The 144,179-nt window shown below is 38.0% G+C and overlaps 3 protein-coding genes across 3 annotated transcripts; all 3 read left to right on the top strand.

Annotated features, from left to right (window-relative positions):
* Positions 1–74,692: 74,692 nt before the first annotated feature.
* SPON2 (spondin 2) lies at positions 74,693–82,957 on the top strand. Its single transcript, XM_059817740.1, has 6 exons — positions 74,693–74,955; positions 75,753–75,978; positions 76,338–76,561; positions 77,114–77,305; positions 78,371–78,545; positions 81,221–82,957. Exons 1-6 carry the CDS (start codon positions 74,788–74,790, stop codon positions 81,397–81,399), a joined length of 1,164 nt encoding a protein of 387 aa, XP_059673723.1. The 5' UTR covers positions 74,693–74,787; the 3' UTR covers positions 81,400–82,957.
* Positions 82,958–86,867: 3,910 nt separating this feature from the next.
* On the top strand, positions 86,868–93,169 carry LOC104253905 (transmembrane emp24 domain-containing protein 11). Its single transcript, XM_009807509.2, is given in 8 exon segments — positions 86,868–86,904; positions 87,674–87,759; positions 87,761–87,838; positions 87,841–88,003; positions 88,888–88,988; positions 89,740–89,865; positions 92,008–92,154; positions 93,020–93,169. Coding segments are annotated over 8 exon segments (888 nt in total).
* A 3,575-nt stretch (positions 93,170–96,744) lies between these two features.
* Positions 96,745–120,449, top strand: RNF212 (ring finger protein 212). The gene is made up of 12 exons (XM_059818249.1): positions 96,745–96,856; positions 98,467–98,528; positions 103,692–103,766; positions 106,627–106,683; positions 109,795–109,853; positions 112,601–112,665; positions 112,755–112,824; positions 113,654–113,699; positions 115,055–115,118; positions 116,946–117,018; positions 117,808–118,004; positions 120,445–120,449. Exons 1-12 carry the CDS (start codon positions 96,745–96,747, stop codon positions 120,447–120,449), a joined length of 885 nt encoding a protein of 294 aa, XP_059674232.1.
* The last annotated feature ends 23,730 nt before the right edge of the window (positions 120,450–144,179 follow it).

Below are 144,179 nucleotides of genomic sequence, written 5' to 3'. Positions count from 1 at the left end.
TGATTACTCTAGACCAGTGCCGGGCAATGAGCTCCCAGTCAGTTGTCTGTGAAATCCCTAAATAGGTATATTTAGGCAGTTCCAGTGTCACAGGATGTGAGAATAAGTTTGTTTGCAAAAGTTATTTGAACAAAGTAACTCTATCTGTATTCTCTCTCAATGGACCACAAGTTAAAATATAGTGCAAATATTGAATAACTAATTTCCAAGGAGATTCACAGTGGCTTGCAAAAGAAGACAAATAAAAAATGACCCCTTTACATATATGATGCATTCTGATCCACTCCCCTTTAATAATTCGAAACATGGTTTCACTGATACACTTTACAAAACCATTCTGGGGATTCATGAATTTAAAAGAAAAAAAATAAACTAGACGTGAATAATTCATACTTAAATAGCTCTGGGCCAAGATATTGCTTCAGTATTTCCAAGTATGCAGGTTTTATTATTCTTTTAAAGTATGAATAAAAACAAGGTTGTTTTATCACACTTGGACTAATCAATGATATGCCTGAAGCACAGTTGGCAGTAAATGATCCGTTTTAGTTTAAAACATTTTTTAAATCGATGTGTATTGTAAGGGAGTCATAAAAATCTTCAAATTAAAGGTTTTTGAGCCATAAAGACAAGTAATATATTTAAGGGGTTTTTAAGGCAGTAATGTTTCCAAGTAAATAGGAGATGGGCCAAGCAGTTCCCTCTGAATTACTGTTCATCAGGTTTTCACACTCTATTAAGGTAACCTTCATGAAATATTTCTACATTACACTTCATGATGTAATTTGAATGCATTAGAATTAATTTGCCAATAAACTGCAGGGAAAATATGGAATATGCTACCCCCAAAAGCTTATGAACTCTCTCTGTTTAGCTTGGGTCACATTCACGAGGGTGTCCAATGTAAAGTTTGCAGGCAAAAAATGATTCCTGTGACTACAAAGCTTTATTCAGGAGCGAGCTCTTTGCCCAGGGAGGGAAAGCGATGCCGTCTGTGGGTCTGTGCACTGGGTTTAGGGCTTTTAGTTTGCTCAGTGAATGCAATACACTGGGAAACCAGTGTGTCAGTGCTGACTTTGTAGGGTAGAGACAACTTCTTAAAAACAGCCCTTTACCCACACCAGGCAAGCTCCTCCATGGCTCTTTTGGCCAGCCAGCTTTTGACAAAGTGTGTGTGGTGCCAACCCACCACTGAGTCCTCTTCCCTGTCTAAAGCGTGGCTTCCTTGTTGGAGAAGATCCAGAGCTGGCCCTTGGCTGTATGGATGAATTTTAGGCAATGTGAGCTCACCCAATGACATCAGAGGGACTGCAGGTGTGAAAGAAGATTCGCAGGGCAGTGCCTTTTAGGACAGGGATTTTTGCCTTGTCCAGTTTTTTATACAAATGCTTAAGGTTGCTTCTAATCTCTGCCACATACCTTTAATGCTGAGGATCTAACATGACAGCCAGGGAATCACCTGGGAACACAGAGGAGAGAGGTTATAAAGTTTTCTCATTCTTTACTTCCAACTCTCATTCACATTGCTGGCAGCTTCGCCGTCTGCATTTCTAAAGAACCTCTCACCGTAGGTTTTAGTTCAAAGGCAATAGATGTTCCATATGTGTTCACATCAGACATGCTGTATTGAGGTTTGGAGAAAATCCACTGAAGGCGAGACTATGCTTCCAGTGTTTATGCTCATGGCCTTTGGTTACAGTCAATGAGAGTGAACGGAAATACTGACAACAGGACATATTTCGTAGTGGAAAAACTGGCATGTGATATCTCATAATCTTTATAATTATTATTTCCTTTTTAAAACTTACATAAAATATGTGAGCTAAGTATGTCAAGAGCTGAGTTCTTCTAATCCTCAGCATTTTATGCAAACTAACTGGTAAAAAACCCAGCTCAGCAGGAAATCTTTCTCACTAAGCAGGACCAGAACTGGATGTGTCCCAAATATCAGGAGACAAAATCCCGTTTTGTAGGATTTCCATACATTAGTGGAAATGAAAGCACAAAGAGCCTCAGAACCAGGACTGTTCTCACAAGATTTCTGATTTATTTACAGACCCAAGAGCTCTGCATCACCAGAATGAAGCTGGAAGTCCCTCTTTCTTCCTACAGTATTTTTTCTCCAGTACTCTTTCTTCCTACAGCACAGCCAATTTCCATAGCATTGAAGTCTTGCAATCAAACTGTCGCAATCTTCCATTGGTAAATGGAGATAGTGAAGACATGGCAAAGCTTTTTGGCAGCTGGTTGCCACTCTGTGTTTGAGATCCACCTCTGGTATCCTCAAAGCCTAGATTTAGTCAGGGCCAAAGTGTTCAGGGATGAGCTCACCAAACCAGAGCAAGCTGACCTGTCTCACAGCTCTCTGAGGGTGCTATAATTTCCCAGCTTCTCTGGAAGTCTGGGTTATACTGTTTGCCCAAGGTCCCATGGGAGCTGGGGTGAGAATAGGCAGCTGAAACTTAAAGGAAATTAGGTTATATTACCTCAGGCAGAACAAAGGTCTGGAATTGAGAATAGCTAAATTTTGCACAATGAGGTGAGAGACACTAGCAGTTACCCAGTCTACTGTTTTCTAGGATGGATTTGCATGCCCTGTCTGTCATTTCACCAATAGGTTTAAGAAGTTGGAGGGCCAAATTTTCACAGAATCACAGAATCACTAAGGTTGGAAAAGACCTGTAAGATCACCAAGTCCAACCATCAACCCAACACCACCATGCCCACTAAACCATGTCCCTCAGTGCCACAGTGTGCCCAGTTGGCCAAGAAGGCCAACGGTATCCTGGCCTGTATCAGAAATAGTGTGGCCAGCAGGAGCAGGGAAGTGATTGTCCCCCTGTACTCGGCCCTGGTGAGGCTGCACCTCGAATGCTGTGTTCAGTTTTGGGCCCCTCACTACAAGAAGGACATTGAGGTGCTGGAGCGTGTCCAGAGAAGGGCGACGAAGCTGGTGAGGGGTCTGGAGCACAAGTCTGATGAGGAGCGGCTGAGGGAACTGGGGTTGTTCAGCCTGGAGAAGAGGAGGCTGAGGGGAGACCTCATCGCTCTCTACAACTACCTGAAAGGGGGTGGCAGAGAGGTGGGTGCTGGTCTCTTCTCCCAAGTGACAAACGACAGGACAAGAGGAAATGGCCTCAAGTTGCACCAGGGGGAGGTTGAGGCTGGATATTAGGAAAAATTTCTTTACTGAGAGAGTGGTGATATGTTTGTACAATTTTTTCCTCCTGCTGAAGGCAAAAAGAGAAGAGAAGGTAAGATGTGTTGCATGTAACATTTGGAGATGTTGTAATGGGCCACAGAGTGAGGATCCGAGCTTTTAGTCAGGTCAGTGGGGAACATCAAGGAAGCCACTGGTATGAGTGCGTCTCCTGGCCAGTCTCACCTTGGTTTCTCTTCAGGTTTCTTCTCCTATCACCAACTCTAGCAGAGCACTTTCTGATTTTCACATCTACAGTCCCCTCATCTAGAGGATGCTGTGGGGTGTGAGAACATCTGGTTTATTTTGGACGATAATATGTTTAAAAATAAATAAAGGTGTGTGATCAGAGTAGAGAGCTGATTCTCTTATCCATTCTCTTGTTCCTCTGGCAGAAAAAATCTTGGCACTATCTTGAAGGAACATATTATGTTTTCAGTGAAAGGACATAATTCCAGTCATTCTCGAGTAATCCCTCTATCCACTACTGCATTAATACTACAGGTCCTTAAAAAGAGACCCATCTAACTTTTTTTGTCTAAGATGTGGTCACTGCATAAAGAGGCAGGAAATTAGAGATATTTTTTTTCCTTTGAATTTCAGGGGAAGCTATCTCCTCACACTCACTGCCAAAAGTAATGAGAAAAATTTCAAATTAATAAATAACATTCTTATTGAAAATTTTGCAGAAATATTTGGCAGTGAAGAAAGACCAGTTGTAGATTCTTTACAGTAAAAAGTTTAAAATGGAAAGTCTGACACATTCTTAAGCTATAATAACACAAATGGGATCACTATAATTTTCAGTTCTGATTATAGGTTATAAAATCACTGCCAAATACCCATATATTCACGAGCCTGCAGAAAACAATCTGCAAAATGAAATATGGAGAACTGCTGAAGGGAAGTACAGGCAGCTGTAAATGTAGGAGATATAATGATAAAGCCAAACCTAAAATCAAGATACTGTTGATAACCAGTCAGAGAAATTTCACTCATACCCTATCAAATTGAATTTAATCACCAACAATTTCCATTCTCTAAGAATACAGTGATTTATTTGCAGATATTCTAAGAGAAAATGCTTTTCTTAGATGGGATTGATTTTGAGAACATATATCAAGTACTAAACAGGAAAGAAATTATAGGGGTGTTATATCCAAACTGAATAATATAAACCCTGGAAATTCAGACTCAAGGTTCCATCAAGGAGAAGGAACCAAGTTCAAAAAATTGTATGTGGAAATAGTAATTAGTTTTGGTCATGGGAAAATTAATAACTTTCTAATTGGAAAAGAACTGTTTTGTTGACAGTGCAGTTCAGAATACTGGGATTAAACACATACAGATAAAGGGAAACTAAGGAGAGTTGGATTAGCATGAATGTACTGCAACTGCTAGAAATAATATAAACATATCTGTAGTTTCATATTGAAGTAGATGGCTGTGAGACTGCAAGATGGATGAGCAAATGGACCTCTTCCCGCCAGATTTCATGTTCCTTTGTAACCGTGTGTAATTAGAGTTTGCAAGAGGTTTGTTGAGACAAAAGAATAAAAACATGGAGCTATTACAAGATGGAGACCTGACCTCTTCGTGGGCAGAAACAGCACAGTAAACTGCTAACACAAATTTCTGGTATTACTAATAAATTGAGACAAATAACCTCCCAAATGTAATACGACACATAACAAAATGTAAGGAGAGGAAATTTTTGCAGTGTGAATTAACAGAAATGAAGAGTTTGAAATGCAGTAAGTATATTATTCTGAGCAAAACTCTCTCTGGATTGCAACTGTCCCTGACATGGTCTTGAGTGCTTGAGTTTTCTCAAGACTGACACATTTACATTTCTTATTTTCCTTCTGTCAGTCTGTAATTTCATTTCAGCTTGTATTGGCTTAGCAATGAGCATCCTTAAAAAGTGATAACTGCAGGAATGTGGGCACAGAAATGTGACTCATAATCTTTAGGACATTGCAACTTCCCTGCTTAGGAAACTAAGCAGTTCAGGAACTAATAGCTAAGGAACTGTGCAGCTGAACCATTGCCTACGCATCGGTGGACTTCCTAATTAGACTAATCAATAGAAAATACAGACTTGAAAATGGTATGGGGACCATATGAGGTACGATCAACCATTTCTCCCTGTGTGATAGCTGTGTTGAGGTTTGTATAACTGAATTGAAATTATTAAGGTCTCTGTGGGGTAATTTTCCATGCGTAGGTCCTGCACAGTGTCTGTTTTTCACTGATATGAATTCCCCTTCCTGAATCTTCCCCAACCCTAAAAGCCCATTTCCAAAATTTCCATTTCTCCTTCCTGCATGACTGACTGTGACTGCTTATGGCTTGTGAATGCTGTTTGTAGAAGCACTATACACTAAAATTCATAACCAAAATATGTGTTTTAATAACTGTAATTATTACAGAGCTGTAAGCCTTGGTGGGGCTCTTCAGCTGAAAGTTTTAGAAGTTTCCAAACAGTCAAGTTAACCTCAAAATTTTGTGTCTGATGGATAAATGTAAACTCACCATTTTACAGGGTGAAATAGAAATACCAAGAAAAGAAACCTCATGATTCTGAATTTGGGCACTTGAAAGGTTATATTGGCATCTAACGAGGCATGCTTTCTTTTTTTTTTTTTTTTTTTTTTTTTTGGAATCAGAATCAGGCTTGTGGCTCCAGCACACTTCATTAAAAAGGTCTTCAGATTTTCGTTGGAAGGTGAGGATGCCCGCCAGCTGCTAGCATAGAAGCGTCTTATTTATTTTACTAAATGTGGACATTGCTGTTGAATATCAGATCTTCAAATAGTCTTGAAGGGAATTGCCCAAGGTCATGCAATGACTTTGGGAAAGACCTCAAGTGTTTTGACTCACTTCTTCACTCTGTATTGCAATGAGCTAAGCGAACCGCTTCTGTTTGGGAGCCAGAAGGTCATGCATAAAGAAATTTCCTCCTGAACAAAGCCACCAAAAAATGAAGTGTGCACGCAGACCTGGAGAGTGGCTTTTTGGTTTTCACTGGCCAACTTTGAGGCTGCAAGCTTCTTCATAGAAATGATGCAATTCCAGAAACACCTCAGCTTTTGGTTGGCATAGTTTGTTTAGTGACTCACTTTTTCAATACATATGAAAATGTTGTTAGCCAAGGAGAAGCCCAGATCTCTTCATTTTCTTTTAAACAGTAGTTTGGAGGAACCCTCTATTATGGTTTTTTATCTTGCTCATTTTTCAGAAAGAAGAATTTGAGATTTAAATACTAGTTGTGTATCCTTGACCAGTCTGAAATGCAAGCTACCCTTCCCTTTCTCTACTGTGTTGTGTAACCGATGGAATAGGCTTCTTGGTTCTTGAACAAGACGTGTCCTTTCCAGACCTCTTCTAGTGATTGCTACATAAACAGAGCCTCTCCTCTTTTTGTGGGTGGTAGAGAAGGGAAAGGAAGCCTACAAAGTGAAGAACAGGGGATTTTATAATCGCTGTGGGGCAGGCGATGCTCCAGACCCAGATGCAGTGCAGAAAGGGGTGGCTGGAAGAGGGTGGAGATGGCTCCTCTGCATGCCAAGACATTTGGCTGAGCTGCTGTTGTGGCTGGAGAGGGCATCTGGGCGGCGTGCTGTGGGGTTATTTAATAACTAGTTGGCAGATCTGGACTTGAAGGTGATCTTAAGGTCAGTCCTAAACACAGAGGGAAGCTTATCCTCCCTGCATTTATGATTTCATTAGGTTGTAATTAGCTGAACAAGGACAGCGTCTTCTATGGAATAGAAAGAAAAAAGCTTCTGGTTATTAGATTTGGGGCATTAAAAAAGAGTGCTTGCATACTAGCCACAAAACTTTATCTGTTGGCCTGAAAAGAAAAATCTGCTGCTCTCAGAGAGCCACAAACCCTGTGGCATGGCAGGTGGGGCACCACGTGCATCGCTCTGGCAGCAAAAATAGCGGTGGGAGGCAAAAAATGCCAACCTTTAGGTCTGGGCAAGGTGTGAGCAGCCAGAGCTAACCCAACCTGGAGGGAGAGGTGTGAAAAGCTTTTAGACAAAGCTCCCCAAACTCCAGAGCTCTGTGATTAATGTCATGCCTTGTCTCTACTGGGGACCCAGAAGCAAGTGAAAGACAGTGATGAATACTCATGTTATGTGATTTTTAAATTATTACGGCATTTTAAAAAATGTTGTAATTATCGGAAGTTTCTATGCATTCTAGAAGGATTAAGTCTAGGAACATAAGATTATGACCTCCAAAAGCCACGCATAGTGGAGGGTTGCGCTTGGCATAGCTGGGTTTTGTGTTTGGGCTCATCCCACTGAATACAAGAAGGGAGACCAGGGGATCATCACAAGCATACTTGATAGAAATATTAACAGATTGAAAAAAAAGGGAGGAATTCTGAATAAAAAGATAAAAAAGAGTGAGAAGAGAGTTTTTTCATTTTGGAAAAGAAGGAGGGAGATGGTTCAGAGCGGAGTTTCCAAGACAGGCGAGGCAGGCTCAGCTTACAAAGTTAGTTTTGGAGGATAATCCTGAACAGTAACACTCAGGAAATGAACTTTTGCTGAATTTTACTCTCAGCTTGCAGAGCTGGGTGCCGGGGGAAATCCTAAATGACAGTTAGGGGAGGAGACTGGTTTCTGTGTTCTCTATGGGACTTGTTTCTAACTTTATTGTCATGTATTTCACTGTTGCTTCACTGGGATGAAACTTGTTCATTTTTAAGCTGTCTGATGATAAGAATCATTAGAAATGAATCTCAGAAACACAAGGCACATTTTTTTTTTCCTATGGGAGTAATGAATGCCAGTAAAATAATTTATAGGAATAAAGCCTTCAGGAGCTTCTGCCCTTGCTGACATCCAGGCAATCTCCCACTGAATTGCAAGGATCTGTTTGGGGCTGATTTCAGGAACCACAACGTGATGGTGTATCTTTCTAAGTATATAAATATAAGAACATAATTACCTGTGGTGGGTGATAGCCAGTACCTCTTTGGCAAAGTGCACATGGTGGAGACAAATCCCCCAAAACTGAGTAACTTCAAATCATCATAGTTCGTACCAGCAGAGTCCTACACTATTGGCAACGGTTGCTGCTGCCATTTTTCTTTCTTTACCCACCAAATTCTTGCTAAAATACAACCTGTGTTAAGCTAACCTGAGCTCTCTGGACTTGAGTTCCTCTCCAAAGTCATTATGAGTGTTGCCCAGCTGAGTTCCCTCTGTGACATAGCCTTCATTTAGCTCCTGCCAAAATTAACTCTGTTTAATTTTCTGTAAATCACAGTACTACATCTGAGTTTTTGGGGACTCTCTATCTTTACGCTTCTTCCAATATCTAGGTCTGCACTGTGGTTCCCTATCGAGAAAAAGGAGACAGATGTTAGATGAAAGTTACTCTATAGAAAAAAAAAAATTGCAAGGATGATGGATATCAAAAGATGAGAGAGCGTTTCTGAGAGCAGTTGGGCAACTGAACTCAAGAATGATACAATCTTAAAAAAATGCACCTTCTGTTTTCAGTTATAAAGAAACAAAACTAGTAATCTTATTTTGAACTTTTTTTGGTTTTATACTTCGAGGTGCTATGTTTAGGGGAGGAAGAGAGAAGGGATTTTATGCAGCCGCCAGCAAGATGCCATGTTTTTCACACAATACTTTCCTGTTCATTCTTCTTTACATATTTTTTTTTTAATATATTAGGTTTTGGGTTGTTCATACAAATGATTTGAAAGGAAATATTCTGCAACAAATCTCAGCTGTGCCTCTAGTTCCTAGCATTTTAAAAAGAAAGGTCCTCTGTCTTGTATATTTACATAAAGCCTGAATGCCAGATTTGGAAGATGTAATAAAAATATGCTTTTCTGGGATTTGTTCTTAGGGAAAGAGAATTCCCCATGACCAAAAATACCCCAGTAATAAGCATTTGCTCTGTGCTGGCACCACTGTGACCTTAAATTATGAGCTTGCCCCCATTTGTAGCCAGTTTACTCTCTTTAAATGTACAGTTAAGTCATTTGTAAATATCATAACTAAATCTGGAAGTGTAATTTAGTGACCCTATTTGAGGATTAAGAAGAAGAATAACATTACTTAGAACCATATGTAATCTTTTCTGCTTTGTTTAATTTAGTTTATGTTATGCATGCCTTATCTTACAGTCATTCTTCAGCCCACTTGATGTATTTGCTATGCTGTTGATAGCACCATCAGAAAAAAAGCTAAATGTTCATTGTTTTGTGAAACAAAATGTATATAGTGTGAAGTGCCTTAAAATAACATTCGTGATATGGGATCATTGTCCCTAGGAAGTAAAAAGGTTGCTAGATCATACTGTTTGTTTTCCAACTATAGAAGATTTAAAACTGTAGAAAGGAGGTATTAGATTTTACACTTGATCATACTAGTTGGCTTTATTAAACACTTGGAGCAACATTCTAATTTCCTTTACAAAGAATGCCAAAGAATTGAAATTCTCTACTGAATACAGTCTGTGTCATTGTCTTTATGTCATTAAGGTGTAATTCATGTTTTTTTTTCCATGGGACTGCCTCCCCAGGTGCGGTGGGTATCTGATGTTTGAGTATTGTGCCAGAGTGAAAACTGCTGATTAATTTGCATATTTTTTATTCATTACAAGCCTCACAGGCTTTATACTTGCTGGGCCCACCTTGTGGTCCCTTATGGTAGTTGAATTCACACTTTCTTGTTTCCTCCACACAGTATAGATGGTGAAATAATTTTAAAGTCCTGAGCAGCTGCTTTTGAAGTTATTCCAGCTGCTTTTTGACTCAAATAGTCTTACTTTGTAGCCTTACTTTTTGTTCTTTTTCATGACAGCCTATCCATTTCCACATAAACATATTGTATTGTCAATGAACATGATTCTTTGTCATGTACTTGGAAGCAACATGGAGCAGATCCTTGCCTGGTGTAAATACTCACAATTCTGTTGATTGTGTAGCACCATTTGAGCGTGGAGTGAAATTCTGCAAAGGACACCTTCACCCTTTGCTCGGTGTAGAGTCAAGGCAGGCACACAAGAGGAAGTGCTTGAAAGACTACTATGAACTGAGCAGAGCAAGGACATCTCCTAAAATAGTGGCATCCCATGTCATCAACAGCTAGCTTTAGGTAAAAGGAAAACTTTGAAAACCAGGCTCTGGAGCTCAGCAGAGCTGATGTAAAGCTGTTCCCAGCATTCCTTACCTCCCAAACCGCTCCTTTAGTAGTCTAATCCAATGCCCAGAAACAAATAGCCACACACAAACAAATCCTCTGGCACAGCAGGGGCTAAGGAACGGAAATAGCTGTGTCGCAGTTACAAGCAGGATAGATCCTCAGCCAGCAGTGGCCCCCAACCCAGAGGACAAATTAAATGCAGAGAGACAAAAATGAAAAAGAGAGAACAATGTTTCATTGGGGAAAAAAAAGATCAACCATCAAAAAACAACTGTAAGAAAAATGTCTGGGAAACATATACAGACACATGCATGGACGCACACATTGATACACGAGACCAGTCTCATAGTAGAACATGAGATATGTATAAAAAAAGAATTTATTAGAAAGCTTCAGCCTTGATTTGCCTTATTATTTATACTGTTTATCTCCTTGATGTCTTCGCCTACCTTACATTAAAACCATCAGGAACTCATGCTTCTTTTGGTAAGAGGTGAATCCAGATTTGAGTTTTCAAGTGGTCATGAAACGTAACCATGAACCTGTAGTCCAGTCTGAGATTTTTAAGAGCTTTTACTACTACTGACAAGAGAAGAAATACAATATAGAAAAAGGCAAGGTATCGCGTTCTTGAATCAAGAGAACTGTAATCAGGATTGCTGCAGTCTTACTGTATCTGCAAAGCGATTTGATGGACACTGGTCATTGTGCAGTTAGTGTAAAAATTGTACCAGTAATTTTACACTCTTACAACATGTGGAAAATTGTGCTGGTAGAACTGGAAGTGAGACTGCTATCTAACTAAATATCAGGGTGAATTATCTGGTGTTCAATAATAAAATTAGTTTTAATTAAATTAATTTTGACAATCGAAATTAATTGTTTCACTGGCCGCAGGACTGAAGAGTACATTATAAGGACATCTAGTCAACAACAGTTCTAACACTGGAATTGGCATACGGGAAGCATTTGTCGACATGTAATTAGGACTCAATCCAACCCTCATTGAAATAAACTTTCCATGGATTTTAATAAGAAATACATTAAACTCTGGACACCACAGTTCACCATAATGTGGTATCTCTGCGTTTAGAATTTGGCACCAGATCAAATTCTGTAATTCAGCTTACAACTTTCCTACAGGGACACCTTACCCATATTATGTGGTATGACAGCTACAAAACAGCTGCTATCAGCTTCGAAGAATGGTGGTTTTATAAGCTGTGAAAAGAGTTTGTCATGGTAGATTGTTATATCAAAGTAGATAAAAGTCCAGGAAACATGGCAAAAAGATAATTGCCCAGTAAAAAGGGCACTGAAATTCTTTGATTTCCTACCTGTGCAAAAAAGCAGCAGTTTCAATGACTAAATAGAGGAAACTTTTCAAAGCTACTCATACGGCATAAAAATTCAAAAGCAACTCTTTGAAGTTTTTTATATTCCTCATTCTCACAGTAATTGACAGCTTAGTAATCAACAGATAAATCAATTATTCGAATCAGCAGGAAGGGAAATATCTCTTTTATAGTCTTAATTCTGTCGAAGTTTAAAAAATTACTTATTTTCAATAAATGTACCCAGTGTGCACTCCACATCTCTGTGAATATAACAACTGTATCTGGGAGTTCTTTGCAGTTCTTCTGTAGGATGGGCCACTCTTCCAAGCTCAGTGTCATACTTTGGTGCACGGAAATAGGTATCTGCATAAAAAATGGCTTCATTTTTTTCTAGGACGCCTACAACCACATCCTTCAGAAATGTCACAGAAATGACTCAGAAAAGTCACGGCATTTTTGCAGCACTTAAACATCTGCTATATGACTGACACTAGCTGCCTATATAATTTTATTAATGCAATTCAATAATGATATTTTGGCACATGTCCTCTCAACCTATTAAAATGGCAATTGCTGAAGACAGCAGCCACACAGGCTGATCAACAGGAAAGGTTTGCAGTGCAGATGTCCACAGCTGAGCCAGTTGTAAAGGCTTTTTTATAGCCAGTGGGGAGAAATGGGCACTTTTAGGTTGTGATTCATCTCACCTTACAGCAGACATCTAAAATAAGATGGATGAACTCAGTCTTAAAATTGTGTAGTGGCATAAAAGAAACTGAAGGTGACTGGCTTTGATATGGATGTTCACACTGTAGATATATACAGTTAAGTGAGATGAATCTTGCCCCACTGGAGGGATTTTGACCTAGTAGCAGTTAGCATCTCCCTCTGATGCCAAGCAACCAACAGTAGTGTAATAATATTATATAAAATATTGTGTCTAATATTTTTCATACAGTGAGGAGCTTTTCATTTACTTTCTGGCCCCATGACCCACTGTAGGTTTGAGTCACCAATAAAATCTCCCTTATTGTAAAAAGGTGCATTTTTGAGGTCATAAGAAAAAGTGTGTTATTGTCATAATTTGTAAAAATTATCCCTGTAAATAAGGATAGCACTACAAATAAGGATATAATTGTAAATAAGGATAACACTGGCAACTGCTGCTGCCTCTTTCAATGACTTATTTCTCAAAACCCCAGATAATTCAAACCATTTGCCGGTCCCGGGGACTAACTAATGCATGCAGAATTATCAGTTTAGCCTTATATCCGTATGTGCTGAATAGTGACGAATATGTTCTTACTTTGAGTCATGGTGCAGAAAAAATCTGTGTGTGCTGAGGTCCATGCTGCTGCTCTAGGGTACTAACAGAGTCTGAAAAAGTTAGTTCAGAGCTGGCTTGGGTGTTTCTGTACTATCCTTTAGTTACATCTGTAATGAAGTGCAGAGGCACTCTAGGAAGAATGGGGTACCTGGGTGTACCCAAATGGAAAAGGTGTCTCAAATGTATACTTTTCATGGAGTTACTATGGATGTTGAATGACGGTATTTGCAAATTAAAATATTGCATCTTGAAAAAAAAACCAAACACGAGGTAAATATTCTTGAGCCATTAAAACTTGATTGGAAGAAAAACCTTTTTGCTAAGGTCAATTAGGTCTTAGTTGGTCTCTTGCAAAACCCCATAATGAATAGATTTGTGATTACTGGGGACAGCCAGTGAGAATTATGCAAAATTTCTGTCTTTAAGTGAAGAATGGATGATCACATTCAAGCGTACTGGTCTGAAGTGTTTCTTATTCATATTAGTGTCAGGCTGCTTATAGCACGTCTTGAAAATAACCGTACCGTGCTTAGGAAGAGTCAAACTTCATATACCTACTGGTGCATTGGCCTGTGCCTAATTTGTGCGGGCTCTATGAATAAGTTACCATCCATGATCAGGCTGGGTTCTTCAAGAGCACTTTGAAGTTCAAACCATACATAGTTCTTAGATTTATAGGTGGAAGACGAGTTTGAGCTTGAGAATGGGCTACAGCCACATTTGACTGTCCTTGACACCGCAAATGTGCTCCACAATGTGGTGATGCCCCAATACCCACAAGGATTTTCCAGGACTTACCTTCCTGCTCTAGGATTTGGGCTTTCCCTCTAGACGTTGTGCTGCCATCTGATGAGCAGGTGTACTGCACATGAGAAATGGCAGCAGCTAAATGAGCTTTGCAGGGGTTAATGGTATTTTTAATAGACCTGCCTCCTGTCCGGGTGCCTGAGAAGAAAAATCTACAGGAACTCAAGAATTAATTATCTCTGATGCTGAGAAGGAGTGGAATTGAAAGGGTGATCCCAGAGAAGGGAGTAGAAAGATCTAATTAATAGATTGTAAAGCTAAAAAGACTACTGTGACCATCTGATCCCATGTAGCAGAGGTCATAGGCCTTCCCTGAATTAATTTTTACTTGAACTTGAGCATTTCTTTTTTAAAAGCCATCCAGCGTTGATTTATAAGTTGCTAGTGATGGAAAATCTTGCAGACATCCTTAAGCTGTGCCAGTGATTAATCATCTTCACTGTTGAAAAAAAAATAAATAAAAGGCATAGCTTTATTTTTGGTCTGAATTTTTCTGATTTCAACTTCCATGAATCTCCACTGTGATTTTTTACAGAACATATTGAGCCAATTTCCATTCTTTTGCTCCTCTTCCAGCAAAAGATATGGTTCTGTTTTACTTGGTTCTACATTGTTTTAAGGTCATTGAGAAAGAGAAAACGAGAGAGAGAAAAAAGGAAAGAAAGAAAGAAACTAATGGTCAGTGCCTGTATGAGACCTGGGATTTCTTGCTCTGACACTCTCCATTTCACCAAGCTGACAGAAATATTTCAGAGCAATGTTTTAGAAAGGTTTTAAGCACTTCACGATGCAGTAGGCATGCAGGGAGCATTTAAAAGCACCTCTGCACCCAGCTTCTTGTGTTTCTCATGGATCTAGGCCCTTCTGAAGACCCAAACCCAATGCTTTGGTACTGAACAGTTCTCCCTCCCTCTTCCCCCTTGCAGCCTTTAATCTCTCTGCCTTGGTTGCCCAAGGAAAATCTATGTAGAAATGGAGAAGAATGCTGTAAGTTTAAACATTACCAGGCTGGGAGGTGTCCATGTGCAGAGGGCAAGGGGACCGTATGAGTATGTAAGATAGATGTGAGCATTGGTTGCTAACTGTGCAAAGGAAGGATCACTTCCATATCATACTTCTGTGTGGGAATCTCCAAAATCCACAGCTTTTTCTGAGCTATTGTAACCCTCTGCTCAATCACTCATTTCCTTTCTGAATACTCCAAGGAAAGAACATAACCACTGCCTGCTGATCCACACTGTTCATTTGGGATCTGCCCCATGCCCCTCTGAAGTCAGCAGAAAGGCACTTCTGGATAGCAGCAGGCCCTGGGTGGCCCTTTCCCCCATTGCGTTTCCCAACATCCTCCCACTAAGGTCTGCTTCTTGCAGCTAATCATTGGGGCAGTCTACATTTCTTGGCTGGCTGGTGAGTATTTGAACTTCAGTTCTCACTCTTGGGACTCGCAACCATAATTTTCTTACGGTAGCAGTGCCAAGTCTAAAGGCAGCATAACTGATGTGACTGGTTTTGGGTGCACTCTGTGAAATGAACTCAGGTGTGACCAGATTGTTCCTGTCAGGTTTGCTAATTTTCTCTCTCTTTCTCTTGTCCTCTTTTTCCCTCTCTTTTTTCCTCTTTTGTCCCCTTTCTTTCATTCTTTTGGGAAGAATAACCTTGCTCTTGGAGTCGAAGTATTCATTTGTCAAGTCTCTTTAATGAAGCTCCAGTTCTTCTAGTGAGAAACAAGGGCTGTAATATTTAACGGAGATTTTGTGATTCTAAGAATTACTTTTTTGAATAATCTGACACTATATTTTCCTATTTAAATACCAAAACTGAATCTGAAATGAAGAAGTGCATATGACAACTAGATGCTAAAAGTTCTCAGAAAGGAAGAAGTTTGACAGGAAAGACAGAAATTATTTTGAACAAGAAGACATTAGCATGAACCTGGTAAAGATCCAGCATGAATGGGGATTAGCAATTAAGATAATTTCTTGTGTTTTCCTCTTCAATTTTCACTCTGAAGGAAATGCTGCTTTTATAGTCTTTAGCTCAGCTGTTTCATTTATCTGCGTTGTGCTGCAAAGATAAAAATAAGGAAAAGGATGTTTCAGATTTTTTTTTGCAAACTCTTTTTGTTGTGAACTGCCTTTGATTATGAAGCAGAATGAATTATTGATTTTTGACTGCTCAGGATTATAAAAAAGAGTGCATTTGTGCTGTTTCTTGTCATATATTTTAAACACAAAGATGTTTTAGGGTTATTTTATGGAGAAAATTTGTGGGCCCAACTGTCAGTTCCTACGCAATCAAAGGCAGCTGAATCCTGCCTACTCTTCTTAGTCCCTCTTGATTACTCAGGAAAAGGTCCTGTTTTTCTTTAATGGGAGCCTTGCCTGGGAATCGGCTTCAGGATGAAGGTCTGTCTTTTTATTCAGCTCTCAGTTGGAGTCCAGTTGACTAATATTGCAAGATAGTATTAATAATTTGCTGTCAGGAGTTGTCAATCCGGAGAAAGCAAGTCTGACTCATTGGAAAATATCCCCATGAGAAAGCGACTTTCACAACTGCCTATCTGAATGCATGGAAAGATAAATGCTACGCTTCAGACTTTCCCTCCAGAGAGAGACTGTTCTTCAGGAAAAGTCAAAACAGACACATGCTCGAAGTAGGCTCAACAGATTTTACAAGATATGACATAAACGACAAAGAATTTCTCGCAGTGGGTCTCTGCAGACAGATTTATGGAAGATCGAGGGCTTGAGGATTAAACTCTCTGTTGGCTGGGGTGAGACAACCTGATTATTCTGTCCAGCTGGAAAAGATACTGGTAGCAAGGTCCATCTCAAGAAAATTAATCTATTTAAATGGTGCAATGCTGTCTTCAGCTGGCAGTGCCGGGGTGACACTGAACATAAACACTCACAGGTTGTGGCTTGCATTGATATCCTTAAGAGAACAACAAGACTCATGAGGAAAATGATACCAGGTGTTAAATTCATCACCTCAGAAAGTGAACAAAGTGAACAAAAAGTAAATTGAAGGGATGACCTTGTATAGCAGGGAGCTATGCAACTATAGGCCATCAGCAAGATGCATCCAATATGTGAAATGAAGATTAATGCTACATTTACCCCAATTAAATATTTTTGATATGAAAGTACACTGGGAGAAATATACCTCAGAAATTTTCACTGCTAAAATTGTGGGCTATATTCCATACACTGGTGGTTTTTAGTCTGCATGTTCACTGAAATTCATGCAGCCAAACAGATCTCTGTTGGCTTCTAGAAGATACGTGTGGAGAAGCAAGGAGCTGGAAGTATAGGATGGGAAAAATTATGTGAGTAAAAATAAATGGGGAAAAATTCAGTATAATGGCATTTTAAAAAGATGCAGATGAACCTTAACTTCAGATGACATACTTTTTAAATTTTTATTTAAACAAAACCACCCTGAAAAACATGAAGATAATTATTTATACAATTTTTTATGTGCCACCTGACAGAATGTCTAAAGCATAATTAATTTATAGATGCAGAACCAGAAGATGCTAAAGAGAAACATATTTTCATAAAAGTAATGCTGAAGGTCATGTCCTGAATATATTTGTACATCTCTTTCTTTCTAGCACAACTGTGGGCAGGACTGACCCAGGTCAACACTGGGATATTGATATTGAGAAGTTTTGTCTAATTTTTGCTTTTGTGAGTAGTTCTGATGCCTTCTGTGTGGCAGTGTCCACAGCGGTGGAGGGCGGTAAATCTGTTGACTTGCTCCAAACTGTGCAGCTCTCTAAATACATATGAAAGTTGCAAGGATCCACCAAACACTGGCTCTGTGTATAGACCCTGTACATTGTTCTCCCTGATGTTCCCCCTTCTATACATTCCCCAAGTAGGAACTGTTTCTCTAAGGATCACCCTTGGAGGCTGCTCAAGAGTAGTACCATCATGGTGATGCAATCTGGGCACATACTCTTTTCTCTGGCTTATTTCCATGGACGGTGGCAGTAGTAAAGGTAATGTCAATGGTCCTACCTACCCTGCCTCGGTCTGTCCCTCTCTGTCCCAAGGCATGTTTCCATTTGGCCAGCTGCCTTTACCCCACAGGAGATGAAGAATTGCAGATTGATGGAAGAGCTGAACTGCTTTTGGGTAAGTGTATAAACTTTTACAGTGATCAGGGCTGCTATTGTTTTAGGGGGCATAGGTACCTCTAGGTACCACCATACCCCTAAGGCACCACCGTACCTCTAAGGTATGGAGGGTTACTGCTACAGGGGGTTGGGGGGGCAGCCTAAACCCCGTTTTTGTCATTCACTACTGCTCAGATTGGACTGTCCTAATGATGTGGAAAAGGGAGAAGTCTCCGAGTCAACTTTTCTGTATAGCAACAGGGAAATGTAATGTGCAGGATTTCCTCCATGTGCTTATCTGGGGGGAATGATAGGATGACTATAATGAGTAATTTCTCTTTCGAAAATTATTTACAGGCCTTAATTAAAATCTTTTGCTGTCATTTTCTGCTCTTCACCAATAAACCCCAAAGTGAAAGATGAAAAAACATCGGTATTATTATGTCCATTTTATAATGCAGATACCAATGTCTGGGTGTTGTATGGGCTAGAGTCTATAATTTCTTTAGCTGGAGCAGAGGACTGTATTGCTTCAGAGAACTGAGTCCAGCGTTATTTAACCAAGGCCAAAGGCAAGTCACAAGCTGTTTTAGGTTTATAATAAAAATTTCCTGGTTTTCAATCCTTTGCTCATTCCACTCAACCATACTGGCTCTCTGAAGTGCTAGTGGTGCGGAAGGAAGAAGATGCTTTATGATCCTTGATGACTATAATGTAGCAAATAAAGCTCTAGGGTGCTTTCAAACTCACAGCGATCTCGTGGGGTGGAAAATTAATCATGCTGCAGCTACTGGAGAATATATTTTTTTTACATTAGCTGCTTGGGTCTTTTTCCAAACCAGAAGATGATAAAGCGCTTCCCACTACTGGATGAACACAAAAGAGAGTGTCATCAACACAAGCAGTAAAATAAGCTGAATAAGCTTGTTTGGACTCCTGGTTAGTAATCTAATTCTTTTACAATCATTTTTGGCTCTAGAAATAAGAACTATTTGCAAAACAAACAGATTTTTTTTTTAAATGCCCCAGTCAGATTGTTGCAAATGTTGGATCTCAATTCCTTGATCTAGTCTTTCAAACTTAGCTGCCAATCTCTCCTTACTACAGAATATTGGTATATTCTGTATAAATGTATAGACAATTCAACTTTTGGAAAGTGCTTAGAAATTGTTCCCTGCAGTCAAGATGTGTCAGGAGATGCAGCTAAAATAAAACACAGACAGTGGTTTGAGGTTTCTTGAGACTCCCGATATTCTTACTGAAAAAAATCCTAGTCAGCTTGTTTTTCCACTGCTTTCTCACAGACCAATTTTGTCTTCTTACACCAGAGATCTTTCCAGAGACCTCTTTCATACTGCAAATATTGTGTGTGTGTGTGTGTGTGTGTGTGTGTCCCTTTAGGGTCCCAGATTCACTATGTGTAGGGTAAGTCACAAATGCTCCGGGTTCATACTCACAGAGTTTATTTTCCAGCTGAAAGCTTGCACTTGTCTAAATGAGGCCATCTGGGGTCTCCGGCATGGTTGCAGTCTCCTTGTAAGCCTGCAACATTCTCCTTTTCACAGGCTGCAGCAGCCCATGAGCACTGGGTTTTCATATGCTCTGAGCAAGGTCAAGCTTAGCATTTTCCACCTTGGTGTCATAACTTCACTGCAGCAGGGTTAAAAAAATGGAAATCATGTAGTTGTCACAGCAAAGCCAGCTCTCCCATTTTGCAGTGCTGCCACCCTTTCATCATGTTGCACCTCTACCACCTTCTTGCAACCTGTAAGTCAAAAACTACGGTAAAATCTAATACTGAACTTAGATGGGAGGATAATTTTCTTTGACTAGCACCTGCCTTCAACTTAACCGAGTGCTTTTTCTTAATACAATGTGGAGCTCTGTTGCAAACCAATTCATATTTTCCTGTTCTTTGAATTTCGGCAATGGAAGAATCTTTCTACCCTAATTAAAATGCTAGGATTGGGACTCTATAGTAGCTAATGATTTTCTTATTTAATTGCAGTCTGTCTGTCTCAAGAAGGTGCTGCACATCATCATCTCTCTCCACTCCCTGGCACCAGACCACTTCCACTGCAGGCTCCTACTAAGGGGGAAAACTGGAAGTTCAACAACAACAACTTAAAATAGGAGGAAGCAAATGATCATGAAATGAAAGAATTACTGAAAACAACACACTCAGAAAAGCCTGTTGGCCATCATTAGGATTTTCAGCTCTTCTTGTGCAAAGCTGCAGCATTTGCTAAAGTGTGCTGAGGAGCTGTGTGCAGGAGAAAGGTCAGGAATAATTGTGAGGGTTGGCACCCGCAGAGTTACAAAGGTTCCCATGAAATATTTTGTCTTGCAGCCAGCTGTTTCCTGACATAAACTGGGCACAATCCTTGTTAGCCCACTGCGCTACCACAAATTTAATTTGGAGACTCATGAAACAACTCAGCAAGATGAGAAAACTAAATAATTAAAAAATATTTTTTGTGATAAATTTGTATTTTTGTAACATACGGATGCAGAACAAGAGCTCAGGATGCATTTTATTATGGACTTTGTGAAAATTAGTAAAAGCAGATCAAATTGCCTAAAATGTTACAGTGGCCTCTGAATTGCTACTACAGGGCTTATTTTCACTATATATCAGAACCTTTATGCTTCTCAGAAGTGGCAATGGTTTTTGGAGTTGAATAAAGAGCCTGTGGCTCGTTGTCACAGATGAATTTTTGACTAAGAAATAAGCACAGTCTAAGTGCAGACCCTTATCCATGGGCTTATGGCTACTGTTGTTTACTCCCATTTATTAAGTAAGTACAAGTGAGTTGCATGAGAGACTCTGCCCCAGTGTCTGCTTATTCGGGCATCGTCTTTCATTGTGGTATCTGACCCACTAAGTATTCAAAACCAGATAGAGCAGTAATACTTTCACTCAACCCTTCATCTGCTCGAGGAAACGTAGTTGCTTTAACGGGTTTGTTGCTGCTTGAGTTCTTGCTGGGGTAAGTTCCCAGCTCTGCACAGTCCCTGAACAGTTTCCAGCCCTCCCTAGGAAGTGGTGCGCCCATTCGCTGGTGTTTCCACAGAATAGTAGATGTCCTTGGACACCCATTAGTGGGGAGGGAAGGAACTCCTAATTAGAGTGAAACCCAGGGAAGACTTTGAGTGTCAAGACAATATTCAGCCTATTTAGTGCAGTGCAGGAAGCAAGTGCAGAGGATGAAAGCCTCATGTGGCTCCTGTGGTGACTTCTGTTGCTTTCTCAACTGTTTAAAAAAACCCCAGCAAACAGGTTTCAGGAATAGAGCTGTGATAGGAAAGCTTATGAGGAAGTAAAAAATCCTTCCTCACTAAGTGTGGGTCGGTATCGGGCCTCATGCAATATTCAATCCCATTTCAAATGCAAATCAGTGGTTTTTATGTTGTCATTAAATGAACTTCCAGAAGCACAAGGAGCACTGAAGTCCTGAAGAGATACTTAACAACCTGAGGATGGATGCCTGAATATTAGGTGTTGCTGTGGAAAGTATTTGCTTTGCTTGAAATGCATCTCATCATCATCACCCTGATCTCCACAGTCAAGAGTTTTAGCTGTTTTCCCTCCAGGTATATACTGAAAATTATAGACAATGATATTGTGATGTGAGGCAGAGAGAAACTCAAGCAGCAGCGTGTACCACTGTCCTTCTGGTCCCATCCCTGTGGTATCTGTCTGTCTCTCCTCTTTACTCTCTACAGACGTTGAATAATACTGGAGATAGGACTGTGGTTGAGCGGAGTTTGCTACTAAGGGCTCTGGAGAACTGAAAGGAAGGATCCGAGACATTGCAGGACGTATTTTTTAATTTCTGCTGTCTCCTGGCGGTGAGGTAAAGTACAATGCCAGTAAATAACAAGATTCTGCAATAATTTGTCCTTCAGTGACACAGAACTTTTCCTTCAAAGTTGCTCAATATGCCATTTTCTTTCTCATGCCCTTGTTGTGATACTATACTGAATTTCTGTTTTCTCCCCACTTCCAATTAATGCAAGATGAACCTTTTTTCAAAGGCCCTGTGGGAGTTAGGCACCCATTTCTCAGCAATTTTCCATCTGAGCTGGCACCAAATTTACTTAGACAATTCTTGAAACCTCACCCGTAGAGTTTGATCGTTAACTAAAGAGTCCTCATTGGAAACTATGATTATTACAAAGGTTACCAGCAATAAACATTACTTTGTTATGCTTGTGACGTCTGTGAGGTTGATTCATAACAATAATGACACTTTTCACCTAGGTAGCACTTTTCATCTGAACTGAAGGATCAGAGTCAATATTTCCATTTTGCTGGTGTTTCATATAAATGTCTGCATTTGTCATTGACAAATGAAAGAGCTTCAGAAATGTTTTCCCCATCATTTGTCTCCTGGAACATAAACCAAACAAGAAAAGTTCATGTTGTATCACAAAGAGTAGGAAAAAAACCGAGTTTGTTGGCTCGGAGAACTTAGTAATGGCAGATATGATGAAATAGCTGGGGGACATGCTGGGCCCCACACTAAGTGTAATGGAAGGCATGCAGTCAGCGCGTGGACCGAAACGCCCTTTGTAGGTCCTGGGGCACCGTACGTGGGCCTTAATAGCATAGCCTGTCTCTTGCCTTTTCAATGCTATGGTATGTAGATAATAGGGTTTTGCTTGTGCACTCTCCATGTATTCACTCGAAATCAGCATGTAACAGTGAATCATTGTGACATGATGTTCCTTTTTCAAGCACAGTGAGAAAGATATTTTCCAGATAGAGTTCGGTTTGTTTTCTTTTATGTGTGATGGGAACCACACTTGATATTTACAGGCTTTTAACATTTCCTTGCAACCACAGCTATTCAGGCTTTTATTACATGTGAATCAAACGTGTCTGACAAACTCCTTTGTCAGCAAGAAGGCAGGTAAAAGGAGGAGTAAATGCAGGAGCAGCTCTTCGGGTGAAGATGGTGTGAAGTACTTCCTATGCCACCTATCCTAAGTATTCTTCCGTTTGCACAGCAAAAATACAGTGATAGAAAGTTCACAAGCAGGACTTTTGTTTTGGGTTATTCTGTAAGTAAAATTTAACATAACATTCTAAAAGCCCTTTTTTTCAGGCATCAAATAATCAGTTCCTAAAGACAACACATCATTTAATCTGTTTGTTAATGTGTCTAATGTTATTAGAACTGGCTGTGCTGGGAGGTGTGCAGATGCACAGTCCAAAGAGACGTGACTCAGAAGTCTGGGAGGGAGGTGGCATCACAAGTTTTATCATTAGGAACTGTATAGAAAAAGGGTTGCAAACTCTTGTCTTAATCTGAAAAATTCTTCCCAATGTTTCTGGCAGATTGGGTCTGCTTCGCTTTCTGTCCCTGGCTTTTAATGTAAAAAAAGAAAAAGTGATGTCACAGAAGTAAAAGCTACAAGAAAACCACAAAGTAAAGTAAAAAATATACATAATTAAAAACATATCAGTGAATGGCTGTTCTGCGGTTTCTGTAATGTGGACCCCATAGGAGAATGCAGTGTGTGGGACTCTGGATATAGCTATAACTCTGGAGCTCTTTTTCCTAACTCCAGTGATGTGTCCTCAGGGCAAAAGAGATTCTTCCCAAGAATGCTTTAAAAATATGAAATGGAGTTTTTCCATGAGGTCAAATAATAAATAAAATGAGCAAAGGGCTCATAACGGGATGCTCTTACTGAAAAAAAGCCCCCAGCAACAACAACGAATACTGGCTGTGGAGGCAGGGATGAATTGAAGCTCTTCAAAAGCCTAGAAAAATAAAATCATTCAAAGACTAATGGGTCATATGAACCTTAGCTGCTTGCCATGAACTTGTATTACATGACTGAGATTTTAAGACTACTGCTGTCGTTGCACTGATTCTATGGTTTTAGATCTCTACTCTTCCAGCTGTGCTCTGCAGAAAGTAGATTTGTATCTATCTGATCCATCCATTGCTATTGTCACACTTACTTCAAGTAAGAAAAGTCATAAATTTTACAGTTTTTCCTCATTTTTAGTCACAGTTTTTGGAACAAAAAAAAAAGAGGTACGAAAGGACTTGGATGCTTTCTTACAGGATATCAGAAAAGGAGAAGGAACAAAGTATAACCTAATAAAGTTTGGCATGCAAAGATGCTTTAACATACTGGCTTTTATCAGTAAAATTTATCAAGCCTATTGAAGTTTTCTTTGCTGAAAATTTTATTCACCTGGAATTTTTGAAAGTGGCAGTAAATATAGCAAGATCTACACTGTATCTTAGGTTATTTGTCCTGGGAATAATTTAAAATCTGCGAGCTTGGAGCCATGTTTGGATACCACAGCTGAGGTTCAGAGGGGTGCAGCGGGTGGTCGGAGGAGTGTGCAGGTGGACTGGAGAGTGTTGGAGGACAGGGTTGGGTGGAGGGGGTGGCACCTGCTGTGATTGAGCTCACACAGAGCACTGTAGGACCCTGGTGCAGACGTACCCGTTGTCCTTGTAGGCAGCCTGGATTAAAGCTGCTCTTCCTGATTTTCCCTGTGGCATTCCTGCAAAAGCAAGAAGAAGTTGTGGATTTAGCCCCAGCAAAGACAGAGCAGGTAAGAGTGAGAGCATCTTAAAATACCAGGTACCTAAATTTAATTTCCTGTGTGCACTAGATGAGCTCTTTCACAGTAGGCTCTAAGGACACTTTAGCAATATATAAACATGCATAAAAGTGTATGAATGCACATGTAAATACATAAATAATAGAGATGTTGGAGGAATTTGGTCTTGATCCTGGCTTTGAAGTCATCCTTACACCTACTGCCTTACAGCTAAAAGGACACGTGTAACCAAATAGCTTTACCTGCCCCAAAATAAAATGAGAAGGAAACAACCCAGTGAGTTTATTGGCCTTCTCTGATTTTGGTCATTGTCTTTGGAAATACTATGATAATTAACCCACCTTTGGAAGATTGGAAAGGCAAAGGAATATTTCCCCTTGGTGAAAAATAGTTCATGCTGAATGAAAGTTTTACTGTGAGGGAGAATCGTTGTCTGAGGGTTTTACTGGGTGAGATGAGGTGTCAGCCTACTGTAGCTTGTTCTGGCAATGAGTCTAGTCAATGTGGCTGGACCAGCAAATGGTCATTTCCGTGGCCTCTTTCTGGGGGGGGGGGGGTGTCCTGTTGTGTTTAATGCTCTCCTAACATAGTTTTACCTTATTTGATGAAACTAGTCCCTGAAAGAATCCAAAGAGCATATTCAAAAATAAATATAATTTAGCTTAAATGGAAAGTAAAAATATCTAATATCCTGGTTTAATTTTCTTAATCTGCCTGGGCACCAAAAAGTAGAAAAATCGAGTTTCTGGCCATACATTACACATCTAGATTTCTGATTTTAGTGGTGCCTATGACAGGGAAGCAAGTTCAGCTGGCTCCATGAAGTCTATTAGAGGTATTGTTGTGCAGATATATTTTACCTGGAAAGCACATTAGTACATGGGTGGAGATAGCTAGAACTTTTGGAATAAAATATGCAAACAACTGAGTTTTATTCTGAACTCACTCTTTTGCACATTGGAATATTTTTATTTTGCTTCTGTTTTTTCTTGTAAAGAGATTCCTTGAGATTTTTTTTTGCTTTATTTGTATGAATTTTTGTCCTTTTCACTCATGACTCATTGTTCTGAACTTAAGATTTGCATATCTACTTTCTGAATATAATCTGTGTTTTATAAGACTATTCCCTAATTATTCCCTAATTATTCCCTAATTCTCTTAGTGTACACTTAAAAACCCCCCATGAAATGGAAACTGCCTTTGCATTCCTTTGCCTCTGTCACTTAAGCACTAACTTCTTGCACATTGGGTGAGAGCTTTGGTTGTGCTTGCTCAGACATATATCACTCCGTTTCTGTTTGTCTTGGTTAGTTTTACATCTTCTGGTATCTTTCTCTACTCATCTGAAAGAGATCTTTCCAGTTCAAAACAAGCGAGGTTGTGCAATTTTTGGAGTTGATTTGTGGTAGTTTGGAGGGGCTGGGGAATGGTTTCACAACATTGACTAGAAACAAACATGTCCAACTTTTACCTTTCTGACCCCTTTGCTCACGTGCTTCCCATTTCCTTTATTGCAAAAGTTAATCTCATTAGAAAAAAATAGCACAATACCTTTTATAAATAAAACAAATGTTTCCAGACCTGTTGTTTGTTTTTTTGAGAGATGGGCATTTCACACAGTTACAGAATTGAAATGCCTTGCAGGATGTCTGATTCTTTTGTAAGAAAAAGTTAAGGAGAAAATGTGTATCTATTTTGCATAGCAGACAGGTCACAAAATGTAGTTTTTATAGATAGAGAAGCAAAGAATGCTTCAGCAACAGGTCCTGGTTATGGATTTACAGTGAATGATTCTGGCTTCCTACAATGACATTGAACTCCTGTCAGTTCACTCCGTCTTGCAACAAATCTTATGAACTCAGGAAGTCATCAGTGGGACTTCTCGAGCTTTTTATCATTAAGTACACATTTTTCTAGATGGATGCAAGAGTAGGGCGTGTTTTGCAGGCTTGAACTCTGTGACATTTTCCTCAACTTACGCAATCTTTTGCTCAATATTTGATAATCCAGTTTTTATCAGCTGTCAGTTACAAGAACTTGCTGTGGGAGTTTCTCAAATAAACCACAGTTCAGTGGCAACTGGGAGACAGGAAAACTATGTGCAGTCCTCGAGCGCTCATTCCTTTAGAGTTCCTTAAGACTTAGACTAGTAGACTTTTGTATACAGAACAAGCTACAAGCAATATAATCAAATATTTTGTGAATGTGGGTTTCTGAAACAGCTGTATATGTGGATAAACTGTTTGATAAGTTACCAGGGTCAGTTTCTGGGTGGTGTTTCTGCTCTCCGTTAAGTGTTGTTCAAACTGCCCTTGACTTCCAGCCAACGGATGGGAAAGTCATTAGCCGTCAGATTGGAACAACAGTTGCTTTCTGTGTTTACAAGTCCTGTACATGATCTGTATGTTGACAAGTTATAAACTGAATGGGAAACGTCTGATGCCCTCTCAGTTCAACTTGTGTAAAACATGGCAGTAATCAGCACAGGGTTAATTTTGCATCCTGCAGGTCTCTTGTCCAGCACAGGGCGGAGGGCTGCACGGGGGCAGTTAGGCGGTGACAGAATAGGAGCCTTCTGGAACCACAGCACAAGGCCAGCTTGTGACTAGGACACAAAGTACATCCTCATAAAAGCATGAGCATTTCCAGTGCTGTTACCGAAGTCAATAATCTTAGTAGGTGTAAGAATAACACCCCAGGTACATAAATCTTGCCAGTCTTTAGGCTAATTTATGCATCTGTAGCACATCATCTGCGTCCTGCTCAATCTTGGCTGAGTTACTGGGGTAATAATTTCTCAAAAGTAAACTGTTGTGGACAATCTCTAGAAAGTATTCTGCACAACTGATAGGTTATTGACAGCAAGTTTGGCGTTGCCCTCTTTTTTTCTTATTGCCTAGATTCCTCAACAAATAAACACATGATCAAATTAATCCTAGCATTCAGGGGTTTATATTAGGGATGGAATTGGCTCATTATATTTAATGTATGGGTAAAGAATCTCTATTAGTTTGTAATGTTTCCCTGTGCTGTAATAATGCACTCTACTTTCTGAACTACTGTCCAGAGGCAGAAGCTCCTTAATGCAGAACCAATATTTTGTCAAGGTACCTGGGGGGTCGAGAGAACGAGAGGAAATGGCCTCAAGTTGTGCCAGGGGAGGTTTAGGCTGGATATTAGGAAAAATTTCTTTACTGAGAGAGTGGTGAAGCACTGGAACAGGCTGCCCAGGGAAGTGATGGAGTCACCATCACTGGAGGTGTTCAAGGAACGTGTGGACAGAATCACAGAATCACAGAATCACTAAGGTTGGAAAAGACCTGTAAGATCATCAAGTCCAACCATTACAAAAAAAACCCAACAAACAAAACCAAAAACAAACACACAAAAAAACCCACCCACACCACACAACACCATGCCCATCAAGCCACATCCCACAATGCCACATCCACACGCTCCTTGAATACCTCCAGGGAGGGTGACTCCACCACCTCCCTGGGCAGTCTATTCCATTGTGATACCACTCTCTCAGTAAAGAAATTTTTCCTAATATCCAGTCTGTATCTCCCCTGGCGCAACTTGAGTCCATTTCCTCTTGTCCTGTCACTCATCACTTGGGAGAAGAGGCCAACACCCACCTCTCTGCAACCCCCTTTCAGGTAGTTGTAGAGAGCGATAAGGTCTCCCCTCAGCCTCCTCTTCTCCAGACTGAACAACCCCAGTTCCCTCAGCCGCTCCTCATCAGACTTGTGCTCCAGACCCCTCACTGGCTTCGTTGCCCTTCTCTGGACACACTCCAGCACCTCAATGTCCTTCTTGCAGTGAGGGGCCCAAAACTGAACACAGCATTCGAGGTGCGGCCTCACCAGCGCCGAGTACAGGCGGATGATCACCTCCCTGCTCCTGCTGGCCACACCATTTCTGATACAAGCCAGGATGGCGTTGGCCTCCATGGCCACCTGGGCACACTGCTGGCTCATCTTCAGCTGGCTGTCAACCAACACCCCCGGGTCCTTTTCTGCGGGGGAGCTTTCCAGCCACTAGTTCCCAAGCCTGTAGCGTTGCCTGGGGTTGTGGCCATGGGGACATGGTTTAGTGGGCACGATGGGGTTGGGTTGATGGTTGGACTTGATGATCTTACAGGTCTTTTCCAACCGTAGTGATTCTGTGATTCTGTGAAGTAAATCAGTTCAGATAAGAATTACTTTATCAGTGGCCATTAGAGATTAGTTACTTATTTACTTTTTGTAATCATACTATTGCAAATGTATATTGGATTACTTCTGTATTGAAAAAAAATTCCATGAGAGGGGAGAGTTTTCAGAGATTTAAATAGGTCAGCTAACAATAATTTTCAACATGACTCAAACTTCTCTTTGTTCCTCTATAATTCACTTTGTAATACCCACAGCTGTGACTGTCTCAGTCCCTTCCCCTGCAAGGATCTGCAGACCAGGTAATTATTTGCAAAATACCTAGCAGAATGGTTAGCTGAGAGAGGTACGGTTTGGAGACTCAAGTTGTAGAGACCTTATGAAGGGGCATTTCCAAACTTAAGAGGTCATACATGGTGTAACCTGGCTTTGAATCACTACCAAATGAAAGCAGCAGCTTTTCAGCCAGCTCCGTACAGTGACTACACAAAGTACAAGGCAGAAAACAGCCTGGAATTTCTCAGTTGTTTCAGAAAATTCTTGCAGATATTTCTGTACCTTCCTAGCAAAACATACTGTGAATGCATTGCAGTAAACATGGATTTACCTTCTTCAAACCAACTGGACAAGACCATTCTTCTGCTTGTCATGGGTGTTATATGTTTATTAAAGGGAAAGTGAGTCACAGAAAAAGCTTTTTCATTTTCCCCTGATATGTTAATATTTTTTTAGGAGCAGGACCCTGAAACATCTTGGAAAATGTCACTGAGCTTTAATTTCTTTCTGAGTACCTACAACATCAAAAGAAGTTGGTGGGCATGATAGTCAAACAAAAACCCAGCAAGAACTACAGTATTACAAAAGCAGAGATGTATGTGTAAAATTATTTTCCATTTATTAAATAACATATATTCTAAATGCAATTGTCAGAAAGTTTGATCCCGATACTTACTGCTGAGGTCAAGGAGTATTTTTGTACTTGACAGATGATGAAGTCCTTAGTCAGAAATAATCTGTCTTTTCTCTCTCTCTCCATAAATATACATACACACACTCATACGTGTAGCTACCTACCTATGCGAAAGAGATTAAGAACACAGATATTTAGTCATTGCTCTGGCCTTTTGATGAGATGGGGAAATTTTCAAACACTTTCTGTTTTTCAAAGCAGAAGCACAAGCCCAACGATGCACGCCTCATTCTCCATTCAATCATGAGCCATCATTTACCTCTGTGAAAAGTGAGTGCAAAATGCTACCAGCACGAGTAAAGCAATTTCTAATTTCTTCACATAAGCATGACATTATAAAGCATAGGGAAGTGGAAAAGCAGGTCCTCTGTGTTGGCAGGATCAGGTCTCTAGATGCTGTTCCCTCCTGTGCCAAGTTTTTCTTGCCATATTTCTCAGGTAATTAAGTTTGTTTACGGGAAGCCTTGTTCCTTTTCCCGCCTGTCCCCTTTTTATAGTGATTTTGCCCTGAAATCCCATGCTGAATAGAGGCAGATATCAGGACTGCTATACCTTTCTCACAAAGCAGCGAACCGAGTCAAAGATACAGACAGTTGATATAAGTGTGAATTGAATTAAGAGTTTCTGGTTTCATGCTAGTGATAATCCTTTAACACAGAGAGAAGGACTATTTTTTAAAATGGTGGTTAGTTGTCTAAAGGCTTCGCATTTGTATCTTCAGCACCTTTTCTTTAATGTATCCTGTGACCACAGGCTGACACATCACATTCTATTCTGTGAAAATGAACCGTTGGAGGACTGACTAAGGCAAAGTTTTTAAATCAAAGGTGTTTATTTATTTAATGAAAGAGTGTAACATGGGAATGTTTCCAAACTAAATCTCTCACTTCATAGGCATTTCTATCCAAACCTTTGGAGTTAGCATCACTTTTCTTATATAGTTTAAACCAACATGACCTAAAATTATGAGAAGTTTCTGATTTGGACCTATTACTAACTAGACATAATATAGCAACAGGCTTTTTTTTTTTAATTTTTAAGTTATTAACTTTAGAAAAATGCTGATCATATTTCCTTCTTCATGCATTTCCTCCTAAAATTCCTGGTTCAGACAGAAGACCCTTCTGCTGATCCTTGTGTTGTTACATGAAGGAATTAGGCCATTCTCTCTAGGTATAAAAAGTGTAGGAAATTATCTTAGTCCCATATAGTGTTGAATGTTCCAGCCATTATCCAGCAAAGCACTTAAGCACATATTTAACTTTCAGTGCCTAAGGAGTCTCATTCGTATCAATGGGTTCACTTAAGAATTTTGGGGGTTTAGGGCCGGAATCTCAGCATCCTGCTGAAGGGGGGGATTAGGATGTGAGGAACTAAGGGCAGACTAATGAGCAAAGACGTGCTCATCTCCTGATCTTTGAGATATTCTGACATTTTATGAGGAAGTGAGTGAAAGCCAAGAAGTATAAGCCTAAATAATTTGCTCCTTTTGATTAGGGGTTGTGCAAGGGCTAAAGAGGATTATTACTGCTCCTAGGAGACACTGCTACACATAAAAATGGCAACAAAGAGAAGCCTGTATTTGGATGGCATTGACTTGGAAATACAAAAGGAAAAACTGCAGCTCCACTGAGCAGGGTGGGGTAAAGAATTGAAAAGAATAAAAAAAGTCAAGTTTTCTTGACGTGAAATTCAACTAAATTTTCCCCAGGAAAAACGAAATGCAATACTGGTAATTTATACAGACAGTTGAACAAATTGAAACCATATACAGAAAATTAAGTTATGTTTTTATGGAAAGAACAGAACACGTTTAACAAGCACTACCTAGAGCCAGCAGTTTTTCACTATATAACTTGCAGGGTATTTTAATTATGCTGAGGTCAGAATGTCTGTTTCCAGCTTTAATCAGCTAATTCAAGATTTTATTTAGTCTGAAAAAATCTAATAAGTCTTCTGTTCTTAAATTTATTTTTTTGTGTTCCAAATATGAATTAGAAATAAACCACAATATATCCCTAGATTTTTAAGATGCTAGGTTACATTTATGAAAATATCTTTGAGTACATTAAAAGAAAAACATAAAACTACTTAGTTTGGTAAAATGTGTGCTTGAATTTTAGTATTTTGCAAATTCCTTATTCTTAACCACTGTATTTAAGCCTAATTTTGTGTTGTATGGTAGCTTGGTTTGTATTGCAAAGAGATGGTTAAAAAACTCTTAAAACCACGTGTGGCCAGAGTGGTTTCTTCGTTGTAGGCACTGAGCTATATTCTGTCAGTTGTTAATGGATATTTTTATGGCCTATTTTCAAATATTGGCTCACTGATAGCAAGAGTGAGCTAGAGTTAGAGTAATTCTATGTTTTTTTCCATACCGTTTCTGCATGGAGAAAATTCCATTTTTTTTCGACACTGGGACTGAAACATCCCTTCCCATGATGGTCCTGAACGCCAGGATGAAGAATCACTCTTACTTTTTGCTTTTGCAGTTCTAATGCATCTTGATTTGTTTGTTTGTTCTTGTGCAACAGAGCATTTTCAACCAGAGGAATGGAGAAGGTAACGGGTTCGTAACTGCCTTGTGCTGAAGCTGAAGATGCTGTCCTGAGAAGCTGGAGGATAAGGTTTGAAATGTCTTCAGACAGAGGAGAGGATTTGAGCCTGTCTCTTCCATATCCTGCTTGAGGAGACTAATCAGATTTGTACTGGGGGTTACAGTGTGAGGTGGAGGGAAGAGTAATGGTGAGGTAATTTGCTCCTGTTGGACATAAAAAGAAAAGAATAATTCCGCTCGTCTTTTTGAAAGAGAGGTAGTAGACACCTATGGTCAGGAAATGATCCCTAACTCAGGGGGTACTTTTCTGCAGGTTGAAAAAAAAGGCGAGATTTAGAACGTGTTCTTAGGTATTCCTTTTTCCTCAGTTCTAGATGGTTCCCTCCCCAGAGACTTCACTGTTTTGAATCTCATTTTGAGATGTCTAATACTTCCCTGGCATCACTTTGAGAGTCTGGTCACCTAATACAGGGTTGTGAATGTGGCTTGGCCAAAAATATTAGATTTATGGTGCTTCATTATTGCAGCTCATAAATAATTTTGTGGCTCTAGCTCAGACTACCTCTTTCCTTCATACCTGATGATTCTCTGAGCTGGATGTTATTTCAGAGAAGCAGCATGGGCAGGATACCCCCTAAGAAATAGATTCAATCAAAGTAGCATTTAAGAGGAATGATGTCCAAGAGTATTTTATATCATGTAATTAAGGTATGTATTTGCTCAGCTTAGTCCCAAGGTATCCAGAAGGATGGCATATCTTCTGGCTGCTTTCTGCAGATCTGAATCTTCATCAAATGTTTGAGCCTTTGTGCTGAAGACCGTACATTTTTTGTCACCCACTTTCTCTGTTTAGGTATGGATAGAATATAACAGTCACTGCATGTTCAGAATAACAATAGCTGACGTATACCTGTAACTCTCTTCCCCCTTTATAAAAATAATGATATTGCTGTAACTCAAGAGAAACTGGCCTTACAGAAGCCACACAGCTATCATTATGTGTGTGTATACACCCCAAAACTATTCATAATCGTTTCCATTCCTTGGTTGGATGGCAGCCATTTGGTTAGTTGTCATTCAAGTGCAGGGAAAACATGTAGCTTGTGAAAGCTGTATTGGAGGCAGCAAGACTGCTGAAAACATCCAAGTACATAACTTGACTATCCGATTATATTAACAAATGATGATGGCTAGAGCTTGAGATGGTGGAAAATGAAATGTAGACCCAATTTGCTTCTAGTAATACCTTCTAAAATGACACTCGACTACTTCATGTTAGCTTTTCCCCTCCCTGCCCTTTTTTTCCCCCCTCTGACTTTTCCAGAAGCTTTATCAGTCTCAGCTTTTGTGCCATTGAATGGCTGTACTGTTGACTTCATCTCCATAGATAAAAATCTCTACCATCATAGAGGGTATTTCTTTTCATTTCTCCTCTGTGTGAAGTTATTTTTGCCTGTGTGTTTATCCCCCACCTTTAGAACATGTCCATCACACTTGAAATAAATAAAGCCTGGTTCAACATTATCTGCAAATCCTGGTTTGGCAAAAAAAAAATCACCATGCAGAAAAACAGCAAACTGTTCACCCTACTAGCAAGAAAATGGCAATACTGCCAGCTTTTATTATGATACTGTGACTGTATGATTCTCATTGTCCATGCTCCTGAAAGGAAGAAGACAGATAAACTTTTGTTAAAAGAGATTTATTTATAGTCTTCCTGTTTGCACAGAAAGTTTGAAAATTTGACCTCAATATGCCCTAAAAGTTTTAACCCAGGAAATGAAATGTCCTCATGTATATATTTTTAGATTTCATGGTTTTAAGCTTCACTGTAGGACTTTTGGGGTTTTACTCACAGTGTTTGAGTGCTTGAGGTTAGCAGCACTACAATGACTAATAAAATCATGGGTTTTTATAATCAGCAAAATACAAGATTGCATTCAAACTACAAGCCTGAGTGCAAAGGATAGAGAACAGATGTATTCCACATACTGTTTTTTCCTTCTCACAAACCATATCTTAAAATACTTCATAGAATTAAAAACACAGAAGAAAGTCTCACCCCGACCCTATTTAACTGATAGCCTGGAGAAATAGAAATTAAGAAGATGAGACATGTGATTTCATCCAAGGTTAGAAATGTGATCAGGGATCAATGAGACATAAAAATAAAGAGAATATGGATGCAGTAAAGTTATATGAAACAACATCTAAGAAGATGCTCACATTCACAGTGCCTAGACTCTATAAACAGAGAAAAACCACAGAGCAGAGGTCAGAGAAGGCGACAGCTACATCTGTGAAGAAGGCTGCAGGCAATCAAGGCAGCTGGTTTAAAAAAATAGAAAATTAAAAAAATGTGATTGGCAATTTTTACTAGATCATGGGATGCCTGCTTGTGACTGCGGGTGATGTGTTCAGACAGTGTTGTTTGTTAGGTAAGCTGAGTTTAATAACCATTATGCTCTTGTGAGTGAACACATGAATTGAAATTGCTACACCATGGAGATCCTGTTACCATTAACCGATGTGGAGCACCGTCAGCAGATTTGTATTCTGCAGGACATATATGTCTTGAAGTTGACATGTCATACACCCTCTTTACCTCAAGCGAGATGTAAGAAGAAGAAATCACAAGCTCCAGTCTTCCTGAGGCAGGGGGAGATGGTCTCCTTGCCTGCAGGAGCTGTGCACGGGTGGAGGAGCTGTGTCCCCAGGTAAAAGAACCATGGTAGGAGGTCAGCAGTCTGCACAGCATCAGAGACCACAAGAAAGGGATTGATCAGATCTTCTCAGAGATCCTGCAGAGACAATAGCCTGAACCCCCGGCTACACCGAAGGAGGGACAGGCAGAATCTATCTTCATCAGGTTGGGAAATGGAGACTCCCATGATGGCTAAGGCTAGAAGTTGATGACTTCTGGCATCAGGAGGATAGCTTACGCTCCACTTGCAGATCTGCAGCTACAGAATATGTTCAGTGCCCTGGCTTCAGGTGAGGGACTAGGAGCTGCTCCAACAAAGCAACCTAGTCTGATGAGCCTGAGTCATGCAGGGGCACCAGGAAGAAGCAGCAAGTGATCGCAGCAGGCAACTCCCTGCTTTAGGGGATGGAGGTCCCACCTGATAACCTGACCTGCTGTCTAGGGAGGTTTGCTGGTTGCTGGGAGTTCAGATCTGGGACATTGTAGAGAGGCTGCCCAGGCTTGAATGACACTTGGATTATTATCTTCTGCTGCTCTTCTACGTGGGCACCGATGATACTGCCAGCGGAGATCCTGACTGTTTCAAGCATGACTGCATGACTAACCATCTGGAAAGCCCATTTGCAGAAAGAGACCTTGGTAAGAGCTGCATTAGGAAGATCATTGCCAGCAGGTTGAGAAAGGAGATCCTTTCTCTCTGCTTAGCACTGGTGAGACACATCTGGACTCCAGAGTCCAGTACTGTGCTCCCCAGTAAAGAAAGACATGGACATACCGGAGTGAGTTCAGCAAAGGTGAACAAAAATTATTAGGGATTGGAGCATCAGACACTCAAGGAGAGGCTGAGTGGGCTGGATTTGTTCATCTTGGAGAAGAGAAGTCTCACTGGGGAATCAATGTGTATAAATACCTGATGGGATGATGTAAAGAAGGTGGAGCCAGACTCTTTTCAGTGCTGTGCAGTGAAAGGAAAAGAGGCAATGGGCACAAATGGAAATACAGGAACTTCCATTTAAATGTAAGATTTTTTTTCTTTTAAATTGTGAGAGTGGTTGAGCGCTGGAAAAGGTTGCCCAGAGAGGCTGTGGAGTCTCCCACTTGGCGAAATTCAAGATCAAGCTGGACATGGCCCCAAGCAATCTACTTTAGCTGATCCTGCTTTGAGCAGGGAGGTTGGAGTAGATGATGTCCAAAGGTCCCTTCCCACCTCAGCTATTCTGTGAGTTCCAGCCCTTGAAAATGACATTGATGATGGCAGCCAAAGATTTGTTCTTTTCTTAGTGTTCAAGGCAGGAAAATTTAGCATAGTTTGCAGTCAGCTAATGGAAGTTCTTCAGGACCTACACGTCCAAATAAGAGTTTTCTAGAGCAGATTCTTCATGTTTAAATTGGTGAAGGTGATAAAACACTTCCTCAACACATCACCCGGCTATTGTGCTGAAAGAAACTGATGGGAAAATTGGATATTGATGGATGGGAAAGAGAGAGAAAAAAAGCTTCTGAGCCTCATGGGGTGGTGGAGAGTAAGGATTCTGCTTTGTTTTAAAACAAAATCTAAATCAGAATTCAGGCCAGATGTGTGCAATGTGGACAGGAGCATAGCTGCAGAGTGATCCATGTTACTGTGTCAGTAGTGTGGAGAGGCCCTGGCTACCACTGCAAAGTATCTGCTTTCTTCCAGTACTGTGAAATCTGCAGGATTTCAAGAAAGCCTTGAAAATCCTCCGTTTAGTTGTGATATTTTTGCAACACAACCATTTTAACAGGACAAACTGCTCAGAGGAATATTTAATAATCCTGATTCCCAGTACTATGGTACTAGCTATGTCCCACCACAAGTTTATTTTTATTTTGTACACAATGAGCTACAGCTTGGCTGAAAATATTTTATACCAGCATTTCTCTTGGATGAGCTGATGTATATGAACAACAGAATGGCTTTATGAGGCAAACATATTTTGTCAATTTTCAACTGACAATATTGTCTCATTCCTTTGCAGAGTACTGTCTCATGAAATCCGAAATGCTGTTGCCTACTGATACTGACAGATGCCATAAGAAAGAATCTGTGGATGGACAAGTCGTATGGACATGGCAGCTATATGGAAAAAATTGTGAAGGTCTTAGCAGTCTATTTTATTCAGTTAATGAGGTCGAGCTGAGAAAGAAAATGCTCCAGTTGAGTAGCCTCATACTGTATATAAAGCATGTTTCAAAATACTGATACTAGAAACAGACCTATACTTGATGAACTCCAGATGATTCCACTGATGTTAATACAGAGAAAAAACCTCAGCATCTTTCCTCCTCCATCCCCTTCCCCTGCCAGAGGTAATCCAGAGATTCTTGCACTGTTAAAGTCATTATGACATATTTTGGAACAAGCAAAAATGAAAACGATTCATCTCATCTTTCCTATGATGTTTAAAAATGTATTTTGCAGTAGCTCTAAGTACAAGGCAGCTAGAAAACTTTCAGCAATTTATATAAATAAATATTGTTGGAAAAATCTTTGAAGTAGGAGATCATGAGTGAACACATCTGCTTAACAGAACTGAAAGCAAAAGGGTTTGAGACCTTTCCCTTCTCTTCTAACAAACAAAATTAAAAAGAAAGCTGTGCTTTGTTTTAATGTTTTACTCATAAAATTTCAGCATCGTTTTGTATTTTAACACTCACATAACAAAATGAGTGTGTAGATAAACAAATGTCTCATTTCTCGCAGTAGCAGAATTATTCTGGTTCTTATTTATTGACATAGCATAAATGTCATCTTTGATAGTAAGACTCCCATTTACTTTTGATGAAATAAAGCCTTTAGGAGATAATGTAAAAAAAAGATCTTTGGTCCTTTAATTTCAGTCATGAAAAAATTTTTTGAAGGTACTACAGTTTAAACAGTTCAATATAATATCCAAGAATCTGACCTTGTTTTACAGAGTTGTCTCTTGATCAAAAGGATGGAGCGCATGAATTAAGAAGTCTTTTCCATCTTGAAATACTAGGATTCTGTGATTCATTCTATTCATAGCACAGCCTGAAACCTTTTTCCATTATTATGCAGTCAGTAATGCTGAAAAAAACATCCTTAAGCCTAATGATCTTGTTCAAATATTTTTTGAGTGGAGGAAGGGATGAAACAGACAAAATCAAAGAAAACTTAGACATCAGTAAAGATTTTCCCCGTAGGGGAAATGAAAGAAATATTTTATAGTAACTTCTCCTCCTTTGCCATACAAATGTGTCTTTTCTTTGGACAACATATAAATGCTTGATTGTTATAAGGTCTCGTACGTTACTGCCTGCTAAGGAGTCTCTGACTAATGATGTTGCTCACAGGAAGATGTCTCTTCCAAACTGATAATGACCATGACCAAATCTAAAAGTTTCTGTGCAGAGAAGTGGGTGAACTTCCTTTATCTCCTGAATATTGTACCAAATACGGAACTGCACAAGAGTGCTGTGGTAACTTAGCTTTAGGGAGTGCTACACTTAAAGAAATGAAAAGCCTAATACATGCCAGATGAGTAAGAGCCAGCTTTACCGACAGACAAAATTTTTAAACATTTAAAAATTGTGTACTATAAAAAATAGAACAAAGTTAAAAATGAAACTGCAAACAGTTTTTAAGTAATCTTAACCCACTAATGGTAATGATATGACTTAAATATTCCAGCATCTCAGCCAGTTTCTGCAATTGGCTGCCTTTTGCAATTGATGTTAAATTTGATGTGTGTTGGAGACTGCTGGTGCTACATTTTCCTTACCAGAATCACTGATGGTAACTGCTCTAGGCACTTCAGAGGTCCAATATGGAATGATTGCAAAGTGGAACAATTCAAGCAATTGCTCTTTTTCCAATTCTTGTGCTTGAGTGATGGACATCATGTAATGTTTCATGTCCTTGCCTTTTCCTCCTCTTTCTCAAGTCTTTCACAGGTAGTATTTCTATTATAAATCCTGATTAGATTGCACATTTAGCTTTAAGTTGCCTTTGTTGCGATTGCAGTCTCTGTAAAACACTGTAGTAGAACGTTACAAAATATAAATCATGAGAAATATGAAAGGTACACATTTTAAAAGATTTGTAATATGCATTTTGGACTATATATGTTTAAATAAAATTGACCTAAGTATGAAGCTACCAACACTACATAAGATACCCCTTTCTGAGATTGTGTTAGATTTAAGGAACCCTGTCACACTGTTAAATTCCTATTATCTTCTAATACCCAGCTAAACTTGTAGGCTCCTACCAAACATATTAATAAGAGGATTTTTCTGGCATTAAATATTAAGCATTAATATCAAGTATCTATAAAGAAAAAAGTCATTTTAATGCATTTCTTAATAGAGCTGTACATCCTTTGTCTTTATTTTCCTCCCAGTGTGTTATTATATGGGCCCTCAATTCTGGCAAGAACTTTTGCTTATGCCCGGTAATACTACTATTCTATAAAAAGGTTAAGCTTAAATAATACAAGATCTTGCCTCTTTGGCATATAAAAAGATAAAAAAAATATGTATTTTTATTTTGGTCAGGAAGATGAGAAAAGAGAAAGACTGTGACACTGTGTTTTGTAGCCCTGTCACAAATACTGTGCAAGATTTGCATATGAATTTTAGTAATGTCTACAATTAATATTTAGGTGTTTGGAAATCTTTTAGCTATTGCTTCTACTTTTTGAGTGGTTAAATGTAAAACAGAACAAGAATAAGACTAACAGCTACACCAGATTTCTGATTATTATTGTTATTATCCTCTGGATAATCTCTAGCTCAGCTTCAGCCTTCTTGATCTGTGCCAGCCAAAACTGAACACAGTGAAGTGTTACTCTATTTCCTTAAGACTAGGGTACAGAGGAATAAACTACTGATATATCCATGAAGAACTAATGTTGTATGTAACGTTTATCATGTATGTAACTTTGATGCAGAAATCAGTGGGATTTAGTGTGCTTCTACTAGGCATAATACTTGTTTCCTTTACAGTTGTCTCAACTGTTCCTGAATTTTTGCAGAGTCTCCAGCTTTCTTCTATTTTGAATTTGAAATGACAGTGTAATAGCCTGAAAAAGAGGTGGTAGTAAATTGGAAACAGCTTACTGAAATTGTTTTGGAAATACAGAAATGTAATTCAGAAAGGTCTAAGTCCAAGAAAGATACATTGTCCTCACTTTATTTAAAAGAGCTATGGTTAAGAAACCTGCACTGAGTATGTCAAGCACTTGTCCAATTTGCTGCTCCAATAAACATTTATTTACGTGATGTGAAAAAGCTGCAGTCAGGGGAAATGAGAATCCCACTTTACAGTAACCGTGGTCCTGGTGGTAGAATGTCCACTTCAAATAGCTCCTGATTCAAGTCCTTAACTGAAACCAGGTAAGCTTTGATTGGATGTACCACAGGTGAAATGAGTAATTTGATAACAACTCTCCTGCCTATTATGAATTTCATTCTATACCCCAGAAATGGCTTCTAATAGAAAGTTAATTAATTCAACTTACACATTACCAACAAAGTTTTGATTTTAACAAATCTACACTTTACAGTAAAGAAACTCAAAACAGTGACAAAAGTATTCCTGATGAACTGTTTGGATTGAATGAATGGTAAGCATTCAGAGGATCAGAGAAGTTGTTAACCTCTTCAAACAGTGACAGAGAATCACAGAATCATAGAATCATAGTATGGTTTGGGTTGGAAGGGACCTTCAAAGATCATCTAGTCCACCACCCCTGCCTTGGGCAAGGATATGTTTCACTAGACCAGGCTGCTCAAAGCCCCATCCCATCTGACTTTGAACATGTCCAATGATGGAGCATCCACAACATCCACCTGTTCCAGTGTCCCACCACCCTCACTGTAAAAAAGTTCTGCCTTATATGCAATGTAAATCTACCCTCTTTCAGTTTAAAACCATTGCCCCTTGCCCTGCCACTACAGGCCTTGGTAAAAGATTTTCTCCTTCTTTCTTATAAGCCCCTTTATATATAGAAAGGCTGGAATAAGGTCTCCCTGGACTCTCCTCCAGACTAAACAACCCCAGCTCTCTCAGCCTTTCTTCACAGGAGAGGTGTTCCAGCCCTCTGACCATTTTCGTGGCCCTCCTCTGGACCCATTCTAACAGATCCGTGTCTTTCTTGTACGGGGGACCCCAGAACTGGAGACAGTACTCCAGCTGGGATCTCAGGAGAGCAGAGTAGAAGGGGAGAATCACCTCCTCCTGTGACCTGCGGCCATGCTTCTTTTTATGCAGCCCAGGCTATGAAAAGCTTTGATGTACAAGATTATGGTGATTTTATAAGATTTCAGTGCTTCCACTTACAATAGGAACTGGAAAACCAAATCTCTGGGAGCAATGTGTTCTAAGAACCAGAAGAATATTCAAAAGCCTGTGCAAAAGTGGTCCTTACAGCATTGGTTGTAGCTTACAGTTGAGTTGGTAGGTTAGATGCAATTAATCTCACTCATCTTTAGCCATTTACATATGTCAGGCTTATTTTTAGTTTTACAAGGATTTAAGTATGTTCATGTTACTAGCTAGCAACAGTAAATGAAGCACTGTGACAGTGCTCAATCTAGCAAAAGCATCATCAAAAAGGAAAATGTAGTAAATGGAAACAAATCAGCACTGGAAACAAAGCTGAGGGGTACCATGGAAAGTCTCAGATCACAGTGGAATGATGAAGTTGTAGATAAAATCCTAATTCTACAAGCTTGAAAGCAATGGGAAAGCAGGACTGGTGTCTGTACAAAGACAGTGAGGGATAAAGACAGGAAAATGAAGGAAAATATGAACAGGATAAGTCAGCAACATGTCATTATCTGGAAAAATACCTAAAATCCTTGGAAAGATATTTAAATAGGACTTTAATTTCAGGCATCTATAGCTATAGATGCATCTATATCTATATACATGTATACTGCAGATAAAGCGATTCTCCAAAGCTGCTCTCAAGTCTAGGCTCCATGTCCAGATCAGTGAATTTTCAGATGTGACCCCCAGTGTGGATGCAGCACAGGGGAGCCTGCAGGCTCAGCTGTATAACAGCCTGTTGGTATGGTACAAGGTAATTAGTATCTCTGCAAGGAGTGCTCCTAAGTGGCCGTAAGGTCCCCCCTCTTTATTGGAAGTGGATCTAAGATCACATCATTTTAACAACATGCAGCTAATAAGAGTATAGAGGAACGCTGGCTTCACACCCACAACCGAGAAGCTAAAAAAGGATTTCTCATTGCTGAGAAATCCAATATCCACATGTAACTCTGAATATATTAAGAACACCTAACTAGAGATAGACTGTACACAAGAGATGTCATTCCAGACTACATGACATTAAATGTAAGCCCCAGTAAAAGGGTCAAGACAATAAATAAATTCATACAAAATAAATATTAACACCAACATAATTACATGTATAGTAAATTCAAAATACAAGGGTTCAAACCATGAGAATCAAGAAGGGAAAGAGGTGACCTGAAATACAGGCATATATGTCATGGTGCACCATGGTGTTATGTGGAAAACAATGTGCAGAAAGGCAGAAAGAAAAATGCATTATCTTTAGGCAATAAAGCACAATGTGTGGGAAAGAGAACCACTTTATCCTCTAAAGTCATGCTATCTCAAGAAGGAAAAAGTAAGTAACAATCACCAAGGCTGTAAAGATTTCTAGTAAAGGGAAGGGTAACTTCAGTGTAACTTTAGAAGACTAAGGATGAAGTTTTCCAGAAGAATGCCAGTGATTCTGTTTCTATGTTTGCAACTGTGCTGTTAGACCAATGACTAAATTCAATTGCCACTGGTTTATGGAGCCAGGTGCAATTCAATGCCAAGAACACCAGTAAACAGCAACATTAGACTAGAGAAGTGAGGCCAAGTGTTGTTCATCTATAATAAACTCATTCAGGAGCCACTGGACAAATACAGACTCTTGGTAAGAAGCCCATGAACCAACAGACAAGGAAACCAAGGAAATGGTACACCTAGAGGCAAGATGAAGCTAGAAATAGTTCCTCACACAGTCTGTAAAACTGAAAGAACACAGAATGTCTTTAATGTTGTTGTACCTAATAAAGACAGATGTAGCTGCCTAGAAAAAAGGCACCATTTCAACCCTTGACATTTTCAGTGCAGCTGTCTAGAGCTGGTGAGAAATCCTTCAAGTAAATTGTCAAGTGCTCAAAACCTAGATATTTTAAAGAAAAAAGAAATCATTATAATGACCACAACCCTAAAAAGCTACTATCCTGCAGAGTGATTAGAGTGAAAGTGTAATTTTCAATGGCAAATTAGGAAAAACACTCATCTAAAACTAGCAGGCCATAGCTGTTGCTAATAGATACCTAATATGCTCAGCAAATGCATCTGGAATAACTGCATAATTTGAGTTAGAATCTTATCTCAGAGTCATTAGAGAATACAAAAAAGCACTACCAAGCATACCTGAATGGTTACAAGACATGCTTTTGAAACTTCTGTGCTGTGAGGTTAGAATAAAAGTCACTCAAAAAAGCCGCTTATGGTGGAAATACAGTGTAGGGCAAACTTGCCAGGACATGGAGAGTGCAATAGAACATGAGATAATGGTATCAATACTCTATAATGTCTCTGCAAGACTGAAAACCACAGCAGCATAGCGGCAGCCAGACAGAGGGCCTCAAAAAAGGACCAAGAAGAGTCTTGGACATCACTTGGTTTTGTGCAGGAGAAATACAAAAGGTAATGTATGTTAAGAACTACTAGGATGCCACCAAACACTTTAAAGACATAAATAACTGTGTGACTGCCACTAATAACATTGCAGACATGAAACCCTTTGAAAACTATCAGCTTGGAAGGATTGTGATCGTTATGTATATGCAGTGTCGATATGGTTCACATCATCTGCGTTCCAGTAACCTGTAATCCCAACAATTTAACAAACACTTGAAAGAAGACACAGAAAAAGCAGTATTTAAAAGGCAATAAAAGAAACTGTAAGGAGCCTGGATATATATACACACATCGAGAAGTCCTAGTCTGCAGGAGGCAGCTGGAATTCAATCTTTATGTGCCTAGATTAATAGCTAAAGTTGTAACCCTGTTGTAAACACAGCATTTATTTAGGTTTACAGTCATTAGTCTCTATGTGATATTCATCAGCCTGTGGTCCATAAATTAGGTTGGATTTTTTTTTTTTCACTTCCCTTTGTGGAAATAAATATGTAACTTTATTCCAACAGGATGAACAGCTGATGGGGGCAGGGCGGTTTGTTTGTTTTTTTGTTTTTTGTGAGCCATATTTTCAGAGACTTGAGAAATTTTCCAGAACCTGCTCCAGGCCATTCTATTGATATTTCCAATTCCTCAGAGGCTGTAAGAAGGGATTAACTGTTGGACGATATCCACATGAGAGACCATGAACACTAGAAGTTGAAGGCTTTGCAGCATAATAATCTGTGGAAATGTCATCTGAAAAGCTGAGATAATGTCTGAAATTTGCCATTGGGCAAGAACAGTGTATCTGGGGATGTAAAAAAGATAGGTTTGAGCTTGATTATAAGAATTCAAGAAAGATGGAATTGAATCTGCATAGAGAGACTTGTGGCTCTTTGGATTAAGTCTCACAGGAGATAAGCACTTGCTGACCTTCAGACCCTCAGTGATCTTCTGCCTAGACTTTTAGGCAGAATGTTTCTTGACCTTGAGCCCTAGCAAAGCAAAGAGGGTCAGAAATACTTGAATTGGATCTGTTGTTGCGATGATCTTTTCATGAATAATTTTTTGGCAAGGTTAGTGTAAATCTGGATGCTATTCATGAGCTGTTAGTATTGCAAGGTACAGAGGAAATATCACTGATTCTGTGAGAAGAGCAAATGGCAATGTGCTGTCAAGGGTAGGTTCTTATCTGCAGGACAAATATTTTGATGAGCTATGCAGTCAGATATCTTGCGAGTCAAGAACTGCAGAAGGCTATTAAGGAAAATATTATGTTGAATTTCTGTTCCATGTAGTCCATTATAGATAACTGTGGTCAGAAGACAACTGACACTACGCTTTCTTTGGTTTTGGGTACCGAGTCACTAGAAGCATGTCACTGTAGCTCTGTGTCGAGTCAAAGTAAGGCCAAACAGCTATGCCAGGAATTAGAAGTAGCGTGGCATCAGGAAGCACCTAACCACGCAGTCTTCCCAATCTATAGCTTTCCTGAACTAGTGTCTGACATGGGACATAGTACACCAGCTGAGGACTTTTCAGAGAGTGGTGAGGCACAGGTTAGATGATCTTTTATGTCTCTATATATGTTCTAACGTAATGTTTACTATTATTTTACAATTGTGTATTATTGACTCCAGTATGATTTGTAGTATGTAATAACTCCTAAGCTTTACTTCTGAAAAGCTGCTACCTAACCAGTTCTCCTTCCTCTTACCTTTGCACAGATGACATTTTCTTTCGCTAAACAGAGTACTTTGCTCATATCCTTATTACTTTTTGCAAGCAGAGGTTTCCCCTATTCCCAGCGCCGACATTTCTCTCTTCCAACTCTGTCTATGCATGAAGACAATTTTTTCCCCATCTGAAAAACAGTATCTTCAGGAGTGTTGGGCACAATCACTCTTACATAGTGATTGAGTACATAGTACAGGATAGTGTACCTTGCAACTAAGGATACTCAGAGGTTTTGGATGCTCTTTCTTTTGATATGAATTTAAGCAGGCTGTACTATTTCTCTCTTTTGTATTGGTGTTTCTGAAAAAGAATCTGAAGCAGAATGAGACCTGAAAAGTTTCCACTCTTTTTGCTGCGGTAAGGTTGCCTTCAGTTATGTGCCAGATGATTCATGATGTTTCTAGTAGTGGGGACTACTTATCCTGCCCACCCTCTTTTGGGGACTTGATAAGTACCTGTTCTGGGAGAATACAGGGTGTCCAAAAGTTAGAATAATTTGGGTTAAATACCATATACTCCAGACAGTCATGTGTTTCTAGGAAAATCATCTTTCCATTACCTCTGAGCAGTTGGGGTCTGCTCACAGTTGCAGGAAGATCCTCTTGTTCCCCTTAGTCTTCAAGGCTGCAGTCTCTGAGTTTCCTGCCTCTCTCCTACCTTCATTCTAAAATATTCTCCAGGCTCAGTGTGGTCATTTGTCTTCAGGGAAGTAGAAATCTGCTTCTCTTTCCTGGGACCTCTTTCTGATCCAGTGTGTAGAGGCAGGATACGACAAACAGGTGGTCTCCCTTCCTGCTCAACCACATCCTCTTTCATACTGTGTGCTATATATGGTACACACAGCCAACTATGGTCAAAGAAACCAATCAGTAGCATTTCTCACTCAGAGGCTGATAAAGTACATGTCTTTAACATGATATTTTGGTGACTCAGAAGTTGGTGGGTTATTTCTCATCCAATCAATAAATTTGGCTTAGAGAACACTGGTAGCAAGGGGGTAGACACTCTATCTGATCTATCTGATTCTGTATGAAGTGCACCTCAAGGAGATACTCTACCCTCCAGAGGCTTGCCAACTTTTGTCTGTGTTTTGAATGTTGTCAGGGCTGCCTGACAGGCAAGATGAACCAGAAAATATTTAGGTCATCAGTCCCACCACACTACAGACATAAAGCAGGTGCAGAGACATCTCAGCTCTCTCAAATTTTGAGCACTTCAGCACAAGCCTGGCAGCTGGAATTCTATTAAAAACCAGACATGTCTAGGGAATGTCACTGCTTCTAGGGGCGGGGGGAAAAAGACTTAAACAAACAAAGAAGCTGCTAGGTGCCCCCATTGACCTTGGGTACATTCTGCTATAGCTTGAAAAAGGTATGTGAGTCAGACCACCTATCTTACAGTGGTAAGATTTGCAAGTTTCTTAACCTAAATTATTCTCTTTACCAGGTTCTTCCTTCCAGTTATGACTTGGCCGGATAGCACAGTTATGAAAGTACTAAATTACATGCACAAAAGCTGCTAAAAAGTGTTTCAATTAATTTTCTGACACTTGAACAAACCCCAAATTTTTATACTGATGTGCTGGCAGGATCTCAGTGATGTTCTTATAGCCTATGCAGAAGAGGAAAATCCATTGTCATTTCTTTTTTTCTCTAGAAGCATTTAAGAGTTAATTACCTATGCACAAACTTTGTATTGAGGTGAATGAAGTGTGACTGTAGCTCTTCTCCTGGGGAATGAGTTAAGACTTTCGAATTATGTTGTCATTCAAATGAATTTCCTCCAAATATAAGTAAAAACCTTAATCTTGTAAAATTATATGTCCAATATTGAGTATATAAATCAAAGTTTTCTGATGTAGTTGATGTTGCTTGTAACAGAAAACTTTAACATTAGTATCATCTCTTACAGTAATTTGTTTGGGTTGTGTATTGGGCGCAGTCATTGGCAATGTGAAGTATTTTGAGAATTTATGTACTTTTTATGTCAGCTTTCTCAATTATCTTTGTTCTTCAGGGCTGATACAGGGCACTGGAAAATGTTTTAGTGTGATGTACATTTCAGAGAAACATCAGTTGTCATAAAAAGCGTGTAGGTGATGCTTTAGCAATAGCTGTGGGGAAAATGTATTTTCAGGTCACTGGATGTAGTCAATGGTGCTGAGTCTCATTTCAAGTGACTGAGATATTACTTATAAATCCTGCGGCAGAAGCTATCAATCTGTTCAATGGAAATAAGTTCATTAATGGACTATACCAATTTTTGAGTACACAGAGGCTTTATTTGGCAAGATTTGTGCAGCTAATGATACTTCTCGTGCTCAGCTCAAAGTTTTGGTTCATAGTCTCATGTTTAGAACTTAAATTTTTAACTCTGGTCAGGAAAAAGAACAGGAAATGTTTTCAAGGACAACGAAAAGTTGCCATTCAGGAGACTTCCAACACTTAAAGCCTTCCTCTTGCTAACAGAATTCTGTTTTTTCCATTCTCCTACTACTTTATTCATTTTTTAAAATTGACCTGCATTGTCAGGACCCAGAGGACACCAGTAGATGTTAACGGCCCTGAGCAGCCTCACCTGGGACCCCCACCCAGGGCCCAGGACTCCATTTCAGCTCAACCCAGGGCCATCATCCCCGCCCCAGCGATGCTGTGGGATGCCGGTCCCAAGCTCTGCCAAAGCCCTGCCCTCACCACCTTGGGTCCTACTGAGCTGGGCTGGAGCTGTGGGCTGATGTCCCAGCCTGACCTCAGCCTGTCCCTGTCCCCAGGGAGACGCCCGATGAACTGGGATTGGGGACGCCTTCAACTGCCCCCCAGCCTGCCCTGCTCCCGGGCAGTGGGATGACCCCTGCCCTGTGGGCCCCGTGGGGACCCGCTGCTGCTCTCAGTGCTCAGCCCAAGGGAGCCACTGGCCCCGCTGCACCCTGGCATCCATTATTTCATAACTAAAATCTGAGGCGGAGATGTTAATTTTAGCTGTAGACCAAACAAATATTCACCCATCCATTACACAGTTATGTGCTGCTATGAATCTTAATGTCTGTCTCTGTAAAGGAAGCCTTTTGTAAGCTGAATGTTTTAAGATATAAACGATGGAGTAGATTGATAAGGAAAATGTAGCTTTGAAATTGCTTAGCAGTTGGAAAGTAATACTTGCGTAAATAAGTGCTTTACTGGTCTTACATACAAATGATTTCTATGAGACATTAGCCTGACCATTTTCTAGGAGATTTTGAAAGTAAATCTTATTGTATATTTGCTATTCAAACAAAAAAAATCTCTGCTTTGCCTAGGTGAAAACTTTCCCGTTTATAAAACCTTTCTGAATATTTACACACATTTCATTTAATCATCTGGAGCCATCATCTTTACCAGTAAGATACAGAAAAGTGAATTTCTATTAAACTTACGAAAATCTATTACTGCTTTCAGAAAGCATTTGTGGTACAGTTCTGTATTATTGTCACCCTTTAAAGTGTTGTTACTCTTTAGAGAAAAGAGCAGAACATTTTATTTACAGTTGCTTGCAAGCCTGACACCGGTGCTGAGCACTCCACAATTAATAGCCCTGCAGCACTGAATCTTCCAGGGTGGCCAAACATAAGAGGAGGGAATTTCCATTTCCATCCTTCAGAACCTGTCTGTATTTGGATTTATTTCTAGATACCTTCGGAAAGCAGGAATACATAGGATGCTATGTTTTTAGGGGAGGAATATTTAATAGGTAAACAAACAGCTTTGGTTTTATGCCCATTCACAGCATCACTATTTTTAGCATTAAGGACTTGTACTAATCCTTTCATTGTTCATCCTGAAGCTATTTTTTGATTCCAAGTCCACCCTGTTCAGAGGGGATCCTTGAAGAGCGTGGGTCCTGGCATGCAGCATGTGCCTGTATAGCTCTCTAGATCTTCAATGGTTGGGTTCAGTATTGGGACGACCAAAGCCATCCTTGCAACCCTCCCTGAAGCCACACTGCCAAGACTTTTGTTACAGGCAATGTAATAAATCCCATAACATATTGTTGGCTGCCAGAGGATTATAGTTTTCTTTTGGGAATTCTGCAAAGTTTGAGATAGTGTCGAAGTATTTTTGCACTTAGAAAATACAGTCTTTCTCATCTGAAGATCTCCGTGTACCTCAAAGACATTAATTGAAGACAGGTGTATACCTGAAATAAGACTAAATGCATTTAAGCTTAACACAGTTTAATTTTTGACTAGACTTAGTCTTGTTATAGAATGATATCAAGCTTGTTTCACAGAAGATATTTTTCATTAAATGTATTGACCAGTATTGATAATATTTTCATTCTTTCTGGAAGTAGTTTAATACTCTTTCTGTTAATTATTTCTCCTTATATATAGAACCACCTTCTAGGAAATGATCTCTAATTTGGGAAAGCACAGGCTCCAAAAAGATCATTGAATATGCTCGACTGAAACTGAGCACGTGATATTTGACAAACATCCAACATGGTCTTTGATCTAGAAGGATTTTCTTAAGAAGGAAGAAATTATATTTGATGAGACTATTAAAGGAACACTGTGTCTCATTTTGGTATTGATAGCATACAAAGACTTTTTATAGGTGTTAAAATCTTGGAGAATATTAAAATAGCTACAACTACAGCTTATTGTCTGCCATGCAGCTTGAACAGTTTATTGCATGATTACTGCTTGAAAATGGTACTTGAATTTAGTCTTTAAGTACCTGCAGAAACTTATGTGATACCAGAATATTTTTTTATATATATGTACATATATATATATATATTGCATCTAAAGGAGGACTACATGCAATGTCCAATAGCTGGCAGCTGAGGTCAGTGAAGTTCAAATTTAGGGTGGAAGATACTGTTTTCCATGTAAGCATGGAACACATACAGTCATCACCATGCAGAAAGTCAGAGCCCTGTGTGTGCAAGTAACAGGACTAGATGAGTATGATAGTTTCCTGATAGAGCAGAATAGTTTGCATTGGACTTCGTGCCATAATAAAATGGCTCATTTAAAGCTAGTATTTAGATATACTTCGAAGACATATCACACAATCACATTTTAAAAATAGTTAGGGTTGAATTGCTTTCACAGAACTTGGAAACCCAGAAGTTAGATGTTTTAAGTTTCAGCTAGTTACCTTAAGCTGCTTTTGTAGTCAATAGGGAGAAACAGAACCGGCCTGTGAGAAAGACTTGCTTTTATATGCGCAACAGAATAAAATAAAACAGTCTGCTTCTCTGAAAAATCAGGGTGGAAGGGGTTCTTTTGGTCACCAGCTGGGAGTTATGACACTAATTCTGAAATGATTGCACTAGGATATATGACTAGATTTCTGACTCTTTCGCTTTTTATACACTTTCAAAAATTAGTTCTTATCATTATCTTATTAAAATAGTTTATGCAGACCAAGAAGTGACTTGCAATTTTATTCATAACAATCTTAAACTGCCTTTTTTCTTAGTTCATCAAGTTCTGATGTTTGGGGTTTGTTTGTGTTTATTTGCTCATTTCTACTTAAAAATTGAAGTCCATACTACATATAAAATTTTGCAAATGGTTTCTCTCACTGTAGTACCAAATGTCATCACCCATGTCTTACACTTCAGTAATTGGTTGGATATTTGACAAAAAGATAAAACATATCTACTAATATTTATAAAATACACTTTATAAATTAGATAGAAGCTATGGGGAATATTAGACACTTATTCATGTTTTTGGAGTAGGCTTGAGAAAATACATATTTGGCAAGCTTCAGAGTAATTTGAGAAGAGGAAATCATACAATGCTATCTTGTTCCTTCCCTTTTCTAGTTTTAAACAATCCAGGAGATGAGGCTCTTGCTACCAATTGAAACTACAATTATGTGAAATTTTGTTAGTGTTTTGTTTTAAAACAAACTTGTAGCCTTGTAGGAAGGATTTTTTATTTCTTTTTCTTCCCATTTCATGCTAGTAATATCTGTGTGTGAGCTTCTAAACTGAACAAAGCTTTCATTTATACGGTCATTTTGGAGAGCAGAATACTTTGTTTACATGAAATAAAACACATCATATAAGACTAGAAAAGTAGACATTGCACAGCAGGTCTTCATCAGTAACTTAGTTCTAAAATATCTCAGTCAGAAATTGCCTTTGGATATGTGGATATTTCTCAGGCATTATACAGTCATGGAAAAACACTTAACTGCTGTTGGAAGCAAACTAGAGTTTAGGACTTTTCTGTCCTAAACTTCTGTTTCCTCCTTGCTCCAGGGATGTATGGCAGAGAAAATGGTTAATGTTTGATACAATAAATTTGCATGACACATCAAATTGAAATGGCACATTAAAATAATTCTCTAACCACTAGATACAGAACCATACCTATTTTAGACCCAGTGAAACTTGCATTGAGTGTCTTTCAGCAAGAAAGATGGAGAATACTAAACTAGCCAGGAGTTTGTGATTATGGCCCTTGTGTAGGAGGTGGGAGTTATGGTTTTGCTTTTCCTCAGGGTTGTGGAAGGATGTGAACTTCTCGCCCCAGCACCATCCCTAATCATTTATTCTAACATTTTAGCACAATTAAATATTTATAGGATTTACATGATACTGCAGCTTTTAATATATTTAATCACTGTCAGTGTTCTCTCATTGCTGCTAGTCCACAACCAGACATGAACACTACATTTTAAGACGTTAGGTACCTAGACACACATATATGACTATGTGTATATCACAGAATCACAGAATCACTAAGGTTGGAAAAGACCTGTAAGATCATCAAGTCCAACCATCAACTAACAAACACCACTATGCCCATTAAACCATGTCCCACAATGCCTCGTCCACACGTTCCTTGAACACCTGTGTGTGTTCCTTGAACACACTATATGTGTGTAGAGTTATGCAATACAAGCTTCATAATAGATTTAGTATTATTTTCTACATAATTTTGTTTGTTGCTATGTGTTTACTCACCAATTTTTGAACAACCACTAAGTATTACACACAAATTTTTGGTACTCTGATCACAGTAACACAAGGATCTTCTTCCTGGACTAAAAAATAACTTAGACATGTTGAACATATATGAAAACGCAAAAGATTTATTTCACTTAATGTTGGTTTGAATGTCATGTCACATTCAGCAGTGATTTTTTTCTAAAAGAAGCTTATGCTTTCTATATTCTATGTCCCTTTAAAGTCCCTCACATTACCTTTAGCTTTGATTAACCCAAATTGTTCTATCCCATGTGCGCTTTTTGCCTCCCTGTTGCTCATTCCTTTTCCCTAAAGATAGATAATGAACATAAAATTAATCCTAATACAGACTGAAAACATTAACAGACTTATTGGGCTTTTGTACTAAAAAGCAAAAGCTTTAAAATAAGTTTTCAACACAGAGAACAATACAATAATGAATTCCAATATGCATAATTTCCTTATTCAAAATACTTCTAAGAAATTACTTATAAAAATGTCTTTATTGTTGTAGTGTGAAACTGTAATCTTTGACATTGAGAAACAGTTAAAAGTCAGCACAAACTAAGAAATCCATGAATAAAATTATATAAAGGCTGTCCTTTTGTTTGTGCATGTGAATATCCTTTCTGTCTAGGAACATTAGGAAGTCTGAAAGGACCATAAATCTTAATTCAAGTCTTTCTTGCTTTTCCCATTTTTCCCTCAAAAATCTTATATTGAAATGCTCATCTGGGTTCACTTCTCCTAGTGAACCCTCTAAGATTGTAAACTTTTCCTAAAGGTCCAATACCTTTCCGTCTACCCCATAAATTACAACTCCCTTGTAATGAGTTAGTGTTATAATGAACACTCACTGGCAATGCAGTGTATTTTAATAGACAAATTACTCTAAATTAAGCTCTAACCATCTGTTCCATTCTCATTTATGACTCTAAAAAGAACATATTTTAAAATTATATCATTTAAAAATAATGTAAATGATTGAAGTCTGCAGTAAGGCTTCTGCGTATTTGTTCATTCAGTGTAGCATACTTATGGTAATAGTGGTGTTTCTTCCTTGCTCCAGGCATGTATGAAGGAGAAAGTGGTTAATGCTTGATACAATAAATTTGCAGTTATTATGACGCATTAAGTATGTCAAAAAGATATTTTACTCCTAGAGAGTTACACTGAATGTAAATCTCTGTATTGGAGCATCCTGATGGGATACCTGGAGGCAAAGCTTTAGCTAATTCTACAACTTGTAGGGGGTTAAGGATATCAGAGACATTAAATGCTGACAACTGTAGGTTTAATATGCTGGGGAAATGGAGCTATTCCATATCACTTTCTGTATTTGTTAACAGTTATGCCACCACCAGGGATCTCACTAGGATTTATAGAGAAAGAACATGCTGATAGCTATTTAGAGAGAAAACTGTGATTTTTTTTTTTTCCTCCTGCAGACTCATTCAGTAGTAAATTGTGGTACAGATTGATAGAGCAGCAAGGAAGAGAATAGAAAAGACATGGTATTCTTAAAGGATGCAACTGAAAGTCCAAGAAAATCCCTTTTCCTCCCACTGCCTCTCTGCTCTGTGTCCTTTGTGTTTTAAAAACACGGCAATAAATACTTATATTGATCTCATAAGTGAGATAACTTTATTACTGTTGATATTGACTTCAAAATAAGCATCAGCAGTCTAAGAATATTTATCTCTGACTTCAGGCGACTGTTTGATTGGGAGGCCACCTGTGGAAGTGGCTGAGACAAGTATTCCTTACCAGGCAGAGACACCTTTTCTCCCGCACGATTGGGCAGGTTCCTGATCTTACTGAAACATAAAACAAGATCAGCTGAAACTAAGAACCGAATCTGACCTGAAGTTTGTCACCATATTCCGCTAAAAGATGGCATCAGTCTCACCAGTTTGCAGTTTAAAAGGCAGCAATTTTGCCCGGGCTAAATAATCAGGCTGCCTCCAGAGACAGTGAAGAGTGTGACAGGGTTGGTTCTTCTGTGTGTTTTTAAACAGGATGAATTTCCTTTTGGAAGTGTCACTGTCTGTGGAGACAGCCCGTTTGACTGAGGCAGGCCAGATGCTACGCTGTTAGACAGCTAAAGTTAGACAAGAAGACTGCCAAAGTTAGCATTTACTCATAGCACTCCATTTAACGTCTCCTTTTCAATCATTTATAGAATGACATCAATGATTATAAAGGGAACATCTGCTGATGGCTTTAGGAGGTATTAAGTGTGGAATGACTAATTTAGGCATATAATTAACAGAAATAGGGTTTGTTTGGCAGAATAGGAAAAACACACTATAGAGATACTGATGATAATTGTGAAGGCCAGTAATAGAAATGAAAATGTATCACTTTAGTACATTACATGTCTGAGTCTGTCATTCCAAAGTAAGTGCCTCTTAAAACCAGATGCTCTCTCTGCAATATTTGATGTGTGTTTATAATGGATGGACAAAGGAGATATTACATCTTTTGTTATCACTAAGCACCAAGGTCAAATTTGGTTTCAGAGTTTTAATGATATACGAAATAATTCTGTTTAATCCCTGCAAAACTGTGTCTGTCTTTTGGGGAATTTCTAGAAGGTAGCATTGTGAAATTGGCCATCTTTTTTCATTTGTCAACAGATATAAATCTAAAGTGTATTTTATTTTTAACCTTGTAAATTTTAGGAACATAATTCAGATCTTTGGCTTGGCTGAGGGTGTACTGGAAGGATAATAGTAGGATGTATGTGGCTAGTATTCACACTGTAGCATAATGAAACTTTAACAAAGATGTTCCTTCTCTAGAATGCTAATCACTGCAATTACAAGATATATTAATACAGGACAAAAAGGGATTTTGCTCTACCTAAATAAAAGTTACTGACCTTTCATTTTTTAAACTATTAATTTTTTTTTTCCCAGAGTCTTCAGAATTTATTATTTTCCAGTTGCTAATTTATTATTTAATATATGATTTCATTCCATTCCATTCAAATTTATAAACTAACCCGGTTACACTGAGCACTTTCCAGTACACAGTTAAGAGCTGTGATTAAGGATGTTTATCTGTGGTTCATTCTTTTCCATTTTCCACCCCAGTGTTTGTAGTATTTTGTTTTGCCAGGCTTTTAAAATTTATTTTATTTCATGTTTTTTAATTAGGAAATAATGCTAAAAGAAATGAATCTTGCTTTTGGGAAAAAAAAGGCAGAAACCTTCCCTCCCCTTACTTTTCGGAACTTCCCTATAGATTTTTTTTTGCCACTTATTTTTGCTTTGCAAATCAACTTGTTGTTCAGTGTCGCAGAACTCCCACTTTTGGCGGATTTCTGACTGTCTGGTGCTGTTCCACTCACCCCAGGAGGAATGGATTCATGAGCAGAGCAAAGGTGAGGAGTTGAAAGTTCATGATAAATGAATGCTCTTATATTATTCCATAATTTATACTGCAAACATTACTGCTATCTAGATGGAATCTTTTGGTATACATGTGTACATATTCAAAAGAATTGCATGGTGGATTTTTTCCTCTGTGGGAGCTGAACTTCTGCTCGTATAGTTCTTTATCACACCGGCTTTCCTGGTGAAAAGGAGACAGATCAGAAAAGCGCATTACAAAGGGAGAAAAAGGAAATTGGACATTTTCAAAGTTACTGAAAAGTTATTTTCTTTTCTAGAATTTGGTTACTAGCAATGGTTTAACGATATATCTTAAAGTGCATTTTTTCTTTAGTGAAAGTTTTTTACTAGAAGAGAAACCAAGTGTAATTTTCTTCCTGTCTAAATTTTCCATTTGTATTTAGGAGGTGATAAGTTTGGGGCCATAGTGGCTATTACTGTTCCTTTCTGTGCCCTTTGAGAGCTCAAACTATGAAATGAAGCCAAAGCTGCAGCTGCAGCAGCAAACATGCACTTTTTTAATGAGAAACATCTTGCTGTTTTCCCCTTCCCCACAGTAAAATTTTGCATAAGATGAAAAATAACAGATCATGTTACAATTAGGCCACAATCTATTAACATTTAACTTTGTAGTGATAAAATTAAATACAGGTATAACAGATTTTTTCATAGATTTTGTTTTTTGCACATATTATCGCACATGTACTGTTGTATGTAGTACTATGCATTCAGAAGGAAAAACACCTTCTGTCTTTTCTGGAAGTTAAGTTCTTAGTCTTCAGTTTTTTATGAATATTTTCAATTGATAGAAATTTTATACACAAGCATCATCCTGATATAAAATTTTGGTACTATTTCATGTAATACTTTTATATAAACAAAGCTTAGATTCAGTGTGCTGTCATGTCAGCTTCATGTACTTCTTCAGTTTTATTAATTCTAACATTTGTCCATTGAAGGGGTAATGATTTATTGTGTGTGGAAACTCCACAATACCCTGTTTTGCTTTGACAGCTGTATTTATTCCAGTGAGTTAATTAATGGGAATCCCAGGTGTTAAGATGATTTTCTGATGTGTCGACAAAACCTGAAGAAACAGTTGACAACTACACACTTTGGTTTCAGGAAGAAAAAATCCTTTTTTTCCCCTGCTCTTCAGGTATCGAATACAGGGATTGTCCATTGGAAAGAAGAATGAATCCAGGCAAATCTTTCAGTTTCACTTTAAAATCCATTTTTGTAATAGTTCCTTTTTAAGATTTGTCTATAATATTGCTAAATGAAAAAACCCCACAAATAAACTGTTGAAGCCAAAATAATTCTATTGTTTTCTTAGCTGAGTTACTTCCCACAGTGAATTAAGCAATGTGATTAAAGTGATTAATTCTTTTTCATAGTCTCCTTTACAAGGCAATCTATGATCTGAGATGTAGGAATCTTTAATCTAGCAGTTAAAGGCATAACAAGATATAACTATGTCTAAAAGCAGAAGTCAAAACCCTTTAAACTGGCAATTAAATGTAACTTCTAAAAACAGGATTAATCTGTCCTTATTTTCGAGCATCTCACTACATTGAGGGCAATTATTAATTGACATTCCTTCTCATGGAAAATGACAAATTCATCATCATTTGGAATCTTGAAATCAAAATTAGAGGCCTTTGAAAAAAATGTTCTGTAGCCCAGTCAAAAATTAAGACTGATGATGTTAATTTACGGTAAAAAGAAAAAAAAAGGATTTCCCAATATGAAATAGCAAGAAATTCTTTGGTCCATGTTATTTAGATGTTGGATAATAAGATTATAGTGGATTCTTCTGGTCTTAACAGTCTGTGGATCTACAAAAACACTGTTCAAATAATACATGATATGAGTACAAGCAGGAGATAGAACATTTTGAAATGAAGGATGATATTAGGGAGGCAGTCTGGTTTAGCAATTAGTGCATGGATTCACTAGTCAGAAATTCTACATTCTATTCCCATATCTGACATTGATTAGCAAGTCACATTAGGACTTATTATCAAAAGTCAGATATGCAGCTGATCATCTAATTAAGATCATCATGCTATTAGCATAAATGCATTTGCAAATCATGCATGCAGAGCTTTAGCCTTTGTTTAACCTTGATCTGTGATATGAAAGCAATCTGAGTTATGGACTGACAGAACCCCTTATTCCATGATTTGAGCAGCTCACAATTTTTAATGTATTTATGCTCATCAGATTCTGTCAAAATGGGTATTATTATTTATCCCCATTTTAAGAAACTGGAACTGCAGCATAGAAATATAAGGTTCTGATTTCCAAAGATACTTAGGCATTTAAAGATGCAGATAACCAATTAATGAGATTTTCCTAAGTCCCAATGAAGATCAAATCCTAAAGTCCTATATACATGTTAAGTGACATGTATATATACATATATACATGACATTTTAAGTGCCCAAATCACTTTAGAATTTGGTTCTGCATCTTGTGAGGGTCTATGACGTGTAAGTCCAATTGGAAACTCTGTCCACATTAGCAAGTAGCACAGACCAGTATAAGCAGATTAATAAAATGAAACCATCTGTACTAAGGATCTGGCATTTGCCCATTTCAGGGGGCTTTAATGCTGGGCTAGTTCTAGACAAGCTGTGGACTGAATGCTTGTCAAAGCTCACCTTCTACACACTTTCATTCCAAAATCCAGTTTATATGGGCTCCAAGACCAGCCCATAATATGAATGAAAGCACGGTAAATGGAAATGATTGGGACATTTTCTTAAAAAGATCACACCTGAGCTAAAAAGTTGATGTAGCCTTACTCTGTGAATATTAGAACCAAACTAATAAGTGTATAAGTAATTGGATTCCTCACTGCAAAGGTGGAGAATACTGATGTTCTCGCCTGAAAAGTCAGTATTAGTAAACAGATTTGGCCATCTGGAAAGTATGGTAAGATTGTTTTGTAGCAGCTCACTGAAAAGCTGGATAGAAACAGTTAAAACTAACTTGAGAAGGGATATACTTGATTTATGGAAGGTTAGCCAACTTAACAAAACAAAGCACTTAGCACCTGTCCAACTTTAAAAATAATGCTGCATTCTGGGATTGTTTTAGTAAATATTCTGACTCTCTCTTAGCCAAGTTTGTGAAAGAAAGCAATAATTTTCTATCCACTGCATTGCTCTCACATTTTCATGACTTCTCCATATGATGAGAAAACGAAAGAAGAAATGTCTCATTTCAATGTTACTAAGTATATGAGTAAAATGAAAAACATTTATGAAATTAAATAGACTTCCATGCAATAGGGTGAAAGAGAGATTAAAATGTCAAAGAACAAATTTGATTGAGAGTTTCAGCTGGGTAAATATTTCAAAGATCTCCTGGAACTACTAAATCCACTAACTGCTGTGTCATTCTTTTGAATGAATTAATTTTGTCACTCTTACATTTTCCAGAGAAATATCATGGACAGATGAGAGGTGCTTTGTGAACTGATATTTCTAACCGACATTTTTCGTTTTTCCAAAATATGAAATGAACTTTCATCACTGTACATATGAAAAAAATCCCAAAGCAAAACAGCCCATGTGACAACTGCAGATGTACAAGATTTTCTAAGCCATCTAGATTTACTCCCTTTTTTCCTTGTGCTTTGGTAATGCTGACATACTTAAGTAGTAAACACACATGAGCATTACTCAAGAGAGGTCAGCAAAGGAATGCTGGAAAAAAAAGAATGTTCATTGTTACCCTAATAGCCTTTTCATGCCCTGAAATGTTACATCAGAGTTAAAAACCCAGGATATAAACAACAGATATTGAAAACGCCCAAATGAATTGAATAGGGGCAGAGATTAGTAATGCAACATGAAAAATCTATATGGATGTTAGGCAAAAAAATCACTTCTTTGTATCTGGATTTTATGTATTTATTTCTTTATTTTTAGGACCCCAGTTACGAGGTAGCTATAGTAAGTTTCTAGTATTTTCTTGTCATGTTCCTGAGTGAAAAGATGTCTTAATCCACATCTTTTCCCTATCTTTGTGTCTGACTGAAAACTTAGAACCTTGATGACTTGTACCAAATACTGTGGGTGACTCAAGAGAGTCTCTTTTCACTGTAGAAAATTAGGATACTTCTAGAGATTTTCCAGATGTCACTGCCAAAAAGATTTGTGATATCCTAATACGTCCCTTCAGAGTCTGCTAGTCTGATGGATAAATTGAAGGATGTGGGCTTATAAAAGTACGCCACTCTTGTTTTCTCTCAGTACTGCATATGCAGAACACCTCAGCTGTTCTTTTAGTATAAGTATTTTAGTATAGCTTGGCAGGTAATTTACAAGGTCCAAACCTAATACTCCACATTACCCTGTCTAAGAAAATATTTTTAACTAAAACATATATAGTTTGCCTTTATAATTGGTGAGAATAGTCACAGTTTACTTTTGTTAATTTTACAACATTTCTTAGAAATTATTCTCATGGTGTCTCTTCCCCTCCAGTTTTAAATTTGTGAAGGCTTCCAGATTTTTGGGCAAATTTTTTTTTTTTTTTTAATCATTGTCTTTCTATTTGTTAGCAGTATTGAGTCTTCTACTATGCAGAAATATAGGTCTCTAAACACCCAGGAAATAGAAGGCTACTTATCAACAGCAAGGCTTCCTAGAACTGCTTATCTATATACCTGTTATCTTGGATGCAATTAAAAAAATTAAAATTTAAAAGAGCACATATAATTTTTGTGTTCCTCTACCACAGACTTCTGATTCAGTTTCTTTAGAGAAATGCTGTCTCCCTTTTCTGAATACTGAACAGGTGGGTATAAAAGGTGGGACATTTTCTGCATTCTCCAATCTGATCTCTGAGACCTCTGTCTTGGATTTCCCTTGAGAAACGGGAAGACTGTGAAGTGAAATGAAGATGTCTACAGATCTTACAAACTTCTACTTATGGGGACATTTTTTTACTTTTTAATAAATAGTCTTTATCTCTACAGAAATGTATGGAGCTTATGAATCACTGTTATAATGCAAAAATTGGAGTTGGAAGTCTGTTTCATTAAAGGCTGATACAACCTGACATATATCCTGAATGCTATCAATGGCTTCATAATGGCAGTACCGCAGTGGGTTTTAGTGAAAAATCACTGTCAGTCAATGGCATATGGAAAGTCTCTACAGAAAAATACAGTTATCTTTGACATTTTGGGCACAAACACGAAAGACTTGGGATCTGCCAAGATATTTGCTACCAGGAATAAAAAATAGTAGAGTAGAATGGATTTTCAAGGTAGTTTCAGAAAGAATTTACAATGTGTCTGAAGGAAACATCAGCAAGGAAAAAACCTTTCTACAAGAAAATGCTGTGAAGACATGATGAATCTAATTTACCTGTTGAGTTTATAGACCACAAGAAACATACGGCAAGATGAAGCAGTGAGCAGTAGGGTATGGACTGACATATACAAGGCCACGGTGAATCCCAGCACTGACAATGCCTTTCATGATCAAGCAAAAATGAAGCTGTAAACTGCAGAAAGGAGGGATTGGAATTCCTCAGTTTTGTGTAGATTATCCTATCTGATAAAGTCAGTGAATGCTGTTGAAAAGAAGATCTCACAAAACAGGTGAGGCATGATTACGGGAGAGTCAGTTGTATTACCAAAGGGGTTCACTTCCTGTTTCTTGTTTATTTCCCCCACTAGGATCCAACAGTGGCACATCCCAGAGACTGTCCCTGCTTCAGGTGAGAACTTCAACGCATAATAATGTCACCTTCCTACAAAAACCTACATTCAGTAATAGCCACCTCTTTCACTGGGTTTTCCTGAAGTAGAGACTTTCTAATGGTATGCTTTGTTTTTCGTCTGCACAGATTGGAATTCATCTTGTATTTTATTATCTTAGGAGGCAATCAGATGCCATGACAACAGTGAGCAGTGTTAGAAGCTGAACAATTATTTTACAATATCTTTGAGAGGTGTCTAGAGGGGTCAGACAAAGAGATGGACACATTTTAATTATTTTGTAAGATCTATCCATCTGCTCTTTTCTGTATTGCCTAATACAAGTGTATTCATATCCTCATTCTGGACTATGCTAGTGTAATCCAGACTCTGGAAGATGAGCATAAGCCTGGACCATTCTGGCTCATATACCTGCATCTTCTCTCCCCAGAAACCAGGGCCTAAGGAGAGTTGAGTCCAGGTCTCACCTCAGGTCTTGCCTGAGGCAGGAAAATGAAGAGGGTGCACCTCTGAGCCTGGAAGCTGGGAAAGCTTTTGCAGTTTAGATGGAGGCACTCTGAGTGCCTCCAATTTCTGCTGCTTTTTGCCTTCATGACAGATGACAAAACTCTGTTTTTTGTTCATGGTTTAGCCTCTATTTTATGGTTCTCATTTGTTTTAAAAGGGTGTGACAGGACAGCAGTGAGAAGGGCTGCCTCTGCTTTTCCTGGCTGTGTCAGTCTGCGTCAGGTGGACAGGGGGAGGGAAAGGAGGAGAGTACAATGTCTGCACGCAGACTGAAAGACTCCTGACAAAGCACATGGCTTGCTTGTTGCAAAGGAGCAGATCTACAGCCAAGCCTCAGAGGTCAAGGAGAGGATACATTCCTAGAGACCCAGAGGGAGACTGTGTGAAGGTTGCTGCAACCCAGGAAGGCAGTGCAAGTTGCTGGACTCCAGAGCATCTGGAAGGAGAGGCTCATTCTGAAAGGAAATAGAAAACAGGGGGAAGATTTGTTTTCAAAATTTTTATTTATCTGCATCACTCAGAAGATCTGCATTTGCTCTATTTTAAGGGGTTGTCTGCGCTCTATGAAAACAGAGAGATTAGAATTAGTGTTTTGGAGTATGCTCATTCTACAGACAAGGTTGGTTAGTACTGCCTCAAGGCTCAGACCTCCTCAGAGTCACATCAAAACCTCATAAAGGCTAATGTTTATATAGAGGCTTTCTGGGATGGAGGGCCTTGCTTCCTTATTTGGAAATCACTACAGAAATATTAGTAAATTATCCCTGGTGTAATTTATTTGTCCAGTCCTGCTGGTAGAAGGAGAGAAATAGCTACTATAACGGACTATAACGAAACCATGGAAAAATAAGCTTGCTGTTTAAACTCTTGAAGTTGATCTAATTAGTGATGACAACTAGTCTCTAGTTAGTACAAGAGACTTAAGAGCATACTCTAATACTGTTTTCTGTTTCCCTCAATTTTAGCCTGCTTTTCTATCTCTAGATGTCAAAATCAAACATTTCAGTTTTCCAAGAAAGGACCTATCATATAATACACACTGCAAACAAAGTATATTTTCTATTCCATTTAAGATATCATTTATTTATAAACTTTGCGGTTCAGCATTACACATTCGTAGATGTGTGGGCCCCCATACAGTCAGCCAAGTTCTCTGCTGTCCTATATCCTCAAGAAATCCTAGTACAATCCAGGAAAATAAATGCATAAGCTATAGGACCAAACTATCAGCAAAAGACATTGATCCCTCTGTAAACTGAGCATAAAGTATTATGCATTATTTTAACCCTCTTCCCCTCCTGTTTTGGGATGACTGGCAGTGTTACTGAACACGAACTGAAATCCAAATGCCACATGCTTTGTAGAAGCATTGTAACCTAAATCCTACCTGCATCGTCTTTATTGAGCAAATCTGCACCATACTTTGCTTTGTTAATATCTGTTATATTACATTAGCTAGCTGAGATGTTAATGAATTGGTGTGAGAGAGTAATGGTTGGCAACAAGCATAGTTCTGATTGTCTGATTTGCCATATTTGATTGGACTCTGTTGAGGTATCGGGCAAAGAAAGTGTAAATAATCTGATACTGTGAAATGACGGGATTCCTGTGATAATGGTTTGAGGCTTGTGATATAACATGTGCAGTCTTACCTTCAGAATTTACTATGCAGTTCACAGTAGATTTTACAAACTGTTGTTTTCAGAAATGTTATTTTGTTTCATTATCGCAGGGAAAAAGGCAGGTCAGACACTACTGTTGCCATTGTAAGCATCTGTAACGGTAGCTTCTCATGCTAAGAATCAGGAAAGATCTACTTACCTGCAGATCCAATGAAATGACTGTTTGTATTTATATCAGTTTTTGTAACACTGGGATAATTATGAAAGGACAAATAGTGATATTGTTGCTGGGGATGATCCAAAGTTTGGCAGATTAATGCTTCTGAGAATTCTTTCACTGTCAGCATCACAGTATCTCTATTTTACTCACATGTAGTAAGCTGCTTACACAATCTAATTTGCCAAAAGTTACTTAGCCAAGAGAAGTGTCAAAATCACTATTAAGATAAAGACATCTGCTTCTGCATTAGAACAGAAATGTGCTAAATAGAGTATTGGTAACTATCAAAGGCTTGTTAAAAGAAGAAGTCCCAGAAAAGGAATTCAGGACTTCCAGAAAAGGCAGAGGATCCACACTGGAAAAAAGGTAAAAACCTTTCCTTTATATCATATTGCAGTGCGCTACAAACATACAGCACTTGATGAAACAGGGTACCGCTGGCAAATTTGATGACAATACTAAATCAGCAAAGTGGCCGACAAGACAAACAACGAATCTGCTCTCCCGGCAGACCTTCAGAATCTTGAGGAGACAGCCAACATCAAAAACTTCAACAGGGGGTCCACAGTTCTGCCCTCAGGGCAAAATAACGCCGTGCATCAACTCAGGATGGGAACTGACTGGCTAAATAGCAGCAGCGCTGAAAAGAACCTGGGGATTACAGTGGATGCCAAGTTGAATGAGAGCAAGCAGCATGCTCTTATCGTGGGTAAAGCAAAACGCATACTGGGCTGCATCAGGAGTTGCAAGAGCAGCAGACTGAGGGAAGTTCTTACACCCTGTACTCACCACCGGTGAGGCCACCTGAATATTGTATTCAGTTCCGAGATTCCCCAATCAGGAGGGATATTGAGAGACTGGAGAGGGTCCACTGGAGGGCTATCGAGACAGGCTAGGCTAAAGTACGTGACATATGAGGAGAAACTGAGGGATCTGAGCTTGTTCAGACTAGTGAGGAGGAGGTCAAGGGCAATCTAATAGCAGCCTGCAATCCCTTGCAGCATGCTTCCTGTCACAGGCAGCAAAGCCAAAACTCTGCTTGGTGATGGCAGATGCTGCAGTAAGGGATAACAGCCACAGATTGCACCTTGGGAGGTTCGGATTGCTGAGGAGGAAAAACTTTTCCACAAGGAGTGTGGTGCGGCACTGGAACTGGTTACCCATGGAGGTGATGGGAATCTCCACCCTTGGTGCTTTTCATGACTCAGCCAAAGGCAGAGCTGGCCTGACCTAGTTAGGTGACAGCCCTGCTTTGAATAAGAAGTTGAACAAGAGATCTTCAGAGGTCCCTCCCAACTGGTGTTTCTATGATTCTATAAAATAAATTCAATAAATATTGTTCACAAAATATTTAGGAATACACTCATTCACTATAGAATATTGGTCCTGTTATTTAGATAAGTAAATAAATGCTTTTAAATTTCTGATTTTGATTGTTCTGGCTTTTTCTATTATAGCAATTCTAGAGACAGTTAGAAATGTGTCATATTGTAATGATCATGTAGGGCTATTGCTGCTCATATAGCAAACCAAATGTGGGAACTGAGAAAGAGAAGAATGTAAATGATCACTGAAGTCTTTCCCCAGTTCGGTAATTATTTACCCTCAGTTTTAAGGGTAATTGCAACACATTAATGCAATTTTATTTTTTTTTTCTTTTCTTCTAATAATGCTTTTTATTCATAATTATAGAATGTTGTCCAAACAACTGCTAGAACAGTTTTTCAGAACCCATAACTGATAAAATATTCAGTTAACTGCATTGTAACTTTGAAAAGTGGGTTAGGACAAGAAGTGAAGAATAATATTTTTTCTTAATTGAATCTGCAAACAGAATTCAGGGTGGTTAATTAAAATGTGGTCTGGGCAATGGCTTTTCTATTGACAAAAGAAATTACAGTATGAACTTTACATCTTTTAAAAGAATAGGTCGGATTCTGATTATGTTCACGTTGGCATAATCGTAGAGTGTTTCTGTTGATGCTAATTCATATTTATACCAGTGGTTCAGAATTAAAAATCCACTCAAGCCTTTCCAGCAATACAGTGCCTCCTAGCATGATGCTTGACATTGATTTAGTTTTAGAAGTAAAAGAGGTAAATGAGCAGTGTAGCTTCCTGAAACATAAATTGTTATCAATTTATCCTTAATTTGTAGTTAATGCAGAATATAATGGAGAAGACTTAAATTTGTCATCTCTTTTTTTGAGTTCATTTTTTCACTGTAATAATTGGTAAATAAAATTCGCACACAGGCACTTATGATTATTAATAATGCAGGGATCTGAAACAACAAGAACAATTACAAGAAATTGTATCACCCATTATTTAAACAGCAGCTTTCTTCAATTTCAAAATAGCAAACTTTTTTTTTTATAATTTCACTTTTTGCGATAGTGGCAAAAACACTGATTTAGAAAAAAATTGTTCTTACAGTTTGCATTCCCCTGAGATTTGTTGAGAACCAAAGGGCAAATAGAACATTTCATTTCATTCATTATTTATGGAGAAGAGCAAGTTTTTGTTGTAGTCAAGAGATACTGGCCTGTGGTCAGAAACAATAATTTCTTATATATAATAGTCTTGTTTCTTCTGCTCTATAGTACTTTTAAGGCCTTATGTGCTCTTGGGTATGTATGTCATGAAAGCTACTTTTTTTTCTGCCGTCAGAGTTGGTAATTCTGTCAAAAGCTTCTTTCTGTGCATTGGGGCATATTTATAGCCAAATTACAAAACAATTATTGATACATGCAGCACAATGTCTCTGTGATAACCTCTCAGTTCCAAATGTTTTAAATGAGGATGGCTGACTATTTGATTCCTTCAGCATATTGATAGGAGTATTGTTAATTAAGAATATCCATTTGATAGGGGTTGACTTCACAATGTTTATAAAAGACTGTAAAAAAAGCCTGGTAATATTACTTATTGTGAGGAGGGTCACAAAAGACTTGAATTTTCACATAACAGACTCTGTGGGCATGCATTTAGTTCTCTACAGTATTATTTGTGTTTCATCCAGAGATCCTCCACAAGCACACAAACAACTCTGTGGAAGCTGCTGTCATTGATCGATGTGCAGACATAGCTGCATGGAGCTTTTCTCAGAACTCAAAAGAAACATAACTGTGTTTGCATGATCCTGTTTCTGAATTTATACATCCCATCTTGCAGTCAATTAATTAGCTCCATGTTCTTCATGTTCATTTAACTAGTGTCTCAAGTTTTGGAGAAAGATTGGTTTGTGCTAACTCAGGGAATTCTGCACTGAATTCCATTGTACGGCTTAGATGTGTATTCATGCCATCCATAGAAGTCAGCCCTACAACCCCCTCCTTTAGCAACCTTAATTTTGCAATTACATTCCCAGTATTACTTATGAAAGAGAAGTCCCAGATGTGGATAGAGCCTATGAGATTATTAGACAGGTGAAAGTTTTTTGCTGGTACCTGAAGCATTGGAATAAGATCAGAAACAAATTTTCTTAATACATATACATATATCTTCATCCCAGAAATGTGGTCCCACTCTGCTACCCATAAGTCTACATTGACTCCTCACCAGTATTGGGGTGGGAAGAAGATACTGTGCTATGGTGGCAAATAATGGATCTTTTACTGAATTAGAGCTATGTGCAGACTGTGATATATGGATAACTTCCCAGAAAAGATCAATTCATTTTTTACAGTACCTCATTATTCACATGAATTAAAGATGTAACTCTAATAACTCCAGAGCTATCATTTAATCTATTTAAGACCTTCGGAAAAAATACAAGAGAAATCAACAAAACTGACTGTGAAGCAGGAAATAATATAAGCAAAGAGTGGTCTTGATAGTAACTATTTTAGAAATATATTTCGTGGTCTTCTACTGTGTTGCCACAGAGATAAAGGACTGACATTTCTACAAGGCAAAGAAAGCATCAAATTGGTCTTTGAAAGTCAACACTTTGAATAGTAGCCTTTGTAGTGGTATGAGCAGAATTATTTAGTGTTTAAATCTTTCTCCAGTGGCAATTCAATGGCAAACAAGAATTACAAATGCTAATACTACAGGTTAATTCCACTTTACAAATTAAGTGAAAGATATAATAGGAAGATTAGATTTGTTGAAAGATGCAATCCGTATTTTCCAAAAAATGAGAACTAATTTTTATTCTTTTAATTGCCATGCTGTAGTTTTGTCCCCCATTTTCCTTAGCCAGTTTTCAGTTCTCTTCTTCTTAAACCTTTGTATAGATGGCTATCTTAAATAGTCTATATTAATACAATAGTAATAGAAAACTATTGAATTTATTAACAAGTGAGGGTTAGAAATACAGACAATTCCATTAGCAACAAAAGGATGTGAGAAGAATGAAGTCCAACAAAAAAACCCCAAACCTCTTCACATTGGAAATAGTGGAACAAAAAACTAAAACTGCTGTATTAAACAAGTACAGTAAACTTGAAAACTACCATATTGGAATGACCACAGGTATTTCTACACAGGCTGTGTACTCAATCCTACTGAAGAATGATGGAATGAAGTAATATGGTAGTTAAACCACCTTTTTTTCACATTGTGTGTGCGCAACACCACAAAAATATCCTGTCTTGCACTGTAATGAAGCTGCAGTACAATACACATTAGATTCTCTTCAGAGCCGTTTTTGTTTCAGTTAGAGGTTTTCCTGCAAATATCTGAAGGAAATTTAAAAGCAGGGATTCCCACAAGTGTCCAACTCAGGTCTGCAAGATTTGCCTTCAGCATCTTCTAAATATTCAGCATGTTTCAGAGTTCTGCTAAGTCATGCGTGCTATATAGTCCAGTGAGCTAAAACTGCTGGTGCAAGCACTCCACAGATTAGCACAGAGCTCTTAAAGCTAACCCTCATCCCACAGCTCAGAATATCAGACTGATGAACAGGTCAAAGAATCTGAGTTTTTCCTCAGCTCTGTGGATTTTTGGTGAATAGAAAGATAGCATGAATTCCTCCTCCAACATCCTGTTGGAAGACCATTTGGAAACAAAAAGAGGCAGTGGCAGCACCAGCTGGCTGTTGCAGGTATGCAGTGGTCTGAACGACAATGAAGTCCAGGATAAAGGAGCTGCCTGAGTGCACAGGCTTTGTGAGTCTGCTTCATACCGATCATAAGCATTAGCCATAGTACGGGAAGGAGGCTCCTGAGTTGTGATTTAGCTGCTGAGTTGGCAGAGAGGATTTAAATTATTTGTCTCTGGTTGAGTTCATTGTTGCCAAAATAACTCTTCTTTACTTACAAAGGACATTACAAGATTTCATGGTTTCTGCTACAGATGAACTGGATAGATAACCTTGATGGTTAGGTCATCAGGATGTTCCAACTGCTGAGCACTTGTGAGAGCCAAAAGCGACCGACTGTATGTATTATGACTGAAGGACTGTGGTGAAACAGGAGAAAATGGCTCTGAGCGTACTAACAGTAGTTGATTTCTGAAGGATACTGATAGAGTGGAAGCCAACTTCTGTGTTAATATGACAAATGATAGATTAGGAAAGCAAAAGTGCTGGTGAAGGTGGCTATCCAGAAAGGTCAAATACCTTAGGTACTAGAGAGCTCAGCAAACTGCAATAGCCAAAGAACTCACAGGCAATGGATGCACTCACAGATACAATCCCCAGTCTCACTAACCAATGTGTAATCCATGGTTACACTGCCGCTTTCATGTAAGTTGAGCCCTGTATTGCCACTGACATGGGTGCTCCCATCCTCTTCTCTGTTGGGAGCTGATTGTTGTAGTGTGTTTCTTGTGTCAAACAGTGAGTCAAATGAAGGAACTAATTTGACTGAAAGCTAACTTAGAAAGTTTTGCTATTAACTGGGTCAGTTCTTCAGTTTGTGTCACTGTGTAGCCACATCTTACTGGTGTAAAGGAGGTGAAAATAAGAAGCTGGTATGCAGAAAAGGGTGGGATTCTAGGATCTTCTTGCAAATTCTTTTGGAAAACAGAAAAGATATGTTTGTTGTTGTTGCACAGTTTGGGTGAACCTAAGCTGTGGGCAGGGGAAGAAGTCCAAAGAGAAGATAGTCTCTGGTCACTGTCATATGGGACCTTGATTTGGTTGTCTAGCGCTGGCCTACATATTAGGTTTTTCAGTGCTAGAAGTGGCTTAAATACACATGACAGAAGAATGCAGAAGATGACAGAAGAGCTTTTTGTTGCTGGTCAGTGTTACTGTGGTCAATAAAACTGAGATTTTTCCTTATCCTTTTCCTTATCTTGACTTGAATTCTCAGTGAGCCCTGAATTAAATAAAATCCCAACAACAAATCACCACCCCTCCCAACCCCAAGTCCAACATCCTTACAAAGGGAATTTCTAAACTCAAATACAGAGTGAATTTACAGTTCCCTACTAGCAGGTTGAACCTTGATTATAGTCATCAGTGAGAACATCTAATGAAGTCCACTTGGCTTCGGATTCAGCAAAAGATAGAGATGCCTGAATCAGTTACTTATCTGTAGATGCTTACATGAGAGCTAGGTGTCTGATCAATGGAGAGCTTATCAATATAGTTAGTGGAGACTGGAGAGCTACTCATCAGTTATTCATTTGGTCAAATATAGGTATGGATTCAAGGGTCAGCTGTACAATCCTCTAGATTCCATCGCCTATAATGACTAGACCTCCACTATATAGTGGGAGCTTACATATCTAGTTCACATGTGTACACTCATTTTAGGTATCTTAATCTGCAAACTAGATTTTTATCCCAAAAGATAAATAGAGATTAAAGCCTCCTTCACTACTGTGGTACCATCCAATACTGGGAATGCTTTATTCTCCTATGTAAATTCTTTATTTTATAAATGCTTCCAAACCAACACCACAATTTCTCCATGATAAAATATTCTGCTGCTTGCCACTCTGGTACTGAGATTTTCCAACTTAGATCTCAGAGGGTTTCGACTGAATGTAAACCTTTCAGCATTGCTGAGTGTCCGTAATCGTATGTGTATCCATGGTAACTACAGGAGAGAAAGTATGGGTGTATAATCCTTCTTAAGTAATACAATGTTATGTTTTTCTTGGTAGACAAAGAGAGGCTAGCTTGTCATAAGCATATTAAGCAGCCTGTGAATATCAAAGTTGCACATACACTCCTTACCAGCAAAATGGAATTTGTTTTAGTAGAATTGTAATGAGTGGTAATGCAAAATTTCTGGAGCTTCTGTTTTGAATAAGGGTGGGCAAACTAACTTCAGATCAATCATTTTAGTTACATCTCCTTTCTTTTAATCTTACAGTTTAATAGAAAAGTCATAACTAATCATGCCAATCTTGTTGCTTACCAGAGAAAGGGCTAAATTATTCTCTGACTAATCACAGTGGAATTTACACCCTTTTAATATGCTATATTCCTGTGTGATAGCCTAACATGTTCATACAGATGTTTTTGTAAGGTGTAAATGATTCAAGAATCAACATGATATTGACAGTACTACTATATTTTTAAGTAGGGTTTATTCCCTTGTTTTCTTGTTTTATTAATTATTTTTGCTTAGCAAAAATACAGAATATTTTAGACAGAGTTATGACTGTTATTTAAAAACCAAAAATATCTGGACACCATTTTTGGTTTATACTTTATAGCTTTCATCCTGCGAATCTTGGTAAAGCCTGCAGGAACTGTGAGACTTGTCTTATTGACAAGAAACAGCAGAAGTTGCACACTTCTGCAAGTAAAATTAAACACAAGGCACACTTTGGCACTAATGCTTAAGTAAAACAAGCTTTGTATGCCTAGTCCCTCTAGCATTTGGGGTCTATAGAGGTACGCATGTGAAGAGACACAAACTTGAAAAACAAAAACTATTTAGCTGTAAAAGAGAAAGAAAAAAGTCCAATTTTATATACATGCAAAATGGTTTCTAAATGGAAGGGGGTTTTTTCCAGTTTTCCATGTGTTTTCAGCTGCTTTCTAATGGGACATACAAACTGAAGAAGGAATGCAAGCCTAGGTTCTGATCCCACAGCAATTTTTTTCTCCAACTGCTGGCCCACAGAAATTTGGCATCTGAGGCTTCCCAGCCATGAAAGTAATCCATTGAGTGGAAATCGGGGTTTTTTTCTGTTTTTTTTCTCCCCATCTATGAGATACGTTTGGTGTTTTGATGTCCTTCACAATGTCAAAGACATTATCTTTAGCACAGTTTCTATTTAAAGAAATAAGACTGGGAGTCCTCAAGTTGGTATTTTCTGACATTATTACTCAGTATTTTTTTCTCTGTTTTCCCCTCCTTCAGCCATGGGGGGGGGGGGGGGGGGCAGGGAGAGGAGAGAAGATAATTAAATAAATTTACATTCACTGTATTTTGTCCAACAATTTCATTATGAATCCAACAAAGATAAGAATGAGGCTGTAGGTCCTGAAGATTTTAATCCTTCCTGAGAAATCTGTCACGGTAGAGCCCTCATTGTAAACAGGGAAAGATCCGGTGTAGGAATGGTAAGGAAGAAAACCTCCATTTTGCACCAGGATCGGAGAACAAGAATCAGGACTATAATCGTGTTTCCCTGTACGTATCTGCAGGCTTTGAGGAAAGAATCCCTCTTTGGTTTTTCAAACTAAAATGCTTCCAAGTATCTCATTCCCACACTGGTAAGGTAGGAAAAAAAAAGATCTAGACTCAGTTGTATTCCATTAACCATGTATCTGATGCTGAAGAGTGTGATAACCTCAAGAAATTGGAGTAATGGAGCTCTAGAAGGATAAATGGATTACACAGAATTGTAGAACTAGAAAACCTCTTGGATGCTCAGTACAAAGCATCATGCACTCCTATTCCAAGGGAAGAATAGATATAACTTTTGTGATTTTTTATGTTTGTTTGTCTACTCTCTACTTAGAAACCTCAAATGACTTCCCAAGTTAGTGACTTCCAATGATTTAGTTTCTTTTATAATTTAGTAAGTTTTTCTTATAATAGCTGTGCCAAATTATGCAGCCTGCATGTATTGTCCTGTTCCTGGATACATTCATAACATGTAGTCATGGAACCAGAATGATCTAGTCTGGTGATGTGCCTTTTGGCAGTAATTTTTCTTCGAAAGGAAAAGGCTAGTCTGATGTATTAAATAATTCTGTGCTGGATCCAGAGCTGATTGCTTTGTTCTCATTTTAAGTGTTGTCCTGGAAGTGTCACAGTATGTTTCAATATGTGAAATTAGCTAGTTCAGTAATTGTGATGATAACCAACAAAACCTACAGAAGTTTAAAGGTACTTAGTAATAAATAAGTAAGCCTTAAGTAATTTTAACAGTGCTCTGAGCAACATACTTTAAAACTTGTGGGACCTTTGTATAGTTCTTCTAGAGGGCTGCATGGGCTGGAAAGATCACCCACTTCTAATGTAAGTAGATTAAATTCTCTAAGGAACCTGTGGATCTGGAATTCTGTGCACAGGAGGGAGTGAGCTGGATGTGATTCAAATATCCCCCTTCAACAAACACTCAAAGAACTGGTATAAAAGTATCCATGAAGTCTCTTTGCTCTTTTTCTTAGTGGAGTCTGGCTCCTGGAACAGAAATAAATTATGGAAAACATTGCATTATCATAGGATGGGGAAAGGAAATAAAGAGCATGTCCATGTCTAGATGGCTTAACCTGCTACAGAATTCCCATAATCTATCCAGATACACAGGAATTGTGGTTATGGATGCTGAATCCATTCATGTTGAAACTTGCGACAGATCCCATTTTGCCAGGAGAATAATCAATGGGAATTCCATTCAGACATCCCAGTTTATTAATCTCTTGGCTTTTCTTGTTGATTTACCATGGGGTGGGGGCAGAAGGGAAGGATAAGTTTCCAGTTAAAGTGCCACAAAGCTCAGACTGGTTGGTTAGTAACCCCCTTCTGGTGGACAACAGCGTGTCACTTAAGCTATATACCTATGATGGCCTAGGCGTTTCATCTGAAAAATAACTGGGTTTTTTTTTTCCATATGCTGTACCATCATATTAGAGATCTGTGGAAGTACTTAAGTGATGTTCCTCACAATTTCTAAAGAAGACTCTATGAAAGACTTTCTTCATGGTTCACTGTAAACTTCTGAACTTAACTTCCTTTGCTGATCACCCACAATAGCCTTTGTTAACCTCACAGGCAAAGCACAAAGTCCTTGTTTTCCCTTATTTGAAAGGTGGTGGTGAAAATAATTTAAAATAAATATCAAACATTATTTCTTAATTGGGTCACTGTATTATGCATAATTTTTCATAAACAATTTAAATAATTTTAGTGAGGTAAGTATATGTACTGCGCTACAGAGGATGTATGATTTAACTGTAATAATAAGATTTTTATTTGGGGTTTTTACTCTGAAGACAGCTAAGAAAAATCTCAGAGCTTCCCAAAACCACTCTTTCCAAAGAAACCACAATGTTACAGAGCCCTTTCATCATCCAGCATACGGTACTGTAGAACACAAAAATATACACTGTACTACTTTAAATTAATTCATATTTGCAGGAGACACAGTCTGTGTGAGTATGTGCAATTATGAAATGCAACTTTTTTTTCCTCTTGACTTTTTTAGCTGCCTCACCCCTTTTATTTGAACACATGCATATGGTGTGTGAGAGTGAGCAAGCTCTCTGTAAATGTTTGGAAGGAGCAACTGTCAGACAATAAAACTTACAAGAAAACATGCTTCTCATTTAAAGTGTATTCACTAGAACTATTTCAGTGTTGGAATCAGTTCATTTGTATAGCTTGGAGGCATTAATAAGAGCAGAGAACTGTAAAGGCACCAGAAAACTCGAACTGTTGCTAAGAGTCCAAGGTATTTTTTTAAAGCATTTCGTCTATTCGGCATCACAGTCTTCTGATAGGAACGTGAACCAGTTGACAAGACAGGAAACCTCTGATAGTCCATCCAAAAATATTGCAAACAAGAAGATGGCATGCTTTTTGCAAACCTGGAAAGTCTAAAGATTACAATAATTGTTGGACCAAAGGGACCCTCTTCAGGCATAAATAGCAAGACTCCTACTGTCTTCTCTTGCAGACCAACTCAGCTGCCAGCAAAAGCAGGTGCTCTCCCCCTACCAGTGCTCCAGAGGAAATATTTAGTGAGTATTCACAGCTCTTTTTACAAATTAATATATTATTAGTGTTTTAGTTATATTTGTATAGTTTTCTCAAAGGACAAAAGCATTTAAAAATAAGTTTTTAAGGCTTTTATTTTAAACAATTGCTGAAGTTCAACAGTCTGATGCAATTACCATATTCATTTAAAAATAAAATTTGCACAACCTATGACAGCAACTTTTTAAAAATATTGTTTTAAACAACTGTGTAGCTTAAACAATCTTAAGCAATTACAATGTATTTTTTAATGCACAAGTTATGACAGCAAAATAATTTATATAAATATGAAATCTATTTGACTTTAAATGTTATGCCATAAAACAGCTTTGTAGAACACAAATTTAAAATAAATCATTTCTTTTGGCAAAGTAACCTGCAATTTAATCTTTAGAAGAATAAATATACCACTAATGTTTTCCACAGAAACAGTTGCTACTCTAATTAATTCAAGATGTGACTCTAATAAGATTTCCAAAGAAAATCAGAAACAGATTTTTCTCAGAGGTACTACTATGGACAAGGTTAAGATATTTTTATTTTCATTAGAAACACTTGTCCCAGGTAGAGTTACAGATTTGTAGTATATAGCATGGAAATATGAAGTCTGAAAGCATTATAGTAATGGTTTTAGAAGCATAACAATTTTTAGTGTTTCAGATATATGCTTTCTTTTTGGTTATAACTCACGGTACGTTACATTTTATTAGGTAACTGTTATTCAATTTTGAGTTTAGAGTGATTAATATGGCTAACATATTTTTTTCTTTTTGTGTGGAAGGGAATGGAAAACCTGATGTTTGTCTACTGCTCCTGTAAAGTTATCTGGACATTACTTGTAACAATACTAGGTTATGCCAGCAGCTTGCCTGTGGGTGATGATTCTATTTGCACAGCAGAGGAACTTGCTCAGTACAGCATAATCTTCACAGGGAAATGGAGTCAGACTGCTTTCCCTAAGCAGTATCCACTTTATAGGCCCCCAGCACAGTGGTCATCAATGCTAGGTAAGTGAAGTATGTGCAGTTTTAAGAACAGATAAATCACTTGACCGCTGTGATCTTTTTTCTTCTTAATTGTCAATTTTAAGATAACTAATGAAAAAGAAAAAAAATAGCTGAAGTTATTAAGAATAAAATGCAGAAATTGAAGTATCCATAATGCTTTCAAAAATCTACAACTGTTTTCAATTTACTTCTGTTTTCAATTGGCTGAAGCTGATATAAACAGTGATAAGCCAAATGTTTTAGTGTTCACTCATTTTTATACACAATTTTTTTAACCTCAGAAATAAAACAGAGAAATTGATGAAACAGGGACAATCTAAACCAGACTTTTATGTCATGCCATGTATTCACTCAAATAGGTGCTACCCATAGTTCTGACTACAGCATGTGGAAAAAAAATGAATATGCCAGCAATGGCATACGTGATTTTGCCGAAAAGGGTGAAGCATGGGTATTAATGAAAGAAATAGAAGAAGCTGGAGAGAAAATTCAGAGTGTACATGGAATCTTCTCTGCTCCTGCCATTTCCAGTGGTACAGGACAAACCTCCACTGAATTAGAAGTGCATTCAAGACATCCCTTAGTAAGTAAATTTACATATTAATTTTAAAAGTTTATTTTATGTAACTAGCACAGAGAATTAAGTATTTGAGTTCTCACTTGTAGGAACACTATAATGCAAAGAACTACTAAAAAGCGTGTCACATTGCAGGGAGCACTGTACAGGTTCTATAAAGTAGAAAAGTATCTTTCAAATGTATCTTTCAAATTTATTAGACAAATGCAGATGGTTCATCAAAATTTGGCTCTACATTTAAAGTATTTTCTGTAAAATATGACTATTTTTACATGATTTATAATGATTTTTGAAACACCAGGAAAATAAAAATATTCACAAAAGTCCTGGCATTACTAAATATGCATTTGAACAGGAGAATTCTTAGTAGTGAATACTGATGTGGGGAGGAGTTTTCAGTTAAAAGCATTGCTGAAACCTGAAACTGTTATATTTGAGGGAAAGGAGCTAAGGGAAAGCAGAGAACTTTCAAAAATTTTCAGTTAAAATTACTATGAGCAGGACTGGAGCATTTCAAAATAAGTGACGCAATCCTAATGGGTCATTTTGTTTCATTAGGTTTCATTTGTTGTACGAATTGTGCCAAGCCCCGACTGGTTCGTGGGTATTGACAGCCTAAATCTCTGTGAAGGAGACCACTGGATGGAAGAAGTATCAGTAGATCTATTTCCATATGATGCTGGAACTGATAGTGGTTTCACATTTTCCTCCCCAAACTTTGCCACTATTCCACAGGACACAGTTACAGAGGTAGGTGCATATATATAGTTTGGCACTTCATACCTGTATGTTTTGAGTTCTCCCTTTAAAAGATAACTATCCTATGACTACACAGTAGACTCTTGTGAAACTGATTTCAGTATCTGAGAGTGCTGATGCTCTCTAGATATAGATTTATTACACAGCTGATAACCCTACTGCTTTTGGTTTTTTTCTGTATCTTTCAAATTTATTAGACAAATGCAGATGGTTCATCAAAATTTGGCTCTACATTTAAAGTATTTTCTGTAAAATATGACTATTTTTACATGATTTATAATGATTTTTGAAACACCAGGAAAATAAAAATATTCACAGAAGTCCTGGCATTACTAAATATGCATTTGAACAGGAGAATTCTTAGTAGTGAATACTGATGTGGGGAGGAGTTTTCAGTTAAAAGCATTGCTGAAACCTGAAACTGTTATATTTGAGGGAAAGGAGCTAAGGGAAAGCAGAGAACTTCTCCATCTATACAGCAGGGACTTAATTTTCAATCTCTTTTGCTCGCTTGATACTCTATATGTCTTATACTTTGCTGGGTGGTGGGGAACAGAGGATTTTGATTCAAATGTTTTGAATGCTATAAGCATTCAGTTAATCCTTTCTTTAAGGTCAGTTTTTCTAGAGCAAAATGCTGTGTTAATAAGTAATGAGAAAAGGAACAGAGAAGCTGGAAAACAATACATTTGACCCCCTATATCCATATGACAGCTGCTATAGCATACCTAATATTATTTAATACTCTTGTATTCTTCCTTGTAATAACAGCCACTTCTTTCCATCAAACCATTCCATACCTTACTGTGTTTTCAGTACCTTCCACTGCAGTCCTCTATCCAAAGGTTGGCACAATTAATTGTGCCTAGTCTCAAAGCATTATGCATAAGAATTCTGGGATCACCAGCAGTAGTTGTGTGAACTGAGGTTCATAGAAGCAGGTTATATGCATTTTAATTGACAAAAAGTATTAGCATGATGTGTAAACATGATTTTACGGTTTTCTTCTTACTAATATGATGTAGTTTCTTTAAGGTTCCCCTTTTTATTTCACAGATCACTTGTTCCTCTCCAAGTCACCCAGCAAACTCGTTTTATTATCCCAAACTCAAAATTTTGCCACCTATTGCTCAAGTAACAATGGTGAAATTAAAGAAAAACCAGCTGGGTCTTCCTGCACCTTATGTTAATCTTCCAGCTAAAAGCAATGAAATAATAGACTCTGTCTCAGGTAAGTGATTAGTACTTTGATATGGTCAATTCTGTTATTTCCATTCACTCAGAAAATATGTGGAAATCTGGCAGGTGATGTGGATGAAATAGGTGATTAGGCAGAATATTTATCTGCCTAGGAATAGTTTCCAGACTCACACATGGGAAATAAAACAAGCCAGTTGACATAAAAGAGAATCCCTAAAAGAATAAGGAAGGGATTGCATATTTGAGCTGTGGTTCAAAGGTTTGTGTTATATCCACAGTAAGGCTACTCAAGCCTTAGCATCAGCATAGATCAGTGAATTTTATGAGAAATAAATAACACTTGATCAGAATCAGGGTTCCCAAATTCTTTGCAACTTTGAAGTAAATATTCATCCTTAAGTTTTTACATGATGATGGAGCAAAAGAACTATTATTGTTGTCTCTTTCTGGGTCAGAGGACTCGATAGTTATGTGCAATAAGAACTGATATAATTCAATTGATTTGGATGTATTTGTGACAGGAACATACATCCTGACAACAAAAATAATGTTCTCTCTCATTTTTCTTTTCTTAAAAGTATTAGCTAATAACCTTGTTTAGGTAGGAAGACATGCAAACCAGCAACTCAAGTCAGTCTTAAGGGTAATTTTCAAAACTCCAGATTAACAAACACATAATTAACATAGTATTTGCTCTAAGAGAAAGATAGCAGTTGGACAGTGTCCACTGAGATTTTCTCTTTACACTTTTCTAGTGGATTTTTACAAAGTGTAAGAGGAAGGGTTAAGAATAAGAAGATTGACATCCTAAATACTATTTGAGAGACAGCAATAGGCTAAATCCCCAATGTATTCCTAGACTGCCATGTTCCCAGAGCTTCTCCAGAATGTATGAAGATTGCATGCCTCTAGCTCTGTGCTGAACTCGCCTTACAATCACTAAAATAAAGCTCATTCCCTACACAGCTAATAATGCATAATTTATACTTTAATAAATGTATTTCTCTATTAATTTATACTGTTTTAATGTATTTCTATTAGTAAACAAGACATATTCGAAGTGAATGCTACATATCTCATTTTCAGTCATATGACTTTCCCACAACATTTGAAAGGAACATTTGGCCCTCTTTAGGATATAAATTTAAAACAGTACATTTAAAGTACTGTATTTAAAAAATCATATATCCCCACTTTATTGTATATTAATCAGTAAATCAGTCTATTTAAAAACATATTCCAGAATCAAAAGGACAGATTTAATTACCAGAGATCAAACTGTGTCCCTCATTCCCTCTAGAAACATGGGAATGAGTGATCACAACAGAAGTGGTGAGTTCCACTGTAATACCAGAAATTTATACCAGAGGTCACACATTTAGTACAGCATTTAAAGCTGGTTTTGTGCACCACTATTTTACCCACAAATGCTGTAATACACAGTTTTGATGCAATTTCCTGTGACAAGCAATATTTTTATTTAACCTGCTAAGGAATAGTCATCTATATTTTTATGAGAGGATTTTCAATGGAAGTATACATTATGAAAACTACTTCAGAGTTTCTGACTTCTTTTCTTGCAGTAAATTAAAACTATATTGAAAACTCTTTTAGTATTAAAAAGATCCTAGTGACAGAATATGGAGCGTGTCCAGAGAAGCGCAACAAAGCTAGTGAAGGGCCTGGAGCACAAGTCTTATGAGGAGCGGCTGAGGGAACTGGGGTTGTTCAGTCTGGAGAAGAGGAGGCTGAGGGGAGACCTTATCGCTCTCTACAACTACCTGAAAGGGGGTTGCAGAGAGGTGGGTGCTGGTCTGTTCTCCCAAGTAACAAGTGATAGGATGAGAGGAAATGGCCTCAAGTTGCGCCAGGGGAGGTTTAGGCTGCATATTAGGAAAAATTTCTTTACTGAGAGAGTGGTGAAGCATTGGAACAGGCTGCCCAGGGAGGTGGTGGAGTCACCATCACTGGAGGTGTTTAAGAAACGTGTGGATGTGGCATTGTGGGACATGGTTTAGTGGGCATGGTGGTGTTGGGTTGATGGTTGGACTTGATGATCTTACAGGTCTTTTCCAACCATAGTGATTCTGTGATTCTGTAATATCTTTATTGGCAAAGGGAACTGTAGTGCACACACCAAACAATAGCAAGATGACTTAATGATAAAAAAATGTGACTTTTCTTTATTTCTGAAGCAAACTGGAACAAAAGTTAAATGTAATTTGACATGAAAAACTATAGGAACAATATCTATCTGCAAAGAAGTATAAATGTACCTAAATAAACCAGAGAAAAGCTTTAATCCTGGGGTTTTTATAAGCTATGCAAAGGCAAATGAGTTATAAAATTGTCAGTAAATTTTTCTTAACGCAAACTTCTGAATGCAATTATTTAAAACATAGTTTTCTTTGATAGGAATTCTATATTTTCAATTCAATAAATAATATGCTGCACTATTGATATAATACCTCAGACAGTCTCTAGACTGCAACAATAATAGTAATAATAATACCAGTGTTGATGAGCTTAGGAGCTGAAAACATACATTTTTATCTATGAGACAACTTATTGATTTTATTAATATCAAGTGTATTTTCATATAAGAAAGGACACTATTTTATCATCATTCCTTAATGCTTTGCCGACTATGCATTTGCCTTAAGCACAAATCTATGTAAAGTTACCTTTTTATTGTGTATATTGCAGAAACACCACTGGACTGTGAGGTTTCACAATGGTCTTCCTGGGGTCTCTGTAGAGGTCCTTGCAGAAAAACAGGGACCAAGATCAGAACTCGTTTTGTTCTTCTTCAGCCTGCCAATAATGGAATGCCTTGTCCAAATCTGGATGAAGAAACAGGATGTGAACCAGAGAATTGTGTCTAAAATAAAGAAAGGATAAAAAATTAGATAATTTAAAAGTAGGATAAGTTTAACTAAATCTAAACTACATGTCAGTCAATGTTCCTTATAATTTGGGTATGCTGCACTATTTTGCTGAAAAGGTATATTAGACTGGTTTTGAAAGTTGCTGTTTAATATCAAGATTTTTGGGGTTTAAATTCCTAAGGTTTAGTATGACAACAGTACTTGATCATTTACAGACCAAAAAACCCCAAATAAATCCTTGCTATAAATATACTGTAAGTTCTTGGAGTACCCTCTAGTGGCAGAAAAGAAGACATTTGTAAAGATTATACTTCACACATGTAAAAATCTTTCAATCACAAACCCTAAACTAATAACGTTCTTAAATATTGTAATTTGTTGATCTACAGCTATTTATACCTAGAAATTAATTTTTTCTCTAAATTATGTTTCTATAATTTATGGGCATTTTTGTCATCTGTCTAAACATGTTTAACATGCATTTCTTCAGAAACTACTTACAGAAATCAGAGTGACAAGATGTTTGCAGTGTGGTTAAGACAATAGTATAACTGAGTAAACTTGTCTTGAGACTTATGAATAGGTGAAAATGTCTTTTTCTTTTTTTTCTCAAAAGTGGGAAGAATATCTATCATGAGGACACTTGGCGAACAAAATTACTAGAAGAAATCAGAAGAAACTCTCTGAACTTAATTAAAAGTGTTAGCTGAGATTTAAAAACTGACTGTTGGTGTGTGTCCCTCATGAGACAACTATCTCAAAGTCAACACTGTTGACCATAACATAAATTATATCATTGTCTTTACATATGCAGTAAATGTGTTCATGTTTCTTTAAATATGTTTGCTGCTATTTGTGTCATCCTAACCTTTTTACAGAGAAAACTTACCAATGTTTTAATATTATCTAAAATTAAGGTATACACTGATATAACAAAATACAGTATGTCAGAAACTGTTCCTGACTGCAAGTTTTAATGCTCAAATAACCGTTATAAAATGAATGTGACATATGGCTTTTAATGAGTTGTGGCTACTAACTAGAAAAAGAATTTTGGAATAACATTGTTCAATAGAATATGTTTACAGTCAGCCCACACAACTTTTACAGTACACTGCAATTTTACAAATATACAGCACAGATATCGAACAGGAGAGTTGATTTGAGTAGATCCTCTTTGGAATATGCCAAATATCAGAAAATGTATTATATACTTAAAGGAGCACACTGTATTCTCTGTAGGGCTGAAACATTTAAAAGGTTCTCTATATTTTTTTTCCAGGAGATAAATCTTGCAAAGACCCAAAGAAATTTGAAACTTTATCAGACTAGACTAAGTTGATCCTGCAAATGCTGAGAAATGCACAGTTGTTAGAGATAAGTATAGGAATTTCTACATCTTGCATTCTTTAGATTCCCACTGTTGCCTGTTTTTCAAAATTGTTTCACTTACTCTTTTTATTATACCTATTTTTTCCAGGTTCCTCTGTTTCCATTCTATAATGGAAATATTGTTATTACACTATCATTTTTGTATTTTGTGTTAGTTAAGTTCTCTGCCTTTTCATTTTTTTCTTTCTTCTTTTTAATTTTTACTCATTCTATAATTTCTTTTCCATTAAACTTATTTACTACATAGTTACACAGTTATCACCATCTCAGAAAACATAAGCATATATTGAAGTATATATTTAAATATTCTGTGACGACAGGAACTAATTTCAAATTGATTGATCAGCGAGTGATAAACTAAACTCAATAAAGGTCTTGGGCAGAAATCAGATTCAAGTCTAAATTATGACTTAGGGAAAACAAATCCAGAAACCGCAAGGCATTTTTGGAGGAACCTTCCTGGAAGTTCTCTAAACACTAGAGATTTGCTTCTTCACATGTCCAGAACAAATAAAGGGCTAGGTCCAGTAGAAGAGTATCTGCATCTGTAGTTGTATATATAACCTGAATCTAGGATTCCAGTCCTACAAGATATGATTTGATAGTGCAGCAGTCCCAGTGTTTACTCATACTCCTGAAGCCAAAGGTTCCCAAAGGACACTGAAGGAGAAGGGATGAGAGGGGGAGGTGGAGTAGAAAGGGAACTGAATATGTAAAAGGCCAACACACTTCAAGAAACTCCAGTTAGTGATAAATAACTTTTCTATTTTAGAGTGTTTGCATACATGGATATTCACTGTGGGTTCCTTCAAGCAGATGTTTGCTATCCAGTCAGTTACCTGGATATGGTTTTTTTTGTAAGCAGTGACTTCAGGAGACCTTGGTAAATATAGCATTCTTTAAGGCTGCCCTTGTGGCTGTATGATGTTATGCCATAAATATAGTTCCAGGTATTCACTTTGCAAACACCAGGGGTGGAGACATTTCTTGGCAAGACTGTGGATACAGTGAGTTCTAGTGAAGCACATTCTAATGATGGAGCAGATTTCTCATAACATACCTTTATTAAACTGATTAGTGAGGTACGTGATCCCTGTGTGGATATGGCTAGGCCTTTGTAGCTTTTATTTTCAGCATAGTCTTGGATTTGTCTTAAAAGTTTTGGTACAGTGAAGAAACACAGAGAAGCTCTTCCTTCCTTTTCCCTTACATCCAGTGTGACAGATGGCTGGCAGCCAAGATGCTGTGGTCCTAGATAGATGAGATTTAGGGAAGGAAATAGGTAAATTAATTTCTGGGTTAAACTAATCTCAGAAAACACTTTGGGAGGAAACTTGAAATGGATTTGTAAAGACAATTTTTTTAGCAATAATGTTTTGTAGGAAGAATCAGCTTTGATGCCTTGGCAGACATTCTTGCAGAATGGAAGACACGGTTAGTTAAAGGTAAGTTTAGCAGCAAAAAGGTCACCACAGACTTGAACTGTGGTCCTTCAAAAATCATGAACGCCAAATTCAATTCCTGTAGTGGAATAAGGTAACGCATTACTGAGAACAACTTGTCCAGTACCTTAAGGAATTTAAGGACAGTTAGCTGTGAACACATGAAAGCTCTTCCTATTGTCTCCTGGTAGGTAGGAATGCCAGCTGAAGCTGTATATATATTTATGCTTTTCTATGGGCTGTGGCTTCTCTGCAGACATCTAGTACAGCACCTTGGTCTTTAATGACTCGGAAAAAAATAGGGTAATTTTGTAGATAAGTCAGGATACAGGAAGGACTAATGTGATCTCTGAACTGAACTGAACTGAACTGAAAAGCTCTCCCTGGTACCATAGCATAAATGTTGGCTGTGTGAGCCTTAGGTGGACTAAAGGAGAGGGCAGAAATTTTGTTCTGCCAAATACTCCAGAATGACTGGGATGGATGCCCAGGGTGTGTGTGTGAAACAAACTTACTAACTGCAGTCTGAGGCCCTGTTCCATTTTGCTAAGTAAATATGCCTTCCCACACTTGAGGAGAAGCTGTATCAGAGGGCCAACTCTATACTATGTAAGTGTACTGTATGAGTGGGCCAACTCTAACTGACCAAATCTTGTCCACCAAGCCTGCTATGAAATGTTTCAGGCAATTGTCAAAATGTCACAGGGTCTGCTGTTAGCGATCATTTTGGGGAGACCCAGTCTTGGATTCATTGAAAAATAGTTCTAATATCCTAGCCACTGACTAAGTTAAGTACTGCCACGGAAACCAATGTGTGCCTAACTTCTAGAAGGGGAGGGAAAGTGTATGCCAGCCTTTCTGATCACTGAATGAGCACCATCCCCAGCAGGCCATAACTGGAGTGCAAACAAAAGATCTGAGAGTACCTGATGGTATCGAAGGCAAAAAAGTCGATTTAATAATATTTCAGTCCCAGGTAACTGAAGTACCTTGGGAATATCTGATCTGTCGTGAATGATCCAACATAATAAAGTAACTCAGACTATTCCATGACAATATTTAACATGCTCAGAAAATAAATCTAACACTTGATACAGCAATTCTGAAGTCAGCCAAATCCTGTTTAATGGGATGTAGTATGCAGAAGTTGTGTCCATAATAATTTTCAGGTACTGTGAATGCCTGAGACAAAAAAGCTCTCAATATGCTGCATGACAACCTGATCACCTGGAGGCTGAGTTATTTTGGTTTGTTTGAAGTCCAGCAGCCCTACTATGTTAGCATTTGCTAGCCAAAAGTACAGAAGTAATGTGTCTGTCCCAACTGGTCTGGGCAGAGCGAAGGATAAAGTGGCGTCCTTTTGTACATCTTGTGTTCTACCATTCAAACACCTCAAGTAGGCAATGAAAAGCTGAAAGGACGATTGCTTAAGCAGCTCGCAATCTGCAGATAAACCCATACTTCTTGCAGGTATAGTATAGCATGAGAATTTATGCAGGTGCATGTCAGTCAAGATCTGCCTGTGGTGGAGGGGTAAGAGGCCAATTATATGGTGAGATTCTGTATAATATAATATTATTTCTGGTGGATAAATGGTAAAGTAGTAATGGAGTCCTAGTATCACCCCTGAGACTCCTAAGGATTCAATGGCCATGAGAGGCAATTTGTATCCTTCTATCCTTGAACATACGGAGTCAAAGAAAAAGAAGTAATGTTTAAGGAATCAAGGCTCCTCATCTTTGACAATCTCTTTATCAGTGTAGGGTTATTGTATTTTGCTGGAGGTGAACTAATACTTATGCTAGAACTTCTGTGAAGATATTTCATGCTGTGGAATGGACTGAACCTATGATGGTTGTGAGCCCCTGTTAGTGTTAGACAAAGACATTTTTTATTGAGACAACTTTATAGATAGCAGGTGCAGTGAAGGGCAATAAACCAGCAGATGTGAAATAATCCATCTAAGAGTTACAATCCTGAAATTTTAGGTATTCAGGTTACAGATATTGGGATCAGTTGCTGTCCACCCTTCTTCCTTGATACTAGGAAAATATATGTTCTTGTGTTACAATGGAGCCAATTCTACAGCTACCAGCGCCAGCAGGTTTCATCTCCTGCTAAAGCAGATTCTCAGAAGGGCAGCTCAGAAATGGATAGGAAGACCAACAGAGTTTTATTTACTAATAAATAGGTGTCAGTATATAACAGTAAATGCAAATGGGACATTCTCTGAGGAAACTGAAAGAAGAATTCAGAACAATATGTTTCCCTTGAACAATAAGGGAAAAGGCCTAGTCATGACCCTTCGCTGTGTGCATAGTGTTGAGAATGCAACTTAGGCAGCTAAGCATTTGACAGCTATATAAAAACAAAACATAAAAAAAAATCCAACTACTACCGTTTCAGGAAAATAAATGCTGGTAAAATTCCAGCAAGGAGATGGCAGTTTTCCTGTCTATGGCACTGCATACTATCTATATGGCATGTGTGTGTGCAACAGAGGTAGCTTATATCCCATACCCTGAAGTCAAGATGACAGAACTCTGAAGTGAACTAAGAGGTTCATCAAAGACACATTCAAGGACATGACTGAACAATTTAATCTGCAAATGCCAGGTGCCGCTGAGGAACATGGCAGGGTTGGAGAGAGTCAGTGATGAAACTGACTGTAGGTCTTACAACAGGATGTAGCAAGCTTCTGAAGGGGAAAATGAGCTCAAAGACAGGCCCTCCCTACTGGAAATGATCCCATAGGTGGGTCCTCCCTGCTGGAAAATGACCACATATTCTCTCACATTGAGGCCAACCTTTCAGACACAGTGATCTCAGTTTATAGGGCAAGGAACACTTAAGTGGTAAATGAGTTTGTCATCAGACATATAGATTGGTCTATATTAGTACAAAGGGTAAAAATAAAACCTCAATCATTGTTTGATTTACACTATAACTTTCTTTAGAGAATTTATTAGGCCGTATCTAAGAAAAAGATTCTTATGTAAAAAAATCTTATTCGGAAAGTGTTAATGTTATTTTTTTCTGCAGTATCATATTCATTAGTGTTTCAGATTCTTTTATTGTTCAAGTTCTTTTGACTTTCTTCTTCATATTTCTTTCAGCTCTTTTATGTAGTCCCTGTGGGTTTTGTACAGGTGTATACATATGTCCACTGATTTAGGTTGGAAATGACAAGATTTCTTAATAAAAGAGGAGTGAAGCTCTGGAATAATCACCCAGAATAAATGGGAAATATAAGTTAACAAGTTAATTTAAGTTGAAAATTGAGCAGTTTATGGAAAGAGATAGCCAATGTGGTTGCTTACAGTAATCTAGGCAACTGATCTCAAGTATCTGAGAGGTCCTTTCCAGTTTCATGTTCTTCTGTGTGTACAAAATAAAATTTTAATCTAGATGCTGGGAAAGAAGAAAGATTTTACAAGTTATCTTTTTCATTTTATCTCATTCTGCAGAACACACTGTAGTTATTTATAAATGTGTAACCACCAGCTGCCTTTTCTCACAGGTTTTTTTTTACTCTCAAAAATACACTGATAAGCAGCAAACAAAGAACGACCACAGGACTACATACATTTGTAAATAGTTATCTTCAAAAGCAGTACAACTGGGATACATAAAAACCATGAAAAGCCAATTAATAGGATTTCTTATGAACTTTTTTATTTCTTTTTCACTTGCTTTGTATTTTCACAGTGGAGAAAGAGAAGAGAAATGTATAATCGAAGATGTTCCCAGTGACACGTTGGTAATTGGTAGGTACCTGTCAATGCTATGTGATGATCTAACCTATGCAATAATAAAGATAGCTTGTAATGTAACAGGAAAATCTGTGATTGATGAATATGGTAAAACCATGGTGATAAGAATGGTGAAAATAACTCCCCGCAGCAGGGGCTAGCCATAGTGTCCTCACACATCGTGTGTATCCACCACACAAAGAAATGCAGGTTTCCAGAGTGCTTAACTGACTAGACAAAGAAATAGAATGTCTTCTAATTCTACAGCAGTGGAATTGCTGCTTCAATGTGTGCTTCTATACATTCTGACGGATTTAGTCATTCATACCAGAATTTCTGTAACATGGTTTTCTCCATATGAATGGGAGAGTTACTTTCTTGATTAACGCTGGTCTGGAAAGAAGTAATTCAAGATGTAGTAGAGTTCCATTTCAGCTGGGATATCACAAGCACATTAAATTTGTCTACAAGACTGTAAATGCGAGATTGAAAAGGAATAGTAAAAAATAATATATAATCATCTTTTTTATAAATAATGTGATAAATATGAAAGGCAATACTAAAAATGTAATTTGAATGCAGCACACTTATGCTTTTGGAGGTCTCAGCATGCCCTCTGTATGCTGATCTTGCCAAAGCATTAGGAGTCATCAGAAAGTATTACTTGTTAATCAACCATTTTTGTAGTATTCTAGAACAATTTCTAGTGTAGTAAAAATTTATTGCATTTCACACTGTTATAAAGTGCCCCCTGAGCATTTTTAATCATAAGCACATGAAATACATATATTGTTTTATTGTTAATCATTTATCTTTACATTTTTGCTGAAAAAGCAATAAAGATGTTTAATATTAAGCTATGTTTTATTTAGCAGATTCTTATCTATGTTTTTATTCAGGGAATTACAAAGTACAACGCTGGGATATACATAAACAAGACTTTCTTGAATCTGCTCCTGGTTTGGGAATGTTTGTGACTGTCACAACTCCTTCTGCTGAGGTAAATATACTTTATGAATGTTCCTGTAGGATTTATGAGTTTACTTTTGGTGCTGACAGGCAGCACTATCTAAAAATAATAGAGACTTTAGGCGAAAAAGTAAATCTATAGTCTACCAGCTAGTTCAGTATTTTGATGCTCAAAGATATAAGCACCTCATGATTTCTATCAAAGTAAATAGAAATGACAATATTTCATAATGACGTGTGTGGACAATTTTTGCATTACTACCAGATTTGGGAAACTGTGTCATTAAGAATAGTAAGTGACAACTGAGAAAACTGAGATTTAAAAAAAAATGAAAATTCACTAATGAAGTAAAATGGTACAGAACGTACTTAAGCAGCAGAAAGGAAGGCTGATGATGAAGCAAACTGCGAAAGTCAAGATTACCATGAGGCTGCATATAGCCATCACGCATAGCATCTGCCTGCATTGCTATGAGGTCCTGAGCTTTTTCAGCAACAGATAATGTATTTCTGTGCCTAGACAAGGTCTTAGCTTTCAAACTTGAAATGCTTTAGAGAGCATTGGCTTTTGTACATTGCAGAAATCTATAGCATTTCAATGACGTTCACTGTGAGCTAAAATTGTTTATTTTTCTCCAAATCTATTCTGAAATTCAGATCAATTTAATGATGTCAGGAGGTTAATTGATTACTTTTTACATCCAATTCACAGTACTGTTTTTTGATTGTTTTATTGATATTTATAATGAACATACCCAACATATATAATGTCTAAATTACAGGTTCTATTGTCAAAACTGTATGGGCCACAAGGAACATTTTCTTTTACATCCTATCTATCTGGGGAGCATATTATCTGTTTACAGTCTAACTCCACAAGATTTGTGGCATTTGCAGGAAGTAAACTGGTAAGTGTTGGTAGGTGTATTTCTTAAATATTCTTTGTTGTAATAGTATCAATTGTTTACAAACTGCAGAGATTGCAAACTAGATTAGAAGTTGGTCTAACTTCTAGCAAATAATTCAACATTTCCTAGTGATTAAAGAAGACAAACATAGACTTATAGAGATAAAAAGATTCTGTTCTGATGTTTAAGAAGTCAAGATTAAAACGGCAAGACTAATAACTGTAGAGTGATTTAATGTTTGTACAGTACTTTGAATGTGAAAGATTCTGATCAATCAATTATTTGGTTCAAAAAGATAAATATGTAAGATTGACTAACACAAACACTTGTCATAAAGATATTCCATGTCTTCACTAACTTAGATTGAATTCCTAAAGAAAATTTAATATTTTAATTTTTTGATATATATTCAAATTATGAATATATTAGCATACTTGATGTTGTCTACTACCAACAAAGTTGGTCTTTATGCAGATTTTGGAAAAAAAAAAAAAAGAAACCATCAGAGGTGATATCAGAGGTGATATCATGGCTCTAATCCATTTCAGGAAACAATTTCATAAACACTGTTTTGAAAATTTTAGCTGTACGCTTCTTCTCAAAGGACAGTTGAACAGGTGAGAATTACTCTCTAGAGGTGCTTTTTTTCCCCAGTTAACTACAAAAGAGTTAGATAACCAGCTAGATTTAAACATCTTGTAAATGTGTTAAGCAAGGTAGGCCAAATTTCGTGCTAGATATATGCTTTGGGATCATGTAGATGATGCAGAACCAAGAAGAGTTAATAGTACTGAAGTGGGACTATTACACTGGAATAAGTAGGTGTTCTTATGGACTGATTTATGGAAATGAGTGGAAATTTAATCATACACATTGCAAAAGCACTTAGGTTCTAATAAAAAAAAATTGTGGAGCTGTATTAATATCATTTTACATGATGCATGCACCATGTACAGGCCTGGTTATCCTATTTAAAAGAAGTGAACAGGTGCAGGGAAAGAGAACATCAACAGCACAAGTGTTAAATAAGGTGGTTTGTTTAGTTTAAGAACACAGAAGTAACACAGGGAAATACTGTTCTTTATATCTGCAGGAATAAAGATCGCAAAAGGAAAAATACTCTTTAGCTAAGTTAAATCTTTAAGTGGTTTTCTGTAAGAACCAGATGCAGTGGTGGTTATCTGAACTGCTTCAAACCAAACTTAAATAAATAGATGGACAAAGGCTACCATAAGGTTGTGAGATGGAATTTCGGTTGTTCAGTTAGCTAACCCTGAAAGAGCTGAAAGAAGATGTGCTCTTTATTTGTGGTTGATGTCTGAGTAGACTAAACTTCTGTCCTGGCAATATCAAGCTCTAGGATTTCTGCAGCTTATCTGTTTGGCTAAAACTTTTTTATTTTCTCCTAGGTACAAATTGGTTTCTAAGAGAACTTCCTCCTGTCAGTTTTAGTAAAATTTTTAATTCACACCAAAATAAGTTGCATAATATTGCAAGTTCCATTCTTCTCTTTTCTTTCTATAGGTCTATCGCTTGGCAGGTTTGGGGCATTTTTGCCATAGATTGTACAATAGCTTATAGGATATTGGGAGATATTTTATACTGGGTAAACCATGTGTGGAGAAAGAAAAAAGATATGTTATGGATGGTTCTGCTTTAATACCTATGATAAACTGCAAATAATGATTCAGCTGGTCTCCTTCCAGTCTTATATTCCTAATTGTTAGTGGAGGAAACCTATAAATGCATCTATAAAAAGCTTCCTGCAGTACTACTGAAGAATGTAATTTCTGCAATATTAAGATGGAATGTGAAATACAATGAGCAGTCCTAATGGTGCTCATTTTTTTAACTAGTCTGGACAAAGAACAGAAAACATTTTCATGGTGGTTAAATCAATACCAGCATAAAATAATGCCCTAACATTGTGAAGACTGTAAATTTGTATAATTAATTTAAAAATAAAATTAAGAAACACTTTAAATATCCCACCTGATTCTAATTTTAGGAAGGATTTCTATAAGCAATTAAAACTATTTTCCTGTAATGAACTTAAAGAGAAATTATCCATTGTTCCTTTTTTTCTAAGGAATTTTGAAAACACAGAAGACACAGTAATGAGAATATTTTTTCTGTTCACAGCGTATCCATTTGGACATTAGAGTTGGAGAACATTTTTTGGATGAATCTGTTGTTCAAGCCAAAGATAAAGTGAATGAAGTTAACTTTAGACTAGAACATCTAATTGAGCAAATTCATCACATATCCAAAGAACAAAACTATGAAAGAGTATGTATGTTCCCTAATGGAAATGTTAAGAATATTGTACATGGGCTTATTGATTTATAAAGTATTATAAGGTTTATTATTTAATTGAAGTGTTATTTTTAACTAACTTATAAAAATCTATTGGTATTTAACCAAAATAGCCTACATTACCCTGCAAAACATTTTTAAGTTGTAACATAAAAACTAATTAATCAGTGTGAACTCATGCTTATAGCAACAGGTGTTATTTTAAAGCAGGAATTTCCAAATATAGTTTTCTTGGTCAGAGTCAGTAACAGCAGCTGAGCAGGTGGCAGGTACCGTTGCTGGTGATGTTGCCAGCTGTTGCTTCCATGCTGGTTGATGTGCATAAACTTTATTAGAATGGGTAAGGAAATGACTGAGTGTATATTTATATATCTCCATGCAGTTAGAAATAAAGCTGTCCTTCAAATAAGTGTATACCCGGGGTCTTCACTTTTCTATACGTACGCAGGCAGTCAGACTGTGTTTGAAATATATCAACTAGTTACCTAAAAAAAGAAATTGGGCTGCAAAAAGGTTCTTGACTGCAGTATGAAAGTGACTGTAAACCTAAAAAGGCTTAAGCCTGTGCTAATGGAACATATTTAGCACAATATATCTTTTGTGAACAAGGGAAAGCTCTGTTTGCCTTTCTGCTTCAGGTTACAGTGTGTCTGCTTCTCAGTTTTGATTTGTAAAGATACCCACCTTATGGATAAGAACAAACTTTCATTTTTATCAACATGAAAAAGTGTTTGTTCACTACTATGTGGAAGAGGGATGCCTGTCTAGTTACCTGGATAGCAGCATGAAACATACAGACGCCAAAAGGTAATAATCATGCTTTTCCTTTTTTCTTTAGGAGCGTGAAGAAAAATTTCGGAAGACAAGTGAAGAAACCAACAGCAATATTTTGTGGTGGGCTATTGTACAAACACTAATCCTCATCTCCATTGGAGTCTGGCAAATCAAATCTCTCAGAGATTTCTTTATATCCAAGAAGCTTGTTTAAGTCTTATAAAGTAAATGCACAGGTTCAGAAATTGCACACCATGTAACACGTAACATCCAAAGAAACCCTGTATCTATGAGAAAATTGGTTGTATATAACTCTCAAGCTTCTCTCATCTTCTACTCTGGTTCTTACTTTAACTCTGGTTTCTCCATCTATATCGCAGTCTCTGGCATCCCCTTACATTTTACTCCTTGAATCCCATCTTTTATCCATTTCTTTTCCTCTGCAGAAGTAAACCTAAATCTAGAAGAAGGGCTCAATGACTAAGGCAACATTTAAGTTCAACTCAGGATTGTTATACCTAAAATAGAAATCCAAAAAAAGCTTCCTAAATTTTCAAAGTTCTCTACTGCTGTGGTTTAACCCTGGCCAGCAAATGAGTACCACACAGCCGCTCACTCACTCTCTCCCTGCCCCCGGTGGGATGGAGGAGGGAATCGGAAAAGTAAAAGTGAGAAAACTCATGGGTTGAGATAAAAAGTTTAATAATTTAATAATAATAGTAATAACAACAACAACAACAACAAGGAACGTGTGGACGTGGCATTGTGGGACATGGTTTAGTGGGCGTGGTGGTGTTGGGTTGATGGTTGGACTTGATGATATTACAGGTCTTTTCCAACCTTAGTATAAATAAAAAAAACCCAAAAAACAAAAAACCCCCAACAACAACATCAAAGCCACCACCAACAATAACACTGACAATAATAATAACAACAATATAAAATTAAAAATTATAAGGAAAAGAGGAAAAAACAACAAAGAGAGAGAAAAATAAAACCCAAGGAAGATAAGTGATGCAAATGAAAACATTTTCATTTCGCTGCCCTGAGCAGTGGTCCCCCTGCCAACCTCCTCCCTAGTTTTATTGCTGAGCATGACATCAAATGGTATGGAATATCCCTTTGGTCAGTTGGGGTGAGCTGTCCAGACTGTGTTGCCTCCCAGCTTTTCATGCACATCTAACTTCCTCACTGGCGAGGCAGTGTGAGGAGCAGAACAGGCCTTGATGCTGGGTAAGCACTGCTCAGCAGAAACTGAAACATCGGTGTGTTATCATCACTATTTTCAGCACAAATCAAAAACGTAGCCCCATACAAGCTACTATGAAGAAATTTAACTCTAGCCCAGCCAAAACCAGTACATCTACTTGCATAGTAACTTTATTCTGTAGTAGCACAAGCAGTTCAGCATTTCAGACTAAGATTCAGATAGTAGGCTGAGAAACAGCTATATCCCCTGTGGTGCTTAATTTGGTGAGAGTGTCTTGAACTCAACCTATGTATGCATAACACCTAGCTTTTCCTGAAATATAATTGTGACTGTTTTCTTTTAAAATATTCAAAGTTTTAAGTGACAGTGGAACCCACTCTTAAGATTATGATCAGTGGTTGCAGCAATTACCATGGAAGAGAGAGACCCAGACAAAAAATTTGGAATTGTACTTACATTTTACTTCCAGATAAGCCCTAAACATTAGGCTATAGAATTGAGATCAGACCTCCCCCACAGTTGTTTATGTAAATTATAGTCTTTATGAAGTATGCCAAAGCAAACCAAATTACAGGTTTCTTGGTAAACACTGAATTTGTGCCGATACATTTTATATTAAGTTATTCCCACACTAAATTCTTCAGTCTGTTTCTGTGTTGGAGAATTATTCTAATTATTCAGCAACTGTATCATGACTGTCTGAAGAACTTGCCAGTTTTTTACTTAATCATGTATTTCCATTTCACTTACTACAGCTTGCTTGAATATATCTTTATGCCTTAATTTAGCTAGTTTATGTATAACTAGCAGAGTAGTTACAGTCTCATGCAATTACAAGTCAAAAGCTGTGGTTAGAACTTCAGATAATTAGCTTGACAAAGCAGCAGTAGTATAAGAAGGAGTTGGAGGTGGTTATAGCATGATCGATCTCAGCACTTGGTTAACATGTAAAAACATGAAAGTTTCTAGAGAGCACTGTGATAGCAGAATATTGCGGTTTGGCTTCCTGCTTGTCTTTCCAGACCCTTCGCTAGTCTAAAAGGTAGTGAAAGCTGAAATATCTGTAGACCAATTATTGTCTTAAAGGCACTGCTTTCTTTATTTTTTCTATCTTCTCACCTTTTGTTTTCATTAGCAAGGAAATGACATTGCCCTTTAAGCTCACTTACGTTTACAGTACGGGAATGAAAATACAGCTGTGTGTATGTGAGAATCCGTAAAGTTGATACAAAGTAGAGATAAAAAGCAATGCTCTACTGACCAAATCAATCAAAATAAAATCTCATAAAGCTACTCACTGAGCTGTGTCCTAGATTTAAAAGTTCTGAGACTTTAGAGTTGTCACTTGAAATGCCCAGTAAATAAGTACTATTAAATTCACTTATATAGAGCCCTCACTTACAACATGTCTGGTAATAACATCTTTGGTGGTGGGAAAGAAGGAAAGATGTGTTACAACCATATGGTATATGAAGTCCAAGAAGAAAGTTTAATAAAGTGTTGCTACAAAGTTGTGGTTCAGACTTAAGCTGATATTTAGTGTAAGGCTCTTAACTACATCCCAATGACAAACTTAAGTCATCTCACTTACAATACACTTAAGCTTTTAAATGAAAAGGACAGGCACCATGTCAGAATTTATAAAGGAGCTGATTATGTTCCTCTGTATTAATTAGGTCTATACTAAAACCAGCACTGAGACTTGTAGCCTTGACTATCATTTGAGAGTGCTTCATTCTTTCTCTATAATAATAATAAAACAATATATTTGCTTTGATGAAATGTTTTCAGTTTCCTTCAGGATTTTTAATTAACTCTATAAAGCAGAAACTGATTCATAGCTGTTTTGGGAAGCACTTTGGGGGCAGTAGTCTTTATGAAGTTAAAAGCCAGAGGATCCTCCTATGCAGTCAGTGGCTCTGTTGTACTCAGAGCTACAGCCTGCACCACAAGTAGGTCTCTAAAGGAATTTTCACCTAACATTTTCATCAAGGGAAATTAGCAAGCCCTGGGGTTTTTTCAGTCTAAAAAATGAAAATCAAAACTCCTTGTTCTGCACTGTTTTCCCCACCAAAAGAAGCAACAACAAACCCGTGACAGTAAGTGAATAACCTTCCCAGATTCCTGCATTTAAAAGAGTGAAAAAACAGTACCATTTTCCACACACCTGCTGTCCCAGCGGCAGCCCCTGCGACGTGACGGCCTCTGTGAGGAGGACAGGGCTGGTGAGGAAGCACCTACCCGGAGCCCTGGTGGTTAGTCCTGTTCAGTTGACCACGTGTGGGAAAGGGAGCGGGAAATCTCTCAGGGAGGATCCCCTGCCTGGGCACCCTCTCCAGTTTGGTAGTGAGAGGCCAGAAAAACCCCTTTTTTGGGGTGTGAGGGTCAAACTCTGCTGCCCTCAGGCCCCCCCGGTGGGGGAGGGGCACTGCCACCCCTCACCTCAGGGCCCTGCGCTGCCTCAGACCGGAGGAACATGGCGGAGGGAGGCCTGTAGGCCTCACCCTGCGGGCGGCAAGGCAGGTCGGCATCTGCCTCAGCTGCCTGCTCCCTGACAGGCCCTCCTGCCCCTCTGCCCCATGGCTGTCCCGGTCTTTTGCAACGTCTGCTTCTGTGAGCCCCACAAGCCCAGCCCGCGGTTCAGCCTCACCAGCTGCGGCCATGTTATCTGTGAGATCTGCCTCCAGAAAGGTAATGGCTGCTGCAGGCACGGGCGGCTCGGCCCTCTGCTCCAGCAGGTCAGGCAGTGCCAGCATGCACACATTTACCGTAACTGTTAGCATTTCTGACTCACTGTGGAAAAAAGAAAGTCCTGAACATTTCTTCTAGTCAGCCTAATGTTTTTGATAAACCTTTTCAATTCTTGCTATTGATTTTCTTTAAAGAGTGAAAAACCACCTATGTCTGCTGCCAGATGAATCTGGCTGGAGCAATGTGGCTTTGAGAACAAGCCTTAGATGCTGATAACTGGAGGCTTTCATAAAAGTTGAATCTGGATGCTCATGATCCATGATTACATTGTAAAACAAATAAGATGGCATTCTGTTCTGTCTAATTTTGGAAAGGGCATGCTTTTTCATTAGTGAAAGAGCAATTTGCAAAACATCAGATTTGTTTAGGGCAGGTTTTGCTAAGAGCCTTAAGACATTTTAAATTTCAGTATTGTTACTGAAACAGTAGAAAATTTTCAGCAGCATTAGGAGGATTGGAGGTGATGTTTTGAAGCTCTTGTGTGTTGTATGCAATTCCTGAGTCATGTTGTGGCACTCTGGCGATGTGCTCAGATGATCTGTGGAAAAGATAGTGGAATAAGGCAGTTGCTTTCAAAAGAAAAAAATAGCAGACAAATATCAATGTTTTTCCTTTGAGGTCATGCTAAATGACCTGGGTTTGGTAAGGGCACACAGAATAAATGATCGATCTGTATTTCAGAATTAAAAACTTTCGACTAAAAGTTTTCATAGGGTTGCTGTTGAGGAGAGAGGATCATAAAATGCAGCCTCTAAATACAACTTGCAGGCTCCTAGAACCTGAACAACAGCTTTCCTTTCTGCTGTTAATATTGTTTGGCAGAAAAAAACCTGAGACGTTATATGTATTTTTTGCTGTGAATTCAATAATAATGATAATATTAAGTTTAAAATGTATTTGCTCTTTAAAGATGTTTATGCACTTAGAATCTGTAGAAAGGAAGCAGCTAGCAAAATTGTCAATTATAAATATTGTAGTCATATGCATTTACTAGAAATATTTGGTAATATGTTTGCAAATAATCAAAGAGACATTTTAAAAAATGATGACGTTTTAAAAAGTGATGTAATGAATTTTTCACCGGAAAAATTCACAAGGTAAAATTACTAATTCTTTGAAGTTAAGGTTTCATACATTTTATCGAGAAAGTCAGACTGCACCCCAATCTAAAAAGTCATATATCTGGTTGACTTTAACTCATTAGTTCACTTAAGCATACATTTAATTAAACCAGGCAAGTAGTCCTATTTAAATCAAAGGAACTAAAAATCACCTGCATTCAGTGATGCTAATGATATTCATAATATCGTTTACATGAATGCTTATTTGCAGGAGTAAGACCTGATGACATTCATACGCATTTTCCCTGTGCAACTGTGTGTGATAGTTATAGAATCAAATTCTTTATTCATGTTTATTTGCATTTCTTGTATAACCTCCAGATTCCTTCCACAAGCTCGAAACAATGGTTTAGGCATCAAATTCTATTAAAAATATATTCATTATCTATTGAGCTTGATGTGTATTTTAAATATGTCTTTACCTTACAGGCAAAAAAGATGAATGTTCGATCTGTAGAACTACTTGTCGTACATTATTTCTTTCAAAACAGGTAAATGAAGCTTTAGTATTGTTGTATTATGCAATCTGTAGTTTGCTTAGCAGCTAAATTATTTGCATTACAAAATATTTCCTTTTCATTTGCCAACTGTGACATGAATATTTACTGACGATAGGTCCATAGCCTTAGATACTTGTGCACTATACAGCTTTTAGTTTTATGGATTTCTTCAAATAAAAGCCTATGGAGACTCTTTAGGTTTTCAGATTCTGCTGGACTGTAAATTACTCCAATCTTTTCAAGAAACGTGACTGGCTACTGTGTAACATCAGTGACTACTTTCAAAATGTGGAAAAATGTTTATTGACTTTGGTATGTGTGGACTGTCATGAATTATTTCATGTAATATGCTGTATCGAAAACCTGCATGACAGCGCATGAATGTTTTCAAGTGTATTGGGTTTATTTACCTGTTTTCTCTTAAGCTTAACTATTTTCCTCATGCCCATGTGATTAAGAGAGGACCTGAAATATTGTTGGGAATTCTTGTTATTCCCTAGAGAATGAATAACTTTTAATTCCCTTACTTGAGAAATCATTAGAAAGATTTAATTTTCCCATTTCTCCCAGGAACCATCTTCTCCTTAGCTGATTTCATAAATGGGTTGAGAAAACACTTAAATTTTCCGAGATTGATGCCTACCTAAGAGACAAGCCTACCTTACAATGATAGAATTAAAATACTAAGAGCATTCAATACAATTAACACATAAAGTCCTGCAAGGCTATAAGGCAGTCATGTATATGAAATAGAGAACAATTCGGGACCTGAAGCAGTGGTGTTGAAGCAGGGCATGATTCCTCTAGATATGTTTAAAACTGAGCTGATGTACATCTAAATACAGAAATCTCTACCTTTACATACTGTATATAAAAAAGTAAAAACCTGTTGCACTATATTTCATATTTGTAAACACAGAATCTTGCAAAACTGAAACAGGGTGAAGAAGGCAATGATACCAAAAATAAAAAATTACAGCAAAACAACAAAATGCAAACATAATACAAAGGAACAATGCACACAGTAATCAAATAAAAAACCTCAAAAGTCCCCCCTAAAACTTCTAAAGGAGGTATCTTAATAAGCTTTCAATACCAGCCTACCCTGGCTGCAAGTTTTGTTATTAATTTCAGTCACAGAATAATTTAGGTTGTCAGGACCTCTGGAGGTCATCTTGTCCAACACCTTACTCAAAACAAAGCTAACTTTGAAGTTAGATCAGTCTTAAATTGCAGCATTTCAACAGAACTTGACAATTTGCTTCAAAAATACTGAAGGAATTTAAAAATGATTGGGATACTAACAAAAATATTAGATGTTTCATTAGAACCTGCCACTGCTCTGGAGGACTGGAAGGAAGCAAATTACCATATTCTTTAAAAAAGACATTAATGATGATTGCTTAACCTTGATTAAGAACAGATAAAATGATTGGAATGATAATTAAAGATGCATATAAAAAAGTCATGGCTCTATAATTCAGGAACCTGAGTGGAAATATACCTGGTAACCTTTATGAGCTTGATGCTATGGAAGAATTCCCAATGAGTCCTAGAAATGTGTTAAAACTGCTCATTAAATTGTATATTGGGGCAATCAACAGCTACACATTAAATATTCTCATCTTTACAGTAATGCATGCTTGTCACCTTTATATCTTCCTTCTATGTCTCACGATCCCCACTTGCTTTTTCCCAGGGGATGGTTAAGTGTTATGATAAATCAGAATCTCTCTGTTCGTTATTTCAGAATATCATGTTAACATCTGCTACTCCTCCATGCAACAGATAAAATATAAACAGTGTTCTACAAACCTTTATTTTAAAGAGTTTTTAAATCAGCAATGAAGCTGGTTGGTTTTTATTTTTCTCAGACCTGCCAGGTTGTTAGACCAAGGTCATTGCTTTGTTAGGACCCTAAATAGGTTTCTAGAGCTTGCCTCCTATGAATACATTTTCAAGATGCCAAATATATTTTTATGAATACATTGATTTTTCTAGATGAAATTTTATTGTCTTTGTATTTTCTTGACTTAAACACCATAGATAGGTTAGACTGTGCTGTCTATCTGCCTTTCTCTTTCTCAGTCTGCCAGTTCACCCTGTGGAAATTTTTGAATGCTTTGGCTAATGTCAACTGAATTAAAAAGAGCAGAGGAAGTTTCAAATGAAATTAATTTCCTCCTGTGACTTCTATGAAAATTAGTAGCTGGGGAAAGCAAGGGAAAGCAATTTAGTTCCCCTGGTGAGAGAAGTGAAAGTACAGCTCATCAATACTCAGAAGTGCATTTGGCAGCCACATGCACAATTCTACAGTAACCAAACAGCGCATGCCATCTTTGCTCAGATGAATTGCTGTACAGGACATTGAAGTAGCTGCTGTCAGAACACGGGGAACAAAAGATACAAGTCTGTTGCAAATCCAGGTTATTAATATAGCTCCTCATGTAAATATTTTTCATACATATGAGACTCAAATCCCTGTTATTATTAAAAATATATAATATAAGCGCACATTGAAAATAGGTTTGGCAAATGCAGCTGTTAATTAGTCTTGGGTATTTGATTTTATGCTAGTATTATACTATTTTTGGAGTAAGTAAAAATATTGTCTCTCTATATGCTTGTGCATTTCCAAATGGAGCAAAGCCTAATTCTTTTTGTTTTCAATGCAGTATTTTTAATTTAAGTGATAGCACTTATCTTTCTGTTTTCTTAGTAGCCTAGAAAACTGTTGCTTCATTCATAGGTGGCCTACTTCTTATTTCTTTCAATAATTCACCTTTCTTTAATTTTTCAATTTCTTTAACTTTTTAAGATTCTTTAGTACTTCTGAGATTAATTTACATTTTGCCTGCAAGTTTCAGTTCTTTTTCACTGGATTTTGAAAAGTGGTTCTTTACATGAAGGATGCCTTTTTTCTGGGACAATCTTCTTTTATCATCTAAACATGTTGGGATTGTTTTTGATTTTTTATTCAACTTTTGGCTAGTCATAAACCTACCTTCCATTATACAATCACAATATATGAAAGACAACCTTCCACTTTATAGTTTACAGGTAGACAGGCTTCTTTTAACTAGATTCCTCATTTTTAAAAGCTGTTTACTGTTACAGTAGAAGGTGACTGAAATGCTATCACTGTTAGTTCTTAGTAATGTAACTATTTTAACTTAGTACTATAACTAGTGTAACTATTTTAGGGTTGTATTTTATTTGTTTTTCTTATGAATAAATTAGGTATAAATGTTTTCTGGATTAAAGTAACACTTAACTAAGTTATCTGTATTGTAGATTTGGATAGATGTCCAAATGTCACTGTCATTCTGAAATTCACTTTGTATTTTGTAGCATTTCTCTCTCACTATACATGATAAATTTATTCCTGAATTACAATGATAGCTTACAGAATCACAGAATCACTAAGGTTGGAAAAGACCTGTAAGATCATCAAGTCCAACCATAAAAAAAAAAACCAAAAAAACCCCCAAAACCAAACAAACAAAAAACCACAAAAAAACAAAACCACCCACAAACCACAAAACACACCACAACCCACACCAAAACAACCCACCCACACCACACAGCACCATGCCCATCAAGCCACATCCCACAATGCCACATCCACACACTTCTTGAATACCTCCAGAGAGGGTGACTCTACCACCTCCCTGGGCAGCCTGTTCCAATGTTTCACTACTCTCTCAGTAAAGAACTTTTTCCTAATATCCAGCCTGAACCTCCCCTGGTGCAACTTGAGGCCATTTCCTCTTGTCCTGTCAATAGTCACTTGGGAGAAGAGACCAACCCCCACCTCTCTGCAACCCCCTTTCAGGTAGTTGTAGAGAGCGATAAGGTCTCCCCTCAGCCTCCTCTTCTGCAGAGTGAACAGCCCCAGTTCCCTCAGCCGCTCCTCATAAGACTTGTGTTCCAGACCCCTCACCAGCTTCGTCGCCCTTCTCTGGACACGCTCCAGCACCTCAATGTCCTTCTTGTAGTGAGGGGCCCAAAACTGAACACAGCATTCGAGGTGCGGCCTCACCAGCTCCGAGTACAGAGGCATGATCACCTCCCTGCTCCTGCTGGCCACACCATTTCTGATACAGGCCAGGATGCTGTTGGCCTCCTTGGCCACCTGGGCACACTGCTGGCTCACACTCAGCTGGCTGTCAACCAGCACCCCCAGGTCCTTTTCCTCCAGGCAGCTTTCCAGCCACTCCTCCCCAAGCCTGTAGCGTTGCATGGGGTTGTGACAGAAGTGCAGGACCTGGCACTTGGCCTTATTAAACCTCATACAACTGGCCTTGGCCCATAGATCCAGCCTGTCCAGATCCCTCTGCAGAGCCTTCCGACCCTCGAGCAGATCAACACTGCTGCCCAGCTTGGCGTCGTCTGCACACTTACTGAGGGAGCACTCAATCCCCTCATCCAGATCATCGATAAATATGTTAAACAAGACCGGCTGCAAAACTGAGCCCTGGGGGACACAACTTGTGACCAGCTGCCGACTGTATTTAACTCCATTCACAACAACCCTTAGGTGTGGAGCACTTACTCAGCATTTTCTAAAAACACAGATGACCATTTGTGAGGCCACATCATGATCTCTGATTAAAAGTCTCAGTCATAAAATACTTGAAAAATTCAACTATCTTTTTAGGGATTTTTTCTTATGCTAGGATAACATTCTGCTGCCCAACAGGCAGGAGAGATGAAGGGATCCCAGTCAGCGTTGGAAGCATTCTGAAAATGGACTTTGGAACAAAACTGATTATAAGATGCATTCATGTGGCTGGGGATCAAAAAGCCCGGAAAGGGACTGCCAGAAACCTGGCTGTTGGTCTGAAGGCAATGCCTCTTCCAGGGGACTACAACATCTTCCTTGAATGTCCTCTGGAAATTGTTATTGTCTTAGTTACAATAAGTATATATGTGTGTAATATATTTAAACAAAAGCACAAAGCCTTCCAGATGGTTAATAAAGACGTTAAGTAAAACTGGGCTTGTTTTCAATTTCTGAATAATCCTACTCTTGAGCTGTTAATTTTTTATTTATATATATCAATCAATTTAAGGAATACTTCACAAAATGCTTTATTTAGTATAGCTTGCAAATAAAAATGCTAACATTGGTATACTTTCTTTTCTTGGTAGACAAATCCTGATATTCAGTCACTGTTCATGGGAGTAGATACGTTATGCAAGAAATATTCAAAAGAAATAACACAGGTGAATCTGCCTTATAACTTTTTAACTCTATAAAATAATCAGCAACTTCTACTGATTTTTATATAAATGGAAAAAATATATGAGTGAATGCTTGAAAATAAATGTATGCCCATTACCATCTTTACTTCCTTAATTCCACAGTTTCAAAGTTCTTAAGAAAGCATAAATTATTCATCATGGTCACTGCTAATGTTTTCAAACTCTCTCTGAGGACCACTAGTCTGATTATTTTAATGATGTTAAATCACTTTCAGTGCCATGCAATGAAAAATTAGATCTGCCAGAACCTTAAAGCTGCCCAGATAGTGTGCCCTAATTACAGCAATAAAAAGTTACACAGTGAAAACCTGAGCTGGCTGAAGCCCTGAGCTGAATGCACTCTCTCTCTTTTTTATTTTTTCTAAAGTTTAATCAAAGTGATCAAGTTAACAAAAATCCCTGATCTCAAAGGCTAGGCTTTATTATAAATAAGGACAATCTAATTCCTACAAAGCAAAACCCCCAAAACAGGTCTGCTTTTTTTAGACAGATGCAATAGAAGATTTCAAGGTAAATTTCCTCCCTGTCTTCTGTAAACTCCAGGCAGGATGCTTTCCTTCAGGCTCAGTTTCCAGTCCAGAATTTTAGTAGCTGTCTGGGTTAAACGAATACATACAAACTCCCATTGCCTCCTCATTTTCTGCATCTCTTCAGCTTGGCTTTGGGACTTATCCTTGTCCTTGACCTTCTTACTGAGCATTTTAGTGGCAGTTTCAACCACTCTAGGTTGAACTGTAGTAGTACATCCTCCCTGAACCTACCTGCAGCCTTCATTGTGTATTCTTAACTCTTTTGGGCTGGTACTTGTTTGGTCTTGTGGTGAGCTTGCTGATCCAGCAGGAAAAATAACCTAAGGAAGATCACCTGGTTTCTTCAGTGGTGGTTATGGATTCATATTTGCTCTTCTCTATTCTTCACAAACTTCTCCAAAGCTGAGCATTGGTCCCTTTCCTCAGCACTGCTCCTCCTAAAATGCATAGGTGACACAAGGTAAACAAAAAGCCTTCCTCCATCCTTCCATACACACTTTTTAACAGCACGTACAATGATAACCAGTTATTCTGCAACCTGAACAAATCCAGGCGGCTATACCACCAATCACACGTGAATACAAACTTCTGTAATGTGTCAAAGAAAGGAAAAATGGACAAGATCTCAAAAGACTAAGGTGGGTTTTCTGTAGCCTGAGATAACTTACGGGAAACATATTGAAGTGTAATTAAGGCACTAAGGAATGTTCAGAACTTCTACCAGTATCAAAAGACATAAGAGCAGCTTGTGCTCTGTTAGGGCAAATGTTTATCTAATCTAATATCCTATCACAACAGCAGGTGCAAAGGAAAGCATACAAGAGCAAGGCTGGCATGTAGTGATACGTCTTCAGAACAGCATCCTAGCTTTCAACAGCTTGTGGCACAAGGATTTCTCAAGCTTGGGCAGGTGCCTTTGCATTCAAAAGCTTTTGGTGGATATTTTCCCCCATGTAATTGTCAAGTTGTTTTCTGAATATTTAGCATCTATCACATACTATGGAAGGGAGGTCCGCAGGTTATACACTGTGTGACGATGATTTCCTTTTTCAGGTTTTAACCTGCTACCTGCTAGTTTTATTTGATACTCTTGAATCCCATTCTAGAGGAAAAAATAACCATTCCCATGTACTCCATCTGTACTAATCATTAGACTGCTAACACATCCCTTCTTCAACTGTCTTTTTTTCAGTCATGAAGACTCATACTTTATGTGGTCATTCTTTTACTGAAACTTTTACATACCTCTGATTAATGTGAACTATTTCCAGACCTACTATGTAATTTCTGAGATGTTAAGCAGACTCAGGATATAGTAGCATACATTTTTTGAAGTGGAATATTGATGTTCCCTATTCTATTCCTTTTTTAACCACTTCTAAGATCTGTTTTGCTTTTTTTGGCTGGTACTGAGCACTGAATTTATATTTTCACGGATTTCTCTTTTGTAGACCCAAAACCTCATTTCTGAGTGGTGGGAGGCAGCTCAGAGACGTTACTTTCTGAGTGGCTGTTTCTTCCATCAGTTCCTCTGAAGACACTTCTGAGCCTTTGATGAGTGTCCACTGGGAACCTCCCAGGCTCTTCTACAGTGAATAAAAAGTAACCATTTCAATTAGATACTCCACTATGGATTTATCTTCTCTGAGTGTTCCTTCTTGGTTGTCTCTATCACTACACATTTTCTGGCCGTTTTCTTAACGTTAGAAGAAAGATTTATTCGTAAGTTATAGCCTATTGTAATTTGTTCCTCAATTCTTGTCTTGCCTACCTTGTATGTTTTTACTTTTAACCTGTCATGGTTTATGATCCTCATCTGGACACAAGAAGTGCTTACACACCACCAGACAGTATGTCTAAAAATTATTTTTTAATTAACAGGATATTTTTACAAGGCAATTTATAATTGCCAGTAAGACATATTACTTTTTATGTTGCCATTAATTTTACGTGTTTGCTTAGCACTAATGAATAAGAAAAACCGCAGCTAAACTGGCTTTCCAATGTCTTTAGCTTGTTATTGAACCTAGTGTTAAAATATAAATTCAGTGAAATTAATCTACCAACTCTAGAGTAGGTCATACTAGATTAAATAAACTTTTTAAGGCTTTCTCTATCAGTGATAATAACTTATAATGTTTTGTTGGAGAGGATTTAAAGAAGATACATTAAATACTTATTAAAATATAGAAAAATTTGAATACTGTGAAGTAGTTTTTCTCCATCACTTTTTTGCTGAGGTTGCATAAATGTAATTAGGTGAAGCTTGATGTAACTGTATCTATTTTTAGATTTCAGAATTTCAAGAAAAACATCGCAAACATTTATTAGCATATCACAGACAAAAGGTAACTCTAATAGTGATTTTCTTATTTTTGTTGCTTATGTTCGCCTTGTTACTTTGGTTTATTTTTAGAAAATATATTCACCTTTTATTGAAATAGAATAATTTATCAGGATTGCCTCATTTCTGTCATTATAAATATCAGTTTTTAATTGTTTAAAATCTGTGAGGACTTTATTAATTATGGTTACTATTATTTCATAAAACAGATTTTAGTTGTAGCGTGACTGAGATTAAATGGAGAGTCAAAGGACAGGGAGAGAAGAAACCAATTCACTGTATGGAGAAGAGAGCAGAAGAGGTGGGGGGAGATTGGTACTCAGATGATAAGCCTAGAGGAAAAGAAGACTAGGGCTGGCAAACTAAAGGAGAAGCTTGAGCAATGGAGAACATGACTAAGGGCTAGTACCCTGAGTTAGGGATAGCTCAATGGGAAGAGGAATAGAATTAATTATTCTGTGGAGAACAGGTACAAAATTTGTGACTATGCCTCTTCCTCTGTAGGTTGGAAAGAAATTTTTTTTTTTAATTTCTCAGCTACTTCTAAATATTGGATAAAATAATAAAACAGTTGGCTGTTGCATTAATTTGTAAGGACATGGCCAAGTATATTACTTAAAGCTACTTGGCAATACTGGTAAATCAACCCATCAGTAGGTGCCCTGTGTATGAAATGGCAGAAGCAAACTCATTTAGCTAGCCAGCTGGCCATTTTGTGTGTGAGGACAGCATTTGATATGATACTCATGGATAGAACAGCTTGGAAAATTAAGTGCTTTGTGGCCCATTCTCCCCTGTTTTCCATGACTGCATTTTGGGATCAGTCCTAGTGTACTGTGGAGTAGGTAGTTCTTTCAAGGTCTTGTCCTTCTGCTTTCAAAGCCAGGCCATGGAGGAATCCTGTTTTTATTCCCCTTTCTAATCTATTGTACTGAGCCTGGATGGTAAAACTGAAACCTGTAGGCAAAGTAAAATAGAGCTTCTAATAGAATTTTGCATAAATAGAAATGTTATCTCCAAAGAATCTGTGCAGAGTTTTGATAGTTTTTGATGGTAAGTTTCTGAGTTATTTACTGTTGACATATTAATTTAACAGTGGTTGTAAGGTGCTAAAGGATGCTGCTTGACCTAAGGAAGGTGTTTAGGTGACAGTACAGAAACAGCTGAAGATTTAGTTGGTTGCTATTTCAAAGACACACTGTTTTCGGTCTTTTTGTTATTGCTTTGTCCATTCTATGTATTTGTTAGTATTTTCAAACTGCTTGTGTTGGATCAGGGTCAGAAGAGGCTGGTTGTCTTAAACACCCTATGTGCAGCTATGGCTAGCACTGGTGAGGCTGTTTTGGTGGAGAAATGGTTTGACAGTGAGGCTGAGGTGAGCAAGGAAGAGAAGAGTTTCCCTATGCAGTGATATATCCGTCTCCTTCCTGTGAGTTTCAGATAGCAATGCTCCCTCTTTCAGGGCTACTGGGAGGGAGTCTGAAGGAGCTGGGGAAGGTTAGATCACAGCTGTCAGAGGCACACAGGATGAGAGAGTGGGAGTAGATGCTCACACTCAGGGTTATAATCTCCGTCTGAGTCTTCCTGCCACTGGCTTTGAGACAAAGGTGAGTTGGAAAAGGAAGGAGCAAGAAAGAATTGCAGTATAAACAGTTTGGCAAATGGCAATGACCCCCGGGGAGGTGGGGAAGCGCAAATCTACACTTTGGCACAAGTGCTTCTTCCTGCTACTCTCCTCTCTGCAGGTCTTGGCCTTTGGGAAAGTGGAGTACTGCATAAGGAAATTCACAACCTGGTTCTCATGCTTGGCTATCTTGTTTGTGGTCCCCTTCCTCATTTCTACTATGTCATCCTTGTCACTGTCAACTAACAGCTCTTATGACCTTGCTAAAAGCTTCTTTGTTGCTGTTTCTGTGAGTTGTACAGACACTAGGGTGCAAATGATGGCATGTGGTGAGGGCACTTGATGTCCATATTCCTGGCAAGTCTAGACCTCGTGTTGTGCTAGGACCTTCTCTCAGGCATTTTGGCCTTAAAATGATCCCATCCTATGGATTAACAGGGTAAAGTACACTGTTTCTGACATCTGTATGGGTCAGTTTCTTAATCAAATCTGGCTCTCATTAGGAAAAAGAAAAAAAAAAGAATACAAAAAATTAGATGCATGTGAATTAGATTTTGTCTTTAATCTGTTTTGCAGAGTTTCACATGTGCAAAAAGAGTATAATATCTCCCACAAACAATATGATTTTATAAAGGTATATCAGGTAATGTTATTAAAGAATTCAAATAATATTGTGGGGAGAAGCATGAAAAGTTAATAAGAAAAATCATAATTTGTCTTCAAATCAAAATATGAATAGTGTGAAGTAATGAAGGACAAGGTCACAAAACGGAAATTAAGGATAAAATATAGATGCAGTATTGAGGCTATTGAGTAAATTTTTACATCCTTCATAAAACATAATGTATGATCATGTAATGAAAGACTGTAAAAAATACACATACTACGGAGCTGACCTAATGTTCTTGACCTTAATGTTCTTCAATTTTGCAAGCTCGTAACATTTTTTAATGGAGATATTTTTGGTTGTATCTATAACATAATAGGAAATACTCTTACATGATCTTATTACAAATAGATACTGCAAAGAACTGAATAAATTTTGAATCTGAAATGAGAAATATGGGAACATGGTATTTGGCATTTTGTACAGTTATTGGTATCTTTTCCAGATAATTCCATATTAAATGCAATGTAACTTTTATATCAGATATGGAAAAGAGGAATAAAAATAAAAGCAAACTATTTTTAAGCACTTTTCATTTATTATTATTTAAGCACATTCGTTTATGCAATATTACCAACACACTTAACAAAAGGTCATCAAACTAAATCTGTAACTGCCAAAAAGAAGCATACTCTTTCAGACTGACTGTTTAATGGATCCATATAACAGCTATAGTCTTGCCCCAATAAATCTGGAATAGCAATAATATCTAAGATTAAAACCAATAGAAAACAGTCTTTCAACACTTTAGAATAGTAGTTGTATGAAAATGAAGTTGTATGTCACACAAATAGATTTTTTTAAAACCTATGATTATCCCACAGACGCTAAAGTTGGAAGAATCTGTCAAGAAAGTAACCCAACAAATGCATCAGATACAATGGTAAGAGGTTTAATGCAGCAAAAGTAAATGGGAAATAGTCTTTGTAATCAGACAACAGTAGTTTAATTGTTAAAACAATAAAAAAGTCATGCTTTGTTTGCCTTTCTCATGTATTGTGTCGTATAAATAAAAGAAGCATATTTTTACAGAAATAAATGAACACTGATTTCTGTCAAGTGCATTTTCTTCACATTAACCAAGCCTGTCAGAAAGGAATCCTTATATTTTTGAATCCCAGTCAGTAATTACTCTAAAAATGAACTTTTAGCAGTATCTAACATATAGATTTTAACTTTTAAAATTTTTATTTGCATTTACATGAACATGTTTGTGTTTTTTCCAATGGGCTTTCCAGAATCAACCTGGAAAGTACTATGATATCTTTCTTAGTATGTAGCCCATTTGCAAAATTACCAGAGTTTTGTAACATGATTCTCATCTTCTGTTTCTAGTAAAAATCAACTTCTTAACTCATCTTAAATTAGTCTTTTTTGCACAAATCATAGAATCATAGAATCGTAGAATGGTTTTAAAGATCATCTAGTTCCAACCCACCAGCCATGGGGAGGGACACCTTCCACGAGACCAGGTTGCTCAAAGCCCCATCCAACCTGGCCTTGAATACTTCCAGAGTTGGGGCATCCACAACTTCTCTGGGCAACCTGTTCCAGTGCCTCCCACCCCCATGGTAAAGAATTTCTTCCTAATATCTAATCTAAATCTACCCTCTTTCAGTTTAAAGCCGTTACCCCTTGTCCTATCACTACACGCCCTTGCAAAAAGTCCCTCTCCAGCTTTCTTGTAGGCCCCCTTCAGGTACTGAAGGGCTGCTCTAAGGTCTCCCTGGAGCCTTCACTTCTCCAGGCTTAACAACCCCAACTCTCTCAGCCTGCCTTCATAGGAGAGGTACTCCAGCCCTCTGATCATCTTTGTGGCCTTCCTCTGGACTTGCTCCAACAGGTCCAGGTCCTTCTTATGTTGGGGGCCCCAGAGCTGGACGCAGTACTCCAGGTGGGGTCTCACAAGAGTGGAGTGGAGGGGGAGAATCACCTCCCTCGACCTGATGGTCACACCTCTTGATGCAGGCCAGGATACAGTTGGCTTTCTGGGCTGCAAGTGCGCACTGACAGCTCATGTTGAGCTTCTTATCAACCAACACCCCCAAGTCCTTCTCCTCAGGGCTGTTCTCAATCCATTCTCTGCCCAGCCTGTATTTGTATGTCAAAGAGATAGCCAAGAGGTCATCATTATCCCCCTGCTCATTGACTGGTGCACCTTAATCTTTTAATCTTACTTATTTCCAGCTTAAAGCCAAAGTTCTTATTGATCCCTAAGTGCACTCTGTGCTATTACTTTAATTTCATTAAATTTTATTTCATTATTTGTTTGAAACTATCACATTTTTTAAATCATTATGTAGTTCTCAATATCAATGTAAATTCTATCTTCAGAAATTTCTGTCTTTGGATTTCACAAACTGCTGGCTATCCCTGAGTCATCAGGGACTATATTAAACAGGATCAGTTGCAAGACTAAACTGAAGGGGACATCACTAATAACATTTCTGCACTCTCTTCATCCTTAGTTGTTGTTGTTTCCCTTTTAACATTATTAACGCAGAAAAAATGTACTATCTTACTACTGTTTAAAAAAATCTGCTTACCAGAACATAAAACAAAACAAAAAAGATATCAGATTGATCTACTGTGATCCACCTATGGTGGAATTATGGTGGAATTATGACATTTTCCATATAACATTTGCTTCTGTGTCTTATTTTATCTTTCCCATTTTCTAAGATTTCAAAAACTACTGGGGAAAAAACCCAACAGGCTTGGTCTGCTTTTCCCTTTTAGTGAATATGGCTATTAAGAGTACTTAGTGTACAGTTACAATGTACTTCTCCCTATAGATCCATCTTCTTGAGACAAGCCCTTCATGAATGCCACTTTATGAATACCAGTGATCAAGGATGCTGGAATTTCCTTAATAAGCCAGATCATGAAGCCAGCAATTTAATTGCAAAATTTTATTGGTCTTTATTCCTTTTCAGTATAGACTTTCTTGTGACTGTGACGTGCACATAATACTCTATTGTGCTCTCTTGTGCTGCTTGGTGTAATATAACTGAAAGAAAAACAGTATAAAGGAAACTACGTATGTGGTGGGTTATCATAGTTTATATATTTTTATCCACTGCCTCCTTTTTCTGCATCTCAAATAAATAGCATCTTGGTTATACCAAATACAGAGTTCTTACTGAATTTCAGATTTTTCAGAGTTCTACCAAGAGAGTGTGACCTAGGGCTTCTCCTTGCATGCCCAGTAGACATATTCCTCAGTTGTACATAGCTGCTGGTGAATAGCATAAATATGACAACATTTCTTTTGATAACCAGATTTTTTAAAGTTCGGAACATGTATACATTGAAATGAAGATTTTTGGCTCAACTGTAGTTAATAGTTGTATTTTAACACCTGTTATTCCATAAAGTACTTTGCCATAATGTTATCCTAAATTGATATTGTTGGGCATGTAATGACTGATACAGACATTATGATATAGAGAAGAAGTAGTTGATAGCTTATCAAATAGATTGTTATTTTGCTTCATGGCAAATCATATTAAAACCAGCTATTGATGGATAAAATGTTTTGATTTTATGCTTTATTGACCAGCCTAGACAAAGGAACTAACCAAACCAGCTTTCAAATTATATCTGTTGTTTCTTCTGTTTCCCCTTTAGTATGAAACCTCCTGATCAAACTACACAACTACCGTTTTCCAGTACAAGTAGAAATCCATTTTCCAGTAAGAAGTGTTGGTTTAAGATACTAACTATGGAATTCATTTAACTGGAAATAGCTATATTCTAATATTAAATTTATTAATTACTTTAGTTCCTTCAAGAAAACAGAATGGTTATTCTTCATGTTCTCTTCATCCTAGTCATCTTTCCACTTCTGAAATGTAGGTACAAATCTGTTCATTTTCAATGAAAACCTTAACAGTGATGACATACTGATATTTTATACACAAAGCCATTTTTTTTTTTGTAGTGAGTTTAAAATAAGTATATTTTCTGGTTTTGTGTTTTGTTTCTGCAAACTGTGTAAGGGGAGGGAGGAGAGAACTGGGGAGGCTCTTATCTATCCAAGTGTACATAATAACTACTTGCATAGATTGCCTTTGTACTCACTGGAAAAAATTCTAAGGCATGATGCATCTTATTCTAAATACTTTCTGGATAGATAGATAGATCGATTAGTTAGCGAGGAACTCTTCCAATTGACTGTAGGGAAAAACTAAATGACTTGTGCAGACACCTATATGTACATTGTAGTTGTCTAAAGCTGGATGGGATGAACTCCAGTAAGGCTCATAAAGTTTTAAATAAATTGAACATAGAACTTGCTCAAGCTAAAAGATTTCTATACCTGTGACTGTATCTTTATTTTTTATAAAAAATAAAATTTCAGAATGCCCTTGTTGTGGAGACAAGTGATGAATATATAAATATGCATATTTATTCTGACTTAAATACAAAAATAACAATGCTAATCATAAAATAACTTTCTCTGTAAATGTCTGAACCAAAGCTCAGAATCAATTAATAGATTTTTCTTACTGCTAGTGGGTTTTGGAACAAGTCCTAAATACTCATATGTGTTATGCGTTATGTATTATGCTTTTCCATTATTAGACAAATTTAACATGTGAATATAACATAATTTTAGTCATTATAATGAATGTGTTATTTTTATTACAATGTCATACTTATTTTGACCTTTGTTGTAAGAATGGAATCAATGGAGATTGATCCTGTACCTTCACCAATGAGGAAAGTAAGTGGGGTTTTTGTATGTTTATATATATATTCTTTTGATTTTCCTACTCTGTTAATACTGAAAAAAATAGGATTTCCCTCCCCTTCATAACAATTCTTACATACATGATGATTTCAGCTATGCTTGATGCTTAGTAGAAGTCAGATGCTCCCCAAAAAGCAACCAAAAAGAAATAAATCACGGCATTAATTTCTGGAATTATATTTTCCACATGCCATATACAGGCTTTTAAACTTCTGATGCTAAATTAAATGGCAAATTCTTGAAATCTCAGTATGTTTATATTATAAAAATGTTGTAACTGCTTCCAAAATAAATGTTGCTAATGCATGAAACTGAGAGTTGCAATTAAATTTAAGTTCTAATATATTAAGGAATGGAAATATATGTAACATTTCCACCTTCACTAGACCTCATGTAGATATCTGCAATGCAGATCTATGCTAGCATCTCAGGGTTTCCTTTATAACCTATGGATTGGTTATATCCATAGATAGAGCTATATCCATAGATATAACCTATGGATTAGTATGTGTGATTCATCTCATTCTAAAGGAAACTTATTGGTCTCATTCCTGTTTCTCTTCCTTGATCATAAAAGGGAATTTCAGGGGATCAGGCTGGATGTAAATGCTGTCATTGCAGATGTCTGAAGTTACAAGAGGTGAATCACTGGACACTCTTAACTTCACATCACACTGATCTTCAAAACACTCCTGAAATTTCATTTATGACTGATAAATGTTTTTTTTAAGCCACAAATCAAGCCAGTCATTATCACGTACCTTTCACAAACAATTTTGTTTGCTGCTTGACCAGGTGATCTTGTTCTGTATGCTCAGGGGCATCAGCGTGTCTATAGTATCTTCACATGGCAAGAAAAAGCTAGGTGTAGAAGTCAATTGTCTGAAAACAGTGTTAGAACATGATGTTTGAGTAGGGAATTGCAAGCTTTGAATGACATCTCTAAGATGAGAAAGAAGGCAGGAGCTTTTCACTGTGTTAGTATTCCGATTATGAGAGGTAACATCCAGGAAAAGATGCTAGCTTAAGAATGGAATGTCAGCACAGAAAATGATGTGAGTGTCTGATATTTTTCTTATCTGAATGTGACAGAGAGGACTTCTTGGGGTAAAACTAAAATACATGTACTCCCCCCGCCCCGTAGATGTCTAAAAAATAGTAACTGAATTCTGAGGTTTTGCATTTTAGTGCTATGAACAAAACTGGCAGTGGAGAGCGCCAGAAATGTGCAGGCTTTATAGTCCTCAAAAATGTAACACTATTACTTAAAATACCTTGATAATTAACGTACTTATTACACTGTAACTAATACATTGCCATTCATTTAGCCTGAGACACCGACTGGTCCAACAAGATTATCATTAATAACTCCACCTCAAGATGGACGTATGGGTGAGTAAAAATAAAGTTTGCAACTGGATAACATTTGTATTATGTTAAGAGGTTTAATAAATTAAAATCCATACATTAGCAATTTACTAAGCAAACTTGAATTGTGTTGAGGTGGAAGGAACTTATCATGTAGACATCAATCCAGCAGATGGGAAATGGTTAAAACCGAAGAATGAGATAAGTCTTCCTAGTGCTGAGCTACTCTGTTCTGTGAAAAATTACTTGTAAGCAAAATGATTTTTGCCAAGCAATCATAGTCAACAGTTGCAAAGAAAATACTGTAATGGTGTGTATGGTTGAACAGACAGGCATACTTGCGATATATGTTGTTGACCCTCTACTAACCTTCATAATTATATTTGTTTATAGTTACCAGAGATTAACATTGTCCATAATGTCGTGTTAAAAATGACATGAGAAAAAGGAGGGAAACTAAATAAAAGTTACAGAAGTATTTAATAACAAAGGCAAGGTAATTAAGTTGAGATCAAGAATTTCTTCAGAAAGGTGATTTTTTTTTTTTCCCCCCACCATTTCACTGTAAAAGGGTATAAGAGATTTTACCCGCCTGTACTTCCTTTCATTCCTGGGCTGTTGCAGAGCTTGGGTAACACTTTGATGTAAATAAGGCATGAGTGACAACCTACTGAAATTAGTGCAGTCTCCTTGAGTACTGTTTATTTATGAGCAGTTTCCCAGAATTCCTAATGCCCTGCAGGTCTACCATTCATATGTCCCTCCCATTCTTGGTTTTACATTCAGCATGTTTCTGTAACGGTCCATTCTCAGGCAGTCTTTCACCTGACTTCAGCAGTTAATAGAATCCATCTCCAGCCACATAAGGAGCTTTTAGGACTCCTGTGTTTTTACATGGTGTAAATGTCCCAAAACAAAGACAAATGCAATTTCAATGCAATTGTAATGAAGGAGCAAAAATTGCTTTTTCTATGTTATGTCTGATTTATATGTCCAGATCCATCCCAAATGCATGCTTGCCTATAAATTTATGGGTAACAAGATAGCAAGAATCGAGGTTAACTGTTTTTTTATTGTGTCTAAATATAAATAGATATTTAATTAGATAGTAAAATTATATGTAGAACAGTTATGTGTTCAGCACATTTCAGAATCAACCCATGAAGTTTTGCAGTGGACAAAACTGGATGAATCAAAGTGTACTTGCAAAAGTATGGGCAAATAGAAACAAGTTTCCTTCTCAGAGATGGACGGGGCAAAAAAGAATAGCTGAAGAACTGGAGCACCTCATCAGAGCTATCTTGATAGTGTAATAATAGTCTAATAAATGTCTAATAGTCTAATAAATGAGAAAAGGTGAAAGAAACCAACATATATGTTTAAATTGAAAAAGATTTGCAGGAATGGTGCAATGTTTTTGTGGCAGCTAAGCTTGATGTAGGATTAATCTATTGAGACTAAAGACAATTTTTCACCTTTACCCTCTGTTGGAGTACTGCTGAGGACTTTTGATAGCTTTCACTTTTGCTGGATCTTCTTCCAGCAAGAGGTACTGGAAGACAACTCATGCCTCAGCAAATGTCTTGTCTGTGCTAAATTGTAAAACCATATTATTAATTTTTAGGGCTATTTTAATTCTTTCTCAAGTGACATGGTCACTTTTTTTGGCAGCCAATTCCTTATCTTTCTTTGTCTATTATAGTTGTGCACTATTTTTAGTTCTTGAATAAACCGATCATGAATTTGTTCCAAATAATGCAATTAAAGTACTAATCTTTGTTTCTAAAGTTATGTCTTTAGTAAAATGGGTAACTTATGTATGTCCTGTTTTCAAAAATTTGATTCTTACAGGTAGTGTATCCTACAGAAGTTCTCAGTCATCTGGAATAACGTCAAGTCAAAATAGTAGAGCAGGATCTACAAGGTAATTAAGTACCTTTTCAAGATGTTACCGTCTCCTATGAGAGACTGAAATTTCTTGTCTGGCCTGTATTAATCTGTACGTTTAAAGGTCATATTCTATATCTGAAGAAATGTTATTTTGCAGGCTAGCTATCACCCATATGAATGTGCTTGCTACTGTTGCAAGGTTTTATTTTGAAATCACTTTCTTCAAAAAAGTGCAGAGATCATTTGAGTCCCTGTAGGTGTGGACATCTACAGTCCGCGGTACTTTTATACAAAGGGTAGTAATTTTATAGTAAGAAAGTGAACAACGTGTCTGCTTTATAATCCTTCTAAAAATCAGAGATGACACCACAACATCTACACAAGACCTATTCCCTGAATAACCTGAACATCTTCATGCAGGGTGTGACAGGTGTTTCAGGTTTTTCATCTAAATATTGAAAATGTCTCAAACGGTGAGAATTATTAATATCAAGAAAAAACTTTAAATGGTTCCAGAAAAAGTAAACTCTTGTTCTCTATAATCATTAAGCCAAATATATCTTCCTTGCACAAATGTAAAATTTATATAACAAATTATTTCTTTTTTTCCATCTTTGATTCTCACAGCATTTGTTTTGCCCTTCTGCTTTTTAAAATATGTAAAAATCCTAAAGAAGTGAAAATCTGGTAAGGAATATGTAGAACACAATAATTTATAGCATTTTCTATTAAAATATTAATGCTTTTAATTGAAGTGGTTTTGAAATCTTTTGTACTATGAAAGTAGCCTCAAATTATATCCATGAATTAATTTCATTAACAGATCCACACCTATAAGACTACCACATAGTGGATGTTCACTTACACCATCATCTGGATCACAAAGTAGTAGAAGGGGGTCATGGGCTACTTCTGATTTCAGAACCCCTCAGTTGTGTCCATTTACGTCACCTTCCCCACAGTCATCTGTAACAAGACATCCAATCACCATCTCTGGACTTCTGCAAAGACAACATTTAGGCAAGTATATTTTATAAAATAACAACACTTAACGCCTCCTGAAAAATTTTCAGCATGACATATGCTTATTACTTATTTACTGGAGAACAGTAAATAAGAAACTAATTAAGCAACACAAAAATGATATTTCAAAATTGGAAGTAGGCTATCAGCAAAATATGAAAAATGTTGATGTTTATGATCAGTATTTTACCTTACTCTTCTATGCAATAGAATATATGCTGTGAAAATGTATTCTTGCTTCACCTCAGAATGATATTTTAACAGAGAATTAAATCTGATAATGTCCGTAATCGTTTTCTAGGAAAAAAAACAGTTCTAAATAATGCAAAGCATATAGTAATTTGACAAAAACTAATCTTGCAACAAATCTCAACTAAGGAGTAGAGAAAAGAAAAACATGAGTGGAGGAAGTGCAGTGAACTCAGTGGGAGTCATTGCAAGACTGAGATAGTCAACAGGAGTCCTTTAATAAAGCAGAATAGCTGAGTTGACACAAGGGAAAGAAGGAAAAAAAAAGTGTATAATGAAAAGAATGAATGGGAGACAGTTCCTGTATGACTGAATAGCATGTTGTAGAAAGTGGGTGATAGTTGACATCTCACTATGTCCAGCAGAGAAAAAACAAATATAAAAGGAGACTGCAGTAGTCTGAGAGTAAGAAGTGAAGTATTAGTCACTTGGTTATTAGGAACTAGGGAATATTAATTGAAATGAGCAAATGAGTGAACTCATTCTTAAAAGGAACAATGGATAGGGAATGAGCAGATGATGAGACAGAGAAGAGGAAGGAAGATGTGTTAAGGAAATAGGAAAAAAGGTGAGGATATTAAAAGGGTTGGGAGTAGAAAAGGAGCCTGGAACAGTGCATGAGACAGAACAAAGGCTATAGAAGAAGCATATTAAAGAGCTTATGAAGAATGGAGATAAGAATGCAGAATATTAGTGTAAAAGAGGAAGCAGAATGGACCAAAGGAAAAAGATGAGAGGACAGTAAAGGCTATTTTTCCTGCAAAGCAAGAAGAGCAGAAAAGAGATGCTCTGGATAGTTACAACAAACAGACCAATCAAAAAAGCAAAGAATAAGGAAATGATGGGAAGAAAATTAAAGAAGACAAAAGCATTTTCTAGTCTTTTATGTTTTATAAATATTATTATTTATTTCATTGTACTTCTCTGTCACATTCTCTGTATCTTCACAGTTTGGGAGGAAAGCCTAAGATGATAATGATGATCATTTGTTGCTGGCAATTTTTCCCATATTCTGTATGATATTAACTTTATTTCTTTTATAAGTACCTATTATCCCATCACAGACTAATCTTCCCAATCACTTGATTTTTTCAATCCTAGTACTGTTCTCTCATTTGCTAAATTTTCTGTCTTAACTTCACATTTCTTACAGATCTAGCTGTCAAGACACCCACATAAATGTCCAGAGTGACAGTAAAAAGGGAGATAGTCCAGGGTATTATTTGTTGAGTGCAGCATAAAACCAGCAAAAGTAGCTGCATAGACACTAGTCCAAGAGGGGTGTAGGTAGGAATTGCACTGGGGCAGATTAATTCATAAAATCATAGAATCATAGAATCATGGAATCATAGAATCATGGAATCATAGAACAGCCCAGGTTGGAAGGCACCTTGAAAGATCATCTGGTCCAACCTTTTGTGGGAAAGGGAGCCTAGATGAAATTGTCTAGCACCCTGACAAAATAGGTTTCACATCTTGGAAACATAATTCTTCCTATTGCAGAGTTTCCATCAGAAATGAAATCTTCGTTATTTACATTAAAAGGATAATTTGGCTCTAAAGCATTTTTCAGTTCATATTAATAAATGTGACCTTTCTATTTGAGGAGTAACACAGCTGAAGCAGTTTTGAATTCATGAAACGTCATGAAACTAGAATAAAGATATTTTAAGAAATTCACTCGTACTCAAGTTATGAATGCTTATAGCTTATGAAGCTTACATCATAATTGTTTTTCTTGTGGAGTATCTGGACAGTGATACAGCATGTGAAATAATGCATGAACCTGATAAAATCTGTAAATAATGTAGTAGAAATCAAAGTTTTAAAAAAAGCAGCTATGTTGAACTTAAGTATTAATCATCTTTGAGCTATATGTTTGCAACTTAATTGCAGTTCATAACAATGCTTTGGACATTCACTTGTGTAGCTGAAATTGGAATATCGCAAAAATGCTTTTACAGAAAGAGAAACCTAATTCTTTTATATATATAGAAAGGAGCATATTTAGATTCATTAAAAGAGCTATATAAAAGTTCTCATCAAAATGCATGGGTTTTATTTTTAATTTTTGGTAGTTTTCACTTACTCTCTTCCTTGAATAAGTTCACAAAATAATTTACATGAATAAAGTTTTCCTTTTGTCTTACTATATTTTTTCCTATTTGTACTTGTATTCTTATTCTAGGATAGACTAATTTTGGAGGACATTCAACAGAGAGATAAGCAAACATCTGTGAATTGTTTTGGTCAATAAGCATCTGGAGAAGCCCTACATGGTCTTTGGATAGCAAAGTATTTGTCATTTCTATAAAATGTCAAATTGGCATAAAACAGCTAACCGTTCAGTATGAATAATGTATTTAAAACATCACTGATCTTGCTGATTAACATCTACAGTAGTTTTAAAGAGGTGTACAAAACCCTCTTCCTGTTTTTAGAGATTTTGGCCTAAAATATATTGTATAAATAAACAGCCTTTATTAACTAAGTGTTAAGACAAAACATGGTTATATAGTCAACAAGCATTTCTTGCTGTGAATGCATTGAGCTGCAGCAGAACTCTATTTTTAAATAGTTGCACCTGTACAGTTTTAGAGATGAGCCGCAGTCCTAAAATAATTTTAATTTATGGATTTTTGATTCCAGAATTCCAAATTTTGTTTCTTACTCAATAGATCACTTTTTGTTTGCACTGTTGAAAGGGGTAAAGTTTGAGGGATATTACATTCTAGCAGGCTCTGCTGAGCTCATAATACAGTAGCTATTCCACACTCCAAGAAGTTTGCCATTTGATTTAGGTAGCAATAATTTCTTCCCAAAATGGAATGAAATGGGGGAACTGGGATGAAGAGGCAAAAGCTAGTGGAGACCACCTTTACTCTCACACAGGAATAGCAGCTGGAGAGTTTGAATGAAGGGTGGCAGAATGCAACCTTTTTCTTTTGAGAATAACTCTGAAGTTGAAATTCCCATCATTACTATGTATGTCTGGCAAAATTTTGGTATGACTGATTCATCAAATATGAACCTTTGTTTTGTTTTGGCCCTAACTTTACCTGGACTATTTTAAAATTAATAAAACTGAAAGCTGTTTTTTTGAGATAAAGTCCCTTGAGTAAACGATAAATTTCTTTTGGGTTGAAATGTTTTGCTTGACCTAAAAGAAAAGTTAGAACAGAAAAGAGAGTATGAAGGAGGTTTTTTGTGATGCTGAGAGAAAGTGTTAATTCACCCAGAAAACAGAAGAGTGAATGATTGTTCTATCTCTGAATTTGATTTCATTGGTCTTACTTCATCTCCCTAGCTAGCTACTGTGATGAGTTTTAACTGGCAAATGTGCCCCTTGAATGAGAGTAAAATAGATGGAGAAACACCTCTTTTGTGAACATCTCTGGCACAGGGGCTTCCATAACAAATTTTAAGCTTCACATTTCCCTTATTTCAATGTAAAACTGCTTTTACTTTTTTACCATGGGAAAGTTTGTGTGTTTTCTCCTCTCCAATATTCCTGTACTTACAATTTTAGATGGGTTTTCTAAGCAAATTTCCTTACAAGCATCTTCCATTTGAAAGATATAGTTTTACAATACCACAGACGTATGAAAGTAAGGGAGTGTGGTGTAACTTTTTAAAATTCCTACTCTCCTTTAGTTCCAGATGAGCTAGAATGAAAAATGAAGCTAGTAAAACATGATTGCCAGCTTCCACATTAATTGTGCCACAATGGTTTTCTGGTTGTTTGGATCACAAGATGGTATTCTTTATAATTTCTATTTTATCACACTGCAGAGTCATCATCCAAGTCTGCAAAGTCATACTATAGCTTTTATAATTATTGAAAGTTGCATTCTACAATCAGGTGAAATATCTGAGTTTTATTAGTTGTGGTGCTCCCTGCCCGCCCGCCTTCCCCCCACCCCCTGCCCCATCAGTTGCACAGTTGTAAATGAAGACAGAATTTGCAGTTGATAAAGCTGCAAAGTTGTGTCTATAAATGGGACTTGTCTGAAGGTTCCCTGGAAGGAATCATATAGGAAGGAGTCATACATGCTAGTTCTACAGAACTAACAATAATAAAAAATGCACCCTGTCATTCAAAGGTGTGAACAAGTATACCCAGAGAGCTGAATGATTTCTGTATCGCTGCTCACCACAGAGGTTTCCACATAAATTCGGTAACGATCTTCATGGCTCTGGTAATCTTCACCAGTTCTCCTTTTCTGTGGTAAAAACCTGACAGAGGCAGAGCGTGCTTTGTGGCTGTAGGTTGAGAAGAGAACTTGGAATATCACATCAATAAAAAAAGAAGTATAGTATAAAAAAGGCTATTTATATAATTTCACTTCTGCTTTGAACTACTTAGTAGTATCTAGTAGTATCTTCTACTTAACAGGTACTACCTAATCTATTTCAGCCACAGTCCAATCCTGAAGGAAAAAAGGTGCTCATCTTCGGAAATGTTACAGCTTTGAAATGCATTTTGAAGGGAAAACAGAATGTAATTTGGGTAAAAAAAAAAAAGGCACAGGAGCAATACATGCTCAGTAGAAATACCTTTGAATGACACCCTCTTGCTTCCCAGTTCAGACAAAATGAAAATTTTGAAAACACAAGTTAATGAACTGACTATAATGTGAAATTTTCAAAGCGTACATTTATGTGGCTCTCATAGCATGCAGAATAATTTCTAGAAAAAAATAATTAGAAAAAAAAAGCCATTTGAGGAATGTAATTTGCCAAGTTCAATGGTTTTATAATTTGTTCAAAAAAAGTTGAAAATACTTAATTCAGTATTTTCTTCTTTAAGAAGAGGAGAAGGAAAAAAAGCAAAGTTTCCTCTGTCTGCCAATAAGCACAAAAGTTTCTATATTCGTCTCTCAGGCACCCATCTTCACCGAATTTTTCTTGCTTTCATGAGGAATTAGCGTCCTTTAACCTTTAAGGAAATTTGCAGTACACGAATGATACACCAGAGGGTGCTAACTTACCTCCAAACAAATTTAGTCATACTACTCTTTTGGGTAAGTAGCGTAAAATCTGTATTATTCTGGCCTTTTCAATTCGGAATTTATGTAGAAAAGCTACAGATAATAAAAAGAAGGCCAACAAAGTGATGTAGAGTCTGAAGATAAAACATCAGAAAAGCACCCGAAGATGAACAACAAATGTGAGGGACTGAATGAACTAAACTGGAAGTTAAAGCAGTAATTCAGATACAGTAGTCCACAAACATGTGAAAGGTAAAAATGAAAGCTGGATTAGTTATGATGGTGGGGTAGGTAGTAATGGTCTGAAGGAAGAAATTGTATTTAGGCTTGATATTGGGAAACTTTCTTAACAGAGTTCTTTGGCAATGCACTAGTCTCTGGGGATAGGGTGAATGCACCATCACAGTGGGTATTCAAGACTTCAGAGTTAAGATGCCGTGCTAAAGCTGTGGTGTATAGTTTTGAGAAACACAGCAACTGAACTGGCCTCAAGTTCTTTTCACTGTTTCTGTCTGCAGCTTTCAGGCTTTAAGTCATAAAAGGGCACTAATTTATCTTTTGCAGTTTTCTGGGAGAGAACACAAGAGTATATATTTCACTACAAGGGTGTTTTATGCACATACAAACAATAGCATAAGATTTTATTACAAGTCAGAATCATGCTATTCATGCAGTGGGGTCACCACTAATGCTGAAGGTATCCTCTTGTTTTCATTATCGTTGCCAACTGCAGCCTCATTTCACAGTCATCACTTATCTTTTTCACAAGGTGATGCTTATACCATATAAGGTAGCATCATGCCTATTTATTGCTTTGTAATACAAAGGAAGTCTGTTGCAGACAAATGCTTAGTCTGTTAGACATAATACCTGATACTTGCCAAGGAGCATTTTCTACAATTGTGCCAATTAAAATGCGAAATTGCTACCACTTGTTTTTGAACTCTCATGTTGTGGCAGTCAGGAAAGAATGCCATAACTCATCAAGATGCAGCACTGTTGGCTTATCTACGATAGTCCTATTTTTCCTCTAGAATTTAACCTGCTCATGACCTGAGGAAATGCAATTTGATAATTCTCTCCTTCTGTGGTCTCTGTGTCAAAAGTGCCAAGATACTTCAATCTGTAGATGAGCTTTGTGTGCCTCTGGAGCACATGCTATTTCTGATGGTCCGATGCTGTTGTGCCAGACTCTTCCTACAAATCTCTTCTGTGTAGATAGAAACATCTGTGCTGACAGGAGGACACTGCTCGTGTCCATGCTGTGAGCATTGGGGGTTCTTTCATACTGCACCTTTAGGATTGCTAGGTATCCCATCAGCTCCGGCAAGCTTTAGCACTATGCAGTCACTAAATTGCCTGCATCACTAGAACCCCTGACTGCTACAACACTTTGCAGGGAAAACTGCCTGATTTGCACCAATATGCACCAGTGCCCTTCATAACAAAAGGATCAGCTTGCTGAATGTCTTCATGGAGAAAGTTAGTGATGTACTGCCCCAAGGATCCTTTGGCTGGTGTGCCCCATGAGCTCTGGTCAGCTTTTCCCTCAGTTATGTCTAAAGCCCTGATACTTTGTCCCTTGAAAAGATACTGAACATTTGTCCTGGACTCATGAGAGTACAGTAGTACCACAGACTAGGGTGCCAGCTGTCTGGAGGGGATAGGGAAAGAACTTTCTTGGGCCAAGGTGATACTTGTGTGGTGACGAGAAGGGGTGGGACATGACTGTGCGTGTTAAAGGCCATTCAGTGTTAGGAGTCAGTGAACAAGCTGTGATATCAAGTTATTCACACTTCACCACCAGCAAAAGAGGAAAAATCTTTCTGTTCTGCAAATGAAAAGAGTTGCTTTACTTTTCTATGCAGGACATGGGAAAGGTCCCTCACAGCCTTCCCTGCAGCAAACAGCAGTCCCCTTGACCTTGTTGCTGTAGAGCTATTCAGAAGCCACCAAAGCTTGAAAAGAGGCTGTTCTACATCCTGGTCCACCTTGCAATACTCTGAAACCAGGCACTTACCACACTTACCCCAGTTGTGCTGCCAAGGTCCACATGCAAAAAAACCTCTGCAGAAGATCAACAAGGCTGAGAGAATCCACTTTAATTCTGGCACTGTAGCAAATCACCCCATGCAGGCAGCGTTTTGTCCTAACCAACACAGGGCCTCTCACAGAAAGGCATACAACGTATTTCCTATCAGGGCAGCCTCCATAACAAGACCAAGGACTGTCTATCCCTGTGTCCAGGCATCTGGAGGAAACAACACAAAAGAGAAGAGGAAATCAGTCCTACTAGACATTCCTAAAGGCTTTTTCTGGCCCCTGCTTTAACCGAGCACACATTTTAGCCATGTTTGACATCCTTGCCCAGCTCAGTGTTGAGCCAAACAGAAGCTGACTTTGGAGATGGTTTAAGTACATCTGTGTCTTTATGCATTTGGCTGTGCAGAATACGGTGAAAAAAGCATTTCAGCCATCTCCAGCTCCTCTGAACTGATTTGAAACAGGCAGGACAGAGCTCCAGAGTCACAGCGGGTGACGACAGGCAAGCCTTCGTGTGATCGGAGTGAGGAACAGATGGGCCATTTGGGATTACCCAGTCCAGTCTCAACTATGTTTTTGACCTATATTTGCAAACAGGACCCAGCCTCGGAGGGGGACAGCTCTCTGTGGGTTAGCGGTTATGCTACCAGTTGCCTGTAACATGGGAGCATTATAAACTGGGGACGGTGCAGGGGAGGGGCAGGAAAGCCTAGCTGGAAGATAGAGGGAGGGGTAAAGGGAGGAAGAACAAAAGCAGCCAAGAGCATCAAGGAATGTTTTCAACGTAAACAACCTCATTCCAGTCTTGCTCAGCTTTTCTCCTTGTGTGTAATCAGATGTTCATGCATGTTCTCCTTTCTGCTCTTGCCCATGCAACATTAGTGGTGGATTGATCCTGGAAGGTGTTTAAAGCAAGGAAATACTGTGGAATACCTGAAGAAGAGCTGGTTGAATGCCCTGGTCAAGACTTCTGCTGTTTTGTGCTCTGATACCATTCTTCTTGGCATAGATATGCAGACTTGGATTGCCTTATTTATTTCTTTCTATCGTAAGCTCTGAAAAGGACATTTCCAGCTTTCTATGTATTTATTCCCCCTCTGTTAGAATCTCTGCAGTTCCTGGTAATGGCTAGCAGGTCTTTTACAAATTATGCAGCTTTTCTAACTAAGGAATAAATAAAGGGATAAGGAGCAAGGCCAATAACCTTCATAAGGTAGAGGACTTGCACTTTTTCACAAGCGTAGTGCAGTTACTGTTACTTCTGACAGCATTTCACAGCTTACCAATAGAGTCTATAGAGTGTGTGGGTAAAGGTAACACAGCCTAGTAATGTTACAGTACCATATATTAAATCATTGCTGAAACATAAAAAGAGAACTCTAGTTTGTGTGTGTGAAATTACCAAGTTTGCAAACTATTAGCGTGAATGTAAAAAGCTTCTAGTACAGCATACGGTAAATACATTAGGGCTATATTCCAGAAGGCATCATTTTCCCAAGCTATAGGTCTTACTGACATATGTGGTGGAAAGGCTAGTTCTGCCAATTGTCTGCTTCTTTCATATCCTCTGATTTTGGTGCAAGTTTAAAGCAATATGCCTAATAGCCTTAGTCTAGTATTTTGAAAAATTGCAATGCTACCTATCTGTGTGGAAAGTCACATATCAATGGCATTTGGTTGGCACAGTGGGTTTTGAGAAAAATGGCAACGGAAACCATTGGCACTGAGTTTTGAGTAGAAATGTATCACAAAGTGTGAGTCTGTATGCAGTAAACTCACATTTTATTTGCTCATATATCACTTTGTCAGGGTTTTCAATAGTTCTTGTGGAAAATGTGTAAATGAAGTATCAAGCAGCTTTTACACATAGTAAGGATTTTTCCTTTAACCTAACTGGTGTTCTCACAAACTATGCCATATACAATATGCTGGGTAGTACAACATTGTCCTCCTAAAAGAATTACATGAGCCCCCAAAGTAATTTCTTTGTTAAAGAGCCCATCCATTCACATTTTGCAGGACATGTATGAGGCAGGGGTGGGTGTGCATATGTGTAGGCTGAACAACTGGTACCCTGCCATGGATGCACGTGGACATGGTGGATCTGTATCTTCACTTGCTCATGTAAATATTGATGCCGTGATTGCAGATCTAGAAGAAAGCTGCTGTGTATTTCCAGTTCAATGCCAACTGGAAACTAGCAATCCACACCCCAGCTGCAGTCCCTCTCCTTCACACCGTGAATCACAGCCAGCTAATAACAATAATGCTAAGGTGTCGGACTGCTGAAGCCTTTTTGCACACTGGACGAGACAGCAGCCTTTTGGGTTTTAGGAATAAGGAGTTCAGAGTCTCACTGGTGGGCTGAAATTGGCAGCTTTTGGCCGCCTTTGTAGGAATGTGTGGATGGGGCAGAAAGTCGTCTCTGTGCTGGCATATGGAAACCTTTTTGGAGTCCTTGCGTGGTGGTGCCCCTGTGCTTCTCCTCCCGTAACACTCAAGAGTGATTTTCCTACAGCCTATGATTAATCGTTGTAACACTTCGGCAGTGAAATCTGCTCCACGCATCCTGGCTCTGTAACTCAGACCAAGGGGTGACTTCATAAGCATTTTTCATATATGCAAACATTTTAATGCATCGCAACTCAAGCCCTCTTTCTTTTGGGCGATCTTTGTTTCAAACTACTATTCCCTTAAAACTCTTACCTTGGTAAGATGGATGATGGAGCTGCAAATATTACCACTAAAGATACAAGCTATAAAATAAATGTCACAAATACACATACACTGTATATAAAGTACACACACACTGAAGCCTTCCTGTTGTTTGCAATGGTTAATTCTTACACTGCTCCTTAAGAATCAGTTGAGAAAGATATAAATCAGAAAATCAGCTCCCTACAATATGCTGTTGAGCTAATTGCAAATTTTCTACATTGATTTTTAACATGGCGAGAAAGTGTGGCGAGGGGACAAAAAAAGGGTTGGCGAGAAGGGAATAGCTCTTGTAAGACTCAGCTGTGCCTGTCAGAACTGTTAAAAGAGTAATAGTTTTTGTTAGGCAATAAACTGGAATCCCTGCCGTGCTTCATTTAGTTTCCAAAATTCATAAATGCAGCCTGTTTCCAAAAAATTAATTGGCTCATGAATAAAAAAAAAAGCATGGAAGTTTATGTAGAATGCTTTAGACCTTTCTTGTGATATGCTGTGTTTTATTTTACCTGAATTACCATTCAACGGTATTGACCTATTTGAATACACAATATGCAATGTCATATTACTGCATCGATCACGTTTAATGAGATACTGCTGTACTAGCTACATATTTTCCTGAACTTTACATAATGTTTAATCCACATTCTTTATACCCCAAGACAGTGAAAATTGTGGCTATTCAGGGAATACAACCTCTTAACATTTTCCTTTTAAGCAGTAATAGGCAGATCCTGAAAGAGTATATTAACACAGCACAGCTAAAGCCAAGTCAGTGGGCACAGGCCAGATTTTGCCATCGAAGAGCCCGGCACGCAGCAGTGAATTTACTCCAGCAAAGAGTGTCAGCAAACAGCTCGTGAGCCAGTGGTCTCCCACTCACACGCTGAAAATACAACCAAGTGGGGCAGAAGTGATACATGAGCCTGACCATCTGAGCAAGAGGGAATTTTATTCTTTATGAAGCTTTTTGGGCAGAGGCGGCTGGAATATAACTATTTGCTGCCAACTTTTACTTTTAAAATAGAGCAACAAGTCTCTTTTCTAATGAAGGGAGGGAAAAAATTTCTATGAAAGTCAAGCAGGGGTGAAACACCGCTGGCCACTCTCTCACAGTTCTTACCCACATCCCGGGTTTTGGCAGTTTAAAAAAAGATACATGCATGTGTTTTGCCACATAATTTCATAAATAACCAAACTTCTGGCGATCAGGTTGTTATAACTGGGAAGGTAACAAATACAAATGTTTGCTTCACAATTAGTAGGCATTATGTTTGAATTCTTTTCTGTAAACCTGATATTACTGTTTTGGCAATACTAAATTTATCTTTAATATCTGATTATTTAGCTTAAAAATAATATATAAAAAAAAAGGAACGAAAAATTGCAACTCACTTTAACTTTACAATTTATTTAGAAAAGTCAGACAAAAAGTTACACTAAATGGTAGTAGCTACGTATACCCTTTATGGGGTCCCAGTTACGCCTCCTTGTGCTGTTCTGTCATAAATATTTATGTGACATATAACCCTGATATTTTTAACAGAGTTCTCAGTGGTTTTCCAGTAAACATTATGTGCAAACTGTGAGGGGAGAGACAGCACTTATTAATTCACCATTGAGGGACAGCCACCAGCTGGATGCAATAGTGTTCAGGCACTGGAGAAGCCCCATGGGCTGGGGACAGTAAAAATCCATGCCTTGTTGGCTCAGTCATATCAGACACACAAGAATCCACTCCACCACCAAGGTTGCTTTGCCACGAGGAGCCTGGGATGTCTAATTAGCTGTGAACTCTGTCTGAACTTTTCCTTGAGCTTAATGGTACATTGTGTAGACTTCCTAGTGACGAGTAAGGGTGAAATCGTACTGCAGCACTAACCTAATTCAGGTAAAAACAAACAAAGCATGAGATAGCCATCTGCTGGAGGCCAGCCTTTTATTAGTTCCTGTACTCAGAGGTGCTTGTTCATTTAACCCAAAATAGCCCTTTTTGTCTAGTACTTAGTTTAAAAACAAGCAGCAAATGATTTGCAGTATTGATCTGCGAAACAGCCTAAGGAAGTTAGGTGTGCAGGTCCCATGCCTGTAGTTAGCACCGGTCTTTATGTGCTTTTCAGAAGCAGAACTGGTTTTCAGTGAAAAGAAGTGCATTTTCCAAGATAGATAGGTGATTTTTTAAAAATTCATGTTCATTGACAAATATGTGGGCTTTTCCTCTTTTTCCCACTTAACCAAAAAAAGGAAGATCATAAACACAAAATGTTTTACCTGAAATAGTATATTCTTACTCAGAGGACAGTAAAACGCGTATTCTGGCTGCCTCCTCTCCCATCTTTTTCTTCCTGAGAAAGCAAGTGGAGCTAAGAAAGGCAGGATGTCACATAGGAAAGCTTGGCCAAAGAACTACTCAACCAGCATGCTGCACCTGAGCAGCATCACTATAAGAACAGCTACTTGCCCGGTTTCCAGGGGGCTGAGGTAGCATCTTTTCATTCGGTAGTGCTGGATTTTCCTTCCAAGGATATAACATAAATAGTGAAATTAATTCAACCGTTTGTTTTCAGAAGCAAAGAAAAGCTTTCTCTTGTTGCTTCTACGTCCGTGAAAACATGGTGGGATCAAATTAAAGCAACATACATGAAAAATAAAAATATATTTTTTTATTAACACAAATAGCATTTCTGGACTAATTTTCATATCTAATCAGATGTTAAACTTACCCAGTCCATGGACCTGTTTCTGTGCAGCACAAAGTGAGATATTAGGATCTGAAGTGGAATAACCAAGGAATTTACCTCATTTTCATTGGTGTTAATTTAATCCCATGAAATTTCAAATATCCAGTACAGCAGAATGGAACTAGTGTAAAACCAGCAGAAACCTCCCAAAAACCCTTTACACAACACAAAATATGAATCTGGAGTCTGGTGCAAACGTGAATGCAGCTTGCAAACCCTGCAATAAATGGGAACAGCATTTCCTTGTGGCTGTGGTAGAGGTAACAGGCTTGAGTGGATGTTAAAATTAAAGGCACTCTAAATAATGAACTGCTGAGTAAGACTGAAGTCCGGATTACAGTAGATACCTTATGGCTATCAGCAAGCAATACAGTGAATGGAAATGGTCTCTGAAAAATGCATTCAATCAGGGAAATTGCCCCACCTGTAGCTCATTAACAGGACGAAGTCCTGATGCAAAGTGACAGTCAGTATTATTTGTTTGGGCAAAAAGCTCACTCTCTTTGTAGTTTTTGGCATATCCAGCTGGCTTTAACAATATGGATCTGAGACAGCTAGTGTAGCTTTAATGTTAAATTAGCCAGGGTTAAAAGCGTGCCACAGCCAGGCAGAAACAAAGTGTTCTTTTTTGCAAAGTTGGCACATGGGGCCAGTTTCATTTCAGTAGCACCCATGTGGTAGGTACTCCATTTCCCGCATCCACGGCAGCATTGTTCCAGGTATTAAATGTCATTTTGTCACCAGAGCTGCACGCTATTGCAGCGTGAGGGAGACTGTGCTCTTTGGGGTTGAGCAAATCGTGTAAACACCCCATCACTTGTTGGGAAAGGGTCCTCTGCCCTTGCTGGCACTCGGACCGACTGAGCAAAAGGGGAAACCCAAAGATCAGCCCTTTGTTTAGAGGAGACTCACGCTGCAGAAATCTGAGGTCTGTTCTGAAGTCTAAACAAGAGATAAAGGCTCAAGTCCTCAGCTGGTAAAAATTAGTGCCGCTACTGTGAACTTCTGGAGCTGCTGCAGTTTAGTTTATTGTAAGACAGCTGGAGTGTGGTCTGCAGCATCTAACTGATTCATTGCTGCGTCGTTCCAGCTCCACGCGGACGAACCGGCGCTGGAGAAGTGGCTCATGCTCCAGTGCTTGCTAAATATAGCTGGTGGTCTGGGTTTAGCTTCAGAAAATAAATATCAGAGGCCATTATAACAGTTGTTAAATTCCGATTTTAAAATCAAGTACACTGTTGTTTTTCTCCCTTTTTTGTATTTGGAGGCTAAGGTCTGTATTTATGGATGTTACATAGCACAGGTTGTGTCAATGTATTTAGGGGAACTATTTGTGTATTCCTGTACAACAGCATAGCATCCAAAGCACAGAAATGTGTTTGTTATTAGTAATCAATCAGTACTTTCCTTTCTAAATGCAACTACTGCATGATGTTCCCTTGCCCCTGCTGCTGCCACCCCACTACCATGCTGCCCAGGGTCAGCATAAACCTTTTCTTGCACTGAGAAAATAATATGGAACTAAAACATTTAAAAAAAAAAACATTTCTCATTCTCCATAATAATTTGCTACACATCTTTTTCAGAGCTTAACCTAATGCCCAGGCCTGGTGGGTTAGGAAGAAATTTTCTTTGGATGTTACCCTAAATCTGCTCATTTGCACCTTTTTTTCCGCAGCAGCTGGTGTAAGGGCCACAAGTCGGAGCCGGACCAGACACAGTGGCCGCCATCCTTCTCTCCAGAAGCACTGCAGTGCCTTTGGGGTCATCCAGCTCAGTGATGCCTAAGATAATCTGGGTGCAAAACTGCGATTTATTGTGTTTGAGAGAAATCAACATTAAACCCTAGAACATTCTGCAGTGTCAGAACATGATATACTAATATCTTAAATAAATGTGAAGTAAACATGATAATTTAAAATCTATAAACCTCTGTGAACTTTGGCATTTAAGGGGGCAGAAAATGCTGGAAAAGTTTGCTCATGTCACAGCTTAGTGAAATCTTAATGATTAAGAATCAGGGACGCAAGATAAAAGGAGCAGTGTTGAAAAAAGAGAAGACTGATATATTCAAAAAGTTCGATCAAAAAGCAGAGTATAGTACTTGCCGGAGAGGAGGCTGAGGTAGATATGTGAATCAAGCTGTACCAAATCTCTACAAAACAGACTTGTTTATGCCTATTGTTCTAGCATTGGAAGTAAATGGGCACTATAGCTATACAAGGCACCAGAATCTGTCATCACTTATAGCCAGAACAAGGCCATGGATAATGGACTATAATGCAATCTAAGTAGCACTGCCATGAAACCAGAGTAATTTCATTTAGATCAGAGGATTCGGTTTGTGTGGTATAGACTTAGGAATATAATAATTTTTAGCCATGACAGATTAGCCTGCCAATGTACTATGGCACTCTGAGCTTTTACAGAAACGCCATCCTCAGTTACATGTTTCGTTTCAGTCTGTGCCCTGCAATATGTATTAGATTTGTGATATGTATGAGCCACTAAAGACCAAACTGAAATCCCTAAATCCAGTCTAGTCTCAGAGATCATAACAGAAGCTGCCCAAAACAACAAAAAAAATTGTACCATTAACTCAGAGGATATAGGTGATCTTAAGCAGTTTTTTGAACAAGTAAGAAATAAAGTCATGAAAGGCCCAAGGAACTGGGAAGAATTATCCCTATTGCAGGAGAATGTCTATAGTCAGCCAATGAAACTAACATCTTTCTTGTAGTAAACTGTGTTTAAAAGTGCTGGAGAATAGTGATTTCACAGACATTTATTCTTATGTGTGGGAAGCAAGAAGGAAACCAGGAAAATTTCCTTCTCCATCCACCAGAAATGTCCTATTCCAGATTCTGCATGTGTTAAAAAGCTTACAGTTTCTCTTCCTTTGCTTTGATTATCTCTATTTTGTGTTAGCACTTGTTAAACAACACGTAGACATTGTCTGCCCATGTCCTTTTGTGTGTGTACAGTCTCATACCATCGAAAATGAAATAAGTAATTCCTCTTTCTAGGCTTAAATATTCCAGCGGGAAGGATGTCTGTTGCCAACCAAGGAAGATAATGCTCTCTGTTCCTTGCAAGCTCATATCATCCCTATCTGAAAACCTTCACTTTTGCATTGCATGTTCTTCAAGAAGTTTTGAAGCATTTTAAACTACCTTAGACTGCAGGACAAGTGTGCTTTAAGGCACCTTCACAGTCCTGGTGCTGAGCAGAGCAGGGATCTTGGTGGATCTTGCTTTGGTTTCCTTTCAATCTGTGTGCCAGTGTCCCAGAGGCTAGAAAATGAAGGCAAACTGGGGGAGGGTGGAATAAGGAGGTGGGGAGTGGAGATTCATACCGAGGGTACTCCCTATATGGGAGCTGAGATGTAACTAGAGCTCATACTCAAAATCAGAGCCCAAGAATTGCTCCAGGTTCCTGCAGTTCACACTCCACCCTGGTTACTTCATTCTTACCATGTAGACAGAGACATCATGAAATCTAAGTTGACATTTCTCAGCAGTGTCTTTCTTTGGAGTGTCAAATCAATTCATGGTTTTAAGTTTTGCGCTGAAGAATAAGGGAGCCACTAATGCCCATATTCATGTTTCATCATTGCAATTGTCCAAAGGTTTTATAACTGTGGAAAATATATGGAAAAAAAAAACTTGAGGGACCTAGGACTTGCATAGAAAAGAAGCCAGTTGGATTTATTTAGCTACTGCATGTTGGATCATTGAATAGAAACTTGATAGTAGTTCAGGAACATAGTAACATCTTTTTTAACTTGTTTTTATTCCACATATTTTAACTCCACAGAGATTCAGGATACAGTCACTGCGACCCACAAGTGTAGTTAGTTCTCAGCTTATAATACATATCTGAAAAAAAGCATTTGTCTGCTCAGCCAAGGTTCACTTGCATATGGAGCTGAACATTTCCTCAGGTTTTTTCTGGCCAAAAAAGTATTGGGTCAAACTTATATCTGGTGTAACAGTGCTGATTTCAGTTACTTGAGCAATGAATAAGACCCATGGCTTATTTTTAGCCCAAATAATGATACCAGTAAAACAATACTGATGCCTGTAAGTTTGGCTCACATTAACCAATTAAATGTGAGTAGATGCAAACAGATGGCACTGGTTGCTTTGTCGCTTCCTGGCAGAGCCGGCCTCATTAAACCAGCAATTTTGCTGAAGCTTTTGTGCCTGTGATTAAAGTTGCCAAAACTTTTAAATAGGCAGAGTTTCAAAGTGATAGTTGGGATGCTTTCCAAATGTATCTGGCAGAGTACAGCACTCCACATTAGACTTGTAAAGCTGCATGTTTCTGAGAATAAAGGAGATCTTTCATTTACCCAATAGGCACTTTTATAATTTCATATGTCATCTGTTGTGTTTGTAAGAATGTTTGTTTCCCTCCAAAGAAAACAGTCGGGAGGATGTAACAAAGAATTATTTAGTAAACAGTATGCTAGATGGCTGTAACATCACTGACACTTCTTCTCTGAGCTTTGTCAGAAACGGAAGAGGGTAAAAATGTTCTCACAAATGAATATTCAAAAACAAATGTGGGAGAGAGGGAGAGACTAATATTTGGAAGACTGAGTGCAACTTTTGCTGCTGCTCAGTAACGCGGAGTGATGACAATTACCAGCTTTTATTCAAACTGCAATTTGCTTCCTTTGCAGTGGGAGGTGGTGCTGCTGGCGGGAAGAGCAACGCTGTTCTCAGCTTGAATTCATGGGTATTTGCAAAAGCGTTAGTATTTATTGCCCAAAGGAAGGGTGGCTTTCAGTGCTACACTGGCACTCCTGCAAGGTGCCTTAACCGCAGAGCTCCAGTGCAACCATAAGCAAATCATTTAACCTGTTTTTTTCACAGTCAAGGTCGTTTTACTTTTTTATGGGGGAGGCAGAGTTATTCTGGAGCTAGAGGATATAAAATTGTCTGGAGATTAATTGCTGCAGGATGCTAAGAAAATAAAACTACCTGCTAGTGGCTGTAAAATGGGCAGATATAAGGGTAGAGGAGAATAAAAGTGGTCTGACATTTGTGAGTTTAGGCTGAAGCTGGAATATGTTATAATAGAAAATATTTTGTCTACATGTAATTTTGAGGAAGTTGGTGGGGTTGCTTTTTGCTGGTAATTAGCAGGTTAAAGCTTGCATCTGATGGCGGGAGGTACTGAATGAAAACTCAGATTAATCTGTTGAGTGGAAAACTTATTTGACACTTGGAGAAGTGAACCCAATCTTTTATAGGTCTCAAATACATAGCAAACATTTTAATTCCCTCGGTTCCAAGAATATTATAAACAGGCCACAAAGAAAACCCTGAAGTTTGATATACAGTATCTGGCTTTAGGAAGGAGATTATGCTTGCACATGTGCTGGGTCTGTCGTAGTTAATGACATATGAGAAACACAGTTTTAATGGGTTCACAGATTATTTATTACGGGAGCAGAACATCATAAATTTGATAACCAGATCCTACTAATTTGCCAAAATATGTAAGAAACACATTGATGTAATTGTGTTTGTACTGTATTCGCTTGTGGGGAATAGTTTAATTTATATTTATGGGAAATTTCCATTCAAAGGCAAATCATGCAACAGTATATGCTTCTGTGCATATATGTACAAGATTTTACACAGACATGCAAAATTCTACTACAAAATACTGGTATCTCCAGGGGAAGAAAAGAACTATTTTACAATTACAGATTATAAACTACTTACGAACTGGAAAATCTCTGAAAGAAGAGTTTTGAACACAGCTGTGTTTCTGCAAACTTCTAGAAAAATATTGTGCCAGTAAAAAAAAGTAGAAACTAAGAAAATGTCTAATGAGAGTCTGTTCCACTGATTTATTAACACTGGTCCTGGAGACATGAAGATCAGTCTGTCAGATGTCATTCTGTCCCATCATACTGTTTGACCCATCTTCTAAGCAAGAAGTCGAGAGCAGCTCAGCACGAGGGAGCTTCTAAGTACTCTGTGAAACTTTCCTATCTTTTAAAATAAAATCAGAGTGATTCTAACTATAACATGAAAGGGACCAATAGTGTCGGTGAAAGGTAGATTGTTACTGAAATGATACATTCCCACAGCGCTGTGTTTTTATAACAAATATGAACTCATTCATGAATGGCAAAACCATCTCCAACCGAAAGCAAGAATCCCATTCAAATTAGTGTAATGGACCGTCAGTAACAGATAATCTCATGAGATTATTGTTTTAGCTCTTTTCAGGAGGATCTGGCAGGAGAAGGTGGTGGAGGAAGGAACTCAACCAAGCTATGCAAAACCTCTTATTTCCATGCAGTGAGTGATTCTTGCATCTGATTCCTCCCTGCTTTTGCAATGGAAGTTCCAAATTATTTGATTTGGACACACAGTATAAAGAATAACTATAGTGTCTTCAGGAAAGACCTCATGCTGTCCTCAGGAGGGATATTATTTCCTTTCACTCCCTCAAAGCAATTTAACTGGCTTACTGGATATGTGTTGCACAAAACGATGGCATGCAGGGTGTTTTCCCCGAGACAGGAACACATTTAAATGTGACAATATATAATCACTCTTGTTACTCATGAATTCCCAGCTCTTTTCCCATGACTGATTTTCATGAGCAGCCGTGATGGCTTCCCATTTCCATCACAGGAGGAATTTGCAGTATTTTCTCTCTGATGAGAAAAAAGTGGGTACTCAACCAGATTCAGATGGTTCAGTAATCTCAGGTCTAGGTGCAATCAGCTGGGTCTTGAGCCTACATTTCAAAGCTGTTTGGCAGCTGATGCTGCCATGGTGTCCAACAGCCCACTAAATGCTCATGGCAAGAATTATGCTGATGTGTAGTCATCAGCTCAGGCTGCTTCCAGATTTCAAGAAGGAGATGGAAGTGTTCGCTTTGTTTATCAAAAGCCAAAAGCGTAACTCTAGCAGAGATACAGCTCTGAATTACGCGACTCCAACTAACTGGCACCGCACAGGGCTGTGCATAGCCCTGATCTTGGATCCCAGGCTTGGTCTTGCATTGAGAAGGTGACAGGTTACAGGGTGCACATGACCCGCTCATCTTTTCATTGACTTTTCTGGGAAGTTATGCACTGGATAAAAACCACAAAGAACTGTCCAAAGGGTCATAAGAGGTTATAAGTGAGATACGATTCCCTTACTATTTGGCTCAAAAAAATATGAAAGTACTAGCAATTAGGGAGCTGACCTGTCATCTCTGAGGGCTGCAGGGGAAGAAGGGCCAGGAACATAGCAGCATTTCTCAAAGGTCACTGGAAATAGTAAGCCCTGTCACAAAATTTGAAGACCTGACGAACTTCTTTGAATATTAAGGCTGAAATCCTGAGCCTGAAACTGCTAGCAGAGTAGCTGGCTACCCTCCACATACTTACATGTGTGTCCAAAGATATGAATATATATTTCGAGATTTCTGAATGCCAGTTCATGTCATGAGTCTTGAACAAATGTTAAGACTATTCCATGTGAAAGTATGAATTGGGAGTTAGGAGAAAGAAGGATTTAGTTCTGCAAATAGCTACAAATAACTACAAATAAAAAATAGACCAGAAAGGAGAAAAAGAGAAGTTAAAATATAATTTTGAGTGCTCCTTCAGGCCTCTGAAGGCCCCTCAGTTTAGGAATGCTATGCTCCTTTTGGTCTTTGATAGCAAATGTTCCTTGGTCTTTGTGGTGTTTTGTTAAGCTGCTTTTTTTAGACGTATAGTATTCCAGGAAAAAGAATGGTCCAATAACCAGACTTTCTTACATCCTCTTTCCTAGAAAATATGATGGTTCATTTGACACATGGTTGTGGTTACCAGCAGCTATTATACACTGGTTTTATTGACTGCATTTTGAAATGATTGACTGAGTTCAGAGTAAGCCTCTGTGTTGTTCCTCCTTACAGAGAAATTATAAGTCTATGCAAGTAAATTCAATATTTAAACTCTTTCCTGTCTGATTTTGTCCCTCAAAAGCCATATGTCAACTTTTGCTTAATAGGCGGTTATATTGGTTTATCTCAGTAATGGTCTGCCTGAAGTACAGCCTGGGAGCAGAAGGGACAGCTGCCCATCAGTAGCATTTCAGAGCTGTTAAAAGACAGTCACATAAAGGAGGGGTTGGGTCTCCACCTTCTTTTGACCAGGCATAACCATGGCTTGCCAAACAAACACTAACAAAGCATTGTAGTCTACCCGAAATAAAAACATTTGCTAATGGGGAAATAGAGCCCTTGGTGGAAAAATGAGATCAGAAACAGCAGTCAACTGGATAAAAGCTTTAATCCGTCACTCTTCTGGTGTCACAAGGTGCCAGGTCAAAGAGGCAGGTGGGATATTTGTTGTTTGGAAACGCCATCCCCCCAGTGACTTCCTGTTTTCTGCTAAACAAGAAACAACCTCACTCCACCCAAATAAAACCCCTGTTTTGTAATCATATCAGTCAGAGACCTGCAGAATTTTCTTTGACGCTGCTGGGCCTTTGAAGAAAAATGGGCATTAAACAAAATTTTGATCTTGGAGGGGTATAGTGGTGCAATTTCTCCTCACCCTAACTTAAAAGGATGTGAGAGGTGAGCAGTGACCAATGTAAGGAAGTCACAGCTGGTCTAAATTAGCTTCCACAACCAGTATAGTAAGTGCCAGATACACTGGTCTAGCCCAGCTGCTTTGCACTGCTGTTCCAGTGATCCTAAACCTTTTATTTTTAAGCTAGCATAGGTGCTTTGCGTCACTGTAGCATTTTAAAGCCACTAGTGTACACCAATGAATAGGAAATCCACCTCCTGAGCACCTAGACACTTACTTTATTCAGAGAAATCCCTGCCTGGAGCAGTGTTCCTCTTTATGAGGATTTCTTTCTAGGTGGATTGACTTTCATAGGAAGTGAAACATTTTTTCCAGGTTCACTTCCATTTATTTCCATGCAGGGGAGAAGGCATCCAAAGCAACTTTGCAATAATGTGCATATTAAGTCCTTATTCATACAAAGGTCCTTGTACATGCTGGGGGAAGTCTAAAGAGCTAAAAATGGATGTAATCCCTCTCTAAATTGCCAGAACACTGCAAAGGGCCTCAGTGTAAATAAAAATCAAGGGATAGCTGGCAAAGTTGTGTTTCAAGATGTTCCTTCCCAAGAGAAGCCCTTGCTCCGCTGAAAGCACCAGAAGAGGGAAGCTTGGAAGAAAATCAAGAGGGCAAAGGAGGAAGAAGAAAAGAAACATTCTGTAGATCAATATCCCTGTCAAAGGCAAATATTTTCTCCTGTTTTGTCTGGCACAGGCAATTTTGGAGGGGATATTTTTAGAACATGTTACATGAATTTTTGATTACCTTAAGAGATTTATTTTCTGCCAAAACAAAGGCATCGTATTTCTCTAACCAGAATGTGGCACTTACTGTGAGGAGGGCCAAATCTTGCACATAATCATTGAGGTCATATGCAAATAAAAGGCACCATACTTCATGTAAAATCCCATTTTAGCTATTCTTACAACATTTCTCGTTTATAATATTGTGACTATTTTATGAAAGGCTCTCTGGGACTAGTCCGTTAAACCATAACCAGCCTATTTTCCTTCAGCTCCTGCTGAGGAACTGCCTTCAAGGGATATTTTGAGATTTAAAAATTAAAAATAGAAATGAAAAATGCTTTTTAGCAGTTTAGTTTGAACCCATTCTTTAAGGGCAGTAATATCAGTAATATCTTGTTCATCTGCTGCTGTCATGGTCCATCGCAGCAGTGATGGTGTCTGCAGGGTGGGAGATGCAGGAGGAGGTCCCTGTGCAGGTTCTTGTGTCCAAACACTACCATGTGCTGCAAAAAAGGGGGTGCCACAGCCCTGCTAATCCCTCTGTACAGCCAGTGCTTTTCTGTACTGACCATTTTATCACTCCCCATTCCCTCTCCTTCCTCTCGTCTCCCCCGCCCCAGCCTTCATCGAATTTCCTTTTTTGTCTTTTCTCTGGAAAAAACATTTGTCTGGCATGTTGAAAGACTCGTGGGAAGTGTATTGTCTCATGCATTTGTGCATGAGGAGGCCAAGGCAGGGGCTGCTTCATTATAACAATATTTCTTGTATGTAAGTATTGTAAGAACAATATACTGTAATTATGGTATGGCATGTAATGCTTACTGACAGTATATTCTGATTCCACTGCTAGGCTAAAAGGCATTAATATTAGGTCTGTCACTAAAGACATTCAGATTACTGTCCCTGCTAACTCCTTTCTGCAATCATACGTTACAAAGCTTCCTACTGTTCTTCTGAGCCATCTTGTTCTGGCCACTTACTGACATCAAGCAAAAGAAAGTACTTCAGCAGAGAAATTAAAACCAGCTTTTTTGTGTAATTTCAAGCAAATGATTGCCTGTTTTAAAGCTGTACCCAAAATATACCCTTTTTTTCTGTGCAATAATAGGGCTAGAAGAGAGTGGTGAGAAGATTTTGCACACTTGGTCTTGTAGTGTGGATTTTCTGTTTCTTCCTTCCTTTCTGCACAAAATCTTGTAAATGTTTGTTTAGCTACCTGCCATCTCTGTTTCATCTTTTAGATGCTATTTCCACAATCCCCACTTCAGACATTATCTCCCCACCCATACCCCTCTGCTGCCTTGGCTCTTGCCAAATTGCAGACCCTCATTTAAGCCGCACTCTTTCCCCAGAGCTGGACCTGCTCCTTTGTCCTTATCTGAATGACGGGGCAAATTATTTTTCACGTCAGCTGGCACAGGCTGCCAGCTCTTCCAGTCATCACTGGCCTCCTGTTTCAACAGAAGTGACAATAAAAAAGTTCTGGCTATTCCACTGTAACTGATAAAAATCTTTATTTCATTGGTAACAGTAAGAAAACCGCCGGGTAAAGTCAAACACTTCCAGGAGAGTGAAAAGAAACCTTGTCTGAATGACTTGAATGAGAGATCCACTTTCTTCATGAGACAGATAAAACATACTGCACCAGTGCCATCTGGAAGATGCTCAAAAGCACCTGCCTTGGTGCAAGGCCATCCGCTGCCTTCCTCCCTTGCTCCCATCCGTTCTCTGGGTACACTCGCACACACAGTGGTCATGGAGCATGGCAGAAGTGATTTTATATAGGTAAGTGCTACTGTTGGGCTCTGTGAGTACTTTGTGGTTTGTTTTCCTGACATGATCTGAAGGCAAAGACAACTGACCTCTCTTCTTGGAATACGCCCTCTATCCCTTATCATAGAATAGAATACAACAGAACAGAACAGAACAGAACAGAATAGAATAGAATACAATACAATATTTCAGTTGCAAGGGACCTACAACGATCATCTAGTCCAACTGCCTGACCACTTCAGGGCTGACCAAAAGTTAAAGCATGTTGTTAAGGGCATAGTCCAAATGCCTTTGAAACACTGACAGGCTTGGGGCATGCACTGTCATTTTCTGAGTCGCACCGTCTTTCTGTTTTCCTTGCTTTCCAGCCATAGACAACGTGGCAAAGAATTTAGGGCGTCTAAGAATATCCTTATTACCTTCCCCTAAGTGCAGCTCTTCTGCTCAAGGGACAAGTAATTGAAGGACAAAGGTTTTCCTTGTGTGCAGCAGCAGACAGCCATGTCCTACCGATGTGAGATTACAGACCCTTTCCACAATGGTAATAAATCCTTAAAGTCAACTGGATGAAGAGAGCACCTGAATATGATAGTAGCACATGGTGCTAGCAGAGAGGCCTGAGAGCCTTGTGACATGCAGGGCATGTCCAGTGTGTTTCCAGTCATCAGATCCCATATTTATGTCACTTACTTACTTTGTAAATGCTAATGAAGAAAAAGGACCCTCTCACTGTGTGAGGTTCCCTTTCACTACCTCCCTACATTTGCATGCAGACACTGTCTGACACTTCAGCTTGTAATAGATACCAAATTGTTTAAATGAATCTTCACTACAAAGCCACCCTCTTACTTCTGTTTCTCAAGCATCCCTTTCCTTTACTGACCACCATCAGAACTGCTCTTGGACCAAAAGGAAAGAAATAAGCAGTAATTTTGCAGAAGTCAGACACAAGCACTGGTGTTGCAGCAGAACATTATTTACTAACCCAAGCAGTGCAAACTGGTTACATTTGAATCAGTGGATAAATCCTTCAGGGGAGTTTAGTACAGAATTACATCCTCAGTGCGGAATTTTTAGGCTTCCTGTAGAAAGGCTTTCACTTTTTGCTATGGAATATTTTCTTTTTTATTCCTATTCAGTTCTAAAAGGCTTAGCCATAAACATTAGGACTCCTAAGCAATTCCAAGTCTGCTGCTGATCCTCTTTGAGGACGTGTCAATGTGAGTCTCTGAAGATGCAGGTTGTCACTGCTCTGCCTCAAAGATGACTGGAGGATCGTAGTTTGAATTCATCTGTGGCTGCTCCTGGGATGTTTCTGAGCACCTGCACATAGCTTTTGTTTTCTGCAGGCCTGCACAATGTTACCACCAAAGAAAGATAGCTCTAAACATTAGACATGTACTTCAAGAAAGAAGGCTTTACATTTTTCCATTACCTTACTGTGATGTCTCAGTGCTGTTTCTTCCTTAAACAGGATGGCTCAAGGGACTTGTTGAAAGATACAATTCTCTTTTCCAAGCCCAGCTAAAGTCCAGTCCAGCCTGATAATAAATGCAAATGGTATTTGGGCTGGTGGCCCATTCAAGATGAGATGATTGGCCTCCATTCTGGCCTCAGTTACCAGGTGTTCGCATTACATAGTTGTACTGCAGTGGTCTCAGCAGAGTTATTAAAAACAGACAATCCCCTCTTTCCTTAGCAATGATCTACAGGTCAATGCAGTGGCATGGGATCGGAGGGATGTGGGGACTGATGAAGTTTTCCGGCCAGTTGATTAGTTATATCTCCTTTTCTTTACATATCCAGCTGCTGTATACAGAAGTGGATTCCTTGGCTTCAACTAACTAAGGTTTTGGCTGAACAACTTCCAGTTTTCGGAATTACAAGCCACTCCAGTATTTCTCTGGAGTATCAAACTCACACGAACTGAAATAATTAAGCCTCCACATTTTACCAGCTCTTCCTGAGGAGCGCTGGGAGGAAGAGACTCACAGGAAGGTACTAACTCCTATGTTTCCTTCACAGGATCTGTATCCATCTCTGTTTGCCATTGTCCACGATGAGTTCTCCAGCCTCAAAGAGCTGGTACAGGCATTTTCAATAACTGTGACTAATAACTGAATGAATTCCCTGAATTTTCTTCCTTGCAGAAGGTGGTCTTCTAGGGCTAGATCCATTTTCCTAGTTGTGCCTAATCCAGTATCAGGTGGGCTCTAAAGGGTCTCTTTGACTGTGCAGGCCCCATACTCTGTGTAGTAATCGGTCTAGGTGCTTGGGATTTTGGGGTGGTTGAATGGGTGTATATATATATTTTTTTTTTTACTTTGGCACAT

The sequence above is a fragment of the Gavia stellata genome, chromosome 5 (genome assembly GCF_030936135.1).
Source record: "Gavia stellata isolate bGavSte3 chromosome 5, bGavSte3.hap2, whole genome shotgun sequence".
NCBI classification, from domain to species: Eukaryota; Metazoa; Chordata; class Aves; order Gaviiformes; family Gaviidae; genus Gavia; species Gavia stellata.
Note: the sequence above shows the minus strand (reverse complement) of the source record. Positions and strands in the feature narration are given on the sequence as shown.

Coding starts and splice junctions, on each gene's coding strand:
- SPON2 (XM_059817740.1), top strand. CDS start 74,788: ATGCTTTTTGCAAACCTGGAAAGTCTAAAGATTACAATAATTGTTGGA. Junction 75,979..76,337: donor ACAGTGGTCATCAATGCTAG/GTAAGTGAAGTA, acceptor TCACTCAAATAG/GTGCTACCCATAGTTCTGAC. Junction 76,562..77,113: donor TGCATTCAAGACATCCCTTA/GTAAGTAAATTT, acceptor TTGTTTCATTAG/GTTTCATTTGTTGTACGAAT.
- RNF212 (XM_059818249.1), top strand. CDS start 96,745: ATGGCTGTCCCGGTCTTTTGCAACGTCTGCTTCTGTGAGCCCCACAAG. Junction 103,767..106,626: donor ATTCAAAAGAAATAACACAG/GTGAATCTGCCT, acceptor ATCTATTTTTAG/ATTTCAGAATTTCAAGAAAA. Junction 115,119..116,945: donor ACCTCAAGATGGACGTATGG/GTGAGTAAAAAT, acceptor TGATTCTTACAG/GTAGTGTATCCTACAGAAGT.